Genomic DNA, 144,179 nt, shown 5'->3' with positions numbered 1-144,179 from the left:
AGAAATGATGAACGAGTGGACTTCAAAAAAAAACCTGGAAAGGCTTGTATGAACTGATGCTGAGTGAAGTGAGCAGAACCAGGACAACATTGTACACAGTAACATCCACATTGTGTGATGACTAATTTTGATAGACTTAGCTCTTCTCAGCAATGCAAGGATCTAAGACATCTCCAAAAGTCTCATGATGGAAAATAGCATCCACATCCAGAGAAAGAATTATGAAGTTGGAATGCAGATGGAAGCATACTTTTACACTTTTTTCTTCTGTTTCTTTTTTCTTGTGGTTCCTCCTATTGATTCTAATTCTTCTTTACAACATGACTAACATGAAAATATGTTTAATAGGAATGTATATGTAGAGCTGATATCAGATTGCATATTGTTTTAGAGAGGAAGGAGGGTAGGGATAGACAGGAAGGAAATTTAAAACTCAGAAACTTACAGAAGTGATTGTTGAAAACTAAAATAATTTTAATTATTTTTTTTTAAAAAAAGGTATTGCGTCCTTGGACTGCCCTATTTAAATTATGACTTCCAAAAATAAAAGGTGATAATCTCAAAATACATTTCAAAATAATTTAATTAAAAAAGTGATATAACTAGATGAAAATAAAGCAGCTGCAAGCTCAAAATAAAAGCAGAAATGGCAGCAATGGCATTTGATAATTCAAACTGAAGAAATACTGAACATAAAAGACAATGATGTCATTATGTTGTAGTAAGAAAATGAATAATGAGCATATTCTTTCTAACACTAATTCTATAATCTTCTACAATATTTATAATTTTAGTTAAAATAACGATATGAAAAAGAATTAGAAATATAGCAACAATAAGAGGGGATATCACCTGTCCATTATCAGAATATGATAAATAAAATAAGTAATAAACAATAACTGATCTATATTGCTTGTTTACTAAGTCAGAGATCTTTATGGAGTATACCAGGGATCTATGCTTTCCTCTGAAATATTTGACATTTTCATCAATGGCTATTATAAAGGCAGAGATTCTAAACTCATCAGATTTGTAGATGACCTTGAACTGTAACAATTGCTAGCTGAGTAGATGATAGTAAGGATACAAAAGCATTTTAATAAGCTAGAACATTGGGCTTCATGTAATGAGATGGAATTCAATAGAATTAAATGTAAAGTATTGCACTTGGATACAAAAATCAATTTCACAAGCATAAAATGGAGGAAATGGAGTTAGTATATTTCTTTTCTGAAAAAACTTCTTGGCATTTTAGGGAGTGTAACTTCAATATGAGTCAGTAATAAGATGTAGCAATTTTGGCTATATTAAGATGGGTGTGGCTTCTAGGATAGAAAGATAGTGCAGTGGATAGATTGCCAGGTTAGGAGTCAGGAAGATTCATTTTATTGAGCTGAAATCCAGCCTTAGACGCTTACTCACTATGTGACCTTGGGCAAGTCACTGAAACCTGTTCACCCCAGCTCCTCATCTATAAAATGAGCTGGAGAAGGACATGGTAAACTACTCCAGTGTGTTTGCCAATAAAACTCCAATTTGGGTCATCAAGAATCAGACATGAATGAAACAAATCAATGACAATAATGATACCTGAACAATGATGACAAAAATAACAAATCCCACTCTGTTCTGATCAGAAGTCATCTGGACTAAAAACAAAATAGCCTGCATACAACTGGATGGGCTACAGAACTATCTGATATCTAAGACCAATCAGTAGATCTAACAGGCTATGTGGACCAATTTGTATGCACTTATTTATCTATGCCTATGGGCTGTGGGACAAGAGGTTCAAAAACAAACAAACAAACAAAAGAAAGAAAATGCATTGATTATCTCAGGGATTAAGGGGGTGACTTCTGAAATTCCAATATATAGCAGTTCATGTCTGGAGGTCGAGAGTTCAGGTCTAGAGCTCCAATATAGACAGTGCTGATCCAGCTGGTTATCTTTTCCATGCTTCTCTTGAGTCTTGTATTTCAAAGTTATTTTTTTTTTATTCAGCTCTGGTTTTTTCACCAAGAATGCTTGAAAGTCCTCTATTTCATTGAATATCCATTTTTCCCCTAAAGGATTATACTCAGTTTTGCTGGGTAAGTGCTTCTTGGTTTTAACCCTAGCTCCCTTGACCTCCATATTCCAAGCCCACTGATCACTTAATGTAAAAGCTGCTAAATCTTGTGTTATCCTGATTGTGTTTGCACAATACTTGAATTGCTTCTTTCTGGATGCTTGCAATATTTTCTCCTTGACTTGGAAACTTTGGAATTTGGCTATAATATTCCAAGCAGTTTTCCTTTTGGGATCTCTTTCAGGAGGTGATTGGTGGATTCTTTCAACTTCCATTTTACCATCTGGTTTTAGAATACCTAGAGCAGTTTTCCTTGATAATTTCTTGAAAGATGATATCTAGGCTCTTTTTTTTTCTTTTTTATCATGGTTTTCAGGTAGTCCAATATTTTTAAATTATCTCTCCTGGATCTATGTTACAGGTCAGTTGTTTTTCCAATGAAATATTTCACATAGCCTTCTCTTTTTTCATTATTTTGTTTTTGGTTTATAATTTTTTTGATTTCTCAAAGAATCATTAACTTCCATTTTCTGCATTCTAGTTTTTAAGAAATTATTTTCTTCAGTGAGCTTTTGGACCTCCTTTTCCATTTGGCCAATTCTGCTTTTTAAGGCATTCTTCTTCTCATTGGCTTTTTGGACCTCTTTTGCCATATGGGTTAGTTTATTTATTAAGGTGTAATTTTCTTCAATATTTTTTTTAGGTCTCCTTTAGCAAGCTGATGACTTGTTTTTTCATGATTTTCTTGTATCACTCTCATTTCTCTTTCCAATTTTCCTCTACTTCTCTTACTTGATTTTCAAAATATTTTTTAAGCTCTTCATGGCCTGAGGCCAATTCACATTTTTCTTGGAGGCTTCAGATGTAGAAGCTTTGACTTTGTTATCTAATTCTGATTGTACATTTTGATCTTCTTTGACATCAAAGTAAGATTCTATAGTCTGAGGTTTTTTTTCTCTTTTATTTATGTTTCAAGCCAATTACTTGACTTATTAACTCTTTGTTAAGGTAGAGTTCTGCTTCCAGTGTGGAGGGTGTGCTGTCCTAAGCTTCAGGGCATTTGTGCAGCTTTTTTCAGAGATACTTCTAGGGATCTGCAAGTTTCCATTTCTTCCAAGGGGGTATGATTACAGACAAGGTGTTTACTCCTTTCCTGTCTGTGCTGTGGTCTATGAGTGACCAGAAGCACTCTTTTCTGCTTTGGAACTGTGGGGAAGATTCCCTCTCCATTGCACCACAAGCTCTGCCATTTCTCGTCCTTGACCCAGGACTGCCACCCAGGACTGCAATCCAAATCCAAGCACTGGCAAAGGAAAAGAATCCTGCCTTAGTGCCAGCAAATACATCCTGCATTCCTCCTCTGTTTGGCTGCTTGATCCCTCTCTGGGGCCTAGAGCTCCAGAAGCAGTCATTGCCACTGTGGCTGCTGCCCCAGGGTTGTGCTAGGGCCAGGACTGGACTGCTCTCTTACCCAGGTCCAATACACCTTTACTACTCACCTTCTAAGTTGTCTTTGGCATTTTGGGGTTGAGAAGTCTGGAATCTGCTGCAGTGGCCAGTGACTCAATCTCATTAAGCCTGCTTTGATTTTGTTCCTGTCTGATGTTTGCCTGATCAGCCCAAACTGACTTGCACTCCTCTAACAACCCTGCACAACAAATCTTTCCTATCAACCCTCCAGGTTGTCTTGGGCTGGAAATTTCTTTCACTCTGTCTTTTTTTGGTTCTATTACCCTAGAATTTGTTTAGAGTCATTTTTATAGGTATTTGGAGAGGTTTGGGGGAGAGCTCAAGCAAGTCACTGCTTTTACTCCGCCATCTTGGCTCCACCCAAAAATATTTTAAAAAGCACTCAGAGTATGCACCTCACACCCATTAAGTTGACAAAAATAATTAAAACCAATGAAACTGTGCTCATGGGATTGGATGAGGGAAAATAGATACATTTATTCATTGTTATTGAGATTGGAATTTATGATAATCATTTTTTGGAGAAAGACTGGGCAACATGTAAAAGTTTCAAAAATCATCATATCATTTGACCATGTAATTCCATTATTACAAATATATGAGTGTTATCAAAAAGAAAAAAAAAGGAGAGAAATGAAAGATTTTTATAACAGCATTGTTTATGATTGCATTAAAATACAGATGTATCTTAAATGCCCAATAATAGGGGAATGGTGAAATAAACTATATTACTCTAATGCAATGCAATGCCAAAGTGAAATTGACTAACAAATCTGCCGAATACAAAGAAATCTAGAAAGACTTTTATGAAATAATTCAAAGTAAAAAAGAGAACTAGAACAGATTATATATCAATCATGACTATATAAATAATAAAAAAATGGAAATGAAAAGATAGAAAAGCTTGATAGAGATTTAGAGATCATGAATAAAAATTTGTCAGGACATTTTATGAGTTGAAATTTATATGAGTGTAAATAGTCAAACAGTAATTTTAATTCATTGGATTGAAGAATCTAGCTGGATAAAGTGCTGGGCCTATAGTCAGGAAGACCTTAGTTCATTATATCCTCAGAAATTTACTAGCTATGTGATCTTGGTTACACAGAAAGTCATTTAACCCCTTTCTGCCTCAATTTTCTTAATTATAAATGGAGATAATAAAAACACCTACCCCCCAGCATCATTGTGAGGATCAAATGAAGCAATACTTGTACTTAGCACACTTTCTGGAGCATAGTAGGAATTTATTTGTAAAAAAAGTATTTAAAAAAAAACACACATACAACGGCATATAATTTAATCCTCCCTTATTTGCTTTGGGGAGACTTTTCTAGTCAACATTAAGTGGTATTCCTGCTATTAACAAATAAATAAGCAGTTATTTGAGTATGACTTGTATACAGGGCACAACACCCTTAACAAATCAAGAAACAAATGATTGAGTATCCTTGATACACTAGACACTGTAAATGTATAGGTGTTGTATTAAGGCACAGTCACTACCCTCAAAACATTATACTCTTCCATTTTTTTTCAGTTCTTTGTGATATAATTCACCTATACCTAAAAACATCATTTAAAGTAGTTTGGTGTTCCATTTACCTCTAATTACTTAAGTCATATTTTTTGGATGCTTGAGTGGCTGTGGGGAAGATAATACACATATATGTAGCACCTACTCTGTGCCAGGCCCTGTGTTAAAGGATTTCTACAAATACTATCTCATTTGATTTTCACAACTCTGGAAGGTAGGTGTTGTTATTATCCACATTTAATAGTGGAAAAAAATGAGGAAAACAAAGATGAAGTGATTTACCCAGAGTCACCCATGTAATAAAAATCTAATGCTGGATTTGAACTCAGGTGTTCCTGATTTCAAACTTAGTACTGTATCACTGTGCCAACTAGATGCTTTTCAAATTTGAAGATCACTGCCTATGATATCGAGAAGCATCTGGTTGCCTAATTACCCCTCAACAGGGAGTTAATAATGGCCAAGTATCAGTCTCATATAAGAAGTCATATGATCTTTTTTTTTTTTGTATTGCTAGGATCTGTGTATTTTCCTTGCTCTGTGGAACAGGTGATCTTCAGGGTTATTAGAGATGACCATTAGGTGTGGATTCTTTATAGAAGTAAACTTGAGCTAGAAATGTTTTTATCCTCTTAAAATAAATAAGCCATTTAAAAAGAAATAATTCTCAAATGCTTATCCTTAAGGGGGATGAGTTTCAAATGAGCAGTTTTCTTCCAGCAGGCAAGGAAATACAGCATAACCGTAAGGAACTGAAAGTCAATTTTATCAGTCTCTCTATTCCTTAACTCTCCAGGGGAAATACTTTCTGTCCTATGTATCTTCCCCCAGAAATGCCATCAGAAACTGTTAAAGAGTTTACACATGTTTGCTGCACTGCTGGGCCATGATTGGCTGTGGAATCTTGGGAAGAGTGCCTTCATTTAAGCCTACATGCCCTTCTCATTTCCTTCTCATTCATTTGCTTTTGCAAATAGATTATTGATTTTAGTAAAAAAAAGTACTAGTTTACTTAACTAGACAGAAAAACCAGAGAGGTTTAGTAATAATCTAGCTGCAGAGACTAGATATAATCAATGAAATTAATATTAAATGCCTGCCATGTATGAGTTGCTATTCTACTGTAAGTACTGGGAGATACTCCAACAACTAAACAGAATTTCCCCTGATGGCTCTTATAATCTACTGGATAATAAAACAGATCCACAGATAAATAGGAAGGACAGGAATAGGTACTGACCTGTTGAGGTATCTCCTTCTACCAATGCAAGTGACCAACTTCTCTGAAATTTATAGTCTTTTTAAATTGCATAAAACTCATAAAACATACATAAGAATCCCTGGGGCAGCATACTCACCTAGAAAACCACAAGTTAACATTATGCATGTTCTTTTCATTTATTTTGTGAAATGTTTCCCAATTACATTTTAATCTGGTTCAGGCTGCACTCACCAGTACTGTTGGTTGCAATCTACCTCACCCGCAGTTGGGCAGGGTGGCCTGTTTGATACCTCTAGTCTAGAACAATATGAAGGTTATTTACTTGCCCAGAGTAACACAACAAATATGCAGCACAGAAGGGACTTGAAATCAGGTCTTCCTGACCCTACCACTACCCCATGCTGCCAATCAGATATGTAAATATGGTGTAATTTCAGGATCAATATACTGAGATCTGGAAAGTGTAGTAAGTAGCTCCTGAGATGAACTTTGGAGGGAGCTGCTGATTTCAAGAAGTAAAAGTATGATAATGCATCAGTATGGCACAATGGAAAGAACATGTGACTTGGTGTTAGAATCCCTAGCTTACTGGTTCTGCTTTTTGCTACATATGTCATCTTGGGCTCACCCCTTAACTTATTTTCTCCTAGTCTCAGTGCCCTTTTCTGAAAAGCCAAGATCCTTCTAAGTTCTTTTTCAGATTGAGAGTCTCTGATCCTGTGGCTTATTTTTCCTTACTTAAAATCTTTCTTGCTGAAAAATATTTTTGTTTTCTAAAACTCATATTAAGGAAATAGATCTAACTTAAGAGAAAGAGGCTTGCATAGCAGATGAAGAGTTAGCCTCACAGACAGGGTTCTAGTCCTATTTTTGCTAAACACTAGCTATGTGACACTGGGCAGGTCACTCAAACTTTCAGGACCTCAAGCAAGTCTGACTATAATGTAAAAAATAGTCACCAGTTTGAAACCACAGAGTTTCCTTATTAGCTTTCTTACACAAATAATGAAACATACACAAATAGTGCTAACTTATCCTATTGAATGAATTAATGGATATTATTAATGAATATTAACTGAACATGTCAGTCATGTAATGGGCAATTACTGTCTACTCAACATTGTGTTGATTTGTATAGTAAACAAAGTCTAAGGCTAAACCAGGAAACACACACACACACACACACACACACACACACACACACACAATAATAAAAGAAAATTAAGACAGTATAAGTGAAAAATTGTGTGTATACATTGTTTTCCTGAATTACTTATAACCTGTGGCTCTTTAAGTTAGGATTCAGGGAGTGAACAATGAAGTATGCTAGGACATTCATAAGGAAAGGTTGTAGATGAGCCTACTGTGTGGCTTTACATTGAATCATCTGAACACTTATTTCTCTTTCCCATATTGAAATTGATTGGTTTTAACCATCATCTATTCATTTTCCTAGCTAGAATGGTCTATATGTCAAAACACTTTGAGAGATTCCCACCCTACTTTTTCAGTGTCCCTCCTTCTGCTTCTCCTGCTCCCTTGGCTCAGATCTCCATAGGTGCAGAGATGTTTTAGTCACATGTACCACTTATCAAGACTATTAGAGCTGCCCCCCCAATCTTTCATTTATCTGACATTGTTTCTGTCATAAGTTTACAGAATCTCAAAAAAAAAATTTACAGTTGCAAGAAACATCAGAGGTCAAAGGGTCTAACTTGGAGCTGAACCAGAATCACCTCTCCAATATCCCCAACCAGTTGTCATCCATCCTTGTTTGAAGACCTCTAGTCAAGAGGAGTTCAGTCTGTATTGAAACAGTCTTTTACTATTTCTGATACATTTAATTGATTAGGGTAGTTTTGTTTGTTTTTTGTTTTCTTGTTGCAGTAAGCCTAAATCTTCTACCCATTATTCCTGCTTTCCCCAACTAGGAAGAAACATAATAAGTACAATATTTATTCCACATAGCAGCCCTTCAAATATTTAAAGATATCCATCATTTCCTCGATAATTGTTGTTCATAAGCTACACATGTCCATTTCCTTCTCCTAATTCACCTAGGCTGTGAACTCCATAGCCCTAGCTACCCTAGTTGTACACTTTTGGATGTGCTTCAGTGTTTCAATATTATTCCTAAACTGTGGAAGCAGCTATGAGCATCCCACTGAAAGTATACTTTGCTCATGGCAGAGAAAAACAGAGCTATTGTTTCCATTGTATGAACAATTAGATATAACCTAGAAAATTCCCATAAAGGTTGTAGGCATGCAGATAAAGATAGATCACTGAGTTATTCAGTAAGATTTCAATGTAAAGAGAGGTCTTGAATTTCACCTTAAAGGATCAGATGTATTTGAATAGAAGTATTAAGAGGCAAAAAGTTATATGCTAAGACATAGAGTACTAAACAATTTCAAGATCAAAAAAAAAAGAGAGAGAGAAGAAAAAATCCTTAACCTAAAATATGAATGAGAACTTTTTTTGAAAAAGAAAATAAATATCACAGTTCCACATATACTTAAAGATAAATAATGCAAAAGAAAAAAAAGCAAGTTTTGTGAAAGACAATCCTTTCCTTTACTTGCCCTCAACCCATTAATAGGTGCATGTCAGACAGTGTCCCACCAACAAATGTCTCCCCAGGGCTCAGAGGAAGATTCCCATTTGTAGTATCTTAGCTTGTTCTAGGCCAAAACCAAGGATCATTTTATAACCAAGTTTAATGTAGTGGCAGGGCTAGAACAAACAGCCAGAAAATAAGTGTTTTCTGCAACATGCTGTAAAACTCAGATCTGACTGTCAAGGAGTTGAATTCACTTCACACTGCTAGGAAAATTGCATTAGTAACTGGAGCAACTTATATCAGTAGGTGAAGGAGGTAAGTAATGAGGCAGAAAAAGAACAAGAAGAAGACTTGCTGCACAAAACAATCCATGGTGAGGAAAGATATTGATTTGAAATTACAGTTGATTACACTGGTAGGGGGCAGAGAAGGCAGGCTTTTTTCAGATGTTGCAAACAAGTGACATTTCAAAGCAGTTTTAGTGTGTTTGAACTCAGACCTCTCATTGGGCTGGGTGCTGGCAGAGAGAGAGAGGCGAGTGAGATAATTGCATGAGGTCAGCTTTTTTTTGTCTGGAAGGAGGCACTTGCTGGTGAGAAACTCTATTTATGGGTTGGAATAGCTGTAGACACAAGCAAATTAACATACAGCCAAAGTATTTCTACTTAGAACCATCTTCAATTAGTGGTTAAATAACCTGATTTGTTTTCCTTCTTCATCAATCTTTCATCTGCAAATAGAATTTAGTGCGCTGTATGCACAGAGCACACCTTAAGGTATGAAGGTAAGGCAGCCTAGCATAGTGGATAGAGTCATGGGCCAAGATCATGAAAATCTGAGTTTCAGTCAGTACCATGGAATCTATTATCTGCGTAACCATAGGCAAGTCATTTGCCTTTTCTAAGCCTCAGTTTCCTTATCTGTAAAATTAAGATAAGAATGACTTTAGTGCTTACTTTACCATCTCATTGTAAAGTTCAAATAAAATAATAAAGATAGCACGCTTTGCAAAACTCAAAGTTATATGTGTGTGTATATGTATATGCATATATATATTTATACATATATGTATATATGCATACATATACATACATTGTTGTTTTTTGTCTTTCATTCTGGAAGAGGACCATGACTTCAGGGAGGTGATGCCATGACCTGCAAGTTAATTGGATTTAAGAGGGCTATGCAAAGCTACCAGCCTCACTTTCTCCTCTGGAGCCATTTGGGTCCAATGGTGAGTTATAGATCATGATAACTAGAGATACCCTGGATGCAATGGCAGACTTTGGCCTTTTTAAGCTAAGGTCTTTAATCACTGAATGGGCATATGTCTATATGTGTGTATGTCTAGATAGAGAAATAATTACACAGATAGTTTATACACATATATATGTGTGTATGTACATATACATCTGTGTATGCGTGTATGTATGTATATATATATATATGTATATGTGTGTATGTGTGTGTGTGTGTGTATTAGCTAGTGTTATTAGTAGAAGATGATGCCCCTTCTGAGAAATCTAGCTAAAGGGATAAGGCAAAACATATTGAAAAATAGTTAACAATATAAGACAGCATAAATTCCAGCAGGCAGCACCAAAAAATGGATCTTACCCAAGTAAGGATGCTACATTCCAAAAATGAGGGTAGGCATAGGGAATGCAGTGAATAAAATCATAGAAATTAGAATGTATATGACATAATTTGTTTAGACTAGAGGTTTAAACTAGATGGCTTGGTTGAAGACATATGATAATAGGATTATATGGATTGTTTTAAATGCTGGAATAAAGTCATCCAGTTTTGCTCTTTTGTTCATGCCCATGAAGTTACTTAAGTCCTTGGGATCACAAATTTGGATGTGGCTACCATTAGTTAGGCAGATTAAATGAGAGAGCATTGCTCCCATTAAAGATCCAAGATTCAAAGAGATGGTAAAATTTTTCCATACAAGAGAAACCAAATCCCAGAAGATCAGGATTTGAGGGCAAAATAAGCTCAAGATCAAGCTCAGATATTAGATCGATAACAAGTTCAATGGTTTATCATTTTGGAGTGTTATTCTTTTATATGTGTAATAGTTTTAGGGTCTTCTGGTTTTTAAAGGTGTAATCATATAAGATGGGAATTTGCAGGAGTACGAGAAGATTATTGAAAGGAACCCAAAGCCTGTCTTGTTCATCCTATACCCAAGCAGGTACTCCTGCTACAACACCCAGAAAAAAGGATTATCTAGCATCTGCTTTGAAAACCTCCTAGAAGCTTCTCACATATTTTGCAAGGAGGTCCATTCTAAAAACTATTGTTTTGTTAAACCCTTAAATCAACCAATTGTATAATCCTCTTGTCCATGTTTCTTTATCTCATTCAAAAAGAGAACCTGAGATTTATTGTCAAATACTTTACTGAAAATTGTGTATACAATATCCATGGCTTTCCTAACACTGGCAAGAAATAAAGTGAGGTTAGTTTGGAATTACCTGTTCTTTATGAATCCTTGATAGTTCTTGGTGATCCCTGCATCCCTCTGCAAATGCTCACAAATGACATGCTTAATAGTATGTTACAAACGTTGGCAGCAATCCAATTTATACCAACTTGTTTATAGGACAAGTAGGAAGGAAGGAATTAAGCATTTATGTAGCACCTACCACATGGCAAGCACATTCCTAAATGCTTTACACATATTATCTCATTTAATCCACAATACAACCCTTCAGGGTTGGTGTGGTTATTATCCCCATTTTATAATTGAACAAACTGAAGCAAACAGACATTAAGTGACTTGCCCATGATTAACACATGTAGTAAGTGTCTGAGGTCGGATATGAACTCAGGTCTTCTTGATTCTAGGCCCAGCACTCTAACCACTTGCCACCTAGCTAGAAGTTTGAAAGTTCTAAATTCTTTCTTTTTTCATAATTCTGAAAATTCTGATCTAGTCCTAAAGCACCTTTCTTATCATACATACAGATTGGAAGTTCAGTGGTCACTCACAGGCTCAGTCCCAGTACTGAATGGCGTGGAGACTTTGCCCTACTCTCTTTCTGACCTGAGTCAGTTCAGTCCTATTTAGGCAGCCTAGTAGAAATCCTTCAAAGCATATTTGTGCTGGATTGAGTTCAGAAACCCAATTATTTTTAGCCCTACTTCCATGCTCAAGCCCTGCACCAGCCTCAGCTTTCCCAGTAGCATGGATTACTGTTGCATGCCACTTCAGCCTACACACTCTTTTAAAGAGCAGAGTCAGTAGTTTAGAAACCTGACAGTTTGTTCATTGTCCTAGGACAGAGTTCATCTTTTCTTTGGTGACCTGATTTCATTGAGGACAACTAGGTTGTTTCTTACCATCTTCTCATTTATGTTAGAGTTTTAATACTTCCCTTCCCAGTCTACAGATGTGGCAGAGAAATAGAAACCAAGTAACAGTTGAATAGTTTTGCTCCATTGCCATTGTTCTATTCAAGTTCAATTTCAGCAGTAGTCATTTTATCTTTAATATTTCTCTTGACCTAAAAATATTTCTGTTTCAAAGCCTTTCTCAGTTTGGTATGAGCTTTGGCATACTTGACATGATTTCCCCAAGACTTTGCCATGCTTTTGTACTCAAATCACCTTTTCTTTGTGCCATATTATATATATTTCCTTAAAAAAAATCTGAGTTGTTATGAATTGACAGTGCAGCCATATTGTTCTCTTAAGGTAGCACCCCACACTTAATTGCTTCCTTCTCATTGGAATCATTTCTGTTTGTGACTGTACAATTTTATTCTCAAGCCATTACTGCACTTTCCTCTTGAACTAAATTCTATATAATTTCATACTTTGAAAATGTAACTATACTTTTATGAAACCTATGAAACTCATAATCCCATTATCAATCTATAAATAAACATTTATTAAGCACCTAATACTATGTTCCAAGCACGCTGGCAGATATTGGAGATAAAAATGCAAAGGTGAGACATTCCCTGTTTTTAAGATCTTACATTCAACAAAGGGGTGGAGCACTCATAGAAAAGTGACAATAATGATGATGATAAAGAGAAGAAAGAGGAGAAGAAGGAGGAGGAGGAGGAGAAGAACAAGAAGAAGAAGAAGGAGGAAGAGGGGAGGGAAGAAAGAGAGGGAGACAGAGAAGAAGGAGGAGGAGGAAAAAGAGGAGAGGGTGAAGGAGGAGGAGAAAGGAGAAGAAAGAGAAGGAGAAGAGGAGGAAAAAGAGCAAGAGAAAGAGGAGAAAAAGGAGTAGGAAAGGGAGGTGAAGGAGGAGGAGGAAGAGGTGTATTTATATAGTGATTTAAGGTTCACAAAAATGCCCCAAATGACTGATGACAAATAAAATGCAGATTAAAACCACTCCAAGGTTCTAACTCTCATCAGATTGGCAAATATCAAAAAAAAGATCACAAAAAAATCTGTAATAAATGACATTTTGGGGAGATGTGAGAGAACAGGCATTTTAATGGATTGCTGGTGGAAGTGCAAAATGATCCACCCATTCTGGAGAACAGTTCAGAACTATACCTCTAAAGTAACTAAGCTGTGGATACTCTCACCCAGTGATAGAAGGTTTGGTCATATATCCTCTAAATATTTGTTAGTATTTAAAGATTGAAAAGACCCTTTCAAATATGTGTGCAAGCACACATGCACACACACACACACACACACTCACACATCAAATAATCACTTTTTGCTATAGAAATTAACTAAAAACTTTAAGAGAGTGAGATTCTCACCAGTTAGGAAATAACTAAACACATTGTGGTATGTTATAGTCAAACTTATTATGGTCAATTTTCCCTGATTATGCTTACTAATTGTTAACACATTTAACAATCCACTCAATTCTTGCCTGGTTTCCAAGTCCTTTCCATCTTTATAAGGCTAAATGGTTTTAAGTCCTTTGTTGGACTATTATCAGGAAGAGCACTAAATTCAAAATTAGAGTTCATTGACATTAATTACAGTTCTGCTATTTATAAACCATATGACTTAGGGCAAACCATTGAACTTCTCTGTGTTTCACTTTCCTTGTCTATACAATGAGGGTATTTGGTTTATTAAGCTTATTAAGTACCAGGCACTTTACTAAGACAATAACATTATCTCTATGTTTGTTTCCAATGTTAGTTACTATACCCTTTTGTTTTCCTGGCATTATGTGTTGGTCCAGGTATGGGTCAAGACAAAATTAGACTTTCTTCTGGATGACTTGTTTCCTCAAGATAACATTAAAAAACTAAAAAAAAATTAAAAACAGAATGAGATATGGCGAAAGTGTTTTAGAATAGACAACAGTTATCCTGGATTCTATACCCAGGTCTGTCAATAACCTATTATTGCCCCCTTCACAAACTCTGAGCTTCACCTTTACCTCTGAAGTGACATGGTTGGGCCAGATGATTTCCAAGGTCCTTCTATTCTCGATGTCCTGTAATTTAAATTGTGCTTTACTTTTTTCCCCCTTACACTTTATTTGTCCTTACACTATGTCAAAATCCTATTTTACAATGTCAAGTAGTATACAGTTATTTCAATTCCTAAGATATCTTTATTTATCTCTTTTTAATCTAATAACCTTCTGGCCCATATATCACATTATTCCACAATGTTGGGGTGTGGATACTTTTAGGAGTGTTTCTATGGAGAGCACTTGTCTTGTGTCCCTAAAATGCCCTTCAAAATAGGGGAGAATTGAATCCTAACAAATTCATTCTCCCTACAGCATAATCCATCACCCTCGTTTTAAAGAAAAAAAGAAAAAAAAAGAAAAAAAAACCTCACACAGCATTTCATGGCCAACTTACCCAGGGGAGGAGAGCAGACTGGAAATGGAGCTGTGGGAGAGCAGTCAGTCTTGCTTGGTGGTTTGTCCTACTGCTAATGTAAGGGCAGCCCACCACACAGGTGGCAATATGAGTTTTGAGGGCCACTGAGCACTTGGAATTTACTCAATTTATCACAATTACAGAAACACCTGGGTACAGTAATGCTGTGCTCGTCCACTGAAAATTTGATGTCAAAAAACAGCTTGTATCAGGGCTGCTCAGTGATTGTGCATTAGCAACATAGAGTCTTAGGGCTGCAAGGCATCTTAGAGATCATCTAGTTCAGCCCCTTCATTTCACAGATGAAGAAACTGAGGCCTGTAGAGGTGATCTCAGTTACTCAGGGTTAGCTAGTGACAGAGGAAGAAGGAGAATGTGAATTTCCTGACTCTTATCCAGTGCTTTCTTGAAGACAATTTGTAGTCAGATTCAGAAAATGTATTTGTCATCTAGGGACAGTCATTTCTGGTCCATCGATCCCCAGCTGTGTACATCTCCAGAACAATTCTTGAGTAGGGAAGATATAGGATAACTGCCCATGACTCTTCTAGCCCAAGAAAAAGTTGTGAAGTGGACATGGGAAATTTCCATCCTCATTGTATCCTCTTTTTATCTGCTTCACTGGGAGCAATGATTTTAGATTATTTTCTCTCTACTTTGGACACCCTTATGGTACCCCATCTAGATTTAGGCAGTGCCCTCTGATCCCAAGCATACCACCACCAATAACATTTACCTGGTCTGTGTCCTATTCCTCAGGGTCCAGCCTAGGAATGCAATGTTATCTAAAGTATGTTGTTGTTGTTGTTGTTGTTGGTTGTTGGTTGTTGTTGTTCATGACTCTCCATGACCCCATTTAGGGTGTTTTTGGTGAAGATATTGGAGCAGTTTGCCATTCCTTCTCCAGTTTAGTTTACAGACGAGCAAACTAAGGCAAACAGGGTTAAGTGACTTGCTTAGGTTCACATAGCTAATCTGAGACTAGATTTCAGATCAGGTCTTTCTGACTCCAGGACTGGCACTCTATCCACTGCACCACTGATCTTCTAGGAAAGTATCATGTAGGAAAGTAGAAATCACTAGATGACTCAGATTCAGTCATGGAATCAGGAAACCTGTGTGTGTAGTCACTTATTAAGTAGTGAAACACTGCTTTATCTGTGAAATTTGGATAGTCATTCATGTACAATGTGCCAAACAGAGTTGTGAAGAAATTTGAATTTGATTAAAATGCTACATTGAGCCACTGTCATACGACATAGAAGTATAGCATAGTGGAAAGAAACTGGATTTGGGGTTAAAGCTTCTACCTACTAATTCTGTCTCTGCTATTTATAACCTTTGTTAACTTGTGTCTTTGATTTCCTTCTCTCTGATCCTCAGTTCCCTCATTGGAAAAATGAAAAAAGTTAAATTGGATAATTTATACAATCCTTTCCATTTCTTATGCTATGATCCTTATAGCACAGTAATAATAATTGCCAGAATTTAAATAGTACTTTAAGTTTTTGTAAAGCACTTTGCACATCTTAAGGTAGCTAGGTGGCACAGTGGATAGAGTGCCACACCTGAAATTAAAAAAAATGACTCTTCTTGAGTTCAAATCTAGCCTTAGAAACGTACTAGCTGTGTGACCCTGGGCAAGTTACTTAACCCTGTTTGCCTCATTTTTTTTTCTCATCTATAAAATGAACTGGAAAAGGATATGGCAAACCACTCTAGTGTCTCTGCCCAGAAAATCCCATATGTGTCACAAAGAATTGGATGCATATGAAAAATGACTGAATATCAACATATCATAACTTATTTCATTTGATCCTTACAACAACATGAGGAAGTACATGCCATTATGTTTTCCATTTTACAGATAATGAAATTGAAGTGCAGTCATGTGAGGTGACATGTCACATAGCTTGGGAGTATTTGAAGCAGGATGTAAACATATGTCTTCCTGAATCTTAGTACAGTGTAGTATCTGCTATGTCACATACCTACTTCTGATATTATTCCCTATTTATAATAGGAGGGAAATGGTTAGAGGACATGCATCTACCCAGCTAAACCTCGGTGTAAGTTTCTTTAGTCAATTTTTCATTGTGATATGACTGAGAACATGCCCCCAGCTTCCTTGGGTTATTTGCATGCTATATAATAACAATGGGAACTCTCCCCAGAAATTCCCAATGTCCCAATGAACCACAGACCAGATAAACCTTCTGAAACTTACTTTTTTGGAATAAACTTTAGAGAGTTCCCCAGAGATTAGTGAAAGATAAAAAAAGAAAAAAAAAAACCCTTATGGATGCAGAAACTACCTTGAGGCCTTGACCTTGTTCTTATCTGTTATCTGTGAATTGAAATTTGAAGATGTTATGTGCTCTTCTTAAAGGTAAACACTCACTGAGTTGATCTTCATAATGAGAGAAACCCTTCCTTCTTTTTTTATTAATTTTATTTTCAACACCTTCTTGTTTGCTATAATTGAATAATTATCTGCTTGGCTCAGGAGAGGTGAACTGCATTTTTCTTATGTTTAAACACTCTTATATTTTTAATAATATTTAATTTTCCCCAATTATATGGTAAAGTATATTTTTCAACATTTTTAAGCATTGAGTTATAAATTCTATCTTTCCCTCCCTCTCACCTTGAACCAAGATGGAAAGCATTCCAACATAAGTTATACATGTGCAGTCATGTGAAGCATTAGTCATTTTGTATAAGAAGACTCAAGGAAAGAAGAAAGAAAGAAGAGAAAGAAAGAAAGAAAGAAAGAAAGAAAGAAAGAAAGAAAGAAAGAAAGAAAGAAAGAAAGAAAGAAAGAAAGAAAGAAAATGACAATTAGCATGTTTCAGTTTGTATTCAGAGAGTATTAACTCTTTCTCTGGAGGTAGATAGCATGCTTCCTCATGAGTCCTTTGGGATTGTCTTGAATCATTGTCTTTGTGAGAATAGCCAAGTTATTCACAGTTCTTCATCCTATAATATTTCTGTTACTGTGTATAATGTTCACCTAGTTCTTTTTACTTCACTTTGCATCAGTTCATGTAAGTCCAAGTTTTTTTTTTCTGAAATTATCCTGCTTGTCATTTCTTATAGCACAATAATATTCCACCAGAATCATATATCACAGCTTGTTCAGTCATTCCCCAACTGAAGGACATCACTTGAATTTTCAGTTCTTAGCTACCACACACACACACACACACACAAAAACCTGCTATAAATATTTTTGTACAAATAGGTCCTCCTGCATGTCTTTTTATCTCTTGGAATATAGACCTACCAGTGGTATTGATGGATCATACTCTTACATTTTAAGTTGACAAATCTTTATAATGGTGAGTTGGGTGTGGCTTTATCTATCTTCTATATTACTTTACTGGGACTATTACTATGTACAGACTGTTTTTTGAGGGGAGGAGGAAGTTAAAAGACAGGGGGATGTGGACTTGGAAAAAGTTAACTTGGACTTCATTACCAAGATCAGAATGACTAGGGCAAAGACATGGTAGAAAACTTTAAAATCAGTGAGCAAATTTTCAGACAAATAAGAAGCTGTTCTTTACACAGGAAGCAACAAATTGAAAGAACTCCTCATCCTGAGAGTTTATGAAGGCAGGAAACAAGAATGGATTACAAAAGGGCTTGGAAAAACCTCTCAGTAACCAAGAAGCAAGTGTTGCTTAAAAGATACCTAGATACACTTAACCACTAAGTTTGATGTCAGGAAAAACAAAATCCTTCAATAGTACATTTCATTCACCTCTAAAAGGCAAAACAAAACAAAGGAAGTAATAAAAAAATAAAGGCAGGATGAATTGCCCATGGAAATCCCTACATTCCTATCCTTTATCTGTGTTATAGTAACCTAAAGTTCACTACCTTCAAAGTCAGCCAACTTTATTATGAATTTCTGCTATGGTGTATTTTACTCTATTAGATTAGCAAGTTAATATTTCTAGGTCTAAGTTTCCTTATCTATAAAGGGAAAGAATTAGATGGGATGGAAAGCCAACTAGAGTTGGTAGATTTGGATTTGAACCTGTCTCTGGAATGTACTACCTGTGTAACATTAATAAAAAGTTCTATACTTCTCTGGCCCTCAGTTTTCTCCTCTCTAAAATGCGGGAGTTGAGTTAGTGACCATTATGGTCCTTTCCAGCTCTAAACTTATGATTCTATAATCCTAAATCAACTCTATGTATCTATAAATACTATTTGTGAATTCAAGCCCCTCAATCCTGGTTCCAGATTACTTTCATTACATATTTATTATATATTATATTTGTAAAATATGTATTTATTTATATAGCAATTATTTATTTATTATATATTACTCAGGGTTTCATATGCAGTAATTTAGCCAAACTGGTCTTCTTGCTATTCTTTATATAGTACTTTACTTTCCATCCCCATTTTTTTTATTTGACTGGCTATTTCACCTGCCTCAAATATGCTCCCTCTTTGCCTTCACCTCGTAAAATAATTCATACTTCTTTAGTCCTTTTCAGTAGCATCTGTCTCTTGTGATCACATTTGGGGCTTTCTTGGCAAAAATACTGGAATGGCTTGTCATTTCCTTCTCTAACTCATTTTAAAGATGAGGAAATTGAGGAAAACAGGGTTAAATGACTTGCCCAGGGTCACACAGATAGTATCTCTGGGCAAATTTTATCTCTTGAAGATGAGTCTTCCTTACTCTAGTTAGACCAAGTGCTCTATTCAGTATAAGGCCTAATTAGCTAGCAACTAATATTCAGTTTCATTTAATTCAGTAAGCATTTATTAAGGTGCTTCTACTTCTCAAGTACTATCCTTGGCATAGGACATACAAAGATGAAAAATAAAAAAAAATTTCCCATCCCTTCAAATTACTTATATTCTCTCTACTTTTGTATATGTATGTATACATGCATGTATGCATGTATGTATTTATATATATGTGTATATATATGTATTTATACATATATGTGTATATATATATATTATATATATGTATATATATATATGTGAATATATATGTATGTGTGTGGAAGAGAGACAAAGAGAGAATACGTATGTATTAAATAAATATAGAGTATTTTCAGAGGAAGTGTACTAATGAAAACTAGATAAAGGATAAATCTTCCAGAAGCTAGCATTAAAACTGAACATGGAGGGGAAATAGAGAGATGCGGGGGTGAGGAAAGAGAGCATTTCACAAACCATCAAGATGGTGGGTGGAATGTTATTCATGGAGAATAAAAAATATGCCAGTTTTTCAGAATTTGAGTACATGAATGGCATAACAGGGAATGTTTCAAAAGGTATTATAGGGGACACAGTTAAAAGAGATAACAGTAGGCAAACAGGGCAGGAAAGGTTCTAGAAGCAGAAGAAGGATTGCTTACTGATAAGGGAGGTAGGCCAAGACTAGGATAAGAGTGCTATAGATTTGAAGCTAGAAGTCCTCAAAGGCTGTCTAGTTCAATATCATTATACATATGAAGAGCTGAAACCTAGAGAAGTTAAGTGACTTGCCCAATTTCACATGTCTAGTAAGTGTTGGAGGTGAGATTTGAACCCATGCCTTCCTTACTTATCATCTTTGTCTTGGATTGGCCATAGATACATGCACAGGAAATGCTATGGGAACCACACAGATCCGTAACAAAGTTTTCCTTTTATTTATTCATTTATTCTCATTTGTTTAGAATAATAGGCCTCCAGAAGACATTCAGATCCCTTTTTAACGGTATTGCGCCTGTACCCAAAAAAACCAGGATCTGTTCTTCTAAGACTGGTGTTTTATCATTTTGAACTCCAGCTCTAAATCTTATGAAAGGTTGCTTAAGTGCCCAGGGGCCAATTGTAAAGGTGCTGACCACAGGCCTTTTGATTTTCCATTGACATGGACCCTGAGCTGCTTGTCTGTAATGGCTTGAACAGAGGTAATAAGAAATGAGAATGCCAGTCAAGGCTTTGGAAATAGCCTCAGACTCTTGTTTCAGAGCGGGGGAAAATGATCAAATGAAAAGGAACCCAAAGAAAATGTTTCTATTGGTGGATTTTCTCCCATCTACCCCTTCCTACATGTTGTTGGTAATTGAAATATTGTTTCAAAATAAGAGATGTAGAGAGGGGTTTAGTGCTCCATAAAAAGAAGTGATCAACATGAGACCTGGAAGGCATTTGTCCAATCATAATACATAAATTATTCCAACTCTGGTCACCTGTTTGAAGTGCTGTAGTCTAGCCCTGAGGTACTACCAGCCTTGTGTCTGTAACACACACACACACACACACACACACACACACACACACAGAGTAATGCCACAGTTTGCTCTTCTGCTAAAATAGAGGCAGGCACAGACAAGAAGAAAGAATTGACAATAGACCGCCTATGGGATAAGAACAAACATTGGTCTCAGTGATTAAGATTGGTTTTTAAAACATTCAGTCCTTTAGAGAAAAAAATGGTGTTATTAGTGGTAGAAGCAGGTAGAGGAATAATAAACTACTTAATTTGGATTTGCTTTTACATCTAGAATCATGTACACTAACATTGCATGGGCTTACTGCTATTTTTTTTTGTTCAGGTTTTTACTCCTTTAGCTGTGTGACCTGCTATTCAGTCTGTTAAATCTCCTTCCTAAATCCCTAACCTCATTCGGTGCCTCTATCACTTCCCACCCTCCTTCCTCCTGCCTTCAAACCTACCTTTTTAAAGCTCTTTCTCTTCCATTTGTTCTTTAAACTAAACTCTGCAGCAGTTTACGTGCTTCCTTTCCAGATGCTGCTACCAGCAAATTATTCCCACCGGGTTTTAGCTAGGATTTCACCCCTGTTCCATTTGGCTCTCAGGACACATTTGTTGAACTCAGAAGCCTTTTAACTGCTTTTTTTTTTCCTCCTCAGAAAAACTCATAACAGTATACTGCTTATATCCCCAGAATAGCTGACAGGCCCCCAGAAATAATGAAACACAGCAAAAAATTTCTATCAAGCAAAGCTCTGATACTTGACCTGTTTGGTCACTGTCTTAAAACACTGTTCCATCCTCCTCCCTTTTTTGTGTATGCACACATACACACACATATGTATACATATATATCCATACATATATAATGCATACATATATTGTGCATATATATACATATATACATACATATTGTATATTATACATACATGTTTATTTATTTATTTATTTAAAATATTCCCTGGAAAGAGCCTCAATTCTAAAGTTCTCAATAAATATTAAACATGAGGTGGTTGATTTGGGTAGAATAAATAATGACCTTGAACAGAGTCTATACAGACAGAGAGAGACAGAGCATTTTGTTTAGGTTTTTTAAACGTCTGAATAACTTTCCTCCTTGGTGGTGCTTTGGTCCAGTGGTTTCATGGTGTCTGAGTGAGCAATTTTTTTAGCTTTGTTGGAAAACAAACAAGCTATAAATGTCTTTGCATTTCAGACACTGAGAAAAAGAACTTTGGAAAGGAGAGACAAAGCAGCAGAAAGGAGAGAAAACTCTCAGAATGGCAAGAGGGATGGAGGCAAGGCTGGATGTAGGGAAGGGACAAGATTAAGGGATGCTAATGTTCTTAACTCAATTTAGATGCCCACTTAGTTGCTATCTGGGTTGAAAGAATCATAACTAAATGAAGAGAAGAGAAGACTATTGATTATGAGCATGTAGTGTAGATAGTAGAGCCAGAAGGGACCTCCTTGGTAGTCTAAGAGTTCAAAACCTGACTAAAACCTTCCAAATACAAGGAATGAATATTCAGTAGTGAAAAACTCAGTATTCCTCCCTTGCTAACGTGTTGTAATATTTCACTATATGTATGCAGAGCTCATGAAAGGAACGGCAGGAAGAGAGAGAGACAGAGATAGAGAAACAAAATATATATATATACACACACATACAGATATGTATACGTGTATGTGTGTGCATATATATGCACATATATACTCATATATACATATATACACACATATATGTATATGTAAAGAGCATTCTGAGCATGTGATACTTTCTAAAGCATAATTTGCAGCATGCAGAATTATTTTCCATATTCCACAATAGCTCTTCCTTTGGTATTTGATTAAGATTCCTTACTCCTTCAATCCTTCTTTCTATGTTTGACCAACATATATACCATCTACTTCAATAAGATTGTTTTCTCTAATCTCTCCAGTGTATGTCATGATCAGGTCAGTCTTCAAACTATCCTTTTTTTTTTTTGATTCTTGTCCCACCTATCAAAAAGTTACCCACCTCATGAAAGATTCTTGCATATTTTATGGAATTGCCTCTTCCTATGATATGTAGGAAATGAAATACGAAATAAGGATTCTCTAACATTTGATTACCCATATCTCACAAACTATGAAACAGTTAGGCCCAAGGAGCTCTAAATGGCACAAAAGATGAAATCAGGGACTTCTCTCTTGGATGCATTATGGCACAATGTCGGCACTGCCTAACACCCTTTCCTGTTTCTAAGTACTCAGGCTGCTCGTAGCCCTGAGCTACAATCAAAAGTACTTTATCCTAGGGATACACAGACAGAGGATCACAGAAACATAAAGAAAGCCAGCTCAGAACACCAGACCCTACCTTGAACTTCATTACTCTATTATAGAAAAAGTCTCACCTGGCATTCTTTGCCAGTGGTTGACACGATTAGCTCTGTGATCTGGTTAAGAAGCAAAAAAGTGAGGGACACCAGCTCAGAGTTTATAGTCTCTTTGTTTTTATCTATCCCCTCAGGATGCCTCAGAGTCTGAGTGAGATTGAAGTCATAATTTGTACAATCTATAGCAGCTACTGCCTACCCGCCCACACAGCTCAACTGTTTTGCCTTTGCAGTTATGATAAAAATTCAATTTTTATTCAACACCTCAGAATTTGGCTGACCACCCCAGGGTCCTAATACAATTGTCTTCCATTTAGGTCATTTCTGAGGTAAGCAAAGGCCTCCCAAAGAAGCCATGCATTTGGGAAATGACAAGGGTAGGGCTGGCTCTGACTCAAAAAACAAATACTCACAACTGATTGAAACCAAACATACTGAGCTTTATGCACTGTCTACATTATTCCTTGAGTGTAAGGACTTGTTTTTACCTTTCTTTCTTCTATCTAGGCATCTAGGTATTGCAATAGTTAGAGGGCTTGATCTGGAGGCATGGAGGCCTATATTTAAATCTGGCCTTAGCCATTTACTAGCTGTGTAAGCCTGGATGAGTCATTTAACCTCTATCTTCCTCAATTATCTCATCTCATCTATAAAATGGGAATAACAGTAGCACCTTCATCAAAGGTTTGTTGTGAGATTAAAATAAGATATTATTTGTAAGGTGTTTTATAAATCTTTTAAGCTATCAAAATCTTAGTTATTATTATTATAGCTTTTATTTGTTTGTATACACAGTGCTTAGCACAATACACAGTAAACAGGAAGTGCTTAATTAGGGAAATAGCATGCAAAACAACTATGTACAATCAAGATATATAGGATAAATTAAAGATGATCATTGTGGTAAGGCATTAGCATTAAGGAGATCTGGGAAAGGCTTCTTGCAGAATGTGGGATTTTAGATGAAAAATTGAATGAAGCCAGGGAAGGCAGGAAGGTGAGGAGAAGACAGAGAGAAGTGCAGCCATAGGGAAATCTACTGAAAATGAATGGAGTTGGGAGATGAAATGCCTTGCACAAGGGACAGAAATGAGGTCAGTAATACTGGATCACAGAGTATGTAGAGAAAAGTAAGGTATAAAACTGAAAGGTAGGAATGGTCTTAGTTGTAAAAGTTTTAAGTGATAAACAGAGGATTTCATATTTGACCCTGGAGGCAATAGAGAAACACTAAAGTTTTTAAATAAGGGATAGGAGGAGGAATGGTAAGATCTGTGTTTCAGGAATATCACTTTGGTACTTATGCAGAGGATAGACTGGAGTGTGGAGAGATTAGAATCAGAAAAATCGACCAGCAGGCTAGTTAATTCAAGCATAAAATGACAAAGGTCTGCACCAGGGTGGTGGTAGTGTCAGAGGAGAGAAGGTAGATCATAACAGAGGCACTGTGATTGGGAGGACAGTGGTACACTCGACTGTAATGTGGAAGGTGGGAAGATGGAGAGTTTTGGGGGAAAGTTAATGAATTTAATTGTATAAATGTTTTTTTTTTCTGAAATGGGACCTAAAGGCTTTCTCCATTTCCATTTCAGATTTCCATGAGGTTCAGGACACATAAAATATTTTAGGCCCCCTGCATCAGTAGATGAGTTATCTGGCTTTAATGAACTTTTACATACCACCAGGTATTCTTTCTAAACATTGCTATTGTGGTACTTACATGACAGAAAGAAGTCTTCCATTTGACCTATATTGAACTCTTTTTTTCTATGCTGATAGGAATTTCCAGATATTATATTTCACTAACATAGCCTTGAAAAACCTAGGATTACTGGTATATCCCAATGGAGCATCACAATAGGACTTTGGAAGATTTCAGGAACACTAGTAATCCTCATTTGAAGATTAAGAGCATAGGCTTCATAAATGAAGATGCTGCTATTGCCACAGTTAACCTCTGCTTCCATGAATATGAATTTTCTATCAATAAATTACAATGTAATCTCAATTAGCTTTTTATAGGATTAAGTGGAAATAGATATCATGTGACCTGTTCTCAAGAAATTTGTAAAGGAATTGGATAGGAATTAGATGACTCAACTAACAACAGTCAATCAGTCAATACGTATTAATTAATACATCATTATCTGTCCAGCACTGTGTTAAGTGTCAGAGATACAAAGAAACAGTCCCCAGCCCTCAATGAGATTACATTCTAATGTAGGATGCCACATAGAAATGACTAGGTACGCACAAGATATATACAAAATAGATGAGTGATAATATTAAAGGTAAGGCAGCTATGTGGGGCAGTGAACAGAGTGCCTAGCCTGAAGTCTGGAAGACTTCTCTTCCTTGGTTCAAATCTGGCCTCAAACATGTGCTATCTGTATGAATCTGAGGAAATCACTTAACCCTGTTTTCCTTTTTCTACCTCTGTAAAATGAGCTGCAGAAGGAAATGGCAAACCACTCTAGTATCTCTGCCAGGATACCAAATGTGGTCTTGAAGGTTTGGGTGCACGTGAAAATGACCACATAGCCACAATAACAATATTAAAGGTGAATGCACTAGTGGTTTGGATAACCAGAAAGATTTCCTGAAGAAGGTAGGATTTTAGGTTGAACTTGAAGGAAACTAGGAGGTGGAAGTGATGAAGCAGAGCATAACAATCTTAGGAGACCACAAGTATTGAGGGAAAGAAATGATAGATAACACCATATTAACACTAACTTTTAAATTGCATGGTAGACAGCAAAAGCAAGTAGGTCTTAGATGACAGAAGGTGAGGGCAGAAATGATCTGGCAAATTTTTATGGAGAAAATAGGATTTAAAATATACCCTGAAAGATGCATAGAATTTTTTAAAACAATATTTTGGTTTTTTTCCAATTACATGTAAAGACATTTTTAACATTCATTTAAAAACTTGAGTTCCAAATTTTTCTCCCTCCCCACTTCTCTTCCTAAAATGGTAAGCAATATGATATAGATTAGATATGTGCAATCATGTAAAACATATTTCCATATTAGTCATGTTATGAAAGAGAAAAAAATAGACCAAAAAAGAAAAAATAAAAACATACACATCCACAAAAATAAAGAAAGTGAAAAGAGTATGCTTTGATCTGCATTCAGACTCCATCAATTCTTTCTCTGGATGTGGATAGCATTTTCCATCATGAGTCCCTTGTAATTATCTTGCATCATTGTATTGCTGAGAAGAGCTAAGTCATTCATAGTTGATCATTATGCAATGTTGTCTTTACTCTTTACAATATTCTCCTTGTTCTACTCATTTCACTTTGTATCAGTTCATGTAACTCTTCCCAGGTTTTCCTGAAATTAACCTTCTCATCATTTCTTACAGCACAATGTTATTCCATTATATTCATATACCATGACTTGTTCAGCCATTCCCCAGTTGATGGGCATCCCCTCAGTGTTTAATTCTTTGCCACCACAAAAAGAGCTGCTATAAATATGTTCATACATGTAAGTCCTTTCCCCTTTTATGATCTCTTTTGGATACAGACCTTGTAGTTCTATTGCTGAATCAAAGGGTATGTATAGTTGGATTGCCCTTTGAACATAATTCCAAATTGCTCTCCAGAATGGTTGGATCAGTTCACAACTCCATCAATAGCACATTAGTGTCTCAATTTTCCCACAGCTTCTCCAACATTTATCATTTTCCTATTCTTTTATATTAGTCAATCTGATAGGTGTAAGGGGGTACCTGAAAGTTGTTTTAATTTTCCTTTCTCTAATCCATAGTGATTTAGAGCAATTTTTTTCCCACATCATTATAGATATCTTTGATTTCTTCATCTGAAAACTGCCTGTTCATATCCTTTGACTATCTATCAATTTAGGAATGATTTGTGCTATTATAAATTATACTCAGTTCTTTACATATTAGAGAAATAAGCTTTATCAGAGACACTTGTTGTAATAATTGTTTCTCAACTTTCTGCTTTTCTTCCAATCTTGGTTGCATTATCTTTGTTTCTGCAAAAACTTTTTTTAAAAAATTTAATATATATTTAAAATTCCCTATTTCATATCTCATGAAGTTCTCTATCTCTTGTTTGGCCAAAAATTCTTCCATTCTCTATAGATCTGACAGATAAACTGTTACTTTCTCTTCTAATTTGCTTATGTTATCATTCTTTATGTCTAAGTCATATACATGTTTTGACTTTAACTTAGTATATGGTGTAAGATGCTGGTCTATACCTAGTTTCTGCCATACTGTTTTCCAGTTTTCCCAAAGATTTTTGTCACATAGTACATTTTTATCCCAGAAACAGGCTTCTTTTGGTTTATCAAACACTAGATTATGATGGTCATTTCCTACTGTATACTGTGTACCTAACCTGCTGATCTACTACTATTTCTTAGCCAGTAGTACCAAATAGTTTTGATGGTTATCATTTTGTATTTCAGTTCATTAAGCATAAATTCATATGCCTTTCCAGGTTTTTCTGAAATCTGCCTGTTTATCATTTCTTACTGCACAGTAATAATCTCCTGGTTCTGCTCATTTCACTTTGTATCAGTTCATGTAAATCTTTCCAGGTTTTTCTGAAATCCACCTACTCATTATTTCTTATAGCATGATGTTATTCCATTACATTAGTATACCACAACCTGTTCAGACATCCCCCAATTAGTAAGCATCCCATCTATTTCCAATTCTTTACCACCATAAAAAAAAGCTGCTATAAATATTTTTTGTACATGTAGGTATTTTTCCCTTTTTTAATGATATCTTTGAGAAGCAGACCTAAAGCGGTATTGGTGGGTCAAAGAGTATGTACAGCTCTGTGAGCTTAGTTACAACTTACTCTCCAGAATGGTTGGATCAGTTTACAATTTCATCAAAAGTACATTAGTGTCCAAATTTTCCCACATCTTCTCCAACATTTATTATTTTCCTTTTTTGACATATCAGCCTGTCTGATAGGTGTGAGGTGGTACCTCAGAACTGTTTAAATTTGCATTTACCTAATCAATTATGCTTTAAAGCATTTTTTCATTTGATTATAGACAGCTTTGAGTTCTTCATCTGAAAATTTCCTGTTCACATTCTTTGACCATTTATCTAGGAATAACTTGTATTTTTCTAAGTTTGACTCCGTTCTTTATATATTTGAGAAATGAGACATTTATAAGAGATACTTGCTGTAAAAATTATTTCCTTGCATTTTGTTTTCCTTTTAATCTTGATTGCATTGGTTTTTTTGTGCAAAAGTCTTTAATTTAATATACTCAAAAGTATCCCTTTGTGTCTCACAATGTTTTCTATCTCTTTCCTTCTCCATAGATGTGGCAGGTAAACTATTATTTGCTCTCCTAATTTGCTTATGGTATCAAACTTTATTTCTAAATCATGTATATAGCATCTCTTAAAGAAGAAAATGCTTAATATGTTTGTGAGTGTCTTTGTGTATCTGTCTTTCATGGACCCCTTTGTCAATTTGATGAAGCCTACAGACCTTTTACTGGAATAATGATTTGAAATGCATAAAAGGGGTTAAAAAGAAAATAAAAATAAGTAAAAATAAAGTTTTCCCCCTACACTTCAAATTCAAAGATGTTTTGAAGTTTATCCACAGACCTTCTTCTGGGCTTTTTCTAACCACCCTTCCCTCTTCAGGATTAGTCTGTAGGTCTTCTAAATTAGTTTGGGAAAGGAAAAGTAAGAGCCCAGAATTCTCTCTCAACCAAAATAGATCTACATAAAGTCAAATGCACTCAGGTTAAGGGGATGCTAGTGGAATTTAGATTTGATATGTCATAAAAGAGAAAGGCGCAAAAAAAGTTCCTTTATGATTTTTACAATACCAGAAAAGGGAAATTATTTTCCCCCTATTTTCTCTACAAATGTAAACTGCTCTCTGTTCTCCAACTTTTGTAGGGCTTGTTGTTGTTTGCTGCTGGACCCTTTACCTTCTGAATCTAAGCTTTTGCTCAACAATAAGGCTATAGTCTCTGATCACTGCCTGCCAGACAGGCTTACAGGCTGATATTTCTTCCTCTGTAGCAGTTTAAACCATAGGAGGGAAACCCAGAAGGGACCTTAGAGAAATTCTAATCCCAACCTCTCATTTTTTTTCTCAAATGAGGAAACTGAGGCCCAGAGATGTTAAGTGATTGGTTCAAGGTCACATGAGTAGCAAATGACAGGGTCCAGAACTGAAGGCAGGGTCCAGTTCTTAAGCATGGACTCCAATCGAGTGCTGATCTCACTGCACTACATTATACATGTGTAGCATTCTTTTCTTGGCAGATATTATATCTTAGTGAATTTGTCTATCTTAGCACTTAGCAAATTTTATGTAAACTTATGAGATATATTCCTGTCATCTATTTGGGATGTCTATAAATGGAATAGCTTGATGTTAATCAGCCAGGTACCAAAAGACCCTCCTTCCTCCCAATATTTGAATATCTGACATGTAGAAGAATAGATAAGTATTATATAGTACCAGAATACTGAATTAGGACCAGTGACTGTGTATTAATTATGAGAGGGAGCAGATTTCAGATTTTAGTTTAGCTTAGGAAGATTTTCTACTAATATCTAGCATTCTCTGTAGAAAATGTGTGCGTGCGTGTGTGTGTGTGTGTGTGTGTGTGTGTGTGTGTTGGGAAAGAGGGTCTTTGTCACTGAAAAGTTTGATGATACAAGAAGCTAGATGTTCAGCTATATACCAGGCTTTAGAATGAATAACTGAACTAGATAAGAAGTTGCACAGCTAAGGTCCCTTCAAACACTAAAATTTGATTAATCTTTAATCTCTTTCAGGAAGTTCTGATACTGTATGGAATTGCCAGCATTATTTCTGTCCTTTGAAACTCTCCATAAAGTGAAAATACACAATCAGGGAGGAGGTGGCATATTTAGCTTTTTTTTAATAATCTTTTCTTGAATAAGATAATTAGATTAGGTGCAGGTAAGACCCCAATAGCACAGGAAGGTTAGTTTTGAACAAGGCCGAAGAAGGAAAATTTGCTGAGTTTGGGGTATTAGATGGGGAGAAAAATTTAGTTTAGATCTGCCTATTTGCATCTCCAAACAACCAGAGACTAACTTCTCAGAAAAGAAGAGAGGGGAGGTCTATGAAAATAAAAGCAAGAGTTACAAAAAGGTAAGGAAATTCTAAGAGCCAACTTCATTTATTTTCTTTTTTCCATCTGCCACATAAAATGAGTTGCAAGGGGCCCAGATGTGGCAATTACAAAAATAACATTGTTGGATTGATCACTTTTGTACTTCCTCACCTATTCTTATGGAAGGTTAAATTACTTTCAAGCCAAGTCATCTACTGCCAGGGATGTAATGGTAAGTTTGTAACAACCAGATCTCTTTGGTGCAAAAAGAAAAATGTACACATGAAGTAATTCTAATTTTAAACTTCATTATTAACATCTTTGTTGCTTTTAAAAGTCTAGACAATCTACATAACAATAAACTAAGCCTGATTTGAAATGTTTGCTGATTTCCTAGTTATAAATGTTCATACTGCAAGTTTAACAATCAGCTCTTCAGAGGTGATTTCAAGGTACCACTGCACCAGCAGCCACACTAGCACCAGCACCACTACCAACATCATTCCTTACCTGCGTCAAATCTCTCACAAAATAATAATCAATAAATAAACAACCAAACTAGGACAATAAAAACTGAAAAGGTGTTGTTGCCCTATTTGGCACCGGCAATGATAGTGAGAAATAACTAAACATTAGTGGCTTGGTCTTCATTTCAAAGTTATTGTATTTATACCAACAGGCCTCCCATTGCCCTCCTTCATTTAGAAACATTCTAATTCAGTATCATGTGGTAAGAATTTATGGATTGTGTTTTCTTGGACAAAATTTGCAGTTTTATTACAATATGGAATTTTTCTTTATGAATCAGTTTCTTCATTTTAACAAAACAAAACAAAAACTAGTACATTGTTAGCTATGTAAAATCAATGAAATATTTAGAAATCATATTTGCCCATTTAGAGTAACCCAACATGAATCTACTCCAAACATGTGAAGACTTTCTCTGGCAGAATGGACTGATGAGAACAATTTGTTCCAATGGCCATGAAAGTGGCTGAAGCAGGTGCTGTGGAGTATTTAGAGCTTGGTCAGATATCTAGGATGTCAGGGTCATCCACTGCATCCTAGCCATGGCCAATTGTCTTGGTTTTTGTCACTCCATTGGATTTTGATGTCTCTAGAAGAGATAGTCAGATTTATGATTTTGTGCAATTCTGCTTCACTTAAATTCAATTTATCCACGAATCGAGACATCAACTTGTATTTTCATTGGTCCTCTTCAAAAATGAAGGATGAAAAACAAAAACAACAATGTTCACACCCCTTATTAAGTGAAGGCGACACTTGCCTGTATTAGATATTTGAAAATCCCCCAGAGATTTCCTAATCCCACCTGTACCTTTCCAAGAATTTTTTGTTTTACAAAATCAATTAATAATTAAGAAGCAACTCAAAACAAATGAAAATATAGCATTTCCATTCTTTCCTTATATGGATGAGGGAGAGATTAAATTCTATGTGGAGAATCCTAGTAACCAAGAATCAAAACATCAGTCATGAAATCAAGAAAAAAAGTAGTTTTTTTTTACTCTCCCTATTAATATTCAAGGACATTTTCACTTCTTTGAATGAGGAAGTTGCAAGGGAGCAAGAACCAATAAAAAGTTAACTGCAGACTGGGAGTTATAGACTTGAGATTGAATCTTAGCTCTGCCCCTTAATGGGTTCTTGAGTCACCTTGGGAAAATCACAGCATCATTATAGTTTGGTTTTTCTCTTTTATTTTAGGTCAGTTTGAGCTACAGCCTTCTCATTTCTATCTCTTATATTCTAAACTTATAATTTTAGAGTAACTTAACCTTTATAACTAAAATGCCTTTTTTTTCCTTCAATAGTTCTGGCAGGTACAAATGTGACAAAGGATAAGCTCTTGTTCTGAAGAAAATCACTTACCTGGAAAGTGAAGTGCTGAATAAAACAATACACATGATGAATACTTCCTAAATAGACTTGCTTATCAGCCATGCTATTGGACCAGAAAGTTCAGGGTTAACCTAGGTCTACTTGTATAACACAATTTCCTCACTAATGAACAAATGGTGTTTGTAGATGAATGTTACTTTAAGGTTTTTTTAAGCTCCCGAGGTGAAACTTACATTATAGGATTTGAATATCCCTTAAATATAAATTGGATATTTCCCAAACTCACATTTCTATACTGCTTCAATGTTTACAGAGCATTTTACCTTTTAGGTAAGTACTGTATGTAATATTATCTATATTATACAGATGAGAAAACTGAGGCAGATAGATTTAAAGATCTTCTACAAAGCCATAGACCTGTTTGAGCCAAGACTTGAAATTGGGTACAATGTTTTTTCTACAACATTATGCTGTCATCTTCTTAAACTACAAGATATAAGAAAGTTAGACATCTACTGGATTACATCTCTATTTTTAGAAGTCATCTGGTCTGACTTTTTTCTTGAATCATGAAGAGATGGAAATACAGCATTTCGATGCCTTCAATGAAGTTGAGTCACCAGGAAGAGGTAATTAAGGTATCAGGGTACCTAAAGACCTGGTAGGTTTGATTAATGAATCTTTGTTAGTGATCTTTGATAAAACCACGAAAAATGTTGGAAGTGGTAGAGACTAGACAGATGTCTTAATTTTTTAAACATAGTAGAAGTGATATATTGAAACTGAAACCTTGACTTTGGCTTTTGGGAAAAAAATCTGGCAAGTATTATTTAAGTATTAATATTTCATGAGAACTTTGACAAGGAAACACAGCCACAAAAAGTCATTTTGGTCCCATTAAAGATAGGTCATGCAAAAACAAATCTTAGTCTTGTTTTGGAAAAAGTTACCAGCCTGGTAAATTAGGGAAGCTACACATTTCATCATGGTATTTGACACATTCTCTCATTGTTAATTCTCTCTAGAAAAGACAGCAAGTTGTGAGCTACATTGCGGTAAATAAGTATATTTACATTTGGCTGAATGATTGGTTCCAAAGATTACAGGTTAAGAATTGATGTCAAAATACAATGAGAATCTATATTTGGGGCTGTTCTGTTCAACATTTTTTTTTCAGTGATATAGATATAGTCTACCCTAATATGGGGATGGTAGAAAACTGTAAAGGATAGCTAACATGCCAGAAGACACAAGAAATACCAAAAATACCCTGATAGTTCAGAATGATTGCCTAAATTTAGTTAGAAGGAATTTAATAAGAATTAATGTCTATTCCTTTATGGGTTTAAAAAAATCAACCACATATGTAAAGAACAGTTTAAATGTGACTAGAGAGAAAAAAAAAATCTTGTGAAAGACATGTTGCTCGGAACCCCAATACAAATTAATAATGTGACAGCCAAAAAAACAGTTAATGCCATTTTAGACTCCATTTATAGATGTACAGTGTCCCAAACAAGTACATTGTATTTTTTTTGGCTTAGGTCATACCATACCTGGGCTATTATATTTAGTTCTGGGCGTTACATTTCAGAAAGAACATTGATAAATTAAAGTATGCCTGTATAATGAACATGGCAAGAGATTAGGAAACTTATAGCTAATGATATTTTCAAAGATCTAGGGAGGTTTAGCCTATGAAAGAGTTGATTATGTATTTTATAAATTGTAATATGAAAGAGGAATATTATTATTATTATTGTCATTATTATTATTTTGCCTAGTCTAAAAGTGTACCATGCTCTGTGATACCAATATTGTACAATTATATTCAGTAATAGTTAATTAATCACCTTTGATTACAATGCACCATTGTAGGTGCTGGGGATACAAAGCAAAAAAACAAACTAGTGATTGCTTTAAAGTATTTTATATTTAAGTGAAGGTGAGGGTGCCGAGGGGTTAAAGTACATACAGTAATAAGCATAATGCAAAGAAGATTGAGGAGGAAAAGATCACTAAGCACTGGAGAAGGGATCAGAGAAGGCTTCTTCATATGGTATCTGTAAATTACAAGACTGATCTGTTTCTCTGTAAACTTGAAAATATTAGGAGAAAGATGGTCTTCAGTTTTTTTCAGCTTTGACTCTGTCAGTGATTTTCATCTTTGCCTGAAGTTATCTCTTGCTTTCATACTTAACAAAATCCCTCCTCTCTCTCTCAGCAGCTTTCAGTGAGCACTACTGTTGCCAAGGTTCTAATCGACTGATCCACACTCAGGAGAAAAATTCTCATGGCTTAACATATTTCCTTTTTGTGGATGTTGATAAGTGTCAATCTTTTAGCTTTAGGGAACAAGTTCTATTCATAGATTTTCAGATGTATTCAGATACAACTTGAAATTAGGGCTACCTCCCCAATGACATTAAGATCCCTAGGTAGGTAAATGTTCTGAGCCTCTAGTCCTGGTAAATAAGCAAATATAAAAACAGTCAAGCTCCCTCCTTTCTAAGAGTTTGCCTTATCATCTAAAAGGCATCAATATGAATATTGAAGTGTATTTATACCATGTTCCAATAATGAACCACTGGTGAGTTTCACACAAGCACAAATAAATGAAGACTCACCATGCCTCTATTCACAACTCTGATCGAGAGCAACGGTTGAAGCCATTTTATGGGCACAATCCTGCCTGCTGGGCAGACATCCAGAACTCCCTTGGTGCTACAGACCTTTTCTTTTGTAAAAAGAAAAAAAAATCTGGCTTGGTCTCCCTGATTAAATAGCAACTACTTCTCTGGCTCTGGAGGAGGTTACATCCAAAAGAAATAAAACTCAGGATTCATTCACTCAAAGAAATCTCCTTGTTATCTGTCTTTTAGGTCACATATCACAGTGGAGCCCCTTAGGGCTGAATTTTTTAAAAGGAGCCTGGGCTTTCTCATGGGAAGATGACAGGTGTGTTATGTATTACATTGGACAATGACATAAGAATTTCCAACATGAAAGGCTCCTCCTATACTGTCTTACTTTTTTGAAATGATCAAAGGCTTAAAGAATATTCATGTCCTAACCCTTAATGGTTCCAAGGCTGAAATATACGTGAAGATGCCCAGGAGATTTTTAACAAAGTGCTGCTATGTAAGGTATAACTGTCAAAAACTTGAGAAGGTATAAATCTCAGAGTTCTTCAGTCCAGAAAGAAAGTTTGAGATTGTTTAGCCCCTCCAATTCTAAGAAGTTGGAACTTTTCCCCAAACTAATTCACCAGTTGGTGCTTATGCCTTTGGGACGATACAGCTGAATTTGCCTGTAAGTGTGAGTACTTGTGAGAGCCCTGCTACAGGATGGAAAACACACTTTTCTAGTAAGGATGTTAACAGCCTGGGGTACCTTTGAATTGGTCCTGGAAACTTTGTTTTTCCACCTATAAAATAGGAGTGAATGTTATTATCATTTAATAATGATATTAAATTTAGAGATATGGTACAGCAAAAATTCTACAATACAATTTCATTGCAGTTAAAAATTTCAAATAAAACTATACTTTTTTCTCCATATTACAATTCTGTTTTTTATTTTAAGTCTCAAAAGCCTCTAACCCAGCAGGTATATGAGAAATAGATTCAACTTCAGAGAGTTCCAAATGGGAATTAAACTTAGATTGTCATTGATCAAAGCATAGCTCAGTCCCACATAGGTGAAGCCAAGGCTCTTAGGGCCAGCAGGTATTCATGTGGCACACACTTGGAATTTTCTATTAGGGAACTACTAAATTGCTTGATGGTTGACCCCTTCCTCCTCTTCTTTCTATGAAAAGCTTTAATAAAATGACTTTAAAAACATTTTATTATCTTTGAAAAACAAGTACTCCCAATTGGGAATTAACTCTCTTCATTTCCATGTTTTAAAATGAAAGGAAACTTGGGCTACTTTTGAGGGAAAAGCACCTTGTTTGAAACTATTGAGGCTTAGCAGGAGCCTCACCTAGGTAGAATATTTTATCTCTGTTTTACCAGGACAGCAGACAATGGTACTAGCTAATCTCAGAGATTTAATAAAACAGCCATAGAAATTCATATGGTGTGATCAGGATTCCACATACATTCAGTCCATTGCCTCACATCTTTTCATCTGTGTTCACTGACTTGGATAATCACAGAATTATAGAGATGGACAGAAATTTAGGCATCACCAGGTCCATCCCAAACAGCAGTGTGCTGGAGACAGCTTGTAACTAGCTTGTCGGAAAACATTATTTAAGCTTTCAACATCAACATTTACACACCTGAAATCTGCAAACAATACAAACCATGTCTTATTTTATTGTTTTGTTCATTGTGTATGCAAGTATGAAACTGATGGCAAAAATTTTAGTAATGCAGATTAAATTCTAAATGTATGTCATATTTCCAGAGGCCTGGTTGTTAAACATATTTCAGTACATATCTGATCCCAACTTGACTGTACAAATAAGGAAAATTAGTACCAGAGAGATTTAATCACTTAATCAGCATGATTACTTATTGTCAAATCTAGGATTAGAGGACTTATAATTTTTTTTTTCTGGAGTTCACAAAAGTTGATATAGAATCAAAACAATTAAGAGGTCTTCTCAACCAGTACCTGAAGTTCACTTCACAATAATAACCACACAATTGGTTATCAAGTCTTTCTTTGAAAACCTGCACTGGGAGTGTTGGGGAGCTCACTAAATCAGCAACCAGTCCATTTCACATTTTCAAAACTGTAATTATTAGCAAGTTTTTTTTTTCTTTTTATTTGCGTTGTCTAAATCTGCACTTTCACAGCTTCTACCCATTGATTCTCCTTGAGCCTTTTCGAATGAAACAAAACACATCTGAAGAAAGAGGAAGAAGAGCAAGAGGAGAAGCTATTCTCTATTTAATAAGCAGTGATTAATGTGAACAGTTCCTTATACAAAGAAGAGAAGAAGAAAAAATATCGAACTTTGAAACTACAAATCTCTATAGGACCTCTTGTTGTTATTCAGTCATTTCTTATTCTTCATGAACCAAATGGAGTGATTTGCCATTTCCTTCTCCAGCTCATTTTATAGATCAGGAAACCGGGGCAAATAGGGTTAAATGACGTGCAGGTTCATATACCTAGTAAGTATCTGAGGCCAGATTTGAACTCAGGTCTTCCTGACACCTGGCTGTCTACTCACTATACCACCTAGTCTCTTTTAAAAAAGAACATAATGAATTAAACATATTTGTTTTAATGCTGGCTTGCTTGTTGTGTTTAGTATGCTTCCATTTCTTTATTTTTAAGAGCTTTATCCCTTTCCTTGATCTCTTCTCCCCAAAAATGTATCTATCATTTTAAAGACAGAGAGGAATAAAATCTAAAAGAATAATCATTCTCATGACAAATAAGCTCTATCGCGCAAAAAATCTACATATCTGTGAAGTCTAATATGATGCTGATTCACCAAACTAAAGGTTATTCTTCATATTGCTGAGTTCTTTAGATTTTCAAAGGTGATTTTCTTTATGACTTGGTTGTTACTCTATTAGTTGTTCTGCCAATTTTGCTCATTTCACTCTGCGTGAGTTCACACCAATTTTCTTTGTTCCTCTTTCATCTTTTCTTGTGGAACAATAATATTCTTTTATATTCATATGCCATAATCAGTTCAGCCTGTTGATGGACATCTCTTTATTTTCCAGTATTTTGTTTTCATAAAAATGTCTGTGTGTATACACATAAACACACACTAATATATAAGTATATCTATAAATATATATGGATATATATGTGTCTGTGTGTGTACATCAACGTTCTTTCTCTTTTTCTTTGATCCTAGAGCATAGGCCTTATTGTGTTAATGCTGGATATTCACAGTTTAGTGACTTTTTGGGTATAGTTCCAAATTGCTTTCACAATAACTAGATCATTTCACAGCTTTACCAAGAGATCATTTACACTCTTTTCCTCCATCATGCCCTCTAAAAATCATTATTTTTTCATTCATTGGACACCTTTGCCAGTCTGTGAGTGTAAAGTGGAACCTAGAGCAATATTTTCATTTGAATCTATCTTATTATCAGTGAGTTGGAGCATTTTTTTTAATGTGGTTATTTAGAGTATAGATTTCCCTTCCTATGAATTATCTAATACAAATATCACAGATTAAATCTGTCTTCTAAATGATAATCCTTTAAATAACTTCAGACAACCATCATATGCCCTACACATGCCATTCTACTGCAAGTCTTGTCTTCTCCTGGTTAATAACCTTACTTCTTCTAATTAGCTTTAATATGGTCTTGTTAACTCATGGTCTTTTCCTATTGCAATTGACCTCTTTGGGACACTCTCTACCTTAACAATATCTTTCCTAAAATATGGCCACCCACTGCAACTACCTCATTTAACAGAAGAAAAAACTGAGGCCAAAAGAATATAAGTAACATATGCCCAATATCATAGGGCAGCAAGGCTAGCATTTGAGTGAAGGTCTTCTGACTGTGAATATAATATTTTTTTCTTGTTTTTAAATATTTCGGAATTGTTTAATTAAATACTTACTAGTGAAATATTTCTCAATTTAAAAATATTTTAACAATTATTCTTTAAAATTATGTGTTCCAAATTCTCTCTCCTGCTCCTCATCCCTCCTTAAGAAGGCAACCAGTTTGGTTTCAATTATACATGTGAAGTCATGCAAAAGATATTCATAGTAAAAATATTGCAAACACACAGACACACACAACACACAAGCAAACCATGAAAATTAAAGGAAGTAAAAAATCCAATCTGCATTCATAGTTCATCAGTTCTCTCTGGAAGTAGATAGCACTTTTCATCATGTGTCCTCTAGAATTATCTTGGATCATTGCCTTGATCAGAGTAGCTAAACTTTTCACAGTTCATCATCCTTACGATATTGCTGGTACTGTGTATAATGTTCTCCTGTTCATGCTCATTTCATTTTGCATCATTTCATATATGTCTTCCAAAGTTTTTCTGAAACTACTCTGCTAGTTATTTCTTATAGCAAAAAAGGTATTCCAGCACAAGCACATATGACAACTTGTTCAACCATTCCCCAGTTGATGGACATCTGATCAATTTCTAATTCTTTGCCACCACAAATATAGTTTATATATAAATATATAAATGTATATATATATGCATGCATGTATGTATGTATGTACACACATGTCATATGTATGTATGCACAAACACACTAGGTATATATGGCCAAAGAGATCAAAGAAAAGGAAAGAGACATATATGTGTGTGTATATGTATATGTATATGTATATGTATATGTATATGTATATGTATATGTATATGTATGTGTATGTGTATGTGTATGTGTATGTATATATGTATGTGTGTAGGAATGTATGTGCGTATGTATATGCACCCACAAACATATATGCATGTATATATATATATGTGCATGTACATATATATTTGAAAAGACATTTATGTGTATATGTATGTATATATGCATACGTATACATACATATATCTCAAATAGGTCTCTTTCTGTTTTCTTTGATCTCTTTGGGAAAACAGATCTAGTGGTAGTATTGCTGGGTCAAAGGATATGCACAGTTTTTTAGCTTTTTGGTTATAGTTCCAAATTGTTCTCCACAGTGGTTGGACCAGCTTACAACTTTACTAACACTGTATTAGCATCCCAGTTTTCCCACACTTCTGTCAATATTTGTCATATTATTTTCCTATACCATTAGCCAATCTGATAGATGTGAGTTATTACCTCAGAATTGCTTTAATTTGCATTTCTTTAAACAGTAGTGATTTAGAGTATTTTTTCATGTGACTATTGATCATTTTGATTTCTTCTTCTGAAAACTGCTTGTTCATATTCTTTGACCATTGATCAACTGGAGAACAGCTATTATTTTTGTAAATTTGTCTCAGTTCCCTATATATTTGAGAAATGAGCCCTTAATCAGAGAAACTTGCTGTATTTTTCCCCAGTTTCCTGTTTTCCCTCTAATTTTGGCTGCATTAGTTTTGCTTGTCCAAATTGTTTTTTTTTTACTTTCATGTAATCAAAATTATCTATTTTATTCCCTGTGATCCTTTTTAAACTCTTGTTTAGTCATAGACTCTTCTCTTATTTGTAGAACTGACAGGTATACTTTTCCATACTATCTAATTTACTTATGAAATTACCTTTTATGTCTAAACTATTTATCGGTTTCAGCTTTATGTTGGTACAAAATGTGAGAGGTTGATCTATACCTAGTTTCTGCCAATCGGCTTTTTATTTTTTCCATCAATTTTTGTCAAATGCTGAGTTCTTGTCTCAAAAGCTTGGATCTTTGGGTTTATTAAATATTACACTACTATGGTCATTTATTGCTATGTATCTATTCCACTGATATACCACTCTATCTCTTAGTCAATATTAGACTGTTTTGATGATTACCATTTGGAATATTGTTGGAAATCTGGAACTGCCTTCACATTTTCTTTTCATTGATCCCCTTGATTTTCTAGACTTTTGGTTCTTCCCAATTAATTTTATTATTTTTTCTACTTTTATAAAATAATCCCTTAGTAGTTTGATTGATATGGAGCAGACTAAGTAACTTAACTTAGGTAGAATTGTCATTTTTATTATTTTGGCTTGACCTTCCCATGAGCAATTAATATACCTCCAATTGTTTAGCTCCAACTTTATTTGCACGAAGAGCATTTTGTAACTATTTTTATGTAGTTGCTGCATTTTTCTCAGCACATATATGCCCAAGTATTTTATATTGTCTGCAGTTTTTTTAGATTTAATTTCTCTTTCTATCTCCACTGCTGGCTTGTGTTGGTAACACATACAAATGCTAATGTTTATGTGAGATTATTTTATATCCTCCAACTTTGCTGAAATTGTCAACTGTTTTTACAATTTTTAGGGTTCTCTAGTATATGTCTAGGGTTCACTAAGTATATCAACATGTCATCAGCACAGTGATAATTTTGTTTCCCTATTGCTATTTTTATTCTTTCAGTTTCATGTGTGTGTGTGTGTGTGCATGTGCCATTGCTATAGCTATAATTTCCAGTACAATATTTAGCAACAGTGAATTAAACCAGCTCTGCATTAATGGTATAAATCCTACCATGTTATTTTGTATGATCTTTGTGATATATTGTTGTAGGGGTATATAGAGTGTTCAGGGAGGAATAACATCTCTAGTGTGAGGGTTTGTTTGAGGACTTTTCAGGCCTGTTCATCCACCTTTGGTGTTGAACATTGGCTTCAAGAAAGTGGAGAATGTGCAGCAGCAATATACCAGTAAAATTTTAGGAGACAGGCTAAAACCAGGTTGAGAGTAATAAGAGGCTTTAAACCCATATATGATTTAGGGGGATTTCTTTCCCAAACATGTGAAGACTTCCCCTGGCAAAATGATCAGGTGAGAACAATTTATTCCAATGGCCATGAAGGTGGCTGAAACAGGCACTATAGAACACTTAGAGCTTGGTCAGACATTGAAGATGCCAAGGTCATCTACTGCACTTTGGTTCATCTCCAGTCATCATGACTTATGTCTTGCCACTGGACTGTGATGACTCTGGAAGAGAGAGTGAGACTGATGACTTTGAGCAACTCTGTCTCAGTTAAATCCCATTCATACTCAATCAAGACATAACTCCATGATGTTACTGTTCCTTTTGAAATAAAGAAGAAACAACATCATGTTATTATAAGCTCCTTGCTAACATTTTATGAAAAAAAAATGCATCAATATTAAGTATTCTATTTCCACTTCTGTTTCTTTAGTAGTTTATATTTTTGTAAATATTCATCCATTCCAATTAGATTGTCAGTTTTGCTGGCATGCAATTGGTCTAAATAACTCTTAATTATTCCTTTAATTTCATCTTCATTGGTGGTTCTTTCACACTTTTCATTTTTAATACTACTAATTTGATTGTATTTTTAAATAAAAATTAACCAATGGTTTATCAGTTTAGTTGTTTTTTTTTCATAAAAGCAGCTCCTAGTTTAATTTATTAGTAGTTTTTTTTTGTTTGTTTTCAATTTTATTAATTTCGATTTAGATTTTTCAGGAATTCCATTTTGGTGTTTAATTGGGGAGCGCTAATTTTTTTTAGTTTTTTAGTTATATACTCAATTTATTTATCTAAAATTTCCCTATTTTAATACTGTATGCAATTAGAGAAATACATTTTTCAAGTATTGTTTGGACTGCATCTAACAAATTTTGGAATACTGTTTCATTGTTGTCATTCTTTTAATGATATTATTAATTGTTTCTAAGATTTGCTTTTTGACCCCCTCATATTCTACAATTAGATTATTTAGTTTCCAATTAATTTTTCATCTATGCTTCCATAGCTATTTCTTAAATGCAATTTTATTGTATTATGGCCTGAAAATGGTGCATTTGATTTTTCTTCTTTTCTTTATTTGGTTGTGAATTTTATGCCCTAATACATGGTTAATTTTTGTAAAGGTGCCATGTACAGCTGAGATAAAGGTATAATTCTTTCTATTCTTGTTCAGTTTTCTCTAGATTTCAATACTCAATTCATGTCTTTGACTTCTGTCTTATTTATGTTACACTTAGATTTATCTGACCCTGAGAAGGGAAAATCAAGGTCCCCAACTAGTTTTGTTTTAATATTTCCTCCTCTAATTAATTTTTTTTTTCCTTTAACAATTTGGGTGCTATGAATGATTATTAAAAGTCCTCAAAATATTGACTTAAAATTGCAGATTCAATTTTGTTCATTGGAATATAATTGTGTAGCTAAAAAAGTGGATGTTAGCAGTACAAAAACATTTTCAAAAAGTTGTATATAAAAAGCATCCTTGTTTACAATTACAATTTTATTTGCCTTCTGCCACTCTGTTCCTGATTTATCTCATTCTGTCAGTATTTGGAATCAAAATTTTAGTTTTTGTTAAGTTCTTCCTCTTATCTTCCTCTATGAAATGTGTCTATCCATGGGCCAGTGCTATTCATGGAAACAACAACAACAAAATGTAAAACAGACAAAAACAAACAAACATACAAACAAAAATCCCCTAAATTTTGAGGCCAAAAATGTAGGACCTTGAAGCTCTCTTCTCTTTTATTCCATGATATATTTGCTGAGGTTAACATTTTTTTTCTTTGATGGCAGGTAGAAATGTGCTTTCTAAAATAAGTGTAAGAATATTGGCATTGCACTGTCACCTTACACAACTAATAGCAGCATATGTCTCTTCCTACTCTTAACTTTAGCTTACTGTGAGTGTCCCTACCAGGACTGATCCTTGAAAACATCATGACATAAGAAAATTTATTTTCCTTGAATCCTGAATTTTTATTTTGGCACTGTCTACACTACACTTCTGATATAACTCTCTTCCTCCCATCCAACTCCCCACCCCTAGGCCCGGCATCAAAGCCAAGAAAAGTATCAATTTATTTATACTTTTGACTTTTTTTTCTTATTTTGGTAATAATAAGAAAAGAAAACTTAATGTATGTGTAGATAGATAGACAGACAGATACAGAGAGAGAGAGAGAGAGAGAGAGAAGAGAGAGAGAGAGAGAGAGAGAGAGAGAGAGAACAGCCCGCCTTAAAGTCTGGGAGGAAGAGATTTAAGTCGTACCTCTGCCACATGCTTTTTATTTAACCTTCAGCAAATCACTTAACCTCTTACTGCTTTCCTGAGGTTTCTGTAAATCTATAAAAAGAGAAGCTTCTTTGGTAGAGAGAAGTTCCTCCCTTTTGTGTATTCAATCATGAACAGAGCATAGTTTAGGCCTTCCTCACCTGCTTGTACTTTTGTAACAACGTCCACATTGGTCTCCCTACCTCAGGTCTTTTCTCTCTGCAATCCATCCTCCACACAACTAGCAAAGTGACTTTCCTGAAGTACAGGTTTAACTATGCTAATTGATATCCTTATAGAATGAAAACCCTGCTTTTTCTATTAACCTTTTAAAGTCTTTCACAACTTGGCCCTCAAACTACTTTTCCAACATTACTTACTTTCTTGAAATCTATGGCCCAGTCAAATTGGACTTCTTGCTAATCCATGCCCATAACATCTAACATATCTCATCTCTGTACCTTTGCATGCAGTGTTCTCAATAATTACAAAGCACTTAATACCTCACCTTTATCTTTTAGAATGTTATGTTTTCTTCAAAACTATGATCAGGGTATGCCTTTTAAACAAAGCCTTTTCTAATCCCCATAAGCTGTATATTTTCTCCCCAGTTATCTCATATCCCTTTTATATGTCTTTCTATGTACAAATCCATTCACATATATATAAAATAATGTATATCATATTTTTCTTATTATTATAAATCATATAATATATGCTAGATGATATGTGATATATGATAATAATCTATGACTAGATATATTACATTAAATATATTAACCATTATATTGTATTGTATTATATAATTTACAAATTTATGATTATGTTGTCTTCCCTCAAACAATGCAAGGTCCTTGAGGGCAGGAACTGTTTCATTTGTGCCTTTGTGTCCCCAGAGCCTTTCATAGTGCCTAGCACACAATAGAGACCTAATAGATTTTGATTGGTTAGCAATCACAAACAAGCACAGGCATTTCACTACACAAGGAGCAACAAGAATACTATAGGTGATAATTTGTCCCCTGTTGATATACATTTATGTGATATGTACATATGTATAACACATATATACACAATATACATGATTTCATGTGTATGTGTGTATGTGTGTGTGTATACATACATACACATACACATGCATATACACATACACATACACACATATACTCTTTAAGTTTATACTATTTGACTCTGGGGCAAGATGAAGGAAATTCACTTTAAAATGTGGTAGGGGAGGAGAGAGTTGTATCTATTCATGTCACCTTTTCATTTTTCAATCAAGTCTAATCTAATCCTACCAGCACTTATCAAACTCTACCTGTGAGCAATGCACAATGCTAGTTGCTGGAGATACCAAAACAGAAAGAAAACCATTTTTGTCCTCAGACTTAAAATCTTATGGGGGATATAGCATGTAGATAGAGAAGAATATGCATAATAATTTGAAGAGTAAAAAAAAGAGAAACTAAAAGGTTCATGTAAAACCAAACTTTTCCACAGAAACATGAACTGAACCTTGACAGAAAATAAGGATTTTAAGTTGTAGTGGTGAAGAAGGGAGGTATTCAAGACAGAGGGAATAGCTGCCCCAGAATATGGAGGCAGAAGATAGAGTATATCATTTGGGGAGCAGCATATGGATCATGTTGACTAAACAGTATCTGAAGTTGAGTAATGTGTAATAAACCTGGAAACCATAGGCTGGATCTAAATAACGAAGAGTTTTAAATGACAAACTGAATAACTTGTATTTTATGATGAAGACAAGAAGACATTCTTGAACCTGAAAGTGATATGGAAAGATTTGTGCTTTTCGAAGATTATTTTGTCAGCATGTTGATTAGAGAAGGATAGAGGCCAAAAGTGAGGAGTCTTTTAGAAGCTTATTGCAGTAATCCATGTGAGAGTTGAAGAGGACCTGAACTAGACATAGACATAGACATAGACACAGCATATAATTAGACCTCAAGGATAAGAGAGGGAAAAGAGTTAAGAATGGCTCAAAAATTGTCAAACTGAGTGGCAAGAAGGATGGTAGCTCCTTCAACAGAACTGGGGAGGTATGGGGGAAGGACTGATTTAAGGTAGAAGACAATCAATCCCTTTTAGACATGTGAAGCTTGAGATGTCTGTGAAACATTCAGTTTGAAATATATAACAATTACTCAGTAATGTACAAATGTAATTCAGGAGCAAGGCTAGAACTGATTATATAAATCTGGATGTAATCTAAAAAGAGGCCTTAATGAATCCATGGGAGCTGATGATAACAAGAGTAGGGTTGTAGAAAGAGAACTAAAGAAGGGCCCTGCACAGAATCTTGTGGTACACTTAAAGATAAGGCATGGGTGAGGATCCAGTAAAGGAAACTGAGGAGTAGTCAAACAGGTACAAAAGAAATAGGGAGTAGTAACATCATAATAGAAGAAGGAAGAGATAGTGTCTTGGTAGGAGTGGCTAATGGTATTAAATTCTACAGAGAGATTAAGAATGATGAGAACTCAGAAAAAGATAAAATCTGTAAGAATTAAGATCATTATGTAACAGAAGAATAAATGTTTGACTAAATTAAATATGTGCCTAAAGCTTTATATTTTTGGCTGAAAATACCCATAAAACAGGTGAGCTAAAGAGACTGGAGGAAAATGGGATGTACTTCTGGGGAAGCAAAACTTCAAGTGAAGGTCAGAAATAAGAATTTTTAATGAATGTAGACCTTTCTTGACTTTGAGACAACTTCCCGTTTCATAAGGAATGAGAAGCCTAGAGAGAGAAACAGAAGTACCTGTCAAAACAAAACATTTCATCTAATTACTAGCCCTAACTTATGCCATGTGTGAAATATCAGTTAGGGACTATGTTAGGTTTCTTATATTATTTTGCTTGGTCAAAATAGAATGACCATGGTGAGGGTTATAAGAGCTGAGTGGTGTATTTCCTGTAGCATAACTATATGGTGGTTGATGATGTCTGAATCTAGGGTAAATTTTAGATACACAGCCACATGATTGATATTCTATTTGAATGGTTTAAAGGTTTTATTGCTTCTATGGGAGAAAAAAGAATAAAACACTACACATAATATCCAAGCATACATTCCAATGGGGGGGGGAAGGATAAAACTAAATTAAATCAAGGTCACATGACTAGGTCTGATGTAATATGGAGACAGGTTTTCTATTAGTTGGGAACTCAAGAATTGTTCTGGTTGGTCAAATCTGCACTAATCATACACATTTGGTTACCAGCATGATCACACAAAAAGAAATTATGGTGTATGATAGAAGGTCACACATTACTGAGAATCTTAAAAGACTTTAACACTTCTCCAGCCTTCTCTGTTAGTTGAGTAAACTGAACAATAACCCAGGTAGTGTAAGACTTGCTCAAATCCTGAATTTTTTGTTGAAATACGAGTAAGATAGTGCCTAACAAATGTATATGATGCTTTATATTGGTAACCTTGAAGATAATATATTCAGTTCATTTATGAGATAAGAAAATCAAATGATAAGGATTTGAAAGGTGAATGAGAGGATAGAAAGTGGTTGAAAAGTTCAAGTGGGTTTTTCTAGAAGTTTGGTTCTGAAAGGAATATGAGACTAAGTAACCTTCTTGTTTTAACTAATTATTCATTCCTATTGGGTGCTTGTTGGATCAACCTTGACCAGTCCGAGTGGTGAGCTTCAGAAGAGGAGAGAGGTCTAAAAACTTTCTAAACCTGCCTATATTTTCAACTTGTCACCATGACCCCTGGCCTCAGGGAAATTCAGCTTGGACATGTTTTTCTTGCTATTAACCTTGAAGATTTTTAAATAACTGACTACAAGGAAGTCATAGCAAAGACCTGGGCCATTTCAAAGACGTCTAAAAGCAATGAAATAAGGATCTTTACATGCTTACCCTATCTATGGAAAGAACTTGAAGATCTGAGCAATCTTGCTTCAATTTGTCTTTAGAGAAGGTAGCAGGAGAGATGCTATTTTTGCTTCCCCCCAGTGCCCTTTCTTTTCTTGAAACTTCTGTGCTTCTCTAATTCTTGGAGCAGCACAGCTCCAGAAGGAAAATGCCTATATTCTTATAAATCAGAGGGGGTGAGAGTTTATGGCTTGTATTCTGAATGTCATTGTTACCTGTCCCTGTAGCAGTCAGGTATGGGGTACTGCTACTGTTTGGGGAGTGGTCCTCTAGAACTGGCTGCCAACCCAGTCTCAAAAGAGGGGATTAACACAACCACTCCAAAGTTGCTCAACTCATTTACAACAAGGCATGAATTGCAATTAATATGTTGATACCTGGAGGGGTGGGTGCATTTTAAAACAAGTTATTAGTAGAAAGGACAGTGTCTACACCAAAGGAATGAAGCTATGATAGTAAAACTTCAGACCCAGTTGGCTGCACAGGTGGGGTCAATATCTTTGTTCAGGGGTCCTCTTTACTTTATTAAGAGAAAAAACTATGACTAACACTGTCCAGCTCTGCTCAAATCCCATGAAACTTTTGCATCTCATTGCTCAGCCTCAGCTCCTGGCTTAGCCCCAGTCAGTTTCTTTATTCCTTTCTTTTCATTTTGCTTTGTTTTCTGTCATGCTTTAAAATTCCTCTTCACACTTTAGTTAAATGCCTCTTGGATTCTGATTGTACAAAGAACCTTTTAGAAAATTATAACAGAAAGGAAGCAAGAAGGAAATCTCTTTCAGGGAAGGGCTATACTTTTTTTCTTCCTAAGCAAACCCAGCTACATACTCCAACTCTCAATATATGCAGAAGGAATGAAATAGGATGGGATGTTCAAGGGTCAGTTCTATATTGCTGAGATTTACTATTTAATTGGAAAACCAAAACAGAGGAGATAGAATAAAGGAAAGGAAAGACAGAGAAGGAAACATAGAAACCTAAGGGTAAAAATAGAAAGACAGAAGGAAAGAATAGAGAGAAGGAATATCAAGAGAAAGAAAGAGAAAGGCAGGGGAGGAAGGAAGAGAAACCAGGGTAGCTTAGAGGTAACTCACCTGGGATCATCAGCATGGTAAATTTATAATAAGGAAATGAAGCCACTGAGTGATTTACTGCTAATCCCATAGCAGGAGCTTGAGGAGGAGAGAACAAAGGTTTATGGTCCCTTTGGAGATTTGTTTCATCTGCACATCAGCCTACAATTAATGGCCATTTAGCTGTTGTTCTCCTGCTGGACACTGGTGGATTGATTCAGTAAATAAAAGTGACAGAGCGGTGTCCCATGGAGGCAGACAGCAGAGTTGCTGCACCTGTTATTTGTGAATCATGGCTTACCAGGTCGTTGACCTTTTGGAAGCTGGCAAAAAGTAATAAGAGAAAGCACAAAGCTGTTTGTTTAAAAATGCTGCAGCCAAAGGACCAAAATAACAGAGAGGCTGGTTTCTTTAAGAGTTGGCTAAGAGATGTGGCCTTATGAGTCATTCAGCATTCCAACTGTCCAGACAGCAAGATGCCCCCTGGAGGTGAGGTCTGCCAGCTAAGAATCTTGAAATCCAAGAGTTTGGGGGGAAAGGGAAAAACAATGATACAATTAAACTTGTCCTTGCCATGTTGGGGGTTCAGTCTTCCCCACTGGCACTTGCATGGGGGCGGAGAGAGGCACAAGCGAACTGGTATGGCAGCATTTCTGAGCAGCTGTGCTTGGCATGGCAATCTGGTTAGCAAACAGCTGCAGTGGGTAACTGATCATTTGCAAATACTTAATGACAGATTTGTCCTCCACTTTACAGCTATAGGAAAGGGGAAAAAAAGGGGGAGGGAAAAATCAGCCAGGAGATTTTACAACAGAGGCTGCTAAGGCTGTCCTTGTTTTTGTTCACTTTGAATGCCATAAGAAGGTTACTCCAAGTTAACAAGTTTTCCTTTTTTTCCAGTACCAACTGTTTCTGCGAAACACGCAGTGGACCATGTTTTGGTGGGCAAGGGCTTTCAATGATCTTTCAGGTTACATCACCTCCACAGAATCCTAGAATCCTAGATTTAGATTTGGTAGGGACTTTATATAATTGAGTTTCCTTACTTCTCAGATGAGGAAAATTTGGACCAGAGGAATAAAATCACTTGTCCCAGTTCTAATAGGGAGTCCTATTAGTGCCAGCACTTGCACCAGAACACAAATTTTATGACTTCAAAATGAACATTCTTGCCATTGCACCCCAAGACCTCCTTCCTGCCCTATGACATTCTTGGAACAAATGGAATAATTCATGTAGCATCACTTCCCAATTGTGACCTCCCCAACTTGCATTTTCAATGATGGGTTGGAACTATATATGTGGAAAGCAACTGCTACCCCATGTTTAAAGGTAATTTGTTAATCAAATTACTCCACTATTAAAATTATAGCTTATGAGTCCCAACCAGTACTGTTCTCTATAATTGTTCTTTAGTAGACATAGCATAAAGCAAGAGCAATTACCACAATGGAATTATAAGAAGCACTACAAAATACCCTTGCCCAACAGCCAGGGTTTAAATTCCTTATGAATACACATGGTACCTGTAGGAAGAATTGGCAAAAAGTTAAACTGCATTAGTAGCAAGTCAACTCATGCTTGCACTGCTAAAGGGCTGCCATATCCTTTCTCTTACAGTGGTGTCCTCATTCTGCTCCTTCTTGGGTACAGCATTTCTTCTAAGCAAGTTTCTCACTCTACCCTTTTTCACAGTTTGACTCTCAATTGCCATGGTTAGTTCTCTCTTGAATCTATAGGTGCTTCTCTTCTCTACAACCAGAGGTTAGGTTCCTTGAAGCTTCTTCCCTCACCTAATTCACTCTAGCAAAATGTGTCTCTGCCTGTTCCCTAAAGCCACTGCAAAATGTGTCTCTGCCTGTTCCCTAAAGCCACTGCTGGCTGGACCAAAGTCTTTATTGAAAGATACCATAACTGCCTTTGAGGATGGGCTTGGGAAAAATAGAAATGCCTTCCTCTTTTTACTGGTAGAGATGTATGTATGTGGAATGTGCTCACATTCCACAAAGATGCTTCCTACTTCTTTGGTATCTCAAATGTCTCCACAGATGACAAATTTTATTATTTAAAAGTTACTAGAATCATGGCCAATCTTTAAGCAGAGAGTTGCAAGCTACCTTTCTGATCCTATCATGGAAGTATCTTCTCACTTCATAAATGCACAACAGGATATAGACACTTTTTAACAACTTCATCTAAAATCTTAGCATATTAATACTTCTTCCATCTTCTTATGTTTTGAAGATGGTATCACTAGGACTTAGGGAAAGAGCCAATTCTTCCCAGCTACATATGTAAAGCACTTTACAAATATGGTTGTGATTCATAAGTGTGGAATATCACTATATAATTATTATAAGCCCATAATTATCATCCCATTATGGTATTTCTTTCACTGTCCTTTCAAATAACTATCCTGGTGATTGGTATGATTAAACTCTTTCAGAAGTGACCTAATGATGGTTGACGTTATCCACTAATGAGAATGGAGCATGGCTCTTGAGATCAGATGATTTGTTTGTTAACAAAAACATAGTTGCTCAAAGAATATTTCTCCTAATAAGCTACAGCACCTCTCATCTGCTGTTTAAAATTTATTATTTTAGTCCAAGATATTTTAATTGTCTGGAGTTTTGTTTTAAAATTTCAGCAGACATTGATTAAGCATTTAAATTCTAAGCAATCTGCTATACAAAGGGATTACAAGATGAGTGAGCCACAGTTTCTGTTTGCAAAGAGTTCACAATCTAGCATGAGAAAGAATTTTTATCACTTTTTCATTCCTTTCAGTTGTGTATGACTCTTTGTGAACCCATTTAGGGTTTTCTTGGCAAACATACTGGAGTTATTTGTGATTTCATTCTCCAGCTCATTTTACGGAGTAACTGAGGCAAACCTGGTTAAGTGACATGTCCAGTGTCACACAGCTAGTAAGTGTGTGAGATTGGATTTGAACTCAGGAAGATGTCTTCCTGACTACAAGACTGGCATTACTTTGCCACCTAACTGCCCATGAAAAAGAATACAAATCCAGAAATAAGTATGACATAAATTAGAAGCACCCCTGAGACTCTAAGTCTCTAATTTGCTGAAGCATCAGCAATTATAGAATCAGCATTTTTCACTGGTTGTGCCATATACCAATGACTTCATGGAGATTTCCAAAGAAGAAAGCACACCCCATATATACAAAACAAGAGTACACACTAATCAACAATCAACTGATCACCTAATATGGGTCAGGCTCTGTTAGTTATTGAAGATAAAAATACAAAGAATAAGAGTATCTCTGCTTGCAAAGAACTTACATTCTAATGGTGGAGACAGCAATGAGGTATGTGTGTGTTGTGTGTGTGTGTGAGTGTGTGTGTATGTATATACATACATATATATATACACGCACACACATACATATATACATATATATATACATTTATGCATGTATATATATGATTGTATGTATATATGCATATATAGTTGTATGTATTCTTTCTGTAAATATATAAATCACATATATCTATATGCATATTGTATGTTTAACGGTGTTTATCTGCAATTATATACAAAGTAGTTAAATGCAAGGTGATTTGAGAAGGAGGGCATTAGCAGTTGGGGAGATCAAGAGAGTTTTTGAGCATAATATTGTGCTTATGATGCTTATTTTATGAGAACTAAGTGAGGAAGACAGGATTCCAGCATTGTAGAAAGGCTAGTGGAAAGGTTTAGGATCAGGATTTAGAGTGTAGTGTGTGAAGAATGGAGAGAAGGCAATTTTGATTGTGTGAGGAAGAGTAATATGCAATGAGGCTGGAGAAATAGGGTGGGTCCATGATGTGTAAGGCTTTAAAAGCTAAGCAGAAATGTTCATATTTTATCATAGAAGTGATCAGGAACCACTAGAGCTAACTGAGTAGTAGAGTCACATGATCAGATCTGCTTAAGGAAAAATGCTTTTTTAGGCTGTGTAGAATGGACAGCAGAAAGAAGAGTCTTGAGGTGGGGAAAAACAAATTTGGAGGTTTTTACAATAAGAGAGGTGAGAGCTAATGAGGTCTGAAACTGAAGTGGTAGCTATGTAAGAAGAGAAAAGATGTCAGATGCAAGTGATATTGGGGAGATAGGAATGGCAAATTTTGGCAACAAATATAATACATGGGGAGAGAGAGACAAGAGTTTAGATAACACCAAAATTATGAAATCTGGAATACTAGAAGAAGAGGAAAATTTCAAAGAAAAATGGATTTCTGGAGAAAGATAATGAACTCTCTTTGTAATATTTTTAGTTTGAGATATCTCTAGGACCTCTAGTTTAAAATGTCCAATAGTCAATTGAAAATATGTGTCTCATACTCACGTAAGTGAGTGAGGTTAGACATATAAATGTGGGAGTCATCTGAATATAAATGGAAATTTGGTCCATTGAAGCTAATGAGCTTATTAAGAAATAAAGCAGGAAAGAAAGAAAGACAGGGAGAGAAAGAAAGAAAGAAAGAAAGAAAGAAAGAAAGAAAGAAAGAAAGAAAGAAAGAAAGAAAGAAAGAAAGAAAGAAAGAAAGAAAGAAGAAAGAAAGGAACAGAAAGAAAGGAAGGAAGAAGGGAAGGAAGGAAGGAAGGAAGGAAGGAAGGAAGGAAGGAAGGAAGGAAGGAAGGAAGGAAGGACTTCTAGGAGACAAGACTGTGGAGTAAGCAGTAATTACTATAACTATCCCATATTCATCTCCAAACATCCATAAAATAGTGCCCCAAACAAATCCTGGAACAGCAGAACCAGCAAAAAGATGGGGTGAAACAAGTTTTTATGTCAAGAAACCTGGCAAGAAAAGTCCATCTCACTTGGGGGAAAAAGGAGCATGTTCTAGGACACGCAGCATCCCAGGAAGTAAGCAGCAAGCCCCACCTCAGCAAACCAGTCGGAGATCTGGAGCCCCAGTGTGGTGGAACAGGCAAACATCAAGACCAGGACTGCACATTTGCCTTAGCATAGCCAGGGGAACTGGCAGACTCCAGCTCTGAGAACGGCCATGTGCTGAAATGCAGAAATACGCCACCAGCCCTCAGCATATGTCAGATCTCACCACTCGTACCCTAGTTCAGTACCAGTTAAGCTGGCAGACCCCACTGTCCCCTTATAGCACCAGCCTCCTCTCAGACCCACCTTGTCAGCACTGCACCAGACACAAGAGTGTCCCAGCGGCCTCAGGGTAACATCAATCCAAAACCAGGTAAATATTCAGGGCTTGCAGCCACTGGCAAAAGAAACCTGAGACAATGCCCTTTCCACTGAAGGTGAAGTGCTCAAATTTAAAAGAAAGGAAAAAGGCTGCCCCATCTCCCTACCCTGATTCCAAAAAGATGAGAAAATAATGACAACAACAAGAATCTAATGATAGAAAGTGATTATGGTGATAGTGAAGACCGAGACACAAACTCAAAAAAGGATAGCAATGTCAAAATACTTATGAGCAAAACCCCAAAGAAAAATTGGAAGTGGTCTCAAGTCCAGAAAAAAATCATGGAAGAGCTCAAAAAGTCTTTCTAAAAATAAGTAGCTTATTTTTAGTTTTCAATATTCACTTCCATAAGATTTTGTGTTTTAAATTTTCTCCTCTCTCTCCTAACCCCTCCCCAAGACAGTGTACAATCTGGTATAGGCTCTACTTATACATTCATATGAAACATATTTTCACATTAGTAATGATGTAAAGAAGAATTAGAACTAATGTGAGGAACTATGAAAAAGAAGAAACAAAACAAAACAACAAAAGAAAAGAAAAGCAAATAATGTGTTTCCATCTGCATTAAGACTCCAAACTTCTTTCTCTGGATGTGGATAGTATTTTCCATCATGAGTCTTTTGGAGTTAAGATCCTTGCATTGTTGAGAAAAGCTAAGTCTATCAAAGTCAGCCATTGTACAATGTGGCTATTACTGTATACAATATTCTCCTGGTTCTTCTCATTTCACTCAGCATCAGTTCATATAAGTCTTTCCAGGTTTTTAAACAGCATGTTGTAGGATTATGGCTGTTAATCACTCTGCTATTCACTTCTGTTTTATGGGAAAGTTCATACCATTCACATTCACAGTTACGATTACTGTCTGTGTCTTTCTCTCCATTCTAATTCACCACCCCCATTTACGCTTTTGTCTCTTTCTCCTTTTCCCTCCTCACTAGAGTGTTGCTTTCAACTACTACCTCCCTCAGTCTACCTTCCCTTCTATCAGCCCACTCCCTTTTCTTTCCCCTTTCCCCTTTTAATTCCTACTGGGTAAGCTAATTTTCTATACCTAACTAATTATGTTATTCCTTCTTTGAGCCAAATCTGAGAAGAGTAAGGTTCAAACAACGCTCATCTTTCTCTTTTCTATCTCTCTACTGTAGTAGGTTTTTGTGCCTTTTCATGTGATATAATTTGCTGTTGTCTGGCTCATTCTTTCCTCTTCTCCCAGAACAATCCTTTTTCACCACTTAATTAGATTTTTTTTATCATCACATCAAAGTTCAACTTATACCCATGCCCTCTACGTATACCCTTTTTAAATGTCATAATAATGATACAGTTCTCAAGAGTGACAAGTGCCATCTTTCCTTCAGGGATGTAAATAGTTTGCCCTTATTAATAACATGTTGTTGTTTTTATTTTCCTTTCCTGTTTATCTTTTTGTCCCTCTCTTGAGTCTTGTGTTTGAAAAACAAATTTTCTGTTGAGCTCTGGTCTTTTCATTAGGAAAGTTTGGAACTCCGCTATTTCATTGAATATCCATCTCACCCCCTGAAAGATTATTTTCAGTTTCATAGAGTAGTTGATACTTGGTTGTAATTCAAGTTCTTTTGCCTTATGGAATACATAATTTCATGTTCTCCAGTCTTTTAATTGAAGAAGCTACAAGGTCCTGCATAATCCTGACAGTGGGTCCATGATATTTAAATTGTTTCTTTCTGGCTGCTTACAGTATTTTCTCTTTGACCTGGTAATTTTGAAATCTGGCTACAGTATTCCTTGTTGTTTTCAATTTGGGATGGTTTTCAGAAGCTGATTGGTCGGTTCTTTAGATCACTATTTTATCTTCTGGCTCTAGGACCTCAGGGCAGTTTTCCTTGATGATTTCATGAAAGATGCTGTGCAGGCTCTTTTTTTTTTTTCCATCATGGTTTTTAGGTAGACCAGTAATTTTTTAAATTGTCTCTCCTGGGTCTATTTTCCAGGTCAGGTGTTTTACCAATGATGTATTTCATGTTTTCTTCTATTTTTTTTTCATTCTTTTGTTTCTGTTTGACTGATTCTTGAATTGTTTCCTTCTGTTACATTTTGTACTTCCTTTTCCATTTGGCCCATTTTACTTCTTTTTTTTTTTTTTGGCAAGGCAATTGGGGTTAAGTGACTTGCCCAGGGTCACACAGCAAGTAAGTGTCAAGTCTCTGGTTTGAGACCGGATTTGAACTCAAGTGCACCTGTCTCCAAGGCCAGTGCTCTATCTACTGCGCCACTTAGCTGCTCCCCCCATTTTACTTTTTCAGGAATTCTTTTCAGTGAGTTTTTGTTCCTCCTTTTCTATTTAGTCAATTTTACTTTTTAAGTAATTGATTCCTTCATTTTTTTCACCCATTTAGCCAATTCTATTTTAAGGACTTGTTTTCTTCAATGTACCTTTTTTTTCCCATTTGGCCATTTGTATTCTTTATTTGTTTGTTTGTTTTGGCTAGGCAATGGGGTTAAGTGACTTGCCCAGGGTCAAGCAGTTAGTGTCAAGTGTCTAGGGCCAGATTTGAACTTGCGTCCTCCTGAATCCAGGGCCTGTGCTCTATCCACTGCACCACCTAGCTGCCCCAAAGCCAATTGTATTTTTTAAGGACTTGTGTTTTACATTTAATTTTTGTCTTTCCTATTCCAATCTGTTGACTCTCTCTTGCATACCTCTCATTTCCTTTCCCAATTTTCTTCTACCTCTCTTATTTGATTTTTAAAATCCTTCTTTAGCTCTTCTAAGAAGGCTTTTTGGGCTTGAGACCAATTCATATTCCTGTTTGAGGTTTAAAATGTGGATATATTGACATTGTTGTCCTCTTCTGAATTTGTTCCTTGATCATCCCTATTCCCATAAAAAAGATTCTATGGTCATTACCCATTTCTCCTTTCTGTTCATGGCATTTGCCTATTTCCTGGCTTTTAAAGTTGAGCTCTCCTGTTTGAGCACAGGGGCCACTGACCCAAACTTCTTGTGCTTGAAACCCAGGAGCTTTATGTGTTGAGGCCTTAAGTGCTGCAGTTTGGGACTGTAAGAGTGTGGCAGCTTATCTGGTGCTAAAATGGGGTTAGCAGCATCGGAGCTCTCCAGGAGGGATGAAGTGTCTGGCCCCTGGAGGATGCCTACTCACCTAGGCTTCTTTAAAACACTCAAGTGTTTGGCTGCTGGAGGACATCTGCCAGCCTGGAGTTGTGCGGAAGCACCAGGAGATTTGCTGCTGGAGAATGCCAGAACATGTGGTGGTTTTCCAAGCTGGTGTTTACTGGTTCCTCTGCCTGTGCTGAGGCACCAGGGGGGACCTGGGGTTGGCACTTGCCAGCTCCACCACCCTGGCCCTCAGAATCTTCCCCTGGCTTGCTGAGGTGGGGCCTGCTATGGGCTTGCTGGGATGCTTCCTGTCCTGTGCTGTTCCCACTCCCTCCAGAGAAAGAGGTGCCTTTCCTGTTAATCCCTCAAGCTTCCTGGGCTACAAGAGTGCTGGGCCCCATCTTTCTGCTGGCTCAGGTGTTCCAGAATTTTTCCCTGGGTGATATTTTCTTGATGTTCAGAGGTCAATATGGGAGGGTGGGAGTGAATTACTTCTTACTCTGCCATCCTGGCTCGCCCTTAAGCTTAAAAATCTTAAGCAAAAAAAATTAAGTTTAAAAACCATATAAGAGAGGTAGAGAAAGAAACGGGAAAATAAGTGAGACTACTGCAAGAGAATTGTGAAAAGAAAATGGTCAACAGCTTGGCAAACTGCTTAAAAAAAGTAGAAGTGGCTAAATGGAAAAGTAGATCCAAAAATCCCATAAAGAAAACAGCACCTTAAAGAGTACAACTGGCCAAATGGAAAAGAAAGTATAAAATCTAATTGAGGAAAACAATTAAGGAAAACCTTAAAAGTTAGAATTGGGCAAGTAGAAGCTCATGTCTCCATGAGAAATCAAGAATCAATCAAACAAATTCAAAAGAATGAAAAAAATGGAAGAAAATGTAAAATAACTCATAGGAAAAACAACTGACCTGGAAAATAGATCCAGAAGAGACAATATCTGAATCACTGGACTACCTGAAAGCCACAATCAAAGAGACAACCTGGACAGTATCTTTCAAGAAATTATCAAAGAACATTGTCCTGATGTCCTGGAACCAGAGGGCAAAATAAGCATTAAACTTTAGGAAAGAGATCCCAAAATAAAAACTCCAAGGAATATCATAGTGAAATTTCATAACTATCAGGTCAAAGAATAATATTAAAAGCAGCCAGAAACAAACAATTCAAATTTCAGGGAGTCACAGTCAGGATTTCACAAGACTTCAGAATTGCAACATGAAAGCATCAAAGATCATGTAAAGTGATATTCCAGAAAGCAAAAGGAGATAGGATTACAACCAAGAATCACTTACTGGGCAAAATTAAGCATAATATGTGAAGGGAAAAATAGTCATTTAATGAAATAGAAGGATTTCAAGCTTTCATGAAGAGCAGACCAGAAATAAGCCAAAAAATTCTGCCTCCAATATCAAGACCCAAGAGAAGCATCAACAGGTAAAAAGGGAGAAGAAAATATAAGGGATTCAATGGAGCTAAACTATTAATATCCCTATGTGGGATGATGATACTTATAATTTTTAAAAATTGTATTTCTAATAGTATAGATCGAAGGAATATATGTAGACAGAGGGTATGGGTATAAGATAAATTTGAGGTAATGATAAAAAATTAAGGGATGAGAAAGAGGAGTACAAAGGGTGCAGAAGGAAAGGAGAGGTAGAATCAGGTACATTAATTCACATGAAAAGGCACAAAAGAACTGTTAGAGTAGAAGGGAAGATAGGAGGGTGGGCATCAAACATCCCTTGAACATTATTCTCAGCAGTATTGGCTCTAAGAGGGAATAATATACACAATCGGTTGAATATAGAAATCTCTCTTGCCTGACAGAGAAGCAGGAGGGGAGGAGATCAAGTAAAGGGGTCTATGGATGGACAAAAGGGAGGGCAGTTCAGGGGAGGTGGTAGACAGAATCAAAACACTGGTGAGGAGGGAAAAGGTGAAAGGAGAGAGAAAATGAACAGGAGCAAGAATAGGATGGAGGCAAATACACAATAGTAATTACAACTGTGAATGAGAATGACATGAACTCTCCTATAAAACAGAAGTGTATAGCAGAGTGGATCAAAAATCAAAATCCTGCAATATGTTGTTTACAAGAAACACATGTGAAGCAGAGAAACACACACAGAGCAAAGGGAAGGTGCTGGAGCAGAATCTATTATGCTTCAGCTGAAGAAAAAAAAAAGCAGAGGTAGAAATCCCAATCTCAGATAAAGTAAAAGCAAAAATAGATCTAATTAAAAGAGGTAACAAAAGAAAGTACATCTTGCCAGAAGGTATCACAATGGACCAATATCAATACTAAACATACACATAAAAAGTGACATATCATCCAAATTCTTAAAGGAGAAGTTAAGTGAATTACAGGAAGAAATAGAAAGCAAAACCATATTAGCAGGTGACTTCAACTGTCACCTATCAGAGCTTATAAATACAACCAAAAAATAAACAAGAAAGAAACAAAGGAGGTAAATAGAATATTAGAAAAATTAGATATGACAGACCTTTGGCATGACACCACAAGTAAATTAGAAGAGCAAGAAACAGTATACCTGTCAGATCTACTAGAACGGGAAGAATTTATGATGAAACAAGAGACAGAGAACATTACAAAATATAAAATAGATAATTTTGATCATATTAAATTAAAAAACATTTGTACAAACCAAACCAATGAAACCACGATCAGAATGAAAGTAGGAATCTGGGAAACATTTTTTTTTTTCAGCAAATGTCTTTGATAAAGGTCTCATTTCTCAAATATATAGAGAACTGAGCCAAATCTAAAAGAATTCAAGCCATTCCCCAGTTGATGGGCATCCTCTCAATTTCCAAATCTTTGCCACCACAAAAAGAGCTGCTATGAATATTTTTGTATATGTGGGTCCTTTTCCCATTTTTTTGAACTCTTTGGGATATAGCCCTAGAAGTGCTATTGCTGGATCACAGGGTATGAACATTTTTGTAGCCCTTTGGGCATAGCTCCAAATTGTTCTCCACAATGGTTGGATCATTTCACAACTCCACCAACAATGTATTAGTGTTCCAGTTTTCCCACATCTTCTCCAACATTTATCATTTTCTTGTTTTGTCATGTTGGCCAATCTGATAGGTGTGATGTGGTACCTCAAAGTTGTTTGGATTTGCATTTCTCTAATCAATAACGATTTAGAGCATTTTTTCATATGACTATAGATGGCTTTAATTTCTTCATCTGAGAAGTGTCTGTTCATATCCTTTGACCATTTGTCAATTGGGGAATGGCTTGTGTTCTTATAAATTTGTCTTAATTCTCTATGTATTTTAGAAATGAGACCTTTATCAGAGAGACTGGTTGTAAAAATTCTTTCCCAATTTTCTACCTTCCTTCTAATCTTAGTTGCATTGGCTTTGTTTGTGCAAAAACGTTTCAATTTAATGTAATCAAAATTATCCATTTTGCTTGTCATAATGTTCTCTATCTCCTGTTTGGTCATGAATTCTTGAATGAAATTATTGATTGTTTTCTATGATTTGTTGTTTGACCCAATCATTTTTAGGATTAGATTATTTAGTTTCCAATTATTTTTTAGTCTATCTTTCCATGGCCCTTTATTACACATAATTTTTATTGCATCATGATCTGAAAAGGATGCATTTAATATTTCTGCCTTTCTGCATTGGATTGTGAGGTTTTTATGCCCTAGTACATGCTCAATTTTTGTGTATGTGCCACGTACTGAAGAGAAAAAAGTATATTCCTTTCTATCCCCATTCAGTTTTCTCCAGAGGTCTATCACACCTAACTTTTCTAATGTTATATTCACCTCCTTAACTTCTTTCTTGTTTATTTTGTGGTTAGACTTTTATCTCATTTTTTAAAATAAGGAAAGTGAGATAGATAGAGGTTCAGTAACTTGCCCAGTTTTAGGGGACAGAGCCAAGATGTCAGAGTAAAATCTGTGACTTGCTTGAGCTTTCCATGAAACTGCTCCAAATACCTATAAAAAAACTGGCTCTAAAGAAATCCTAGAGCAGCAGAACTCACAAAAAGACAGAGTGAAACAAAGTTCCAGCCTGACAACCTGAAATGTCGGCAGGAAAGGTCTCTTGGGTTGGACTGGGAGAGGAGTACAGTTCAGCACAGCCCATGCCAGAAAATACCAAGCCTCAGCAATCCTGGAGCAGGCCTCAGGGGACTGAATCATGGGTACTTGTGGTGGTATTCAGACTTCTCAACCCACAAATACCGGAGAAAACATGGACAATCAGTAGGAAAGGTCTATTGACCATGGTGAGAGAGGAGTTTGGTCCAGTCCCAGTCCCAGCACAGCCTTAGGGTGGCAGCTGCTTCCAGAGCACTCAGCCAACAGATTGAGGGGGGGGATCAAACAGCTGATCAGAAAGGAATTGCAGGGATCTCTTTGCTGGTGCTGAGACAGGATTCTCTTGCTTTGCCCTTGCTTGGATCTGGGTTACATTTCTGAGTGGTGATACTGGGGTGAGGAGGAGTGTTGGCATGGTGGAGCTTGTAGTGGAAGTGAAGAGGGAATCCCTCTCACAGTTACAAGGCAGAAAAGAATGCTTGTGGTCACTCATAGACCAGAGCAAAGGGCAGGAAAGGAGTAAATACCTTTCCTTTTATCACACCACCTTGAAAGAACTGAAAATTTACAGGTCCCAAGAAGTATCTCTGAAAACAGCTACTCAAAACCCCCAAAGCTTAAGACAGTACTTTCTCCACACTGGAAACAGACTCCTACCTTAACAAAGAGTTTAAAATTCAAGTAGTTGGCTGGAAACATGAGAAAGCAGTGCAAAAAAAAAAAAAGTCAGACCACAAAATCCTACTTTGATGGCAAAAAAGATGAAAACATACAACCAGAAGGAGAAAACAAAGTCAAAATTCATACATCCAAAGCCTCCAAGAAAAATATGAATCAGTCCCAGGCCATGGGAGAGCTCAAAAAGGATTTTTTGTAGCAAGTAGGAGAAGTACAGGAAAAACTTATAAGAGAAATGAGAGTGATGCAAGAAAATCATGAAAAACTAGTCAACAGCTTTCTAAAGGAGACCCCAAAAATAATGAAGAAAATAACACCTCAAAACATAGAATAACTCAAATGGCAAAAGAGGCTAGAAAAGCCAAAGAGGAGAAGAATGCCTTCAAAAGCAGAATTGGCCAAATGGAAAAGGAAGTGCAAAAGCTCACTAAAGAAATATTTCCTTAAAAATTAGAATGGAGTAAATGGAAGCTAGTGTCTTCATGAAAAATCAGTACATTGTAAATCAAAATAAAAAGGATGAGAAAAAAAAGAAGACAATGTGAAATATCTTGCTGGAAAAACAACTGACTGGGGAAAATAGATGCAGGAGAGATCATTTAAAAATTATTGGACTATCTGAAAACCATGATCAAACAAAGATTCTAGACATCATCTTTCAAGAAGTTATCAAGAAAAACTGCCCTGATATTCTAGAACCAGAGGGTAAAATAGAAATGGAAAGAATCCACTGATCACCTTCTGAAAGAGATCCCCAAAGGAAACCTCCTAGGAATATTATAGCCAGATTCCAGAGTTCCCAGGTCAATGAGAAAATATTGCAATCAGCCAGAAAGAAATAATTCTAGTGTTGTGGAAACACAATCAGACTAACACAAAATTTAGCAGCTTCTACATTAAGGGATCAGAGGGCTTGCAATATGATATTCTGGATGTCAAGGGAGATAGGACTGCAACCAAGAACCACCTACCCAGTAAAACTGAGTATAATCCTTCAGGGATAAAAAAATGGATATTCAGTGAAATAAAGGACTTCCAATTATTCATGATGAAAAGACCAGAACTGAATAGAAAATTTGACTTTTAAATACAAGATTCAAGAGAAGCATGAAAACATAAACAGGAAAGAAAAATCGTAAGGGACTTATCATAGTTGAGCTGTTTACATTCCAACATGGAAAGATGATATTTGTAACTCATGGGACCTTTGTCAGTATTAGGGTAGTTGGAGGGAAAAATATGTGTAGATAGATAGATAGATAGATAGATAGATAGATAGATAGATAGATAGATAGATGCCATATGGTGAGTTGAAGATGATTGGGTGATACCTAAAAAATAAAATTAAGGGGTGAGAGAGGATTATACTGGGAGAAGGAGAAAGAGAGAGGTAGAATGGGGTAAATTATCTCACATAAAATGAACAAGAAAAAACTTTTACAGCAGAGAGGAAGTGGGTGAATCCTATTCTCATCAGATTTGGCTTAAGGAGGGAATAACAAACATGCTTAATTGGGTATGGAAAACTATCTTACCCTACAGGAAAATAGGGAAGAATTGCATAAGAGGGAGATGATAGAAGGGAGGGCAGATTGGGCGAGGGGATAATCAGAGGCAAACACTTCTGAGTAGGGACAGGGTCAAAAGAGAAAATCGAATAAACAAGGGGTGGGATAGGATGAATGGAAATATAGTGAATTTTCACATGACTACTATGGAAGTGTTTTGCATGGCTACATATGTATAACCTGTATTGAGTTGCTTGTCTTTTCAGTGAGGATTGGTGGGGAGGGAGGGAGGGAGAGAATTTGGAATTCAAAGTTTTAAAAACAGATGTTAAAAAATTGTTTTCACGTGCAACTGGGAAATAAGATGTACAAGCAATGGTGTATAGAAATCTATCATTCCCTATAGGAAAATAGAAGGGGAAGGGGATATGAGAAGGGGGTTGATAGAAGGGAGGGCTGATTAGGGGAAGTGGTATGCAGAATGTATGAAGTCTTGGGGTGGTGGGAGGAGTGAGGTGGGGAGAAAATTTGAAACTCAAAATCTTGTGGAACTGAATGTTGAAAACTAAGAACACATATTTAAATAAATATTTAGTAAGAACAAACTTGCCCATTTTCACAGTGTTATTTTATGTCAGCAGCAGGATTTGAGTTCAGGTCTTCCTGATCTTGAGTTTAAGACTCTATCCACTTTGCTTTCTACCTAGCTGTAACTTGTGTAGAAAATGTTGATATAGATGACTTTGGAGTCAGAGGACCCAGCTTTGAATTCTGCTTTATTGTTCCTTGTATGACCTTGAGAAAATGATATAAACCTACAGGATATTATTGTCTACATCTTGGGGCTTGATTAACTAGCCCTCTCAAACTATGATCCTCCAATTCTGTGATTCCTTCATCCTAATTTTTTGCAATTTATTTTAATGTGATTCTACCTTCCTTTTTATAACAATAATAATCTAAAGTTAATATAAATATACCTCTGTATGATTAATTTCCTTGGAGCAACTTTGAGATGGAAGTAATATAAATATTATTATTCTATTTCACAGATAAAAAAGTGAAGAAACAAAGAGGTTAAATTATTTGCCCAGAATCACAAGTGAGGACTCTAACTCAAATCTTCCATACATTGCTCATTTCCACCTGTTTAATATGAAGCAATAAGATGGCTTTTTCTCATAAGCATACTAAAATATGTGTAGTCAAATATTGAGAATAATAAAAATTCCTTTTTAGAGTTCTATAATTCTTAGAACTCCTTCATTTACTTTATTTCACTAAATCTGCACAACAACCCTGCAAAATAGGTATGGAGATTATTTTATCCTCATTTCAAAGATGAAGAAATTAAAACTCTAGGAGATTCAGAGACATATCCAAAGTCAAATATCTAAGAAGGGAAGGCACTATACTTAGAACCCAAGAATCAATTTGTAAACTGCATAGAAATTCTGACTCATATTTTTAGGCTTCAGTTACACATTACCTTTAATGCTTTGATCAGAATTGGTTTGACATTACTACTGATTGTTTCCAAAATTCAAATTCCATCTGAAATGATTTGTAATTCTTCCTTCCTTGCTTCCTTCCTTTCTCTTTCTTTCTTTCTTTCTTTCTTTCTTTCTTTCTTTCTTTCTTTCTTTCTTTCTTTCTTTCCTTCTTTCTTTCCTCCTTCCTTCCTTCCCTCCTTCCTTTCTCTCTCTCTTCTTTCTCTCTCTCTCTTTCTTTCTTTCTTTCTTTCTTTCTTTCGTTCTTTCTTTCTTTCTTTCTTTCTTTCTTTCTTTCTTTCTCTCTCTTTCTCTCTCTCTCTTTTCTTTCTTTCTTTCTTTCTTTCATCTTTCTTCATTCCTTCCTTGTTTCCTTCCTTCCTTCCTTTCTATCTTTCTTTGTCTTTTTTCTAAATATCGTCATTGTGATTATTATCATTTTTGTTGTTATTATCAATGATGATAAACACCCAGTTGCTAAAGCAAAAGACGAGTTTAAGCAACATTTTGATAAATTATAGCACTACTATTTTGAGAAATTAACCTTCATTTTGATTGGTAAATTATGCAGCAGTCCAAGTAGTAGTGGTAATAATAGTAGCTGTAATGGTGACAGTGTGGTGTGGTGGTTGTAGTGGTAGCAATAGCAGTAATAGTAGCATTAGTAGTAGTACTGGTATTAGTAGTTATCACTGTAGTGATGGTAATAATAGATATCACTTTGGTAGTGGTGATGATAGTGGTCACTTATGTTTATGTAGCACTTTAAGATCTTGACAAACATTTTTACTGGCAAACTTCTTTGAAAAAAGCTGTCTCACCTTGATCATTCCTTTGTACTATGTTTTGCAAATAGAGTTTCCCTAAACTATAAGCACATGAAAGCTGCAAGGGGGGCTTTTTCTATTTCAGGTTCAATGATGTAGGGCTCTTCAGGTATTTTAGTCACTGATCAATCACTCATACTACCATCCAGAAGCATAGCTGTGCTGGCCTTCAGACAGTTTGAAGAAAGACACAGTTAGCTCAAGAGTCTTCCCTCAGAGAACAGACTCACCTACACAGACACTGAGTTCTTCCCTCTGCCTGACAACATGATAATGATGTTGCAAAGGTCATGGGGTCAGTTCTTAACTGAAAATGCCTGTAGTACTTAGAACCCAGATCAACCTATCCTAGTATATAAATACCATTATGCATCAGAAGGATTTCTAGCCCCTTCTTCAATATAGTTCTGCAGTACTGAACTCTATGACCTGTTCTCATTGTGAATAATAGGAGCTAAGTACACACTAAGTGAAGAAATGACTTCCTTTTATTTGTTCTGAATTATGCAAACATTAACCTCTTGTAGCAACCCCTTGTCTCTCATGAATGGGAATATCATCAAAGCAGAATCATACATCAGTCATCACTGCATCCTTTCCAGTGGTAAGAAAGGCCCTGAGAGGGGAAACATTTCTCTGGAGACACTGCCTGAAAGAAGTTTCAGGGTGAAATGCCAAAACCAGGAACTTTATCATATCTTTCTGAATTGGATTCTACACTTAGCAGCTAAAACCTTCCATATTGTCCAGCCAGAGAATCATGGACAGATTCTGGGAGTTTCTGGAAAGCACAGACCATATAACTACATTAGGGACTCCAGGTAGCATTATCTTCTGTTGACTCAATTTTCCATAGTAAAGTAGGAGGGCAGTATTTGAAACAAAATCAGTTATAATGAGTAATGGGAAATGCTAGCTGCCTTCTCAAATGCAGCTCAGTCAAGTTTTCAGGCAGAAGTAATTGTTCAGTTGTTTTTTTAGTCGTGTCAAACTCTTTATGACACCATTTGAGGTTCTCTTAGAAGAGATACTAGAATGGTTTACCATTTCCTTCTCTAATTCATTTTATAGATGAGGAAACTGAGGCAAACATACTTAAGTGACTTGCTCAAGATTACACAGCTAGTAATTGTCTGAGGTCAGATATGAATGTAGGTCTTACTGACACCAAGCAATGCACTCTATCCATTGTGCCACCTAGATAGCTCATGCTGGATAGTAGACGGGAAATAGGATCTTTTTCCATAGTACACTACAACACAATTTAGACATTGTCCATCATACCAAAAAGGCCAATTTCTTAGACAGAAGAAAAGTCAGTCAGTGCTGCAGGCTTAGTAAGTCATCCTTGGAACCAAGAAAAAATGCAAAAACAAACAAACAAACTATATATATATATATATATATATATATATATATATATATATATATATATGCATGTATATATATATATATATATGTGTATGTATATATATATATATGTGTATGTATATATATACATATGTGTATATATGTATATATATATATGTATGTGTATATATATGTATATATATATGTATGTGTGTGTGTATATATATATATATATTCAACTTATCCAATACTATGCTGTCCAGACTTCTGCTTTCCTTTTGAGCTATCTTTGGAGTTTTACTACATTCTATTATTACTGTCCTTATAATGGAAAGAACTCCAGTCTGTGCTGAAGTTTAATATCTTCCTCAAACTAGCCATGTGCCCTTGGATAAGATTTCAGTTCTGGGCCTCAGTTTTCTCATTTACATAATGAAGATCTTGGCTAGATAATATGTAAGATACTTTCCAGACCTGGTATTATACTCTTTTCTATAAATATTCTTTTATAATCCAGTAAGATAGATTCTTCTAAATAATGAAGTATCAATGTTCACTTAAAGAGGTTTTCTATCTTTTTTTTTTTTGTTAGGGTCCATGACTTTCCCCTAGAATCCATAATTTCTTTTATTCCTAGTACCATATCCCAACTATCTTTCCAGTGTTAAACTGATAGTGAAACTTATTAACCTCTACAAAATTTTTCATTTTGACTAGTAAATCTGAAAGCCCATAGCACTTTCAAGATAGCAATGAATATCTATGCTGAGATTTTAGATTCCAAGGAAACTCAATGGAAGAGATTGAGAAGGTGATTGGAATCTTCATAGTGCCCCTTAAATCACACCAGATAGTTGGCTACCTACTTTTCTTGCTTGCAAAGTCAGATTTCATTCTATTTAATTTTTTTCAAACTACTGCTATACACACACATCTTCCTGAAGTTCACCTGGGTAATTACAGGTATTAGGCCCTGGGGTCTAACAAACATTCTTTATATTTTGTCTGTGCCTCTAGAAATCATCTGGCCATGTTGAACTAAGAGGCCACATTCTCAGGGCTTAAAGACTTTTTAGGATAGAAAGCTGAAGCTGAGCTTTCCATATCCGAAGAAGTTAGGTTTCTCTTTCTTGGTTCGGGACAGCTAAAATTAATCCCTCTCCCTTTGCCTTGATCCTTAGGGCATAATGTCTTTTTAAACAATCTTATCATTTGGAGATTTCTGCTTCTGGGAGCCAAGATGGAAGAGTGAAAAAGTAGTCACTCTTACTCTCCCCTATCAACCTCTGAAAACCCAGAAAATATTACCCCAGAAAAAAGTTCTGGAACAGCGGAACTAGAAGAATGATGGGGAGCAGCAGTGCAGCAGCCCAGCAAATGGCTCTCCCAGTGCCGCAGCAACAATAAGGGAGGCAGAACTACAAGGGGCCCCAGGCAGATTAGTACCCTGCTGCATTCATCTGAAAGGAGGTGAAGAAAACAACCTGAAGGCTTCCTAAAGTCCCAACTTTGCCGGTTCCAGCCCAACAGCAGGTGAGCTGTCAGAGCCCTGCAGCCCCAATTGTGAAGAAATCCTGAAGTCCAGGTGGTAGAACAGGCAAACACCAACTCCTGGACCTCTGAGTACCTCAGTGAGGGCAGGGGGAACTGGTGTCACTCTACCTCAAAGGAATCTCCCAGTGCATTAGCAGAAATGAGGGAGACAACACTGCAGGGGGCCCCAGGCAAATAAACACCCTGCAGTACCCCTCTAAAAGAAGCTGAAGAAAGCTAAAGGAAAGGAAAAGCAGGCAACCTAGAATTGCCTGAAAGTTCCAGCCTTGCTCATTCCAGCCCAACATGAGTTAAGCTGCCAGAACCCTACAGCCTTCCAATTGCCAACATAAGAGGCCCCAGCACACAAAGCCAGTGACCAAGACCTAGGCTCCCAACACAAGAAGCTTGGGGCAGAGTGCCTGCTGTTCCCCAGCAGGAGAGTTCAATCTCTTTAAAGGCCAGGGAATAAAGAAACACCATGAGTAAAAAGAAACATACCATAGATTCATGAGAAGAGTGAAGATCAAGACAGAAATTCTGAAGAGGACAACATTGTCAACAAACCCATCTGCAACAAAAAAGGGAATATGAACTGGTCTGAAGCCCAAAAAGCCTTCTTAGAAGAGCTCAAGAAGGATTTTAATAGTCAAATGAGAGAGGTAGAAGAGTCCTTCAAAAATACAATTGGCCAATTGGAAAAAAAATACACTGAAGAAATCAAGTCCCTAAAAAACACAATTGGCCAATTGAAGAAGGAAGTACAAAAACTAACAGAAGAAAACAATCTGTTAAAAACTAGAATTGGACAAATGGAAACTAATGTCTCTATGAGAGAGCAAGAATCAGTCAAACAGAAACAAAAAATGAAAAAATAGATGAAAATGTAAAATACCTCATGTAAAACAACCGACCTGGAAAATCGACTCAGGAGAGACAATTTAAAAATTATTGGACTACCTGAAAATCATGATGAAAAAAAGAGCCTGGACAGTATCTTTCAGGAAATCATAAAGGAAAACTGCCAGATCCTAGAACCAGAAGGGAAAATAACCATAGAAAGAATCCACCTCTCACCACCTGAAAGAGATCCCAAATTGACAAACCAAGGAATATAATAGCAAAATTCCAAAATTACCAGATGAAAGAGAAGGTGCAAGCAGCCAGAAAGAACAATTTAAATATCATGGAACCACAGTCAGGATTACACAGGACCTTGCAGCTTCTACATTAAAAGACCAGGGCATGGAACATGATATTCCATAAGGCAAAGGAGCTTGGAATGCAGCCAAGGATCAATTACCCAGCAAAAATGAGCATCATTTTTCAAGGGAGGAGATGGATATTCAATGAAATAGGAGACTTCTAAACTTTCCTGATAAAAACCAGAGCTCAACAAAAAATTTGATCTTCAAGTACAGGACTCAAGAAGGACTAAAAAGGTAAATGGGACAGAAAGATACAATATGTTGTTAACGGGGGGGGGGGGCTGTTTAAACCCCTACAAGGGAATATGACACTTGCAACCCTTGAGAACTGTATTGTTATTACACCATGTTAAAGGAGTATACATAAAGAGGGTGGATATTAGTTGACTTTGATGTAATGAAAAAAAAAATCTAATCAAGTGGGTTAAATGGATCCAAATAAGTGGAACAATCTGATCTTAGAAAATGTACTGAGAAAGGAGGAGGCAGACAAGGGTAAATTACATTACAGGAAAAGACACAAAATCCTATTACAGCAGAGGGAAAGGGGGGAGCATTGTTTGAACCTTACTCTCATCAGATTTGGCTCAAGAAGGGCATAACATAATCAGTTAGGTATAGAAATCTAATTTGCCCTATAGGCAGTAGGAGGGAAAAGGGGAAAGAAAAGTGAAGGGGGAAAGAAAAGGGAGGGGGGGGGAAGAAGGGAGGGAAGAAGCAGTAAGAGTAAAGGGGAAGAAAAGGGAAAGGGATAATAAAAGGGGGAAGGGACTGAAGGAGGTGGTGGTCAAAAGCAAAACACTAGTGAAGAGGGGAAAGGAAAAAGGAGAAAGAAAAGGATGGAGGAAAAAACAAGACAGTAATCATAACTATGAATGTGAATGGGATGAACTCTCCCATAAAATGGAAATGGATTGCAGAATGGATTAAAAACCATAATCCTACATATGTTGTTTACAGGAAACACATTTGAAAAAGAGTGACACATACAGGGTAAAGGTAAAAGGCTGGAGCAGAATATATTATGCTCAGCTGAAGTAAAAAAGCAGGGTAGCAATCCTGATCTCAGACAAAGCAAAAGCAAAAATAGATCTAATCAAAAGAGATAAGGAAGGAAACTACATCCTGCTAAAAGGCACCATAGACAATGAAGTAATATCATTACTAAACATATATGCACCAAATGGTATAGCATCCAAATTCTTACAGGAGAAGTTCAGGGAGTTAGAGGAAGAAATAGACAGCAAAACTATACTAGTGGGGGACCTGAACCTCCCCTCTCTGCACTAGATAAATCTAACCACAAAACAAGAAAGAAGTTAAGGAGGTGAATAGAACATTAGAAAAGTTAGGTATGATAGACCTCTGGAGAAAACTGAATGGGGATAGAAAGGAATATACTTTTTCTCTCAGTACATGGCACATACACAAAAATTGACCATGTACTAGGGCATAAAAACCTCACAATCCAATGCAGAAAGGCAGAAATATTAAATGCATCCTTTTCAGATCATGATGCAATAAATTATATGTAATAAAGGGCCATGGAAAGATAGACTAAAAAATAATTGGAAACTAAATAATCTAATCCTAAAAAATGATTGGGTCAAACAACAAATCATAGAAACAATCAATAATTTCATTCAAGAGAATGACAATAATGAGACAACATACCAAAACTATGGGATGCAGAAAGCAGTTCTTAGGGGAAGTTTTTATCTCTAAATGCTTACATAAATAAAATAGAAAAAGAGAAGATAAATGAATTGGGCATACAACTAAAAAAACTAGAAAAAGAACAACTTAAAAATCCTCAACTAAATTAGAAATATTGAAAACCAAAGGAAAAATTAATAAAATTGAAATTAAGAAAACTATTGAACTAATAAATAAAACTAAGAGCTGGTTTTATGAAAAAAAAAAAGATAAACCTTTGGTTAATTTAATTTAAAAAAAAGAAAGAAAACCAAATTACTAGTATCAAGAATGAAAAGGGTGAAGCTACCACCAAGGAAGAGGAAATTAAAACAATAATTAGGAATTATTTTGCCCAACTATATGCCAACAAATTTGACAATCTTAGTGAAATGGATACATATTTACAAAAATATAATTGCCCAGATTAACGAAAGAGGAAGTAAAATACTTAAATAACCCCATCTCAGAAAAAGAAATTGAACAAGCCATTGATGAACTCCCTAGGAAAAAATCTCCAGGGCCAGATGGATTTACATGCAATTCTATCAAACATTTAAAGAACAATTAATTCCAATGCTATATAGACTATTTGGGAAAATAGGTGAAGAAGGAGTCTTACCAAATTCTTTTTATGATACAAATATGGTGTTGATACCTAAACCAGGAAGAGTCAAAATAGAGAAAGAAAATTATAGACCAATTTCTCTAATGAATATAGATGCAAAAATTTTAAACAAAATACTAGCAAAGATTGCAGCAACTTATCACAAGAATAATACACTATGACCAGGTAGGATTTATACCAGGAATGCAGGGTTGGTTCAATATTAGGAAAACTATCAGCATCATTGAGCATATCAACAACAAAACCAACAGAAACCACATGATCATCTCAATAGATGCAGAAAAAGCTTTTGATAAAATACAACACCCATTCCTATTAAAAACACTAGAAAGCATAGGTATAAATGGAGTCTTCCTTAAAATAATAAATAGCATTATCTAAAACCTTCAGCAAGCATTATATGTAATGGGGACAGGCTAGAAGCATTTCCAATAAGATCGGGGGTGAAACAAGGATGTCCATTATCACCACTGTTATTCAATATTGTACTGGAAACCTTAGCTTTAGCAATAAGAGAAGAAAAAGAAATTGAAGGCATTAGAATAGGCAAAGAAGAAACAAAGCTATCACTCTTGCAGATGACATGATGATATACTTAGAGAATCCTAGAGAATCAAGTAAAAAACTACTTGAAATAATAAACAACTTTAGCAAAGTTGCAGGCTATAAAATAAACCCACATAAATCATCAGCATTTCTATATATTACCAACAAAGCCCAACAGCAAGAGATAGAAAGAGAAATCCCATTTAAACTTACTGTAGACATTATAAAATATTTAGGAGTCTACCTCCAAACAAACCCAGGAACTCTATGAACACAATTACAAAACACTTTTCACACAAATAAAATCAGATCTAAATAATTGGAAAAACATCAGTTGCTCATGGGTAGGCCGAGCTAATATAATAAAAATGACAATCCTACCTAAGCTAATTTACTTATTCAGTGCCATACCAATCAAACTACCAAAAAATTATTTTATAGAGTTAGAAAAAATAATAACAAGATTCATTTGGAAAAACAAAAGGTCCAGAATATCAAAGGAACTAATGAAAAGAAATGCAGGGGAAGGTGGCCTAGCAATTCCAGATCTTAAATTGTATTATAAAGCAGCAATCATCAAAACTGCTTGGTACTGGCTAAGAAATAGGGAGGTGGATCAGTGGAATAGGTTAAATATGCAAGACACAGTAGTCAATGACTATAGTAATCTATTATTTGATAAACCCAAAGACCCCAGCTTCTGGGATAAGAACCCACTCTTTGAAAAAAACTGCTGGGAAAACTGGAAAAGAGTATGGCAGAAACTAGGCATAGACCCAAATCTCACACCATATACCAAAATAAAGTCAAAATGGGTTCATGACTTAGATATAAAGGCTGATACCATAAGTAAACTGGGAGAACAAGGAATAGTTTACCTATCAGATCTATGGAGAACAGAAGAATTCATGACCAAACAGGAGATAGAGAACATTATGAAAAGCAAAATGGATAATTTTGATTACATTAAATTGAAAAGTTTTTGCACAAACAAAGCCAATGCAACTAAGATTAGAAGGAAGGTAGAAAATTGGGAAAGAATTTTTACAACCAGTCTCTCTGATAAAGGCCTCATTTCTAAAATATATAGAGAATTAAGACAAATTTATAAGAACACAAGCCATTCCCCAATTGATAAATGGTCAAAGGATATGAACAGACAGTTCTCAGATGAAGAAATTAAAGCCATCTATAGTCATATGAAAAAATGCTCTAAATCGTTATTGATTAGAGAAATGCAAATCAAAACAACTCTGAGGTACCACATCACACCTATCAGATTGGCCAACATGACAAAACAGGAAAATGATAAATGTTGGAGAAGATGTGGGAAAATTGGAACACTAATACATTGTTGGTGGAGTTGTGAAATGATCCAACCATTTTGGAGAACAATTTGGAACTATGCCCAAAGGGCTACAAAAATGTGCATACCCTTTGATCCAGCAATAGCACTTCTAGGGCTATATCCCAAAGAGATCAAACAAATGGGAAAAGGACCCACATGTACAAAAATATTCATAGCAGCTCTTTTTGTGGTGGCAAAGAATTGGAAATTGAGAGGATGCCCATCAATGGGGAATGGCTTGAATTCTTTTAGATTTGGCTCAGTTCTCTATATATTTGAGAAATGAGACCTTTATCAAAGACATTTGCTGAAAAAAAAAATGTTTCCAGATTCCTACTTTCATTCTGATCGTGGTTTCATTGGTTTGGTTTGTACAAATGTTTTTTAATTTAATATGATCAAAATTATCTATTTTATATTTTGTAATGTTCTCTGTCTCTTGTTTCATCATAAATTCTTCCCGTTCTAGTAGATCTGACAGTATACTGTTTCTTGCTCTTCTAATTTACTTGTGGTGTCATGCCAAAGGTCTGTCATATCTAATTTTTCTAATATTCTATTTACCTCCTTTGTTTCTTCCTTGTTTATTTTTTGGTTGTATTTATAAGCTCTGATAGGTGACAGTTGAAGTCACCTGCTAATATGGTTTTGCTTTCTATTTCTTCCTGTAATTCACTTAACTTCTCCTTAAGAATTTGGATGATATGTCACTTTTTATGTGTATGTTTAGTATTGATATTGGTCCATTGTGATACTTCTGGCAAGATGTACTTTCTTTTGTTACCTCTTTTAATTAGATCTATTTTTGCTTTTACTTTATCTGAGATTGGGATTTCTACTCTGCTTTTTTTTTTTTCAGCTGAAGCATAATAGATTCTGCTCCAGCACCTCCCTTTGCTCTGTGTGTGTTTCTCTGCTTCACATGTGTTTCTTGTAAACAACATATTGCAGGATTTTGATTTTTGATCCACTCTGCTATACACTTCTGTTTTATAGGAGAGTTCATGTCATTCTCATTCACAGTTGTAATTACTATTGTGTATTTGCCTCCATCCTATTCTTGCTCCTGTTCATTTTCTCTTCCTTTCACCTTTCCCTCCTCACCAGTGTTTTGATTCTGTCTACCACCTCCCCTGAACTGCCCTCCCTTTTGTCCATCCATAGACCCCCTTTACTTGATCTCCTCCCCTCCTGCTTCTCTGTCAGGCAAGAGAGATTTCTATATTCAACCGATTGTGTATATTATTCCCTCTTAGAGCCAATACTGCTGAGAATAATGTTCAAGGGATGTTTGATGCCACCCTCCTATCTTCCCTTCTACTCTAACAGTTCTTTTGTGCCTTTTCATGTGAATTAATGGTACCTGATTCTACCTTCTCCTTTCCTTCTGCACCCTTTGTACTCCTCTTTCTCATCCCTTAATTTTTTATCATTACCTCAAATTTATCTTATACCCATACCCTCTGTCTACATATATTCCTTCGATCTATACTATTAGAAATACAATTTTTAAAAATTATAAGTATCATCATCCCACATAGGGATATTAATAGTTTAGCTCCATTGAATCCCTTATATTTTCTTCTCCCTTTTTACCTGTTGATGCTTCTCTTGGTCTTGATATTGGAGGCAGAATTTTTTGGCTTATTTCTGGTCTGCTCTTCATGAAAGCTTGAAATCCTTCTATTTCATTAAATGACTATTTTTCCCTTCACATATTATGGCTTAATTTTGCCCAGTAAGTGATTCTTGGTTGTAATCCTATCTCCTTTTGCTTTCTGGAATATCACTTTACATGATCTTTGATGCTTTCATTTTGCAATTCTGAAGTCTTGTGAAATCCTGACTGTGACTCCCTGAAAATTTGAATTGTTTGTTTTCTGGCTGCTTTTAATATTATTCTTTGACCTGATAGTTATGAAAATTTCACACTATGATATTCCTTGGAGTTTTTATTTTGGATCTCTTTCCTAAAGTTTAATGCTTATTTTGCCCTCTGGTTCCAGGACATCAGGACAATGTTCTTTGATAATTTTTCTAAGAAAAGATACTGTCCAGGTTGTCTCTTTGATTGTGGCTTTCAGGTAGTCCAGTGATTCAGATATTGTCTCTTCTGGATCTATTTTCCAGGTCAGTTGTTTTTCCTATGAGTTATTTTACATTTTCTTCCATTTTTTTCATTCTTTTGAATTTGTTTGATTGATTCTTGATTTCTCATGGAGACATGAGCTTCTACTTGCCCAATTCTAACTTTTAAGGTTTTCCTTAATTGTTTTCCTCAATTAGATTTTTATACTTTCTTTTCCATTTGGCCAGTTGTACTCTTTAAGGTGCTGTTTTCTTTATGGGATTTTTGGATCTACTTTTCCATTTAGCCACTTCTACTTTTTTTAAGCAGTTTGCCAAGCTGTTGACCATTTTCTTTTCACAATTCTCTTGCAGTAGTCTCACTTATTTTCCCGTTTCTTTCTCTACCTCTCTTATATGGTTTTAAACTTAATTTTTTTTGCTTAAGATTTTTAATTAAGGGCGAGCCAGGATGGCAGAGTAAGAAGTAATTCAACTCCCACCCTCCCATATTGACCTCTGAACATCAAGAAAATATCACCCAGGGAAAAATTCTGGAACACCTGAGCCAGCAGAAAGATGGGGCCAGCACTCTTGTAGCCCAGGAAGCTTGAGGGATTAACAGGAAAGGCACCTCTTTCTCTGGAGGGAGTGGGAACAGCACAGGACAGGAAGCATCCCAGCAAGCCCATAGCAGGCCCCACCTCAGCAAGCCAGGGGAAGATTCTGAGGGCCAGGGTGGTGGAGCTGGCAAGTGCCAACCCCAGGTCCCCCTGGTGCCTCAGCACAGGCAGAGGAACCAGTACACCAGCTTGGAAAACCACCACATGTTCTGGCATTCTCCAGCAGCAAATCTCCTGGTGCTTCCGCACAACTCCAGGCTGGCAGATGTCCTCACAGCAGCCAAACACTTGAGTGTTTTAAAGAAGCCTAGGTGAGTAGGCATCCTCCAGGGGCCAGACACTTCATCCCTCCTGGAGAGCTCCGATGCTGCTAACCCCATTTTAGCACCAGATAAGCTGCCACACTCTTACAGTCCCAAACTGCAGCACTTAAGGCCTCAACACATAAAGCTCCTGGGTTTCAAGCACAAGAAGTTTGGGTCAGTGGCCCCTGTGCTCAAACAGGAGAGCTCAACTTTAAAAGCCAGGAAAATAGGCAAATGCCATGAACAGAAAGGAGAAATGGGTAATGACCATAGAATCTTTTTTATGGGAATAGGGATGATCAAGGAACAAATTCAGAAGAGGACAACAATGTCAATATATCCACATTTTAAACCTCAAACAGGAATATGAATTGGTCTCAAGCCCAAAAGCCTTCTTAGAAGAGCTAAAGAAGGATTTTAAAAAATCAAATAAGAGAGGTAGAAGAAAAATTGGGAAAGGAAATGAGAGGTATGCAAGAGAGAGTCAACAGATTGGAATAGGAAGACAAAAATTAAATGTAAAACACAAGTCCTTAAAAAATACAATTGGCTTTGGGGCAGCTAGGTGGTGCAGTGGATAGAGCACAGGCCCTGGATTCAGGAGGACGCAAGTTCAATCTGGCCCTAGACACTTGACACTAACTGCTTGACCCTGGGCAAGTCACTTAACCCATTGCCTAGCCAAAACAAACAAACAAATAAAGAATACAAATGGCCAAATGGGAAAAAAAAGGTACATTGAAGAAAACAAGTCCTTAAATAGAATTGGGCTAAATGGGTGAAAAAAATGAAGGAATCAATTACTTAAAAAGTAAAATTGAACTAAATAGAAAAGGAGGAACAAAAACTCACTGAAAAGAATTCCTGAAAAAGTAAAATGGGGGGAGCAGCTAAGTGGCGCAGTAGATAGAGCACTGGCCTTGGAGACAGGTGCACTTGAGTTCAAATCCGGTCTCAAACCAGAGACTTGACACTTACTTGCTGTGTGACCCTGGGCAAGTCACTTAACCCCAATTGCCTTGCCAAAAAAAAAAAAAAGAAGTAAAATGGGCCAAATGGAAAAGGAAGTACAAAATGTAACAGAAGGAAACAATTCAAGAATCAGTCAAACAGAAACAAAAGAATGAAAAAAAATAGAAGAAAACATGAAATACATCATTGGTAAAACACCTGACCTGGAAAATAGACCCAGGAGAGACAATTTAAAAAATTACTGGTCTACCTAAAAACCATGATGGAAAAAAAAAAAAGAGCCTGCACAGCATCTTTCATGAAATCATCAAGGAAAACTGCCCTGAGGTCCTAGAGCCAGAAAGATAAAATAGTGATCTAAAGAACCGACCAATCAGCTTCTGAAACCATCCCAAATTGAAAACAACAAGGAATACTGTAGCCAGATTTCAAAATTACCAGGTCAAAGAGAAAATACTGTAAGCAGCCAGAAAGAAACAATTTAAATATCATGGACCCACTGTCAGGATTATGCAGGACCTTGTAGCTTCTTCAATTAAAAGACTGGAGAACATGAAATTATGTATTCCATAAGGCAAAAGAACTTGAATTACAACCAAGTATCAACTACTCTATGAAACTGAAATAATCTTTCAGGGGGTGAGATGGATATTCAATGAAATAGCGGAGTTCCAAACTTTCCTAATGAAAGACCAGAGCTCAACAGAAAATTTGTTTTTCAAACACAAAACTCAAGAGAGGGACAAAAAGATAAACAGGAAAGGAAAATAAAAACAACAACATGTTATTAATAAGGCAAACTATTTACATCCCTGAAGGAAAGATGGCACTTGTCACTCTTGAGAACTGTATCATTATTATGACATTTAAAAAGGGTATACGTAGAGGCATGGGTATAAGTTGAACTTTGATGTGATGATAAAAAAAATCTAATTAAGTGGTGAAAAAGGATTGTTCTGGGAGAAGAGGAAAGAATGAGCCAGACAACAGCAAATTATATCACATGAAAAGGCACAAAAACCTACTACAGTAGAGAGATAGAAAGAGAAAGATGAGCGTTGGTTTGAACCTTACTCTTCTCAGATTTGGCTCAAAGAAGGAATAACATAATTAGTTAGGTATAGAAAATTAGCTTACCCAGTAGGAATTAAAAGGGGAAGGGGAAAGAAAAGGAGTGGGCTGATAGAAGGAAGGTAGACTGAGAGGAGTAGTTGAAAGCAACACTCTAGTGAGGAGGGAAAAGGAGAAAGAGACAAAAGCGTAAATGGGGGTGGTGAATTAGAATGGAGAGAAAGACACAGACAGTAATCGTAACTGTGAATGTGAATGGTATGAACTTTCCCATAAAACAGAAGTGAATAGCAGAGTGATTAACAGCCATAATCCTACAACATGCTGTTTAAAAACCTGGAAAGACTTATATGAACTGATGCTGAGTGAAATGAGAAGAACCAGGAGAATATTGTATACAGTAATAGCCACATTGTACAATGGCTGACTTTGATAGACTTAGCTTTTCTCAACAATGCAAGGATCTTAACTCCAAAAGACTCATGATGGAAAATACTATCCACATCCAGAGATGTGGATGTTGGAGAAGATGTGGGAAAACTGGAACACTAATACATTGTTGGTGGAGTTGTGAAATGATCCAACCATTGTGGAGAACAATTTGGAGCTATGCCCAAAGGGCTACAAAAATGTTCATACCCTGTGATCCAGCAATAGCACTTCTAGGGCTATATCCCAAAGAGTTCAAAAAAATGGGAAAAGGACCCACATATACAAAAATATTCATAGCAGCTCTTTTTGTGGTGGCAAAGATTTGGAAATTGAGAGGATGCCCATCAACTGGGGAATGGCTGAGCAAATTGTGATATATGAATGTAATGGAATACTATTGTGCTAGAAGAAATGATGAACAGGCTGACTTCAGAAAAACCTGGAAAGATTTATACGGTCTGATGCTGAGTGAAGTGAGCAGAACCAAGAGGAATTTGTACACAATAACAGCCACGTTATGTGATGACTAATATTGTTAAACTGAACCCTTCTCAGCACTTAAAGGATCTAAGTCATCTCCAGAGGCCTTGGGATGGAAAATGCTGTCCACATCCAAAGAAAGAGCTATGGAAGTTGAATTGCTATCACTTATTTTTACCTTCTGTTGAGTTTTGTTTCATCTTTCTGATGGTTCCTCCCATTGGTTTTAATTTTTACTTACAACTTCACTAGTGTGAAAATATGTTTAATAGGAATGCAAATGTAAAGCCTATGTCAGATTGTGCGTCATCTTGGGGAAGGTGGGGGGTAGAAAAAGGCAGAAAAATTTTCGACTCAAAAGCATATGGAAAAAAATCAAAAAAATAAAAATTAAAAAATTTAAAATTTAAAAAAATAAAAATGAGATAAAAATAGCACATACCACGTAGGGTTGTTGTAAGGATCAAATGGGATAACACATAAAGTACTTTGAAAATCTTAAACTGTCATTGGAATGTTACCTATTATTATGAAAATGACCTGAATATTATAATGGACTATAATCTCTATATCAACAGTGTGACATGGCAGGAAGAGAAGCTAATGAGATCATGATTAGTAAAAACTGAGTCCCCTAAATGATGGAGGTGAAAATCCCACTGTACTTTACCTTGGTAGGGCCATTTTTAGAATAATACATTCAGTTCAGAGTTACTAAAAACACGATACACAAAAAAAATGGAGTTCCACCTCTTTAGCAAAAACTGACACTCTCTGACCAGTGTTGCATTTAGTGATGTCTGCCATAATAATATTATTGACAAATTGTGGCATGGTGAAAGGAGAGAGTCCTAATAGTAAGGGGGTTTGAAACCTTGACTTGCAAGGATTAATTAAAGGAATTTAAATGGGAAGACTTCAGTTAACATAATAATTGTCATCAAGTAAATGTGTGACTATTGACTGAAAGAGAAATTGAAAGCATTTACTTGGGATCCAAGTACAAAGTTAGGATGATTTGTTAAAAAGCATTAGAATTTGATGTAAAGAACAACTTCCTAGTAATTAGAATCACCTCCAAAGAGAACAGATTTCATTCTTTTAAGATCAGGCTGGAGGACTATTTTTTAGGGATATTTAATTTCCTAGTCACATGGGTATCAGAAGAGAAAGTCCGTTTCCTTATGAAATTTTGTGATTCCACTGGATTAGTTAAAGTAGAGGGTCCACAGTGGAAAGAGGTAGAAAGATAAGGTTAAGTGAAAGAACTGGAAAGGGTAAGTAGAGAGGAAGAGAATTAGCTTTTCAGGGATTAATGTTCTAACCCTTAAAAGTATCCTCGAAATTAGCTACTTTTTTCTTTCCAAAATAGTAACCCAATTCCATAGTAAATGTTTCATAAATGAAAAAGTGAGTGAATACAGTAAGATGAATTAGTTTGTTAAGTGAGAAAACAGAGGCAAATACTGATTTTTTGAGTATTGTTCAGTGCTCATATCCTAATAAGAGCAAGGGAAAAAATAATTTAAAAAAAGAGCAACATCAATAAAATGGTAGTGGGCCCCTCCCCACTTTTTCCCAATTCTCTTCTCTGTATTAGACTTATGCTACAACTAAGAGGAGAATGATACCCCTTCCCTCATGGGGGGAAACAGGAAAGGAAGGAAGAAAATCCAACATTCCTTTACTAAGTCTCAAAACTTGCTTTAGGCAGAAACATTCCCCACAGGTGCCCATTATTAATATTATTCAGAACTTTTCCCCCATTTCTTTTTATAGATATGATGGTAGTCCAAAAATATAACAAACAAAAAAATGGCATAAGTTTCCTCTAAAACTTAATGCTGTTTAGCTTTCCAATTTTTTAAACAACAAAATTATTTAGTGTATAAGAAAAAGATAAATTTTCAACTACTACTATAGGTAGAAGAATAAAAAGAAATGTTCTCTAGCTTCAAAATATTACAAGAAAAAAGTGCCAAAGTAAATCATGAAAATATTGGCATCTAATATTAAAAAAAAAAACCATTAGTAAACAAGGTTAATTTTCAACCACATTAACACATACACAAAGATACAAATATGTATGTGTATGTGATTGGGTGTTTATGTTTATATACAAATGCATGTGTATATATGTGTGTATGAGTTTACATATACATATGTATATCTATCTATAGATGTAGATATAGATGTGTATGTGTATGTTTGTGTGTGTCTGCCTATTGACTGAATATATTCTATTGCCTCCTGCCTTATCTTAACCAGGGTAAACAGCCAACATCCCTTCAAGTAATTTTTGGACTGCATATGTAGATAGGTGAGAATAAAAAAGTAGATAACATTTGTCAATTTTGTGATATAAACTTCATCTAAAGCTCATTCAGTAACGATTACAGAAAACAAACTAATAAAATAGCATGTGTAATGACATTTTACATCAATTAACTCACCATCTACCTAAGTAGGCATAAATCTGTATAAAATATTCCCTGCCAACTATTTGCTCTTTTTCCCATTATTTGTGTCTGGGTTTATTTGTTATAGTCTTTGTATGAGTGTGTACATATATCTTGGGGACCTGTAGCAGGCAGCATGATATAACAGGAAGCACAGTGCCCCAAGGAGCAGAAAAATCTGTTTGGAGTCCTGGGTCTAATACTAGACTCCTTAAGCTCTTTGAAGGCATGGACTTAGGACACAAATTTGTCATGTGGTCTTCACAAATATTCTGGGAGGTAGGTACTATTATTATCTCCTCTTCGGGAGGAAACAAAAACAGAAAGGAGTTGACTTGCCTAGTGTCAAATAGTTAATCAGTGTCTCAGGTTGGATTTGAACTCAGGGCTTTACGTCTCAGGTTCAGTGCTCTATTCAATTAGTCTCTTCATTGCCTGTTGTATTCCACTATACAGCTGTCTTTTACAAGCTCAATTCACTTCTGTGAGCCTCTGTTTTCTCAGTTGTCAAGGAGAAATAACATTGTAAATACTATGTACCTCATGGAGAGTGTTGGGAGAAAAGTGCTTTGTAAATTGTAAAGTATGACATAAATATGAATTATTGACATTAAGAGTGGCTTTTTTTGAGAGATAAAGGGGGAAAATTGAAAATTTAGAAAAAAAAAGTTAGTCTAAATCTTCCTGAGTTTTAAGTTTGCAACCTGTGAGTATCCTCTCTGTACAAAATTCCCATTGATGTCTACAGAGGTTGATTTATATTTTGTTTTGTTTTGTTTTGTTTTGTTTTTTCCTCATTTTCTCCTCATCCCTTTTTAAATATCATTTGCTTGGCATGGAGGTTTTAAAAATGGATGGTCCATAGAATGGAACAAAAAAGATTTTGAAAAGCGTAATTTGAAAAATGTGAGATCCATTTCCCTGATTATCTTCAATCTATCCTGTTTATATTTTATGCATGCACTATTGCCTACATGTTATCTCTTCTACAAGCTCGTTGAGATCTCTCTTTTGTCTTTCTTTGCATTCTCAACACTTAACACAATATCTGGAACAGTAGGGTTTTTTTTTTTGACTTGACAACTTCTTCTGTCTCTTTAAATGCCAATAATAATAGATGCTTAAAGTGAATTGTCAGTTTTGTAAATTGATGATAAAAGTAAATTATTGGCTAAATATAACCAGTAATGTAGAGATGGTTCCACAAACCCCAGACTTAGGCAATGAAACTGACTTCAAATGAACATGGGAACTGGTCTTCCTAATGATGTTTTCTTTTGCCTGACATGGAGAAATATCAACAAAAATAAACTTGTAAAAGGAGTATAGCCATTATAAATTATAATTAACAACCAACCTGGGTATTTAACTTTCTATCAAAACATGATTTTAGTATTTTGACATATGTTTAACATTTAATTTAATGAATTATCCTTCTTCTAATATGTCATTTTTATTTCAAAGCAGTAAATATGCAAATTAAGCTACTCATTACTTGTTTGGTTAGGGAAACCGATCATATATATTCTCAAAGAATTATTGAATCTCAAATTTGGATTTTAGCTTGAAAGTCACCTTATGTGACCTTTACCACAACTATAACCCCCTCTAACACCAGACAGGTTGCCTAGCTTTTCCTGGATGATTCCTAGTAGACAAGAATTCATCATTTCCAGCCTCAGATACTTGACATTTATTAGCTGTGTGACTCTGGGCAAGTCACCTAACCCCAACTGCCCCACCAAAAAGAAAAAAAAAATGAAGAATTCATCATTTCCTGAGGCAACCTATTCCTCTTTTCAGTAATTCCAACTTTTAGCAATTTTTCTTTTATTCAGTGGACTCTTGCCTCTAGGAGACTCCTACCCAATATTTCTAGTTCAGGAGTTCAAGTTCTCTTGCACATGGCAGCCCTTCAAATACTTGAAGGCAGCTATAGTATTACAAATATTTGTTTAGTTTTATATGTTATAGAATTACATAGTAATAGATGTGAAGATATATACACCATATATATCATCTATAGTATAAGACATCTACCTTCCAATAGTCAAAAACTTAGCTTAGGAAATTTCCAAGTACCTGACAAAAGTCATTAGGATTACACCTATGTGTGTGTAGCTAAGTGTTTCCTTAGTATGGTTAAAATTTGATACACCTTATTGAATATGAGCCATTGAAATATTCTCTAAGTAGTGACCTGACTGAATGTGGAAGGCATCCCACCAATCACCTAGAAGGCCATAGGCCAACCTCAGAGCCATTAATTCAGCAAAGAATATTTGCAGCGTACTATTATGATCCTTGAAAAACAGCTTGGAATTGTTGCCATATCTTGTATGTGTGTATATATACAGACATACATATGTATGCATGTATATGTATAAATGCATATGTATATGTATGTGTGTATACATATGTACATATATATATATACATATGCACACACACATTTTGTGTATGTACATGCTAATTTCTGTTACAAATATATGTCAAGAGGTAGGAGAAAGCAGCAGAGTCCAGCTTTCCCCCAAAACTCTTCTAACAGTCCCAGTGGTAGCTGCTTCCTGAGCTTCTGGCCCACAAACTGAAGGAGAATCCAGTGGTTGATCAGACGGGGATGCAGAGATCTTTTGCTCATGCTGAGGCAGCATTCTCTTGCTTTGCCAGTGCTTGTATGTGGGTCACAGTTCTGGGTAGTGATCCTGGGGCGAGAAGGATGCTGGCATGGTTGAGCTTGTAGTGGCAGTAGAGAGGGAATCCTCCTCACAGTTCCAAGGAAGAAAAGAATACTTGTGGTCACTCATTGACCACAGCAAATGCGAGGAAAGGAGTAAACACCTTACGCTTGATCATGCCACTTTGGGAGAACTGAAAATTTACAGGTCCCTAGAAGTATCTCTTAAAACAGCTACACAAAATCCCTGAAGCTTGGGGCAGTGCATTCTCCACATTTGAAGCAGACCCCTACCTAAACAAAGAGTTTAAAACTCAAGTAATTGGCTGGGAACATGAGCAAACAAAGGTGCAAAAAAATCAGACCATAGAATCTTTCTTTGGTATCAAAGAACATCAAAATATACAACCAGAAGAGAACAAAGTCAAAACTCCTACATACAAAGCCTCCAAGAAAAATATGAATTTGTCCCATGCCATGGAAGAGTTCAAAATGATTTTTGGAAGCAAGTAAAAGAAGTAGAGGAAACACTGGGAAGAGAAATGAGAGTGATTCAAGAAAATCATGAAAAACAAATCAACAGATTGCTAAAGGAGACCAAAAAAAAAAACTACTGAAGAAAATGACACCGTAAGGTGTTATAGCCTAACCCGAATGGCAAAAGAGGTCCAAAAAGCCAATGAAGAGAAGAATGCCTTCAAAAGCAGAATTGGCCAAATGGAAAAGGAAGTCCAAAAGCTCACTAAAGAAATATTTCCTTAAAAATTAGAATGGAGTAAATTGAAGCTAGTGTCTTCATGAAAAATCAGGATGTTGTGAAACAAAATGAAAAGTATGGGAAAAAAAAGAAGACAATGTGAAATATCTTGCTGGAAAAACAACTGACCTGGAAAATAGATCCAGGAGAGATAACTTAAAAATTATTGGACTATCTGAAAGCCATGATCAAAAAAAGAGCCTAGACATCATCTTTCAAGAAATTTTCAAGGAAAACTGCACTGATATTCTAGAACCAGAGGGTAATGAATGGAATGAATCCACCTATTACCTCCTGAAAGAGTTCCCCAAAGGAAAACTCCTACAAATATTATAGCCAAATTCCAGAGTTCCCAGGTCAAAGAGAAAATATTGCAATTAGCCAGAAAGAAACAATTCAATTATTGTGGAAACACAATCAGGATAACATAAGATTTAGCAGCTTCTACATTAAAGGACTGCAGGGCTTGGAATACTGTATTCTGGAGGACAAAGGAGATAGGACTACAACCAAGAATCACCTACCCAGAAAAACTGAAAATACGAGAACTGAATAGAAAATATGACCTTCAAATTCAAGACTCAAGAGAAACATGAAGAGGTAAACAGGAAAGAGAAATTATAAAGGACTTATTAATGTTGAGCTGTTTACATTCCTGTATGGAAAGATGATATTTGTAACTTGTGGGACCTTTGTCAGCATTAGGGTAGTTGGACAGAATAGATAGATAGATAGATAGATAGATAGATAGATAGATAGATAGATAGGTAGATAGATAGATAGATAGATAGATAGCACGGGGTGAGTTGAAGATGAATGGGTGATATCTTGGGAATAAAATTAAGGGGTGAGAGAGGATTATACTGGGGGAAGGAGAAAGAGAGAGGTAGAATGGGGTAAATTATCTCACATAAAACGAACAAGAAAAAACTTCTACAGTAGAGAGGGAGTGGGGGAAGGTGAGAGGGAATGACTGAATCTCATAGATATGGCTTAAGGAGTGAATAACATACACGTTCAATTGGGTATGGAAATCTATGTTACCCTACAGGAAAATAGACGGGAAGGGGGCAAGAGAGCAGGGAAACTATAGAGGGGAGAGCAGATTCAGGGAGGTGGTAATCAGAAGCAAAGACTTCTAAGGAGGGACAGCATCAAAAGAAAGAAGAGAATAAATAGGGGGCAGAACAGGATGAAGGGAAATACAGTTACTATGAAAGTATTTTCCATGATTACACATGTATAACCTGTATCGAATTACTTGCCTTCTCAATGAGGGTAGGTGGGGAGGGAAAAAGGGAGAAAATTTGGAACCCAAGGTTTTAAAAACAAATATTAAAATTAAAATAAAAAAAATGTTTTCACATGCAACTGGGAAATCAGATATACAGGCAATGGAGTATAGAAATCTATCCTGCCCCACAGGAAAATTGAAGGGGAAGGGGATAAGGAAAGGGGGGCAGATATAGAAATAAGGCAGGGCAGATTAGGGGAAGGGGTATTCAGAATGCATGCCATTTTGGGGTGGGAGCGAGAGATGAGATGGGGAGAAAATTTGGAACTCAAAATATTGTGGAAGTAAATGCTGAAAACTAAAAATAAATAAATAAAATTAGAAAAGAATATACCAACAAATTGTCAGGAAAGCAGAATCAAGATACCAGAAATTGCAAATTGGGATCTAATAGAGCCCAGATATTTCTTCCAAATGTCTGCAGAGTCTAGAACTAATACAAAAATCAGTTTTGGAAAGTAACATGTAAGTAAGAATGTATAAAATATTCTCATGTATAAAGAACTATTACAATGAAAATGTCATCCAACATACAAACCTAGAAATTGAAAATTTTAAAAAAATATTTACAATAAAAACCTCAAACAAAAATATAGCTGAGACATAGATTGGAAGAAATAAGTAAAGAAAAAGGATTTTAAAGATGATTTTATAAATGAAGTAAGAGCACTAGAGGGCAGAACGAGAAAATAAGTCAGTGTTTTGGAGTGAAGACTTCAAAAGAAAATCAGAAGTTTAACTTAAGATGTTATCCAAGCTAGAGGATCCTTGAAAGCTACCATTGACCAAACGGAAGATAGTGCCTTTATGAGGCAAAAAGAAATGTTAAAAAAAAAAACAGAAAAGACTGAAAAAGAGAAGAACTCTTCGAGAAGAAAAGTAATATAATACATACACACACACACATACACACAGAAACACACACACACACACATGAAAAATAAAGCATAAAAAGCATGCTTCAGTCTGCACTCTGTGAGTTTTCTCTCTGGAGGTGGATAGCAATTTTTATCATGAGTCCTTTGGAACTGTCTTAGATCATTTGCTAATGAGAGCAGCTAATGCTTTCACAGTTGATCATTCTTACTATATTGCTATTACTAAGCACAGAGTTCTCTTGGTTCTGCTCACTTCACCCTGCATGAGTTCATTAAAGTCGTTCCAGATTTTTCTGAAGCCATGTTGCTTATCTTTTCTTATAGCACAATAGTTTTCCATCATAATCATATGGCACAACTTTTTCAATCCCATCGATTTCCAGTTCTTTGCCACCATAAAAATAGGTGCTATAAATATTTTTATACAAATATGTCCTTTTCCTTGTCTAATCTCTTTGGGATAAAGACCTAGTAGTTCTATTGTTGGGTCAAAGAATATGCACAATTTATAGCTCTTTGATCATAGTTCCAAATTGTCTTCAGAATGTTTGGACCAATTCACCACTCCACCAGTAGTGCATTAGTGTCCCAATTTTTTCACATCTTCTACAGCATTTCTCATTTTCCTTTTCTGTCATGTTAGCCAATCTGATAAATGTAAGGTGTTATCATAGAGGTATTCATTTTCCTAATCAATACTAATTTAAAGCATTTTAGATGACTATTAATAGCTTTGATTTCTTCTTTTGAAAACTGCCTGTATATATCCTTTGATCATTTATCAATTTAGGAAAGATTTTTTATTTTTTTTAATAAATTTGACTCAGTTTTCCTGTATGTTTGAGAAATGAGGCCTTTATCAGAGAAAAATTATAATTTTTTTCCCAGTTTCCTTTTTTCTTTTAACTTTGGGTATATTGGTTTTGTCTGTGAAAAAAATTTTAATTTCACATAATCAAGATTATTTATTTTACTTCCCCTGGTCCCTTCCATATCTTGTTTGGTCATAGACCCTTATCTATAGATCTAGCTATGTAAAGTGTATAAGGAAGCTCTCATTCAATATGAATGTTCCTTAGCACCTTATACACTTTATATAGCTAGAGGCTGAAGCAGGCAGTCAAGTGGGTTAGCTAATATAGCACTTGGAATGTAGTCATGAAAACCTGAGTTCAAAGCTGTCCTCAGGCACTTACAAGCTGTTTGACCCTGAGCAAATAACTTACCTCTGTTTGACTCAGTTTTCTCACTTGTAAAAACATGGAATAAAAATAATAGCACCTACTGTGATGATTAAATTAGATAATAAATTTAAATCAGCTGGTAAAAAATGAGCAGTATATAGACATCTTTGTATACTTTCTCTGATTTCTCTGTTGTTATTTACTTTGATAAATAGGTTTATTGACTATTTGCTTATTTGCTATGTGTGCTTTTTGAAGAATTGTAATCTGGTGGGAAGGAAGTAAAGCTGTGGACATATATAACTTCGGACACTCCTTCTCCATAAAAGGATATTGATCAGTAGTACAACTTGAAATGAAAAATTATGTCCCCTATATTAATGATATTTAATAGAACAGATAGTTTCTAGAATAAAGATAATGCAATAAATAACTCATCAAATGAGATAATAATTATAAAGCATTTAGCATAGTGAATGACCTGTAATAATAGTTACCTATTGTGTTGTTGGGGGCAGAGCAAGATGGCAGGGTAAAAGCAGTGACTTGCTTGAGCTGTCCCCCAAACCCCATCAAATACCTGTAAAAAATTACTCTAAACAAATTCTAGAGCAGCAGAACATACAAAAGACAGAGTGAAACAAATTTCCAGTCCAAGACAACATGGGTGGTTGATGGGAAAGGTTTGGTTCCCCTGGGCTGGGAGAGGACAGCAGTTCAGCCTGGGCTGCATAGGCAAAAATGGGGCCCTGGTGAAGCTGGAGCAGGCCTCAGGTAACTGAATCATGGGCAATCCAAATTTCTCTACCCACAAATGCCAAAGACTACTTAGAAGGTCAGTAGGAAAGGTCTGTCAGACCTGGATGAGAGAAGAACATGGTCAGACCCGGCCCATGCACAGACCTAGGGCAGCAGCTACTTCTGGAACTCTCAGCCCACAGGCAGTGGTGTGATCCAGTGGCTGATCACAGAGGAATTCTAGGGATGTCTTTGCTGGCGCTGAGGAAGTATTCTCTTGCTTTGTCCTTGCTAGGATCTGGGTTGCAGTCCTGGGTGGCAGTCCTGTGTTGAGAAGGAGCTCCAACATGATGGAGCTTGTGGTGGAAGTAGAGAAGGAGTTCTCTTCACAGTTCCATGGCAGAAAGGAGTGCTTGTGGTCACTCACCGACCAGAGCACAGGACAGGAAAGGAGTAAACACCTCTCCTTTGATCACATCACCTTGGAAAAACTGAAAATTTACAGGTCCCTAAAAGTATCTCTGAAAGCAGCTGCACAAAACCCCTGAAGCTTGGGATAATTCTTCAGGGGAAAAAATAGGCATTCAATGAAATAGAGAACATTTAAACATTATTGGTGAAAAGACCAGAAGTGAAAAGAAAATTTGACTTTTAAATACAAGATTCAAGAGAAGCATGAAAAGGTACACAGGAAAGAGAAATCATAATGGACTTATTAAATTTGAACTGTTTACATTCCTATATGGAAAAATGATATTTGTAACTCTTGAGACCTTTCTCAGTATTACAGTAGTTGGAAGGAACATATAATTAGAGAGAGGGCACGGAGTGAGTTGAATATGAAGGGACTATATCTAAAAATTAAAATTAAAGGATGAGAGAGGATTGTACTGGGAGATGGAGAAAGGGAAAAGTAGAATGGGGTAAATTATTTCACATAAAAGAGGCAAAAAAAAGTCTTTTACAATGGAGGGGAAGGGGGGAAGGTGAGAGGGAATGAATGAATCTTATTCTCATCAGATTTGGCTTAAGGAGGGAATAACATACACACTCAATTGGGTATGGAAATCTATTTTATCCTAAAGAAAAACAGCGGGGAAAGGGGATAAGAGAGCAGGGTGATGATAGAAGAGAGGGCAGATTGGAGGAGGGAGTAACCAAAAGCAAACACTTCTGAGGAAGCACAGAGTCAAAGGAGATAATAGAATAAACAGAGGGTGGGATAGGACGAAGGGAAATATAGTTAGTTTTTCACAACATGACTGCTATGGAAGTGTTTTGCATGATTACACATGCATAGGCTATATCTAATAGCTTGCCTTCTCAGTGGATAAAGGGTGGGTAGGGAGGGAGGAAGGGAACTCAAAGTTTTAAAAATGAATTTTAAAAATTGTTTTTACATGCAACTAGGAAATAAGATATACAGGTAATAGGCTATAGAAATATATCCTGCCTACAAGAAAATAGAAGGGGATGAAAATAAGAGAAGGGTGAGGGGGTGATAGAAGGGAGGGTAGGTTGGGGGGGAAGAAGTATTCAGAATACACGCTATCTTGAGGTGGGGGTCGGGAGAGATGGGGAGAAAAATTGGAACTCAAAAGCTTATGGGAGTGAATGCTGAAAACTAAGAATAAATTAATAAAAAAGGGGGGGGAAGAAGCAAAAAAGCATCTTATTATATTGTTGTTATTGTTATTGTTTAGCACTTCCTCTCTCTAACCACCTGGATTCTGGTTCGAAACCCATTCGTCCTTAAGTCTCCCTTGGAAAAGGTTGGGGGAAAAGACCAGAGATATGTATTCTTGCCTCCCTCCGAGCCACATTTAGATCATGCCCCGTGAAAACATATAACTTACATGAGCAACACGTAGCAATGCACCACATATCACCATATAGTTTAAATTAGCAGAGAAACCATTAACTAGGAAAAAGCCTTTTGCAGTATTTTTCCCTGACAAAATGTTGCCTAAGATATATAGGATTAGCTTTGAAAGCAATATGCTAAATTAATTTTATACTTGAGCACAAACCAATACTCCTTAGAGAGTAATCATTTCATATGCCATCTTCTTTTTCTTTTATTTGTATATGGAGAGATAATTATTATTTATAGTTATATTAATATAACCACATACAATACAGAAATATATAATTACTATATATGTATGTATGCTAATATACATGCATTTTATGAATAGATACACATCTGATCATATGTAATATGTATGCACATGCATGAACATACTTATGTGCATGTGTGTTTGCATAAAAATACACATATGTCAGAGGAGCACAGAAAGGAAGGGAGATGGAAGAGTCACAAAGACAAGTTTTCCAGCCCTGTTGGTAAGCTTCTAATCATCAATAATTGTATATTATTCTAAAGACTGTATCAAAGAGAGGTAAGACCCTAGGTCAGAGTATTTGTATTTCCTGGAGATACTATTAGTCAATTGATGAACAGAGATTAACATACACAATACACTGTATGGGCTCTAGACATACATTATCATAAAACATATTCTCTACTTTCAGGGAGTTTACTATCTAGTTGGGCCACAAGTTATATATGCATAAGAAATTAAATAGCAATACTAGAATCAGGTAACAAGATAAAATATTACTCCTTCTGGGGTTCGGTTTACTCATCTGTACAAATGAGGGATTGTACCTGTTGGCTTCTAAGATCCCTTACAGAATTAAATCAATGATCCTAAAATTCTGCAGTCATCACTGTGCCTTTCCCTGCTCCTTACATGTTGCATTGCACATAGTAAAAATATAGACACTTTCTAAATTTCTTATGAAGTTCTGGAATGCCAAGCTAAAAGATCCCAAATTACTGTAATATTCTTCCTGTCAAAGAAAACAGCCCAAAGCTTACGAATGAGGTGCTGAGGGAGTGATAAATTAACAAGCTATTCCTACCCCCTGGGCTGAGCAGTGGCTAAGGTGTGTGAATTCCTTCTTTTTCTTCTCTGTGCTCTGTCCTCAAAGCCTCGATGCTGTTTTGTTCAGATAGGAGCCCATCCCTTGCGGTCTCCATGTAGTCTAGATGCGAGGAAAGGTAAATGATGTTTACACCAACCACTGTTGGAACTGACATAAACAGAGAGTCGGCCACCTTCTTGTTGACATGTAGGGGCAACAAGAAAGACTAAAACCTCTTTGCCTACAATTCTGGCATCTTGGAACTTAGTAACATCTTCACAAATTGAAACATGTTCTGTGACCCAATTGCTGCCAGACTGTGGGTAAATTCTTTGTTTGCCAAAGCAAAGAGAAAACTCAGGTAAAGGTAATCTGCTATTCAGGCCCAGAAGGAAGAAAGATAGTTGGGCAGGAGGTGAAGGAGCTCAGCAGGAGGTCTTTACTCTGATGATCCTCCATACAGTAACTGTAGATGAGTTGAATGGCAGTGTCCCTGCAGCTCGCTTGCAAGATATCCCAGCTTATGGCTGAAGCTGCATCCCTGACAACCTCAGATACAATTCAAAATTATTGCATTCAGTGTTCAAATGGACTTTGAACATTATTTTTATTGTGTTCATTTTTTTTTAATTTCAGGGGATTTTATTTTAATGGATAAAAAGAGAGGACAAAATACAACAAATGTTGCAGATTCAAGGGCTTCTGCCTCCTCCCTCCCCATATAAGAAGAAAGATACCTATGTCAAGTCCCTTCCCATAGGTTTCATGAACCTACTTGGCCATGTCTGTATAGTTTAGTCCTAGTATAAAGTGACTTTTTCCCCAGTCCTAAAGGAGCATTCAAGCCTAAGAAATATCTTCTTTTAAAGAATGTGGTGAGGCTCCTGGTACTAGTAGTTCCCTAACAACACATAATTGCTGGCTGTTGGGAGACAGAATGACAAATCAAGAATGATCATTTAAAAATGCCTTATCTTGGTGTGGTATAGTATCTGTCACTGGCTCTAGACTTGGGATAACATAAGTTCAATTCCTGGCTCTGATATTTTACTAAATGTAGTCCCGGGGATAGGTCACTTAAGACCTCAGATTCTCAATTTTCATATCACTGCTTACCCATGGACAGGACAGGGACTTGAAGAAATAATAGCTAATAATAATAGCTAGCAATTATAAAGCATATTAAGATTTTCCAGGTGCTCAGATACTTACTAGCTATGGGACACTGCAAGTCACTTAACCCCTGTTTGTCTCGGTTTACTCAGCTCTAAAATGAGGATAATAATAGCATTGACCTCCTTTGGTTGCTGTGAGATTCAAATGAAATAATATTGGTAAAGTTCTTATCACAATGTCTGATACAGAGAAGGTGTTAAATAAATGTTTTTATTTTCTTCCTTCCTCTCTCCCTCCCAGCCTCCCTCCTTTCTTTCTTCCTTCCTTCCATGTTCACAAATGTCTAGGAAATAGGTGCTATTGTTATCTCCATTTTACCCAAGAGGAAACAGGCATACAGAGGTTAAATTAATTGCCCAGGGTCACACACAAAGTAAGTATCTGAGGTTTCATTTGAACTCAGATTATCCTGACTCCAGAAACAGTACTCTAACTACCTAGCTCCTTATATATGTATTTATCTATACCCATAGTTAGTGGGTGTAACATGAATGAGCTATGGAGACTGAAGCCTGGGCCAAAAACCAGAAAGAGAGATGAGAGAGCAGCAGAGAGAAAAGCCAGAGAAAAAATAATATACAGAAAGAGATAGTAGTGAAAATGCTATAGAGAAGTCAAGAAGGATGTTAATTGAGAAATAAATACATACATATATACGTATACGAATGTATATGTGTGTATACATATATATGCAGAGACACACATATATGTGCATGTGGATATATACATATATATGTGTATATATACATATATATGTATGTATGTATGTATGTATGTATATATATATATATATATATATATATATAATTTGACAAATAAGAAATCATTGTGGATATTATAAAAAGCAGCTGAAGTTGATTAATAAAGTCAGAAGCCAGATCTCAGAGCCTTAAGAAGAGACTAAGAGGGAAAATGTTTGTAGGTAACTTTCTTGACGATTTTTGCTAAGAAAAGGAAGACTGCTATAAAATGGAAGCTATAGGGGATATTGGAATTTACTGAGTTCATTATTTTTTTCTTATAAGGATAAGGAAGCGTATGTGTATGTGTTTGTTGGCAGCAAGGAAGGAATTGGTATATAAAGGGAGGCTGCATATTAGAGAGAGTATGGAGATGTTAGTAGAACTAATCTGCTGAAGAACATAGAGGATTAAATTAAGGATATACTTCTTAGAAGGAATGGCTTTTACAAAGGTCACTTTTATCAGAGAACAAAGTAAAGTAAGAAGTTGTAGATGATGCCAAAAACTTATGAGAGGAGAAGGGGAAAAGAGGCAATTCATGGCTAGTAGCTTCAATTTTCTCCGTAAAGTATGAGAGTATGTTCTCAGCTGGGAGAGAGGAGAGAGTTTGTGGAAGGCTTGGGTAGAGAATAGAAGGCACAATATTATAGCCACCACAGTGAGTGAGAAGGAGTCATATCAAGTAAGGTGCATCATTAGTTAAATTGATGCTCCTTAAGAATAATTCTTTTGTAATTTTAGGTGATGATCACCTGATTCTGAATTGCCTTCAATTAACTCTCAATTTAAATAAAGAAATTTGTATGACTGTCAATTGTTCTTTACTTTTTTTGTCAGCACATGGCTGAGTCCATGCTAATATTTCCATTGGAGGCCTTTTTGATTCCACTCATCAATCTTAGGCATTCAGTAAGTTCCATCTGAATGTAATAATCTTTAATTTTTCTTTGATAAATCCAAAGGCATATAAATATAAGCAACATTTCTATTACTCAGTAAAGTCTCCTTTTTTTCCAAAAGTATTTCTATAGGATTCTAATGTGTTTATCATGTTCTCTGATAATGTATTGCAAGATTCTTTCTACTTTTTGACAATGCATTTTCCTGTAGCTCCTTAGAATGATAGTTATTAGATTTCACTCATATTGTAGTAATTTCTTTTAAGGCCTTTTCAAAATTTGTTCTAATTCATTTTGTAGTTGGGAAAATGTCCATCAAGATTGATATTTCATTGGTTTCAATTGCTTTAAATGTATAATTGCCATTAAGCTTTGGGTTCTAGATGCCAATAAGTCACTTAACATATTCAAGTTGAGCTTTCCTCTTAGTAGCTTTATGTGTAATGAATTTTGATGGTGAAGACGAACTATAAATATCTCCTTGATCCATATTTTAAATCTTCCTTCTAGAAAAAAAGCTTAAACTTTTCAGTCTTTATTATGCCTTGGCCATGTTAAGAATTTGACACTTATCAGGACCTCAGAGTATGTTTTATCATTGAAAAAGATTCTATGAGATAAAGGTGCTGTTTCATGTGTTTTTATGTTATTGAATGGCTTAATATCATTCATGTACATGAAGTGATTAATATAATGTTTGTTTCACTCTATAATTGGAAAGCCATATGGAGTCATATTTAAAATAAATAATATTGGATTAAAAGCTAGACAGAACCATGTATGACATTAGTGGAATATTTTAAAAAGAAGATAGTTTCATGTGAACATCAAATACTCTAGTGTTCTCATTAAACTTAGGTCTATTTTATATATTTGAGGTAAATAAATAACCCTTCAATGTAGAATTGAGAAAAAAGCTTCATAGTGATTAGGAAAGACAACATGAATGTTACAATGTTGGAGGTGGGCTTCTTTGGTAATTACTGAATTGATGATAGGTTGTTCTTTATACCCCTGTGGTACATTGGCCTATGTATTCTATTCCTCCATCAGAATATTTTCTTATAAGTATTTATAGATTTTTCAAGTGATTTATCAAAATGATTAATATTATCTCACAATTATATATCACATACAAAGGTATACTGATCATTTTCCTCATAACCCTGAATTGTAAATGATATGCATATTATTTCCCATATTTTACAAATGAGAAAACTGAGACCCATAGGGATTAAGAAATGTGTCCATTTCCATGTGGCTATTAAGGAAGAGAGGAATCAATCAAAAAATACTTATTAATAACCTAAAATATATCAAGCACAAATAATTAAATAATTCTCCTTCACAAAGAAATTTATTCTGTCAAAAACATAAATGACATTTTCTCTTCTTTCTTACACACACACACACACACACACACACACACACACACACACTTAGGGGAGTGCTGGAAACTGCTTAAAACTAGCTCTCCAAAAATACAGGTCATGCCTTTAAGTTCAATAGATATTATTAAGTCTAGACAATCACAAAAAATAGGAAATCAAATCCTAATATGTCACATTTATCAATTTCCTAGGTGTAAATGCTTACCTTGAAAATTTAAAAATCAGCTTTCGAGAGCCAATTCAATCTCGCTCCAACGTGTGTACACACACAAACACACACACACTGTGTGTATGTATATATGTATATGTTTATAGGAAGAAATAAAAAGTAACTTGATTAGGAGGCCCTAGAAATTGAGTGGGCCAGGAAAGTCTTCATGTACGAAGTGATATTTCTATGAGGTAGGGGTGAGGAAGGAGTTTATTTCATTTGTGAGACTAACTATGAAATAGACAACACAAAGACACAGAGAGAGTAAATGGAGTGACTTGTGTGAAAAAGAAAACATTCACCAGTCTGGTTAGATCACAGAGTATAGTAGTTAGAGAAATGTCCACTGAAGTTAGAAAGATAGGTTAGGAAAAGGTTGCATGTGGCATTAAATGCTAAACAAAAGAATTTATACTTGATTACAGAGGAAATAGGAAGTTACTAGAGTTGGTTGGATAGGGGAGTCACATGGTTAGATGTGGGCTTAAAGAAAATCATTTTGGCCAAATTGTGGAAGAGTGACGAAAGTGAAGAAAGATTTGATGCCGGAAGCCTAATTTGACGGCTGTGACAATGATCTAGATGAGACACTTGGAAATCCAGTAGGAACAACAAAGTCCTACTTTTTCCCCCACAGCAGTGAGGCCCCATCCTTTCCCTATACCCTGATTAGGCAACCCTTTCCCTTATATTCTTAGGCCTAAATGCTGAGCAGACAACTACTTCCCCCATATGCTGAATAGGCAATCTCACCACTCTGCAGCCTACCCTATCAACAGTGACCTTGTGGTGAAGGGACTTTCCCAAGCTGGAGCAAGTGCAATGAGACTCTTCAATGCCCTATAGTAACTTATGTGATGTCAAAGTCTCCATTTACATCTTATGAATATGGTAATGAAGGAACTCTCAAAAGTGAAAGTATGGATATTTCAAGACAGCCTCCCCGAAGACCCAGTACAGCCCAGGCACAAGTCTATTTTTGCTTGCATAGCACAAAGATTATGCCATAACATATTTCCATAAGTCACTCTGCCTTCAGCTCTGATATAAGCAAGTCCCCATTTCCCTTCCACACAGCTAACCAGTATCCTGAGCTGGTTAGCTCCATTTACTTTTATGACAATAAAGCCCTGCTTGGAAGGATTCTGGCCTTGGTATTCTTACTGACTCCAAACCAGCTCTCCCCCTGCAATAAGAATTGTTAAACTAAGGTGGTAACTATGTGAATAAAGAGAAAGATTCAGATGTGGACAATTTGTGGTGGTAGAAACCTTAAGTACTGGTTGGCACATGCAGGGTGAAGAAGAATCAGCATCAAGAATAACACTGAGATTATAAATTTAAGAGATTAGAAGAATGATTTTATCTTCAATAGTCATAAGGAGAGGTGATGTTATACACACATGCACACACATATACACATACATATATACATATGTTATGTCAATATGCATATATACACATACATGTATATATACATATAATGTGTTTGCACACATATATACATACATACATACACATCTGTGTATATCATAACTATTATTTTCATTATTGTTATATATAAAAACTCCAAACAATAGAGTCTGTCTCAGTAATTGAATTTTCCAGGTCCATAGATTATCTGCTGGATGCTTAATTAGAATAATTATTTGTTTTAGTATTTCATTTTCACTGCAGAATTGTAGTTTGTTTTGTTCTTCCTACCTTGGAACTTATTATATTATGTTACAATACTTTCACGTATAAAAAAAATCTCCAAAGCAAGTGTATAAGTTAATGGTTTAATAATCTAATATAGATATCTTGGTTTAATAGAAAGAGTACTAGTTTTGGATTCAAGACATGGTAGTTTGAGTTCTACCACTAGCTATATGAGTTTGTGAAGATTGCTTCCTATATTCTCTTTGTTTATCTGTAAAATGAAGAAGTTAAACTCTATGTAGTCTAAGTGGTATTAAAAGAAAATTGAGGTGTTTTTGGTAAACATGAGTCCCTCCTTTATAGGTCCCTAGGAAAGAATGTGGGACTCATCAAAACGGGGAGGAAAATTGTATTAACTGTTTATGAGATACTAAGTTTATAGGATACAAGTTCTTTATGTTTACAATTCAGTTGAAGTAAATAAGATTACCTTGTTCCTGTTATGCATTTTTACCTTGGTTGTAAGGATGAAAACTGATTCCTTTGCCCCACATTTATTACGAGCTTAATATGAGCTATATAATCAGAAGTTTTTAAAAAGAAACTCTATGTAAGGAGACAAAAATAGTTAAGGAGAGTCATTTTTGCCTAATTACCCCAATATTGAAACCAGGTTAGGTAAATTCCAGAGTCCAAGGTTACTAAATATAAATGACATATATCTTCTAGTCGCTCTGCTACTTATAATCACCAACAACTTTGCCAAAATTAAACAAAAACTGTCTCAAACTGCAAAAAGGTAAAATGTATCCATATTGACTCCATGCTGACCCTTATTTCCAAGATGAGTTTGAAAAAAAGAATGATTCCTGATCACCACCAGCATTGGAAGGAAAGAAACAAATGACAAATACATATTAAGTTAATAATGCCTGACCACTTTAAATAAATAAAGACATGAAAATCTGAAAACCCACCAAGGAATAGTCTCTCGCAGGACATTAGAATCTGACTGACAGGGCATGCCCAGCACATACCCTGAAGTGGGGCTAAGGCAGGCACTCTCAGAGAATGAGCAGGATCCAGGAAGAAAGGAGGTGAGAAGAGAACACAAATGTGACTCTTGGCTCTGGCCTGGCTGATTAATCATTTGAAAACTGGCACAGGAGGATGGTAATGAGGGGACTGATTGCAGCACAAATTGGCCTATCTCAATGCAGAGCATCCAAAACAGCTAAGAGGCTGATTTCTTTGAAACCAGTGGGCAGTGACAATAAAGGGTCCCTTTGCCATGCTGAGAGGCAAATAATTGGCTTCTTTGCTCCCCCACCACTCTTTCAAAATGTGTTTAGGTCACTAATGAAAATGAGTCTGGAGACACCCTATGGGTCAACATTTTGCACATCAGAAAAGCACTGTACAATTCTACCCAAGCGACAAGTCTGCTAAGACACCATGCAGGGCTGCTGGAATAGGACTGGAAACTTGTGGGTCAAGAACAACATGAATTCTTAATGTAGCAAAAGTCTTAAGGACAGAATAGCAGGGGGAGTTTCATATTTAATTATTTATCTTGTTCATTTATAAAAATAAACCTAATACCTAGGCTGGTTGGTGCATATAGAAGCATTTATATTAATAAATAATGTGGATAGACTGGCTGTCTGTAAAACCCGGCTTCTTGAATATTATGAAGATTGAACCTGACTGTCCTGGAAGTGGACCACAGTAAAAACTGATTCTTTATCTTCATACATAATGTCCAAAATTTCAGAAAAGTAGGGAATATAAATTTGATACCTGGAGATCTTGCTAGTAGGCATGGAAAAAGTACAGATGTTGTCCATTCTTTAGGATTGACATTATTCTCAAATTGGGTATTGGATGTAGAGCCACCTAATAGTTCCAGATTAAAGGTCAAAAGGGGGTCTTAAGTATCTTTAAAACCTTAAAAGATGATTCCAATAAAGCAGTTGTAGATAGCAGTTATTGCTTCTCCCTGTAAATTTCTTTATAACTAAGAATACAACAATATTGACAAAGTATGTATGTACCTTTGTTAAATCAGCATGTATTGACATGTTGACATAAACTAATTGTTTAAAGTATGTGACACTGAGCCCCAGACTCAAAGTTCTTTCTGGATACTATGTTAAATTTTGATACTTTCTAGGAAGAGAGGTACAAGTTTCATTTTACTATCTTCTCATCAGCTCTATTCTAAAGTATTGTGTTCACTTCGGGGCACCACAATTTAAGAAAGATTTGGATAAACTGGAGAATATCCAGAGGAGGGAATTCAGGATAGCCAAGAGACTTGAGTCCATGACATAAAGTTAAGGAAATGAGCTGATTTAGACTGAAGAAAGAATTCAGCTGTCTTCACATATTTGAAGGACTGTTGTATAGAGAAGGAATTATATTTGTTATGTTTGGTCCTCAAGGGCACAATCAATGGGTGGAAGTTGTGAAGAGATAAATTGGGTTTGATATTAGAAAAATGTCCAAAAAATCAGTTGTTAAAAAAAAAATGTAATGAACTGTTTAAAAGGTAATGGGTTTCCCCTTCTTGGATGTCTTTAAACAGAAGCTTTATGAACACTGACTGGGTATATTATAGTCTGATTAATTTTGTGAGTTCCCTTCTAATTCTTTTTTTTTTTATTTTGTGAAATTTTGCTAGAAATAAATGGCAAGTAATAGAGCATTAAAATTGACCTAGCACTGACAGAAATAAACATTTATTTTTCTCGGACATACACCAGACAAGTGACAGAAGAATAGCGTATAATCTTGTTGCCCACCCGGAGTAATTCTTTCATATATAAAGGGAACATTCTGAATTATGTAAATTGTAGATTTGAAGAAGGGAGGACCTTAAATATCATATGGTCCTTCAATGAAAAGACTGACATCTAGAAGAGGGACTTGGCTTGTTCTATGTCATGCAATGGTTAGTGGAAGAACACATATTTTTGCCCAAATTGTTTGATCTCTTTACTGGTAAAGTTGTTTCCAATGCATTTCAAATTATATTTAATAATTAATTAAATTAATATATTTAGGAACTAATTTCTAAAAATAAAGGTCTTTCAAAGAAAGAGATGATTTTCAAGATGATTATTTTATCTGACCTGAGCAAAGGAGTCCATGTTACCGTATTTTAAAATATTCATCTTGTCTGAAACTAATTTAGTAAAGGGGAAAGTTATAACCTAAGTATAGAAATGGAGATCAGATCCTAGAAAATAAAAGGGTATGAGATAGAATTGAATTAACATTTTTCAAAAGATGAGGGATGATAGGATGATGAAGATGGAGGGTACTCTGTATCATAATTTTTATTTAGAATTAGCAAAAAAGAGACAGAGACAAGAAACAGGTACAAAAAAATAGATTACTAAATATTAAAAGAGACAGACTTATGCTACATAGTTGTTCTCAAAAGAGAGAAGGAAAGTAGATTGTAAAGCTCTTTTTATGACCCAAACCAGTAGGAGATAAATTAGAGAAAGACAAATAAAGTATGCAAATACCCCCAATACATGCTGATGAAAAATGTGTCTATTAGCTTCTAGCAAAGATGATAAAATGTATATCCTATTTTATATTACAACAAAGTTGTATTATATTCATCATCATGATGCATTTATTAAGCAGTTGCTGGGCACTGTGTTAAATTCTAGCGACACAAATAAATTTTAAAACATAGCCCATGCACTCAAGGAACTCACAGTCTAATTAATATGAAGGATACAAGGACTATGCCCCACATTCAAAGAGATAGTGTCATATACTTGAGAGAGCACTGGACTTAATAGAAAGAATGGCCTAAATTCATATCCTACTTCTGACAACAACTAGCTGTATGATGCTAGATAAATCTTTGAATGTTGCTGAGACTAAATTTCTTCATCTTTTATATGAAAAGTTTTGACTAGATGGAAAGACTTTTAAGATTACTTTTAGTGCTAAAGCTATGAATGAACCTAATATTAGTGAAACTAATCCTATTTGTTCTATACCTATGATATCGTTGGTTTATGGAATTCCTAATAAGAAATTAAATTTAATCATGCAGATTAGCAACTCATAGGTAACATTGCTTTGCTAGGGCACAGGGTTATATGAATTGCCCATACTCACATAGTTAGTATGTGTCAGGGACAGAACTAGAACATAGTCTTTCTAGAATCCCTGGACAGTCCCCTATACAATACCAGTCTTCTTCAAATATGGTATTATAAATCATCCATAGTGAGATTACTTTATAAAAATATATTTCAATAATAAAAAATCTTTTGTAATGATAAAAATATCCTGAAAACATCATAATTTCAATAGCTGAAGAAAAATCCCTCAATAAAATATAAATATTACTCATGTTGAAAGTGCTAAAAATAAAAATAAATACATTTAAATGAGAGGGACCTACTGAAACTAAAGGCCTCATATTTATAAAACTTCTATAAATACCAAAAATTTTCCAAAAATATTGAGGCTTAAGCAATAAACTCACTGGCTTCCCTATAAAGTGACATAATATTTGAAAGCTATGTATAGAAATTAGATGAGAAACAAAATAAATAAATGAATATTGGCAAAGAGTAGCAACTTTATCCCTATTTATATATGATAATGTGGTTTACTTAAGAAACTCTAGAGAACCAACCAAAAACTTAATTGAGAAAATTAATAGCTTCCACAATGTAGTAGGATGTGTGTGTGTGTGTGTATAAAATCAGCAGCATTTCTATATATTACTAACAAAATACAAGAGGAAAAGATAGAGATTTCATTTTTAAGACTACAGAAAACCTAAAATAAATAGAAATTCACTTACTAAGATATACACAGGACTTATATAAATATGCATACCAAATCATAAGTAAAGATGTAAAGAGAAATCAAATTAATAGAAGAGATAAATAATTTTCCTGGCTCGGCCACACAGATATAATAAAAATGATATTATGTAAATTAATCTAAAGAGTCTGCACAGAGTTGAAATTGGGAAAAGTACCCATCCTTTAGTATTCATACTGATCTAGCTTGGCTGGAATTATTTTTTTCTTGGCCACATATGAAAGAACAAAAAGGAATAGAACAGGTAGAAAGTCAGTAATAGAATAAAACAGGGCAGGGGGAGGAGAGAGAATTAGAATTTCTATTTTTTAAAATAAATTTATGTATTTTCAGTTTTCAATATTTACTTCCACAAGATTTGGAGTTCCAAATTTTCACCCCATCTCACCCCTCCCCCCACCCCAAGATGGCATACATTCTGAATTTCCCTTCCCCTAGTCTGCCCTCTCTTCTATCCCTTCCCCTCTTCTCTTATCCCCTTCCCCTTCTGACTTCTGTACCCCATTTCCTGTATTTCTTATTTCCCAGTAGCATGTGAAAACATGTTTTTTAAGCATACATTTTTAAAACTTTAGGTTTCAAGTGTTCTCCCTTCCTCCCTCCCCACCCATCCTCATTGAAAAGGCAAGCAACTCAATATAAGTTATACATGTGCAGTTATGCAAAACACTTCCATAGTAGACATGTTGTGAAAAACTAACTCTATTTCCCTTAATCCTATCCTGCCCTCCCATTTATTCTATTCTTTCTTTTGACCCTGTCCCTCTTCAGAAGTATTTGCTTCTGATTACCCCCTTTCCCAATCTGCCCTCCTCTCTATTTCTCTTGTCCCCTTCTCCCCCTATTTTCCCATAGGGTAAGATAGATTTCCTTACCCAATTGAATGTGTATGTTATTACCTCCAAATCCTAAGACAATAAGATTCACTCATTCCTTCTCACCTTCCCCCATTTCCCCTCCACTGTAAGAGCACTTTTCTTTGTTTTTTTTTTGTGTGAGATAATTTACCCCATTCTACCTCTCCCTTTCTTCTTCTCCAAATATAATCCTCTTCATCCCTTAATTTTATTCTCAGATATGACCCCTTAATCTTCAACTCACCCTGTGCCCTCTATCTATCTATCTATCTATCTATCTATCTATCTATCTATCTATCTATCTATCTATCTATACATACATATATTTTTTTCCTCCAACTACCCTAATACTGACAAACGTCTCATGAGTTATAAATATCATCTTTCCATGTAGGAATGTAAACAGTTCAACCTCAATAAGTCTCTTATGATTTCTCTTTCCTGTTTACCTCTTCATGTTCCACTTGAGTCTTGTATTTGAAAGTCAAATTTTCTATTCAGCTCTGGTCTTTTCATCAAGAATGCTTGAAAGTCCTCTATTTCACTGAATGACCATTTATTCCCCTGAAGGATTAAGCTCAGTTTTGCTGGGTAGGAGATTCTTGGTTGTAATCCTATCTCCTTTGCCCTGGAATATTATATTCCATGCCCTGGTCCTTTAATGTAGAAGCTGCTAAATCTTGTGTTATCCTGATTGTGTTTCCACAGTACTTGAATTGTTTCTTTCTGGCAGCTTGTAATATTTTCTCCTTGACCTGGGAACTCTGGAATTTGGCTACAATATTCCTAGTTTTCCCTTTGGGGATCTCTTTCATTTCTATTTTGCCCTCTGGTTCTACTATATCAGGGCAGTTTTCCTTGGTAATTTCTTGAAAGATGATGTATAGGCTCTTTTCCTTTTTTGATCATGGCTTTCAGATAGTCCAATAATTTTTAAATTCTCTCTCCTGGATCTATTTTCCAGGTCAGTTGTTTTTCCAATGAGATATTTCACATTGTCTTCTATTTTTTCATTCTTTTGGATTTTTTTACAGTGTCTTGACTTCTCATAAAGTCACTAGCTTCCAATTGCTCCATTCTAATTTTTAAGGAAGTATTTTCTTCAGTAAGCTTTTGGATTTCCTTTTCCATTTGGCCAATTTTTCCTTTTAGGGCATTCTTCTCCTCTTTGGCTTTTTGGACCTCTTTTGCCATTTGGGTTAGGCTATTTTTTAAGGTGTTATTTTCTTCAGTATTTTTTTGGGTCTCCTTTAGCAAGCTGTTGACTTGTTTTTCATGATTTTCTTGCATCACTCTCATTTCTCTTCCCAGTTTTTCCTCTACTTCCCTTACTTGCTTCTCAAAATCCCTTTTGAGCTCTTCCAAGGCCTGGGACTGATTCATATTTTTCTTGGAGGCTTTGTTTGTAGGAGCCCTGTCTTTGTTTTCTTCTGGTTGAAAAATATGATGTTCATTGTCACGAAAGTAAGATAATATAGTCTGACTCTTTTTGCGCTGCTTGCTCATGATCCTGGCCAATTACTTGAGGCTTAAACTCTTTGTTAAGGTAAGAATCTGTTTCCAATGTGGAGAATGTGCTGTCCCAAGCTTTGGGGGTTTATATAGCTGTTTTCAGAGATACTTGTAGGGACCCATAAATTTTCAGTTCTTTCAAGGTGCTATGATAAGGGCCGAGGTGTTTACACCTTTCCTGGCCTGTGCTGTGGTGTATTAATGACCACAAGCACTCCTTTCTGCCATGGAACTGTGAGGAAGGTTTCCTGTCCACAACCACTACAAGCTCCACTGTGGCAGCACTCTTCCTCACCCCAAGAACCCCATCCAGAACTGTGACCCAGATCCAATCATGGGCAAAACAAGAGACTCCTGCCTCAGCACCAGCAGAGATATCCCAGCAATCCCCCTCTGCTCAGCAGCTTGATTTTCTCTCAGTCTGTGGGCCAGAAGCTCGGGAAGCAGCTGCCCACCCTAGGGCCATGCTCTTGGGGAATGGAGCTGAGACCCCACCTTCTTCTCTCAGCACCCCAGAAACAGACTTTTCCCACTGACCTTCTAAGTTGTCTTTGGCATTCGTGGATTGAGGAGTCTGGAAACCACCACAGCTGTTGGCGATTCAGTCTTCTGAGGCCTGCTCCAGGCTTGCTGCGGCATGCTCACCCATACCACACTCTGCTCTGCTCCCAGCCCAGCAAGATATACCTTTCTGATCAGTCATCCAGGTTGTCTTGGGCTGGAAATTTGTTTCACTGAGTCTTTTTGGGGGTTAAGCTGCCTTAGAATTTGTTTAGAGCATTTTTATAGGTATTTGGAGGAGTTTGGGGGAGAGCTCAAGCAAGTTGCTGCTTTCACTCCACCATCTTGGCTCGCAGGAGAATTAGAATTTCTTAAACATTTAATACGTTCCAGACAATGTACCCAAAACTAGGGATATAAATATACAAATACAAACAAAAAGATAACCCCTACCCTCATGGAATTTATTTTTAATGGGGGAAAATAAACCATAAAAGAGATCTGGATGGGTCAAAAGGAAGAAGAGGAAACAGTGGAAAAATTCAGAGTTGGGACTCTGGAGAGAAGTAAATATGAATGACCTGAGCACTTTGTGAAATGATGTTCCCAGGCGAACAAAATCTGCCAATTAAAGAAGGCTGGAGGGATGGCAGCATTAATAGAATGAGGACACTTGCTAGGAGGGTGAAGTATCTACAGAAATGACTATTTAGATTCAATGTAAGAGGGAAAAAGAACAAAACCGTCTAATAATTAGACCTGGCCAAATTACAATGTGTTACCTTGATAGATGGTGAGTTCCTCATCAATGAAGGTCTCTTAGTAGAGGCTGGTAGATGACTTCTTAAGGTTCATATTGGAAATAGACTAGATAAATTATAAAATATATCTAGTTTAACTCACATTCTGTGATTCTATGTTTCTATCATTCTGTGAGATATCAATAAATCTTTTCTTATACTATAGAATTTAAAGTTTTTTTTCATGACCTCTCATGAATTTTCCACTGTGGTGGAGAATGGAAGGAATTCATGTACACTGTTGTGGAACTTCATTTTGTTCTGTTTATATTTCATGGTTACCAGGACCATACAGGCTGCCATTCAATTTTCTAGATTTCACTACATGGTTGGCCCACATCATATTCTGACCCAATCTTTCTGCTGATATACTTTACATAGTGATTCTTATGCAGTTTTTCATTTGTAATATTGCATATAATGCTTGTGATGTTGAGATCTAACTCTACCAACCATGAATCTTTCTGTTTTTCTTTGAACATTTCAAGATTGAGACTTATAGCCATGATAGATTGCTGGAAGAATTTTCATGCTAAAAATACAAAATTATGCCATTAAAATATATGTATTAAATAACATGAAAAATAAATATTAAAAGGAAAGTGAGGTAAATTAAAAAAGACACCAGTTGTAACTCAATATATCAGTTTTAACCTAATATTATCAGGAGACTTTAAAATTCATTTTTTCAGACCTCTATAAATCCAAGAGAAATAGAAAAATAGGGAAAAAATGATAAAATAATTATTAGAAAAACTGGATTTGATTGACCCGTTATCACTCCTAAAGAGAAATATTTTAAAAGTACCCACTTTCTCAGCATTCTGTAGTAAATTAAAATTATCACATGCCAGGTCATTAAGGAATCATAACTTTAAAAAAATATGAAAGATATTCTTTATATAAAATAATGTAATAAAAATTAAAATGAATAAAATAAATATAAATAAAAGACAGACCCAAATGGATACTATTAATGACATCTTGATGATTAAGTTGGCCAAAGAAAATATCAGAACAATAATAAATATTTTTGTATAAAATAGTGATGCCAATGAAATGAAATACCAAAACATGAGATGCAAAAAAATAATTCCCAAAGGGAAAAATAAATAAATAAATGAATATGTGTGTGTGTGTATATGTTATATATATGTTATATACACACACACACACACACACATATATATGCATATCTGAAAACTTATAAACATATATAAACAAAATGGGGGGCAATCTGTAACTGAACATATAATTAAGATGGCTAGAAAAATGAATGACTCTGGAACAAGTGCAAAAGAAAAAACCTTGAATATAAGAGTAGATGTAGAAAAATACCTTGTATATTAAAAAGGTTTTTAATGATAAAACTAAAAACTTTTTTGAGACTAACAAATTTGCTAAACTATTAGTTGATTAAGAAAAAGAGTAAAGAAAATAAAATTGTTTCCAAAATGTTCTAAAAAATGGAAAGATAATTTCTAACTGTTGAAATTTATACCATTTTAATGAAAAATCTAAAATACAATGTTAAATAATTGATTTTGAGTGGTTTAACAAAAATGATGATCTCTAGGATATAAAATGAGTTTACCAAAAATAAAATTATTCCAAAATTCATCACTAGTAAGGTAAGCAAACAAAATATAATGTTGTGACCCCAGCAGTTAATAATATATTTTTTTGACCCATTTTATTTTCCCTGTGAAGTAAATAAATCAGTAAGCGGAATGAATGCACTTTTTGACTGAAAGTATTGGGTCAAAATTACTTGAGCTCTATGTTGATTTTAAAATGTGATCAAAACATTTCTAATGATAAATGATGAATATAAGACCACAGCCCTATCAAATCTTGTATGAAATTATTGTAATATGGTCAATAGATAGCTATTGAGTAATTTTTATCTACATTTTTTTCTTTACATATAGAAGACAACTATCTCATGATGATGTGAAGATTTGATTACATGACTTTTAGAAATCATTTCAGGCCATTTGATTTTTTGGTGGGGGGGGTGCTAGGCGATGGGGTTAAGTGACTTGCCCAGGGTCACACAGCTAGTAAGTGTCATGCGTCTGAGGCGGGATTTTAACTCAGATCCTCCCTAATCCAGGGCCAGTTCTGTATCCACTGTGCCACCTAGCTGCCCCCCATTTGATTTTTGATTCCCGCTACTACCACCAACCTAGCTTTTACAAAGGAATCACTTTACATTATTTCTATTTTTGAAATGTTTACACATGGTTTTGATTTCAGGAGATTTTAAACTTGGTACAAAGAAAAGAGAGCTTGGCCTTGAAATCAAAGAAAATTGTATTGAATTTTTGTGCTGAATAACTTTACATAATGTATAAACAATACTTGTACTGAATTCAGAAAAGTTCTGCTATCTTTTTTTTCTTTTTTTATCTTTGTGACCTAGGAAAAGTGATTTAACTTCTCTGGGTCTCAGTTCTTCATTTGTAAAATACAGAGTTGGATTTACTGTTCTCTGAAGTGACTTTCAACTCTAAATCTATGATCATGTGAATCCTGTGAATAATATGAGTAATATATTGAGGTAAAAATTTTTACCATCCAAAGCAGTTGTGTCTTTTCTTCTCCAGGATAGAAACACTGACACAGTTTGGAATACTGAAACTTTGAAAGGATTAAGTAAATAGTGATGAGATTTCCAGAAGGAAAATTGCTTTTATTTTCCAAAGTGGATTCCTAAACTTTTACTCAACTAACTTCAACTAACAAGAAAGTGATCAATCCAACTGGCTCCAGTGACTTGGCCAGGGCCAAAAGCCCATGTGTATGCAGCTTATCCTTGAAATCCTATAATATTGTGTTCTAACACAAAGGCTCCCTATTGAAGAATGTTTCTTCATTTGTCTCATGCCAATGACAACAAAACACAACATTAAAGTTCAGGGCAAGGCAAAAAGCTCAATGCAAATCTCATGGCCTTTTGGGGATAATGTTGTTAGGTTAATGCCATAAGCTCATCAGAAACTAGGTTCATATGTTTCTTTCTGTGTCTCCCCTTTCTATCTTTCTTCGCCCATTCTTTTATTTCTTTGATTCTGGACTAGATAGAGACAAAATACTCAGAAAAATATCTTCTGCAGATTAGGCCCCTAGAAAGCTGGTGCATTTTCAGTAGCATTGCATTTAACCACCTCTCAACACTTGGGTTCTGCAGCTGATGACAACACAGAAGTCAATTGCTATGCATTCTTAGTAATCCTTGAAACCAGTTTCTATGTCAGTGGGATAGAAACATAACTCCTAACGATTCAGCTCTAGACCACAGAAATACAAACATATTTTGACAATCCAACACAAATTATTCTGATGACAAAGAAAATGGGAAACAGTCTATTGATTAAGAAGAATATAGAACTCATCAATCTTACAATTTGGATTTTTTTAAATGGAAACAAGTACTGATAAATGCAATAATTTTTAAAATAATTATGGTCCAGTCTTATAAAAAATAATATCATGAACAGTAAAATTCATAACAAATTGAGGCACATGATTATTTTGAGAGTAAAGGGATTGTCAAAGAAGAGATCAAAAGCCCTAGTCTCTTCTTTGGGTAGATGAGATAAAAATATATGATGAAGACAAATTGTTAACTGCTGAACCCTTGTTTTCCTTTTTTCTTCATCAAGAACAATTTTCAAAATAGTAAACATAGAATAAAATTGTGTTATTAGAAATGGAAAGTCAGATAATTAAAGAGATGATAAGGGAACAACTAGCAGTCCTTAATAACTTTGTGACCTGGCTTGAAAGAAATATATCCTAGAAAAAATGCATAGATATGATTGTTGAGCCTGCTCAGCTGAGCTGAGGCTTGTGAAAAATCATAGAAGATGGTATTGAATGTACAATATAAGATATGAAAAGAACTTGCTTTAGTTTTTGAAGAAGACAGTGGATTCTTCAAACTACAGGCTTCTGAGCTTGACTGTTCAATGAGCAATAATGTGTTCTAGAGTTCTTCTGGCAATCAGTGAGAATGTTGTAAAGTTTTAGAAAATGAAGTAGTCATCACTACCCTAATTTTATTTCCTTTCATGATAAGGTTGAGAGTCTGATTTATTACAAGAACAATTTAAACACATTACTAGTATTCTTTTTTTTAACAATAAAATATTGGACAGAGTTAGGTTAATGTGCTGCTGAATGGTCCTCAGGTCAATGGGGGACTGATATCCAGAACATTTATCCCTCATTCATATTTTAAAACAAACAGTCTCTCTAAGAATGACTAATGGTTCTGAGGAGGCTAGATAGATTGGGTTTGAATGAACCACAGAAAGTTTGGTACCCAGTCCAGAGGTTTTTCAAACTTACTTCTGTGTCTTGCCTCTCATGACTTGATTGACAGTCTCCTGAAATCAAGGCCTCTCAAGAGAATCCCATTTTTACAGGCATGATGGGAAACAGTTTCGCCTTCTTTGTGGAGTGTGAATCAAGTGGATAGGGAACTAATCTGCAGTTAAATGGGATTTTTCATCTGTCCCTTGGTTCTTAGAGAGGGTTGTTTGTTTCTCTAGAAAGCTCTGCACCCCTTTATAGAAACACTTACCTTTCCGGCAGAACTTTAAGTACAATTCTACAAAAAGGCAGAAAAGTCACTTAGGTGGCTTCTAAAAGTTTCTCCTAGGTCTGTAACTTTGTGGTTCATATTAAGGGAACTGGTTTTTAGGCATCTGAATTCTTGGGCTGCTTCTACATCAGTGTACAGTTTACTTTGTGAGTAGGGCTTGATACATAAAAACAAATATCTGGTTTAATGCTTTCGTGTAAACTTGACCTTGCTATTTCCAGGTCTGTCACCTATTCATTCAACATATCACAGTATGTTGCTAGACTTTATATAAAAGTTCAAATGGAGCTGATTTAGCACTAGTCCCATTAGAAATACATGCAGTACAAGGTATATTTTGTGATCCAATGATGTGAAGTACATCAGATGTAAACACATTATAGTCATCATCATTATTAATATCATTAAAAATATTATTTGACTTACTTTGCATGCTCATTTTTCTCTATTTTCAACAAATACAACTTTAAAAAAAATGTTATCTGATTTCTCAGGCACTGTTCTATCATACAGATACATTATTATGCAAGGTTGATGAAAAGCCACAGTTCCAAAATGTAAGTATGGAAAAGACCGACAAATGGGAATGGACAATCTGGTTTGGGCCAAAATAAGAATTGTCCCAATCTCATTTTTATCCTTGTGAATCTCAATTAGACTCATGGTGAGTCACATTAGTATTAATAAGGATTAATGTCATTGATTGTGATAAGCAGAGCATACAAATCAATATATGCTGCCATATCAATATGTGAACAGAGACAAGAATAACCATTTCATTTCCTAATAGCAAACTGTGCACAGAGTTCAATATTTGCTGTGTGGATTTGAAACAACTCAAGGAGCTGGGATCACAAGCTTTGTACACAAAAGGAAAGTCTAATTGTGATGGATAAGTGTTAGAACTAGTAAAAAAAAATGGTTTGATAGACACAAAACTGCCACTGAGGACTCTGAGATTTACCTGTGGAGTGTATTCCCTACCAAAGTCTCAGCCTGGCCTCTCAGTCCCAACTCATGAGAAGGTAGAAGGGGGATCAACTACTTCCTCAACTAGCCTCTGCTTAGTGCTTCTCATGACAAAAGGCCCTCAATTAGACACTGTGGGAGATGCAAGGAAAGTTAGAAAATGAACTTCAGTCTTTGCTCTCAAGAAGCTTATAATAATGTGAGGAAGAGAAGACTAACATAAATAAAACAAAGAGAATAGTACAAGACCTAGAACATCAAGCATGTACAAAAAGATTCTTAAGATTCCTTCTAGCATCAATACTAGAATCCAATGATTCTAGAGTGTGGCACAACCCTGTCATTGGAGGTTTAAAAGGGAATATATTTAATGATCTGGGGAAAATAGGATAGGTTTCATGGATGTTGTAGAATTTGTGAACCCTCAAGGAAGAGTAGTACTGGTAGAGCTGAAGAAGACCAGGGAGAGCAAGAAAGAGGACTAGCATGAGAAAAAGTGTTGAGGTGGGATTGGGAATGGGGTGCAGAATGGACTTTGAGAAGGCTGGCCTGGGTGAAGCAAAATACTTGAGGCATAGTGGGCAAACTACTAATTGGTAGCACCTTTCTATCTGTTAAAAACATGGATCTGGGGTATATTGTGATGGTGATACCAGGTCCAAGATTTAGTCCTTAGTTTTAGGTTTAGGGACTCAAATTTGTCAGTTCAGTTATGGATAATTAAGTTCTTGGGAACTGATTCAAATAAAAAAAAATTAACTGATTCATACGTGTAAATTATTTTATTCACAATGAGGATGTATAGTGCCTTTATCTCATCATAATCTTTAATTTTCCCATTGTGCTCTATGCCTCAGTGCTTCTAAACTTATTTTTCATTCTCAGTGTTATCTCTAATCCTTCTATCTTTCATTACATTCCTAAATCATCATCCTTGTCCCACCCAGCTACATTGCTCTCCCTTCCTATAAATGACCCTTAGGTAATCAATTTAACACTGTGCTTTGGCCCCTATCACTAATTAGATCCCAATCTTTGATTAGTCCCACTTTTATCTGCCTCCTTTGTTCTTACTTAAGTACTGATGAATAGAGGTGAAGGAAATTATTTGTCTTATTTCCTCAAATCTCTCCCTACTTCAGTCTCTCACCAAGTACATGTTAGTGATTATTTGTATAAGGAAGATCCCCATGTATAAGGAGGAGCCCACCAGTGGCAAGAGCTGTTCTCCCATGTCTCAAAGGGAACCAGGATAGACATCTCAAGTATCTTTTTTCCTGTACCCTTCCCCAAGGGACATTTTCATTCCTGATAGGAGAGGAAATAGGAAGTTGGGTCCTGTAGGCCACTCTACTCTCCTCATAGATGGGGGTACTGGGCTAGAAATATATCCATTCAGTCAGTTTTCAGTCTTGTCTGACTCTCTGTGACTCTATTTCTTTGTCTAGCTCATTTTGTAGATGAGGAAACTGAGGCAAACAGGGTTAAGTGACTTGCCCAATGTCACACAGCTAGTAAGTGTCTGGGGCTGGATTTGAACTCAAGAAGATCTGTCTTCCTGACTGCAGATCTGGCATTCTGTTACTATTCCCCCAGCTGTCCCCATTGTGTTAGGTGTTCCCTGCATATATGATCAGAATCATAGAGTGTAAATGAATTCTTGGAGGTCATTTAGTCCACCTTACCTCATTTTACAAATATATGACTGTGTGTGTGTGTGTGTGTGTGTGTGTGTGTGTGTGTGTGTGTGAGAGAGAGAGAGAGAGAGAGAGAGAGAGAGAGAGAGAGAGACAGACAGACAGAGACAGAGAGAGAGAGACAGAGAGAGAGAGAAGTGACCTACTGATGGTCACAGAGGTAATGAATAGAAAATGGAAAGTGAACTTAGTCTATCCAATGTGTCACACTCTCTCTACACATGGAGAAACAGGTCAATAAACTCTGTGGTTAAATTTCCACAAATATCCTAGTCAAATTCCTTGGCAAGTCCATCACTAGTATGGACTGATTGGGGCTTTTTCTAGGACACTTTTATCTGGGGAGAGGAAGGTTCTTTCTGTGAGAAATTCTCTGACCAGAGAGATCTGCTCCTCCTCCTGGCACTAGGCTACAGCCCACGTTGCCATTACTATGGGCCTCCTGTCCTGGGGTCTGTTTTATTATACTATCACCTGGTCTGCCACCTACCAAGTCCCATGTTACAGGATCAATCTTTCCACAGAACTGTTGTGACTCCTGGGTTCTTGACTCTAAGAAATAGGCTACCCTACCTTCTAGTATAAATATACTTGAGATGAATAATCCTTATTATGGGGAAAGGGAACTATGATAAACTAAACTAAGCATCCTTAGTTACACTTCTGCTCCTTGGGGTGTGGAGGTGTGGGGGAGAGTGGGTGACTATATCTTCACTGTGGCAATGTTCTCACTCCATCTCTCTATCTTTCAGTGTGCTTCCTTAATGTTCTATTTTATCAAATCTGCATCCATTTTAGCTAAATTATTAGTCTAGGAGACATTTTTGGCTCCATCTAACTTCTGATCACTTTGTCATTTTTGAGGGAAAAAGGGGCCCTAACCTTTATATACAATGCTTGATTTCTTTGCCACCAAATACCAGTTCCACAATAAGCACACATAAGAAGTAAGAAAGAAACCCATTTATCCAGATCATAACAAAACAGTGATCAAAGAACTTTTACATAGAATGATATACACCAGAGAAGACCAAATGAAGAAGCTATCTGGGGCCAGATAACTCAGTGCAATCAAAAGAGAGTGTCCTGATCTTATGCAAAGGGGAACTCCCTGAAGTCTCTAATGTAGCAAGCTGGGAATATGGATGTGTGGGACCTGTCAGTTCCTCCTGTGTTTTCCCCGAGTCTTTTCCTTTATCGACTAGAAGTGGGGTTGTTCCCTCCCATTTTCTCTCTTAAAGCTGGAAGCCAAAACTTTCCAGAGACTTGATACTTGATAAATTATGAAGACAAAAGAAGCTTAAAGAGTCCTGAAGGGACTGGCCTTGAAGAGTCCCAAAGGGAACTAAAGAAGAACTAAAGAAGGCCAGAGTCTACCCACAACTTTGCCTTGCCCATCTCTCAAAGTGCATTCTTCTACACCTATAAGAAGATAGTCCCATACCAATGGGCTTTAGGACAGGGGTTACACTCGTATAGTATTTATTATCTATAAACCTTTTTTGGCAATCATTCTTAAACTGTATTTTGCTTTCTGGTATTGCGTTATTACTTTCTATTCCTCAAAGCCTTATTTCCTTTAGGAGACTGTTAGCTCCTTGAGGGCAAGGACTGTATTGCCCTTGCAGTGCCTGTCAGTGTGAGTTGACATAGTAGGCATCACCAATTAATTGACATTTTTGTGCCCTTCTCTAGCTTCTCAAAATATTTCATCCAGTTGTCTCTTGGAATAGCAAGACAGTATCTAACAGTATCAGTATGATTTCTACCTCTCGATTTCTCAGGGCTCTATGTATGTAGAGATACCCAATAAAAACCTGTTGATTAATTGCAATAGCTTGACCTCAGGGTTTCCAGAAGGATGGGATTAGCAGTTTTAGTGACCTTGGGCCCCACTGCTTCCTGTGTCTAAAGTTTTGCTTGCCATCCCAAATTCACAACCTGTGACTCCCAGTCTGTTGTGCTGTAGTCTTAACACCAAACCTAAGAACTTATGTTCTTGTCAAATTGATGTACAATTAGCAGCCTTAGAAAACTCCTGCTTTTCTGTTCCTCAAAGCAAATGGCGGTTGTCATAATTTTCACACCTATCCAGAGTGTGGGTGTACCGATATCCATCTGTATTTGCTTTTTAAAATAACAACAGACATTGGGCGGGCAATAGGAATTTTTTTTCCCCTTGACTTAGTAAGATTCACTATCTATATTATTTCCAGCTCACCAGCAGATAGTGTCCTCTTCTCCTTGGCTTTGATAGATATTTTAAGAGTCATTGGGGAAAACAACAATAACAACAACAAGAAGTTATTGTTTGCAGGGTTGGAATGCTTCATTTTCTCAGGTCTCAACCACAGATCTAAAAACCATTGTTCTAGGGAAGACAGTAGGTAAGGGACTTAATAAAAAATAGGCTATACTATTTTTCCTGCAGTATTTGCATTCCTGTTTGGAGGCCACAGAGAAAATGATGGAGAAATTATAGATCTTACAACAGGTTCTAAGTTGTTATGTAAATAAACTCCCCACTAAATTGGGGAATCTGCTGGATATCCTCAGAATGCATACTTCATGCCCACCAATCTGGTAAGCCAGTTCCATTGTTCCATATCTCTAATTACCCTTCAACAAACAAACATATATATATATATATATATATATATATATATTAATAATATTATATATAATATATATATATATGTATATATATATATATATATATGTGTGTGTGTGTGTGTGTGTGGTGTGTGTGTGTGTATGTATGTATACACACACATATACACATATATATACATATATACGTATATATAATATATGTATATATATTATATATACATATATATGTATATAGAGGCTCACATACTAAGTTTAGTTGGTTAAATCATCTTGCTAAGTCAAATAAAATCATAGATTCTATAAGGATATGAAATGTAAAATAAATAAATAAAATAAATGAGTAATAAAATGAGAAAGAGGCAGAGACAGAGAGAGAGTTAACAAATTCATTTTTTATTCCATATGACATGGATTAATCCAGTACATTAATGTATAGGAACCTCTTCCACACAAAGGGATGCATGCATGCAGGACAAGGTCATTGACCTTAGGAAGTTCAAAATGCATCTCTTGGTTGCCTACCATTCTATCAGAAAAGTGTTAATTTCAAAATATCTGCACTAGGAACCCTGGACTTGGAGTCAATAAAATTGGATTTTAATTCTATGTTCAACACCTCCAGCTTTGTGAAGGAGGACAGTAATACCTGTACAGCCACCTACCAAGAGTTGCTGAGAAGATCAAATAAGACAAACAGTAAATAAACCACTCTGTCAAACTTACATTACTATATAAATGTCAGCTATCATTATTTTTTCCTCCAGTTGACAAATGTTGTCTCCCCTCTGATCTCATGGCACTTTGTATTCCTTTTATGCATATATAAAAACTGGCATTATATTTATCTGTCTACACTTTCTATTGCCTTGCTAAAATATAAGAATGTGTGTGTGTGTGTGTGTGTGTGTGTGTGTGTGTGTGTGTGTGTGTGTAATTTGAAAACCTCAAATTACCATCAAGACTTAACTAAGATAGTGGTGACTATAGACAAGAATTGCATCTTATTTATAATTTAGCTATTTATGCATTTGCTACACTTAGAAGGTGCCTTACAAATTGTTACTGTTGAATGGGTGGGTCCATTCCTTTTCCAGGACATGATGATTCAGTTGTCTTCTTCTGAGAACTTTGAAGATAGAAAAACAAAACATATATATACACCATGTATACAGAGCAACAAAGGAGAAACTCATAAAATTTTGTAGCAAACTATAACTATTCAGAGTTTAACAGGAAGATTATTAAATAATAGTAATAGTAATAATAATAATAATAATAATAATAATAATAATAATAATAGCTAGCACTTGTTTAATACTTACTATGTGCCAGGCACTGGGCTTAGTGCTTTAAAATTATTATCTATTTGATTTTCACAATAAGTCTAAGAGGTGGGTGCTGTTATTATTCCCATTATACAAGTTGAGAAAATGAGGCAAATAGAGGTTAAGTGACTTGTCCAAGGTCACATAGCTAGCAAATATCTGCAGTCCAAATTTGAACTCAAGCTTCCCTGATGCCAGGCCCACTGCCATATCCAGTGCACTCCCCAGTTGCTCTAGGTAGAAGTTAGGTAGGGGGGTGGGGGTAAGGACTAAAACAGGTATGGAAGGTCTCATGGATTAACTTTCATGCACCAACAAAAGCTTTCAGTGGTATCACACTGCTTTCATGTTAAAGTCCAGTCTTGTTCTGACAATCAAGATCCTATGCAATATGGTCCTACCTACCTTTGAAAACTAATCTCCTAACACTACCAAGCATGGACATTCCATTCTGTCACTCTAACATGTACAATAATTTTTTTTTCAGAGGCTGTGCTATTATTACTATAACAAATCGATTACAAAACCATAAAGTTCTATGTTTTGCAGGAGTTGTTTTATTTGGAACCTTAGTGCTGAAGGGAAATTCAGAGACCATCTAGTATAAAGTCTTTTTTTTTTAACATAAACAGGTCCAGAAATTATAAATTATGTGAAAAAGGTTACTAGACTACAAAACTGATGTTTGTGGTTTGCTATAGTATAAAAGAGAATTTTATTGTATAATCCTTGGTGATTCAGTTCTCAGTGTCTAAGCTCCAGGAATAACTTCTGCTTACTTTCATCTAATAAATGAGGAGGGGTGCCTAGTCTGGTCAGAGCTTAGGTATTGGTGTTCAGAATCTAGGTCATTTTACCAGGTTGTTTTTTTTTAAATGTACAGAAAATCCTTTCAGCAAAGACCTTGAGCAGAAGGCCTGTGCCACCCACTTCTCTAACAGTATTTGCACATAATCTATGAAACAAAGAACTCTAAATCCAATTTATGAAAACTGATTTACTGAAAAAATTCCCCATGTTTTGGTTCTCCTCTCCTTCCATCTCCTCTCCTCTCTCTCCTTCCCCCCTTTCTCTTTTCCTCTTTCTGTCTCTATGTCTCTGTCTCTGTTTCTATCTCCCTCTCCCTCTTTCTCTCCTTTTCTCTCATCCTCCTCCCCCATGAAAATAAGAGAAAAAAGAAAACAGTGACAAGTACTTTTAATACATATTTTCCCCAACACTGCATAAATCCAAGAACATTTATATGCTAATCAAATCAAAATAGAAATTATTAGTGACTGGATAGCCCCAACATGGCTGTTATTTTCCCATCAACATATGATAACAGCCCTGATGCTGAATTGAAAAGCTGAATATTATATAAGCCCACAAAGGTTATAGTACATGACAGGCTTAAGCATTATTAAAATCTTAAAAACCCTGCCCCACCTACTACATATTTATTCATCATTTACAAACTGTAAATATTAGCAAAAATTCACAAAGATACAATGTGGGTAAATTCTTAATGTGTAATGAAATTATTCATGACTCCAAATAACTCCACAAATAAGATGAAGGTTAATGCATGCGGAGGAATATGAAGAAGAGTCCGGTGCCAAAACCTAACACAGTGTGTCCTTCCCCTAGTTGATCTTGGAATAAAATTAATACAATCTTATTTTTGTGGGTTGAGGGAGATCCCTAGGGAAGAGTATCAATAGCTTTCGCTGAGACAAGATGGGAGGCAGACCAGATCCAATGCCTGGCCTCCGTGGAGTGGTCTGGAACACATCATTACTATGGGCCTTTCACAGCTGACTGCTTTTTAGAGATAAAATTCTTTCTATGTTAAAAAAAAATCTACATATTTAGTTTGTCTTTTGGCAGTTTACCTTATCTACTCTCAAACTGGAGAGGTCAGCTACAGGTTGGGAAGAGCTATGATATACAATCGCAGGTGAGTGAATGATGGGGAATTGGAGAAGAGGCAAACAAAAGGAGCAGGGATAATGGGCCCAGTGGGGACTTTTTATTCTGATTTCCAGGGTTTCTGGTGTTCTTATTTATAATGATCACAGACAACAGTACAGCAGGTCTAAATTTACACTTCCCATTTTTAGCGCTGCAATGCACGCTCAAGAGAAATCCTGTCTACAGTGAATGGGTAAGCAGAAGAATTTCAGTGGCAGACTCAATTTGCATCTACATTCAATATGCTACTTTAGAGTTTCCAACCACAGCAGAAATTACAGCATGGCTCTGATTTTCATAGAGTCCTGAGAAATGGAGTGAGAATAAGTTGGGCAGGAATTCGATCTCATGCAAATGTCCTGGGCAAAGCCCAGGGCATTATTTCAACTGAGGCTGCTGATGAATTCTTGATATTAATGTTGCTAATAATACCTCAAAACCTCATTATAGTAATAAAGATATTGTTTTAGCATTATTCTATTGTCAACACATATTCATTAAACTCCTATGGGACACCAAATGTTTGAGTGGAAAACATACTTAAATGAAAGTGGGTTATCACTGTAACGATTAGAAATTTGTATAAATTATGAGCATAATCCTTGTCATTTCCTTCCTTCAATATATTCTGACATCATTAGGAATGATACTTCAGAGAAACTTTTTGGGAATAATAGCACTAATTTACAAAATTGTAACCGGCAATTTGGTTCCCAGGGCAAGTAGTAAAAAATGTGCCCAGGCAAGCATCATGAAATTTCCCCTAAATTCGACTTTACAGTTTATTATAACAAAATAGTATGGATTCAGGCAGGATAAATGGGTGCATGATAGAAGATGTGAGAGGTCCTGTAATACTAACTTTGGCACTAGGGAGATCCTAACATTTCTGGTGGGTGGAGACAGAGACCTTGGAACAAGAACCCCAGTGAGGGTGGAGGGACACAAGCACACACAGCATTATCATTGAGGGTAGTGATGCTAGGAAGAATATAACCTGGGGAAGTTGAATTGAGGTGAGGAGCTTGCTTGAAATGTGACTGCAAGGAGGTGAAAAAGAGGAGATCATATGGGAGCTTACATGTTAACTAATTATTTTAGAGAATTAATTATTAACCTCATTTTTCTTTACATTTTATTATTGAAATGTATTATTAAATTGGAAACACACAAAATTTTAAAATTATACCATCTTTATTTTAAATTTATGTGCCCTTTAAATTGGTGTGCTTGACCAAGGTGCAGTTGCCCTCCACTAGTTATTATTTTATGACTATATGACTCATCTGTCAATTTATTTTTAACAGTTTTGTCAGCCTTGTTTCCCAAAATAGCCCTCCTCCTTCCTCTACCAATTGAAGCAACTTTAAAATTAATAATAACAAAACAAAGATGTAAAAAAAAAAAAGCTCAGCTAAACAAACCTAAAATTAAACTGATTCTGGCAGTATATACATTTTCCCCATCTCTGCAGAGAAGGAATAGGGTGGATTTTTTTCACCTCTTCTTTGGTCATCATAATTATATTGTGACTTAGTTTTTTTTTTTCTATTTGTATTGTTATATTCATTACGCTTACTGTTTTCTTGTTTCTGTTGGCCTTCACACTGCATGAAGTGGTTCATGAAAATGGTTCTATGATTTCTGAATTGACTTGCACAGATTGCAGTAATGCTCAATTATTTTCATGTAACTCATTTTGTTTAGATATTTTCCAGTTAACGGTCACATACTTTATTTCTCTTCTTTGCTCTCACAAAAAATAAAAAAGGCGTACCAGGAATATCTTTCTGTATCTAAAAGTTTTCTTTTTGCCTTTGACATTTTTAGAGTATTTTCCTAACAATGGGGTGTCTGGGTCTAGTAGTATGGATCTTTTAGTCACTTACTTTGAATATTTGCAAATTATTTTCTCATTGAATGTATTAATTCTTAGTACCGACAGTGATACAAAAGAGTGCCTTTCCCCAACCCCTCCTATGCTGATTACAGTACTGAAATCTTTGTCATTTTTTGTGTGTGAAGTAAAACATCTGAAATATTTTGGTTTACATTTCTCTTCCAGATTTAAATAATTTTTCACTATAGTTATTAAATTCTTATAATTTTTTTGGGGGGAGCTAGGCAATGGGGTTAAGTGACTTGCCCGGGGTCACACAGCTAGTAAGGGTTATGTATCTGAGGCTGGATTTGAACTCAGGTCCTCCTGACTCCAAGACTGGATCTCTTTCCACTGCACCACCTAGCTGCCCTTATCTTTATAATTTTTAAAAGATACATTTGTTACTATCCTTTGCCATTTATCCAAAAAGTATAATTTATATCTGTCAACTAATTTTTAGCCTTCCTTCCCTCTTATCATTTACTTCATAACATCAATAAATCTATGATGTGTCTTTGTGTGTCTATGTAGGCACCAACCCATACTATCACAGATGACAACTTACAATCCATATATTTTAGTGAACAGGTTTCTTGAGTTGCTTTATCCAAAAACAATTGTCACCTAGTGAACAACTCTTCCAGTGATAAGCTTCTCAGTACATGGCCAGGTTAGTCCTTGGATCAGACACACAGCTTGGTGAGAACTTACAGAACCTGGCCTCCACTGGCAGATCCTTTGAAAACATAGGATTACCTATTTTCCATAATGACAACAAGATAGATCTTTAAGAGATATTGCTAAAATCAAAAACAAAAACAAAAAAATTTCATATTGTACAATCATTTTACTTTTTTTTTGGTGACTTATGTCTCTTCTTCATAACTATTTTGTATGTTCCTTGAGAAAGGATAAAAATATTTGACCTTTATATTCCCATACAGTACCTCGTGAACATGATATTAATAATGGCTCACAATTATTTATTGTTTTAAGGTACAAATAAACAACAAATAAAAGTAATTTCCCTAACAGCAACCATCTGAGGCCTAGCAGGAGGAAACATTGGATCTTGTTTTGGAATCCCCGTTATCTGACTGACTATGTTTTTGTTGGTATTCCACACTGCCACACTGGTAGGGCTTCCATAAATAGTTGCTGAGTAATTGATTTGTTTATTGTCTTACATGTTATTGACTCTTGACTCAGGTTCTGTTGTTCAACATCCAGTTACAGAAGCAAACTGATAATAAAGTAATTCAAATAAATTGGGGAAAAATGCCATAGCACTTTATTTTGGAGGTACTCAGACAAAAATTCATTATATCCATGAAAGCATTCAGCTTCTAGATTTCATGATATTTGCTCCTCTTGAAGTTGCTAAATGCCTAGTCGAATGAATCCATATTCAGAAATTCTAGGACATGGAGAAAAATTAAGTCAACTGGATTAAAATGAAAAATCTAAATATTATGAAATTCCAGTGGCCAAAGGGGGTGAATCTGATGAACAACTTGCTTCTCTTCTCTTTGTTTCATCAATCATGTTCTGTTTGCAAAAGAAAGACATGACTTGAGCTGTTGATATCGAGTTAGGTAGACTTAGCTTGAAATATCTTTTTAATATTTTTCAAAATATCAGAAGGTTTTCTACATAATTTTCTTGGTTTTTCTGTAAATATTCTACTTATCTTTATCCATAAATGTCCACTTTTGGTTTTGAGTTGAGTTTTAATTTAATTTTATTTTGATTAGAATGTTCTCTGATACACAATAGCTTCTTATTTAAAATTTTTGCCCATACATGTGAATGACTAGGATTTCACAAGAGATGGATTGGAGTAGATAGAAAATTTATATGGTACACTTGTAGATTAGTAGGAGTAGATGACACATAGATAATGATAATGTAATATATCAATAAGTGAATCAAAAGAGTAGGTAATTACATGCATGTACATGGAAGTAGAGATACGGGAGGAGATAAGTTATTCATTTTTTTCTGTGATGTAGACCACATGATAAGGAGTTGTATGACATCAACCAAGAAAAGTAGTGTGGTGAGAAATTGTGGAGATTCTTGAATGTTGAGCAAAGGAGTAACAAACAGATCTATGCATAAAGAATATACATCTTGTAATAACTTTTTGAATAGAAGTGAATTGGATGTAGGCAGGAAGACTTGTTAAAGGACTCTTTTGCAGGTGGCTTTAATTGGGTTTCTCAAGAGAGTAATGACAGTAGGAAGCAAAAAAAGGGAGACACAGAAATAGTTTACATTTATATTGCACTGGTTGAAACATGCTTTTCTCAGAGCAACCTTGTGAAGCAGGTATTGGGAGTCGAATTATCCTAATTTTATAGATGAAGTAAATGAGTCCCCAAGGGGTTAAATAAACTGCCCGAAGTCATAATCAGCTAGTGCCAGAGCTCCAGCTCTGATTCAGGTTCCATTACTCCATGTCCTCTGCAATATCTATAATAGTAGTTTGCTTCTCAAAGTTAGAAATGACACAACTTGGTAATCATTTTACACTTTTTAGTCACTTCATTATTCCATGTGTCACAACAGCTATTCCATATCTTTTCTTCTGTCCTCAAGTGTCCTATAATGCCTGCTCTTCCTACCTTCTCAAATAAGGATTTGGCCTCATATTTTACCAAAAATGCTGAATAATGGATAGAAAGCCAGCCTCTGAGCCAAAAGACCTCAATTCCAACCATGCCTCTGATGTATGCTTTCTAGGACTTTGGAATCATCATCTAACTTCTCAACCAGGACACTGGGCAAAACTAAGAATATAAATTATAAAAACCATCATGACTTGCAATATTAGAGGGAGTTTCCCAAATCATGAAATTGCCTATTGTGGTAACTCAGAAGCCTAATCAAATAGATAGACAGACTAAGAGATAAGAATGATTTGGAAAAATTATGCCATGTGTGCACACATATACATACATGTAAACATATACACACATATATACACTATACATATATTCATATATGTACATGCATCTACATATATAGATATAGATATAGATATAGATATAGATATAGAGAGATGTATGTGTGTATATATATAGATGTATTTGTAAGTATGTGTGTGTATGTGTATATCTATATCTATATCTATATCTATATCTATATCTATATCTATATCTATATCTATATCTATATCTATATCTATATCTATATCTATATCTATATCTATATAACTATATCTATATCTATATCTATAGCTATAGCTATATCTATAGCTATAACTATAGCTGTAGCTGTAGCTATAGCTATAGCTATAGCTGTAGCTATAGCTATATCTATAAGTATACACACACATTTGTCTGTTTTATTTGTTGTTTCTCTTTCACTAATCTTTTTCTAAGGAAATTTCCTCAAGATCTCATTCTACTTTCCACCTTCACTATCAAATTTAGAGGATGGTTTTTCAAACCTTTCATATGTATATGAAGCTAGCAGCATTATGGTAATGATCCAGTTAAAGTGTAACCCTTCTAACTTTCCTCCCTCATGAAACAGAATTGTAGATTATAAGATAATTCAATAAATGATCCCATTTCATCCCTGAAGGAGTATAAGAAGGACAAAGTGAGGAAGGAGACAAAGAAGAATTATAGAACTTTAGAGTTGAATATGTTTTTGTTTGTTTGTTTGTTTTGGCTTTTTGGTGAGATGATTGTGGTTAAGTGACTTGCCCAGGGTCACACAGCTAGTAAGTGTTAAGTGAGTGGGGCTAGATTTGAACTCAGATCTTCCTGACTCAAAAGCTAGAGCTCTATTCACTGTGCCACCTAGCTGCCCCCTGAGTTTAATATGTTTTGAAGAAACATGTTGTGGGGATATTAATTACCAGCCTAGTAACTTATTTGACTGTACATTCCACTTATGTGTCCTCAAGTCCAATCTCCTTACTTGACAGATAAAATCCAGAGAATTTAACTGACTATAAGTGCCTTAAAATTATTGTCTCATTTGATCCTCCAAATAACTTTGGGAGGTAGGTGCTATTATTATCCTCATATCTTATAGATGAAGAAACTGAGAAAGACAGAGGTTAAGTGATTTGACAGGGCCACATATCTAATAAGTGTTTAAGGCTGGGTTAGAACTCAAATCTTCCTGACTCTAGGCTGATGCTCTATCCACTGTGCTTTACTGTCACATTGTTTCTGAATGATCAACAGTTTCCATTTTATTCCACTAACTTTTGAAGTGTGTTTGTGTGTGTGTGTGTGTATGCATGTGTGTGTAGGGATAAATAATCACTCTATCATAATTTTCAGAAATAGTCTGGTGGGAAAAATGTAAATCAGGACATTTATTATAAATCATGCTGTTGGTGTTTTCATATCCTGCACCTCTTCTTCTCTTGAAGTAATGGATGGGTCTTTGTTGTCTTTCCTTGCACTGGGGCAAGTAGTGTCTTTGCCACCAAAGAATACTCTCAGCAGTTAAATGTCATTAAAATTAAAAATACTGATGGAAGAAATGAGCAGAAATAAACAATGAGCAATTTACACACTAAAAACAGTGACATAAGGTGCAGAATAATGGAAAATAGAAAAAAAGGCAATGGTGACTGGCTGACAGATTGCTGTCATTTTACTCTCTGGGGTTTTGTCACAACCTTCAGTAGGGATAGAATATTGAACATCTGGTGGACAACTAGTGCGGAACCTCAGTGACGCTGAGAGCACACAGTAGAAGAGGAATGAGACTAAAGCTCATGGTAGCTTGCTTCTCTATCAAGCTACATTCCACGCCTGAAGAAAATAAAGTGATAACGTCAAGTAATAATGTCTTCCTTTTAGGGAGAGATGAGGCTCTCATTCAGATTTCCCTGAGAATTTTATCCTGAAATTACTTTACTTCTCACGTGTTCCTGGATCCACCCCTTCCCCAACCCAGCCCTCCTTGTGCCTATGGCATTGTGATCAATTTTAACCTCTCAGTTGCATCCCCAACCCAATTAAAATGAAACAGAACTTTTGGACAGTTTAGATAAAGTGTTTGTTGGGTGGCTGATGGCTTAGATGTCTAGTAGTCTTATTGAAATGATTGGAATGGGGTGTGCTTCCCATTGACTTATCTCCCTAATGACTCAGAGTAGGAATTCATTAGGTGATTCATTTAATGGCCTCAGTTCATCCAAGAATGTGACATGCAGCATTTTCTCCTCTGATGCAGTATTGGAAGAATGTTAAAAGAAACCAATATTTAAATCTAATGTCATTTTAAAAAATCACACTTCCAATAGAACTTATCCAAATCCCCATTGGGGAAAAAAATGAGATAAGGTGGAGTATTTTAAAAGAACATAGAATGTCATGGTACATCTGTAATTTGTCCTTATTTCTTCATTGGTTACTTGGGCTAAAATGAATAGTTAAAGCTCAGTTTTAATATTTTTTCACATCTTGTATTACTATTCAGTTTTTGAAGTTTTCAAACATTTTAAAATTGAATCATCCTCATTCTTATCTTAATCTTCATAATCAAAAATGCATCTTTGTCTTGTTTTCACTGTTTGCTTCTCTTTCCAAAAGCATTTTTCTTTTTCTATTGTCATGCCATATTTCTTAGCTGCCTAATACCATGCCATCTTTAGTTTCTATAAGTAATACTGCAGATGTTCTTGGCTTTAACTGTGAGGCAATCCTATTTTTCCAGAGCTGGTAAAAAACACAACACAATATACACGTCAGCTGAACAGGGCCCAGGAGACAATGAAAGTCGATGAGCTTTTAGAGCCATGTGGGAAACTTGCAACCATGGGTGTTGTGAGCCTTATGGGAGCAATTTTCCCCTATGAAATAAAGTGAAAACCTTGCTTGGGGGGAGAATTGGGAAGGGGTGGGAGAACGAAATGTCACTCTTTCTATGTACCAGAAGGATGTGATGCCATTCAAGTGTCTTTCTTGTGGTAGGGGGATGATGGAGGAGGAAGGACTCCCAGCAGGTTTGCAACACCTAAACACAAGTAAAAAGGAAGAAAGACAGAAAGAAAGAAAGAAAGAAAGACAGACAGACAGACAGAAAGAGAAAGAAAGAAAGAAAGAAAGAAAGAAAGAAAGAAAGAAAGAAAGAAAGAAAGAAAGAAAGAAAGAAAGAAAGAAAGAAAGAAAGAAAGAAAGAAAGAAAGGAAGGAAGGAAGGAAGGAAGGAAGGAAGGAAGGAAGGAAGGAAGGAAGGAAGGAAGGAAGAAAGGAAGGAAGGAAGGAAGGAAGGAAGGAAGGAAGGAAGGAAGGAAGGAAGGAAGGAAGGAAGGAAGGAAGAAGGAAAGAAGGAAGGAAAAAAAAAGAAATAAAAAGGTTGACTATTACATCAGTCTAGTTCCCCTGGAGTCATGAGGAAAAAGGTCCCAATGAAAAGAAAAGTATTTCTAATTCCCTTTCACATGGCAAACTTACCAGACACACTACAGGAAAAGAAATCATCATCAACAGCAACAGTAACAACAAAAGCTGATGGTATATTTTCCACTGTAATACTTTAGCTCTGCTACTGTAGAACAAATTATTGATTCCAAGAAAAGAAAAATTACAAACCAGCACATGAACTATAGTGAAGCTTATTTTGCACCAACTTGCCTGATCTCTTCCTCCCTCCCACCCTCACTAAATCACCCTAGTTGTTAGTGTTCCTTCTTTCTTTAAACTCTTTTTAATTTACATCTATACATGTAGTACTCTTTCAACTGTTTAGTAGAATACAATCTCCTTGAGGGAAGAGGCTATTTTTGTTTTGGGGGGCTTTTTTTGTATCTCTAATAGCTAACGTAGTGCCTTGCATATGGTAGTAACTTAATGAGTATAGGTTCAATAGAATGGAACCAAATGAATATTTTGGAAAGTGGTCTAGTATGGCAGGAGTTCAGAAGTGGAAACAGATCATATATAAGAGGCTCTTAATCTTTTTGGCATCATGCCTCTCTTTAGTAGTCTAGTGAAGCCTATGGATTACTCAGGAAAAAAGAAAAGATTTTTCAATGTCTGTAATAAAATGCATTATTATTAAAAGAAAACCAATTATATTCAAATACAGTTATCAAAATATTAGAAGCAAAGCAAATTCGTGGACCCAACATTAACCATCTTTGTTATAGAGCAAGAACATTTTACATGGGCTTCAAAGCATGGTTCATATTTCAATAAGGTCATGAAGAAAATGGAAAAGAAGATATAAATAAAAGGCTTAGAAACAGCAAATCCAACAGAAAACTCAAAAGCCATGATAGTAGGCAAGTTTGGCTGGAATAGAACATTTGGTGATTAACATTTATTGGTTAAAGTCCAAAAAAGAGTAGGTTTGGGCTCTTTGTAAAGAAGCAGTCTAAGGAACTTGGACAAATCAAAATAGTCAAGAATTAATGGGGAAAAAAACATTCATTCAGTTCATGGAAATCAAATCAGTCAATAGATCCCATCTTTCCCATAGTAACTTAGCAAAGCTGTATTTTCTTTACTTCCCCATGTCAACTATACTTCAGGTTAAAATATTGATTGAAAAGGTTTTTGATTGTCCTGGAACTACAAGGGAATGTGTTATCCAGGAGACTATAATCCTAGCCAGTCCAAACCAATATTACTACTGAATTCTATTTGGGTTCATGACAACCATTACTTAAGTACCTCCACTTGATGTAGCTTTATTTGAATACATTTTCTCTCACATTTGAACTCTTCACCTCTCCATTTAAACATCCTCTTTAGGTTGGACATATGTAGTAAGATAGAGCTCCCCAAGTGAATGTGATATGAATTGAGTAGTGATGAGTCAAACATATTCCAAAACAAGAGCAGCGCTGGGGTTTCCATACCATTCTGCCTTCATTGAACTCCTATCATTTGCCCCCTCCATATTACACATTCAACATTTTTAATGAATCATGTTATATATTCCACATTGTTTGGTTTCCTCTGCATGTTCTGAGCCCCCTTTCCCAAATGTATGGCAAAGTTAAAGATGGGAAATACTCTGAACATAAAAGTAATTTCAACTCTTAAATTTGCTTCCAAGTAAATTTTAAATTATTCACACAGTATCACTTTTTGTGATTTAAAAAAAAACCCTGTAGCTTAAAAATATTTATCTACATTGACTCTACCTGCATTATCTCTACCTTTTGATCATTTCTTATCACCCATTCCAAGAAATCATCATCTAATAATTAATGATGATCTCCATGATTCACGAACAAATGTTCTTCTGACACCAGGACTGTTTATAATTTCTCTTTCATTAATAATTCTTATGCCCCCCCTTTTTGTGGGTACAGGGTTAAAAAAGGAGAAGAACATTGCTTTCAATTACAAGTTTTCTCTACCTCTATAATATAGTAATAGGACATCTATCATTCATGAAACCCTGGCATGAGACAGATATCCTTTCAATCACCTAGGAAAGATAATAAACGTCTCTTGCAATATCATCTGCTTTGTGCTAGTGATGACTCTGATTCATAATTACCATGATGAAACTTATGAATCATTTCTATAACAGCTGTATCTGTTGTGTCTTGGGTAATTGTCACTTGTACCTCACTCCCTGGTCAATGCCCCAGCCCTCATACAAATCTCTTTAATCTAGTTGTGGATTTGTGGCTATGTGAGTTTACTGATTCTTCTCCTTCACTCCTAGATTGACTTAGGAAAATATGCTACCTCTCACCTATCTCAGAAAAAGAAGCACAAATGTGTATAAACATACATTATTTTTGACCCCAATTCTGTATACTCCTTGAAGGCAGGGTCTGACCTTTTTTTTGTGTTTATATCCCAAGTACTTTGTGAAGTTCTTGGCATGTAATACATACTTAATAAATATTTTTCGTTCATTGATTTAACTAAAGTGACTACTAGTTTGTCAATTCCTAATCAAACTTGTTGTAAGTATAAAGATTTCTTATAGACCTCTGTTTAGGAAGCATAAGGGTGAATAATTAAGAAAGTAAGACAGTAAGACGGCTTTCAGTAAGACAGCATGGTGAAATTTAAATTTCGACTCTTCCATTTACTATCTATGCTTATAGGCAAATCCTTTAATCTCTCTGGTTCTCAGTTTCCTCATCTATAAAATAAAGGAATTACCAGACAACATCTAGATGTTCTCAACAGTGATTCACAATGGAAGGACAAATGGCATCTTAGAACAATGAAAGACCTGTTAGCTGTGCTTGCTGAACCATTGTCCATTTGCCTAAAATCCAAATTCAGTGACCTTTTCTCAGTCCTCATTCTCCTCAAACTCTCAGCATCCTTTGACACTTTCAATCACCTTCTCCTTAATACTCTCTTCTCTCTAGGTATGGAGGACACAACTTTTTCCTACTACTTATCTGGTCATTCCTCCTGAGTCTTTTGCTAGATTCACAGCTACTGACCATAAGTGTCCCCTAGGTCTAGCCTTCTTCTCTTTTCCTTCTATGACAGCCATCACGGATTCATTTATGGTTTCTGTGCTGATGATTTTCAGACCTACTTAACCATCCTTAACCTCTCTATTGACCTCCAATCTCACATCTCCAATTGTTAATCATATACCACAAATTTGATTTCCAAAAAATATCTTAAACTCAACATTTTAAAAACTGAACTCATTACCTTTCCCCCAATGCCCTCTCCCTTTCCCAATTCCCAATTACTGTCAAGGGTACTGCCATTTCCTCCAGTCCCCAAGGCCTTACCACTAACTATTTCTCACTCCCCATAGCCAATTTGTTGTGAATGTCTGATGATTTCATATTTGCAATATCACTTGAATATATCCTCTCCTCTCTTCTGATTCTTCTACCACACTGGTGAAGGCCCTTATTGCCTCATGTGTGGGTTATTGCAATAGTTTACTGTTGAGTCTACCTGCTATAAGTCTCTCTCCACTTTAGTCCATTCTCCTTTCAGCCACAAAAGTGGTGTTCCTAAGTGACCTGTGCAACTATGACATTCCAATAATTGAACAAACTCCATTGTTTAACTGTCTATCACGTTCAGAATCAATTATGAAATTCTGTTCAGCATTCAAAGCCTTTTCCTATACCATATACTCTTCCATTCAATGACACTTGCCTTTTTTTTTGTTGTTGTTCTTCAATAGTTTTAGTCATGTCTGTCTCTGTGACTTCAATTATTTTCTTGTAAAAATATTAGAGTAGTTTGTCATTTCCTTCTCCACCTCATTTTACGGATGAACAACTGAGGCAAACAGGGTTAAGTGACATGCCCATTGTCACACATCTAGAAAGTATCAGAGACCAGATGTTAACTCAGGAAGATGAGTCCTCCTGATTCCAAACCCAGTGCTCTATCCACTGTTCCACCTAGCTGTCTTTACTCGCCTCTTTACTGCCTCAGAAATAAGACAATTCATCTCTCTTCTGCAGACATTTTTTCTGGCTGCTTTCCATGTCTGGAATGCTCTTGCATCTTGTCTCTGTCTCCTGGATTTTCTGCATTCCTTCAAGTCCCAGCAAAAACTGTAGAAGGCCTTTCCCATTTCCTCTTAACTTTAGTGATTTCCCTCTGTTGATCATTTTTTATTTATTCGGTATATAGCTTGTTTATACATGTTTGTTTCTTTTTTTGTTGCCCCCCTGATTAAATTATGATCTCCCTGAGAGCAGAAAATTTCTTATGCCTTTCTTTGTATTTTAAACCTTATTGCAGAGCCTGACATATAATAGCCACTTAGTAAAGCCTTATTAACTAACTGAAACTGTAGTATCGAGAGAAGTGCTGGTCATAGAGAAGGCAAGTGTCATTCAATTCTGCAAATATGGAAAGTGGATAGAATCTGCAAACTGTAGATAGATGAGCTTGAATTGTATTGCTGGCAAAATTCTACAATATATCACCATTTTCATCATCATCAGATTCATGACCGTTAACATGACTAGCATTTGTATATGAATTTTAAGTTTTTCAAAGCACTTTTGAAAGCACAAAGGATCTCATTTGATCCTCATAACAACCTTGAGAATTTGGTGCTATTATTATCCCCATTTTATAGATGAAGAGAGTGAAGCTGAAAAAATGTTAAGTGAGTTACCCAGCTTGTAAGTGTCTGGGGCATGATTTGAATTTAGGTCTTTCTAGAAAGGGAAGTAATGAGCACTAAAATCTAGCAGGACTGCATCAAGAATAACTTCCAAGAGGGGATAAGGAAGATATGGGTGGAAGATAGTTCCTATAAGAAGGATCTGGAGGTTTTAGTGGCTTGCAAGCTCAATTTAATCAACAGTATGATAGGAAAGGCAAAAATGGAACCAAAGCAAACAAAACGAAACAAAATGAGAGAAAAAAAAGCAAACAAGAAAAAAAAAGATAACCTAATATTATTCTAGATTGTATTAAAGAGAGATGTAGTATCCGAAATGCAGGAAGTAATAGCTCTGGTATTATCTGTCTTGACCACATCTGGGATGTTGGTTTTAGATCTCAGCACCACTACCTTTTAGGAAGGACAGAAAAGTTAGTTTGTCAAAAAAGAGGCCACAGGACTTGAAAAGATATTACATGAGTCATTTGGACAAAGTATGAATGCTTATAAGAAAACACACATATTTTCCTTTCTTTAAATATTTGAAGGGTTATCATTTCAAATAATAATGAGTGTACATTTATGTAACATTTTAGAATTTGTTAAGTGCTTTACAGATATTATCTCATTTTATATTCACAAAACCCCTGAAAAGCAAGTGCTATCATTATCCGCATTTCACAGATAAGGAAACTGAGGATGAGAGATGTTAAGTAATTTGCCCAAGTCACAGAGTTAGTAATTGTCTGGGGCAGGATTTTAATTTCGATCTTCTTAATTCCAGGTCCAGCACTCTGTCTACTTAGTCTTCTCCCCTCAAGGAGAAAATGAACAAAATTTTAAATAGAAGATTCTTATTCAATAATAAAATTATGAATTTTCTATAACATTCAGACAATTAATTATTCAAAGATCTCCTTACATCCTTACTTCCTATGGTTCTCTCTCTCTCTCTCTCTCTCTCTCTCTCTCTCTCTCTCTCTCTCTCTCTCTCTCTCTCTGTCTTCCCCCACCCTATCATGTTTCCCAGCTCTTATATTCCCTTGTTACATTTCCTTTATTTCTCCCATCTGTATCTTTCCCTCTGTCTCCATTATGCTAACTTTTAATTCTTATCAGTTTCTTCTGTGTTTGACAAACTACACACTATTCATTTCTTGCCTTCCTGCAACTTTTGACCTGTTATCTTTTCTTTTTAAACCATCAAGTCTGATTTGTGTATGTGTGTTTTAATATTTTAATTTGTTTTCTTAATTTATCTATATTTTTCCAACTATACTATAGCGGCTATTTTTTTAAATGTACTTCTTATTCTATACATTTCACAACACTGGCATTTGCACTAATCTGAAGAGAGCATATTTCTTTTCCTCCCCAGAATCTATTTTTATTAAAGCATCATTATTTTTTTTCATCTTTTTCTCTCCCATAACTTAACCAGTATAACTACTCAGGCTTATGTAAAGAATAGTCAGTGAGAAAAAATGTTGTTTTATTGCCTATTTGGCAAAAAAAGTGCCTGCCAGTATCTTCATTTTCAGATTTTATTGTTTTTCTTGTTGTCCTGAGTCTCTTGTTTATCAAATATATGGTATCGCTAATCAAGAAATTGTGTGGGATGTTTGACCATAACAACCCAGGATAAGAAATATATTTAGAATGGACCAAATTCTTTTGGAGAAAATAAGACCCTGACCTCCTCTGAACCCTGTCCTATTTGTAGAATAAAAGCAAAGAGCAGAAACAGAGATTCCACAACACTGACAGAAAGTATCTGAAATAAACTCCAACTCAAAAAAAAAAACTTTCTCCGGAGATGTGGAAAGTGAGTGTCTATAACATCATTATTTTATCTGAAGTATGTGGTCACTACTTTGTATATCCAGTTTAAAGCTGCATGGGAATAAAATGGACCTTTTTATGATTATTTCATCCAGTCTGGGAGATTGGGGCTCAGGAGGAAGTAAAGATAGGCTTGGCCTTAGATAGTCAGAGGTATGCTCCTCTTTAAGGAAGGCTTTCAGTGAAGAGTAAAAAAAAATGGAAAGGAAAAGTCACAGGTGCACTGCGTTATTTTTTAAAATTATCTTCTCTGAGAGGCTAGATTGGAAGAGTAGGGTTGTTTGAGCTGGAAAAAAGCAGGCTAACAGGTGACTTCATATTCAAATATTTTTTGGTTTTTAAAACGTATAAAACACTACTAAATTTTCTTCTATAAGAAGTAGAAGACAATAGTTAGCCTCAAGAGGCTTACAGTCTAGTTGTGGAATAGTGTATATTGAAAAAAGATAGTTGTATATTGCAGCAAATTCTGAGTCAAATTAATGGTTGAGATAAATGCCCCCAAAGATCAGAGGAAGCATAGCTAGCTCATTAGTTTTGACTAATGGTGATTTTAAAAAATGAGTGATTCTAAGTAGTTATGCTGGTTTTCTGCAAACTATATATATATATATATATATATATGTATATATTTGAGTGACAGATAGGAAGAAAGTCAAAGGAAAAAGAAAGAGTAGTATAGTGATATTCTGAAAAGCAAACCAACCTAAGAGTTAGGATGCCTTTGTTTGAGGCTGTCGTCTGATATAATCTGCCTGTTTAACCTAAAGAACTCACTTAACAGTAGAGGGAGTTTTCTTTACCAGGGATATTCCTATTCTGATAAACTCATAAGTACACACATACAAATAATATACTGAGTTAAATAAGAAGAGATTTTTATTGAATTTAAAATTGGAAAAGATCTTAGAAGTCATACAGTTCACTAACCTGGTTTTGTTTTTGAAAAAACTGAGGCCCAGATAGATTTGTCCAAAGACACAAATTGTTAGTAACTGTGATAAACAACGACAAAGCTAAAACCAAGAACCTGGTCTCTTTGTTTCTTTAATTCCTAGCCCAATTTTCATTCTACTACATTATGCTACCTCCCCTTTTATTTTGACATAGGTAAAAACTCCTAAGAGTTCAGTTCAATTTAATTCATCCAATGTTTATTAAATGCCATGTTGTGAACTTTGTGAGGCACTGAGAATCAGACAAAAATATGTTTCAGGGACATCCTTTCCCTGGAATTCAGGAATTGCCTAAACCTGAAGTGAGGTATGGAAAGAGTCTAAAAAGCCATCATCTCATTAGATCTTTAACAGGAAAATATGGATCCATGAGTCATAGCTTGAAAGGAAGTAAGCTAGTCAAGATAACCTATTAAGGTTCTTGCTAGTTCCAGTGTTCTATACTTTTGGATTTTCTATATGCCTGAAAGAATTTCTGCAATGCTGGAATAGTAAGGCAATAGCCATTGATTATCTTGCTTTATCTCCAGATCTCCTTTACTCATATAGGCTCCGATTATGACAAAAACCAGGATAGACCTAGAAAGGAAAATGTGAAAAATCAGCCAAGCACATACGGGTTTGCATGGTTGCTGTTTTTGTTTGTTTTTAAAGAAGAAACATGTTCGGTTAGCTCAAGCTGCACAGCAAGACATTGATACATGGAGCCTTAGCCAAAATGTCTATTATGTTTCCATAAAAAGGACACATGCACACAGGTTTAGGGCTGGCCCTGACTTTTCTGCCAGGGACTAGCACATTTCTTTATTTGGTTACAAGATGGGAAATATTAAAAGGTGATACCTGCAGTATTTTGGATTGTAGAACAGAGACTTTTCTTGCAAAAGGTCCCCCTTCATCCTGTTTTCTCTGCCCAAGAGGCCAACATGCTTCAGAGGAAGTTTATAAACTCTGGGACAAGAGACAGTGACAATTTTTACCCAATGAATTTTCCAGAAACATTGACATTGGTGGGGAACAAAAGAATATTTACTCCTTAAAAAAATCATCATCCTTTTATCCTAGGATTTCAAGGTAGTGCTCCCAGGGAGCATAACTCCTCTCCTTGTAACAGCATGCTCATTGCCAGTGCCATAAACAGAAGGATGGCTTTCCCTTAGTAGTTAAAGAGGTAATTCTCATTCCACCTGGATCAAAAGTGCCTGCTTGCCCAATTTTGTTGTCTCCCCACTTCCACAGGCTGCTCTCCTCATTGCCACTATTTGTGATTCATCACATCTTGGGTCTTCAGATGCCCATCAGTTATCTTGGCTGGAAATGAGAGCTGAAGTCTGGCTCCTGGAGAGAGTGTCCTCATCAGCAGAGGTGACAATGGGGCCGGCTAGGATAGGAGACTGCCACCAAAGTCACTTTCAGACTTGCAAATGACATCATTTAGAACCATAATGAAGAGAAATGCTGCCAACATTTCTCCTTGGAAGTAACCAGGCTGTAGACCCAGTGAATCCCCGAGACAGATATCAGTTTGTAAACTCTGGAAGAGTAGCAGTAAATCTAAAAGTCCAAATAGTTTGGGATATTAACCATACATGATAGAGGAAATCTTTTACCTTGGTGCAGTCAGGAATGATGGCTTAAAGGATCTCTCTGAAACAAAGCATAGAAATGCAGGGACTGATGAGCTGTGCTGTATAATAAAAATGCATTGCTAAAATTTAGGTTTGGAGGCCAATACAATTCTTGTCATTCAGGTTACATAACTGATGTTTTGCATATTGTTTCTCCCTCCCAGAAAGTTCCCTCCTTAATTCCCTCAGCTCTACAATTCTGATGCAGGTCCCACTCAAAAAATGGAGATAATTCACTTAACTGAGATTAGGAAAATAGGAAGATAAGGGAAAACTTACAGCTTAATATGGTACATAGCAGTAGCTAGATCACTAGGAGGGAGGAAAGAGCTGAGTGTTTTGATACAACAATCAGTCAGTGAACATTGCTTATGCTTATGTATCAGTCACTGAGCAGGGGACAGGACATTAATGAAACAATCCTTGCCTTAAAGAGGCTTCTATTCTCTCATGGGAAACAATATGTATGTGCATAGTTTGCTAAAGTCTTTATTTTCTCTACCTAGCCTGCAGGGGAAAGTCCAGACTCCAAGGCCATCTGCTTCCCTTTAGGCTCCTGATGAGTTCAATTCAACAAATCCATGAATTCAATTTCCACTATGTATCCAGTACTCTACTGGGCATGATGCTCTGTATTGGGATCATGTTTTCCCCTCAGTGCTGATGAAAAACTTGGATACATATCATTGCCCCCCTCCAAACCCCTGTGATACTTTCAAGATGCTTTGTACACTCCCAAGTGTATTTATGTATGGGTACAAGTTTGTCTGTGTCTGTTTGTATAGTTTAATCTGCTTGACAATAGAACTGTTCTCTGTGTTGAGGTTGCTGAATTAAAGTTGGGATTGAACTTGTGACTCTGGTCTCTTTATCACGGTGCTTTAGTCAACCGAGCCTCACTCTCTCAGACTTAGACAATTCCCTTTCACTTGCAGGAGCTAAAAACATGTAAACCGTTCCTTGTAATCACTTTGGACATCAATACTTTCTGGTTGGTGAACACCCATGAGGTATTTCAAATGTTTCAACAGACCAAAAGCATACTCCAGTGAGAAGTTCTTGTGGTACTCATTCTTCTGAGGGGATCAGTTGTAACTGAAATGGTAGGGGAGTTCTGGCTCAAGATAATGGGTAAGAATTTAACAGATCATACTCAAACTTCTATTGAACTGTTTAGGACTGAACCTTAACAGATAGTGCAATCACAGAAATGGACCTTTGATTAGTGTGTCCATCCAAAGTACTTTTTGTTTATGGAATGATATTTTGGGTAGTTAGAGTACATTCACTCCTTTATTCTTTTTCTCCTCACAGTCTATCCTGAGCACCACCACCAAATTATTCTTCTTAAAGTAATATGTAGCACAGGGATGGGGAACCTGCAAGTTCAAGGTCACATGGGGCCTTCTAGGTCCTTGGGTGCAGCCTTTATACTGAGTCTAAGTTTTACAGAACAAGTCTTTTATTAAGGGGATTTATTCTGTGAAATTTGGATTCACTCTAAGGGCTGCATCTGAGGACCTAGAGGGCCATATGTGGTCTCGGGGCCACAGGTTTCCCCCTGGATTGTAACCCCTGCCCAAAGCCCGTTGGTGTGGAACTCTCCTTTTTGACAGAGATAAATTCCTTGCCCTGTATAAGGGGTTTGAATGAGATGAAAGAGGTCAACTTCACTTCAGGTTGCTGAAGAAAAAGGCTCTAGGAGGACAGGAGATGAGTAGGTAGTCTCCATGTCTCCATCCCCAGTTTTCTACTCTAGAGCATTCGGGGAGATTCCTTTTTGGGTGAGATCGAGGACACTCTCTTGGTCAGCAGTACTATACACACACACAGACACACACACACAGAGGTGTATATGTGTATACACATGTGTGTGTGTGTGTGTGTGTGTATATATATCCTTCTACCATCTCTGATTTCTGTTTTGCTATGATTTGACATAATATTTCTGTAAATCAACAGAACAGATATTATAACCTTATTTTGAAGATGAAGAAAATTAGAAAGATTCAATGATTTCCTAACAATAAATAACAATAAAGTGACAAGATTATTGCCCAGGTCCCCTGAGTCTTGTTCTTATTCTCTAGTTATCTGAATCTAGTTGTTGGTAGTGGAAAGGGTTAGTGTTAAATAATTCCTTTAGGTTAGGTCAGGATTCCTATAAAAGTAAGTATCATTTGACACACCCTTAATAATACACAAAATGGTTACCTACTCCATTTATATACTACTGATATCCTTGGTATATATGTACTTAATTTGCAGTAAAAAAGATAAGAATTTGAATCCCTCTTTTGACACTAACTTGCCATGTGATTTTGAATCAGTTTGTTTACCTCTCTAAGCCTCAATTTCCTCATCTGCGAAATGATAATAGAGATTGATGATATAGATATAGATGATATAGATGATATATATCTGAACTCACAGAATTGCAGTGAAGATCAAATGACATGATGTTTGCCAAGTGCTTTGTAATACTTAAAGGATTATATAAATGTGGATCTTCACCATCATTATCAATCATCACTATCATTATCTTAATCTTCTTATCTTTTTATGGGATTCAGACAAAAATTATCCTGTGACAAATCACTATGCTACTTTAATTCTTTTATAGTTAGTGTTCAACAGGTATTTTGGGCAGGAAGATGGAAATGACTCTACTGTGTTGTTGAATAAAGGCATTAAGAGGTGAGTTCATACATTGTCGGCTCATTTCAAGCATCCTCTTTGCAGGAATAAGAGACAGGATATTGAGTACATATAGACCTCATCTTGTTATTACATTATTTTGATCTCCTTTCTGTCTTTATGTTTGAAAGCTTTTTATTCCACTTAGTTTGTAGATTATGATTAATTGATAAGATAACTTCTAGCAAGGACAATGTTCTTAAGATTTCTGCATCAGAGTTATACATGATTATAAGCAACAATTCACTCTGTGAAATACTCCAGTTCAAATACAGTTTATTACTTTAAATCCTTATGATAATTTAAAACCTCTCTTTATAGTATGGGGATTTTTGTTTGCCCATCCAGGAAAATTGTGCATTTTTGATATACAATTCTTCTCACTCAGTCATGTTTTACTGGATATTGTTAGGTGCTAAATGTTTATAGGATAAAGTGATGTTTTGTATAATATCTACCATTCCCTTGCATGATATACATTGCCCACTCAGTCTGGGTTCCTTTCACTTTTTATGGCAATAACTTTGTCCTAAAATGCCAACATAAACCACACTTTTCCACAAACAAATTCAGTTTACTTACTCATTTATGTTTTGTTTTTGTTTGTTTGTTTGTTTGTTTGTATTTTTTGGTGATACAATATTGGCTGAGTTCATGTAGATATTGTCCATGGCGCTGAGATTCATTTTTTGAGTTTTAGCCATTTCGTAGGGTCAATCCAAAGATAGACCACTTTCAGTAAAAATGTAATATCATGTACCTGTTTTTCACTCCATATTACCTTTTCAGTAAATGATGCCTTTTGGTTCCAAAAGTATTTATATAGGACTGCCAACACACTCTCTCTTTTTTGTTGAATAAGTATAAATCTTTCTATAGCCACCTTAGGATGATGGACTCTGAGTTTTGTTGATATTGAATAGTTTCTGGTGAGGATATTTTACAAATTTGTTATGGTCCCTTTAACAAATATGAAACTATACATTTAGATGCATATTGCTCAACCACTTTAAATATGTTCTTCCCATTCAGCTTTGATTTCAAAATGCCAGTAATTCTCTTTTTATATACAGGCACAGCTATTTTCTTTGATAGCTTTATTAATATTGTATGTTGCCTGGGGATGACCAGGGTCCTTAAAAGTAACACCTTCATCCATTTGTTGTAATTTGACCTCTGAATTTTTTTTTTGTATACGCTGAAATGTTTATAGTTGTTGATTCCGAAGGATATATTGATATATTTGCAGAAAGATTCCAAGAAATAAAGTACCTGTTTAATGTACTTTTGGTAGCTTCTTTTACTTTGTTGTCATCCATGTACACCAAATGATTAAAAAAGTGTTTCAGTTTTATTCCCTTTTTGACTTGGAAATAATACCTAGTTCTATTCAGGAGTAATGGTAATGAAGAAGTGTAGCAGGCTTTAACTATATCCCCAAAAGATGATATTTTTCATGTCAATTTCTTTTGGCATTATCATGTTAGTGGTATTTTCCATGTATACACCAGTAAATCAAGATGTCAACATCAATTTAACACCTACTATATGACAGGTCCTAGGGTGTAGAGTAGGATAAAAAATAAGCAATGAAACCATCCGTGTTCTTAAGGAGATTGTATTTCAATATGGTAGAAAACATAAATTCATGTAAGTTATGTAATGCTTATGAAATTAATTCGGAATGGTTAAGAAAATGAAACACTGTTAGTCAGAGGATCGAGAAAGGATTCAGGTTGAAGATGGCATGGGATCTCAGTCTGTAAAGAGCTAAGGTTTTCCAGTAGGCAGAGGTGATGATGGTGAGCATCCCAGGCCTAGGGGGATGGACAATTAAAAAAGCATAGAGATAGGAGATGGAGATGTGAGGAATGGGAAGTGTACCAGTATGGTTGGATTGCAGAATGTATGTGAAAGAGTAATTTGTGAGAAAAATGAAGAAGTGGGAAGAGGACAGTTTTGAAAAGATAAATAACAAACAAGAGATTATGTTTGATCTGCATGGCAATAGAGAGATGCTGGGTTTGGCTGAGCAGAAATGATGATACAGTCACTGTAGTGCTTTTAGAATATTAATTTGGTGACTATGTATGAAGAACAGTTTGAAGTGGAGTGAATTTTGAGAGATGGAAACCATATAGGAAACTCTGGTAATCATATAAGTGAGAGATAGTAAGCAACAGCACTGGTTCCTTGAACATAACCAAATGGGTGTGCATGAGAGATCTTATAGAGATAGGAGCAAAACAACAAAAAAATTAGGCATTCAATTGAATATGCGTGTGAATGAGAATGGAATGGTGTTGAAGTTGAGAACCTGGATACTTGGCGGATAGTGGTTGCCTCAATTTTTTGGTCACTATTCTTGAATCTCTTTCATATATTCATACTACATGAATAAGCCATGAGTACAGAACTGAGTAAAAGGCTTCATGATAATCAATACGGATAGTACAAATGTGGCATTTTTAGTTAGTTTATTTAATACTCACCAAATTGGTAAAGAGTTGGTCTTTATGCCCTTGGAAATTCAAAGAATATATTTTATCCTTAATATATTTTTTTGAAGTGTTTATATAGTTTTTGAAGGATACAAAAGGCAAATCATCTATATGTAGTATATATTTGATCCAACTTGTATTTTCATTGTTTTCGGATTTCTTTCAAGCATATAGACAAACAAAAATATCTCAAATCAATCTGATCACTGGGTTCTCTCTTCTAATTTCTTTGCTTTTCAATCTATACAATTATTTTCAATTGATATTTAATGGTTTCTTTTGCTCTTTGTACTACCTTGACTCTTTTCATTGCCTTGATCTTTTGGCTTTTCCTTTCATATATTTATTAAGGTTATCAACAATTCGTATATAATTTTACTTTTCAGATTCCATTTTGTAGTTATATTTTTTCATCACTTTTAAATGGGCAACTGTATGTTCAGGTTTCTGTTTCCTCTGTAGGCTAAATGTTGATATAATGTTTCAATGTCTTTCTGCAGTTCATTAATAGTATTTATAAAACACTTTTGACATGGTGATATAGTATTTAGTAACTGTTCTTGGGTACCTTTTCTTTATCATCATAATTGCCACAGCACATATTGCTATGTGTAGGTAATAAAATGCTTTTATGTTCTCTGTTAAATATTCTTGGATAATATTTTAGCTCAGATGATTATAGCAAAGTCCAGCTATTTTGAATTACTTAAGTACCAATAAATATTAATAATGAATCCCATGAAGTAGTCACATGTATTTGCATTTATCGCAACAATATAAAATATGGTCATTTGATCCAGCCCAAT

Source organism: Phascolarctos cinereus, unplaced genomic scaffold (genome assembly GCF_003287225.1).
Source record: "Phascolarctos cinereus isolate Bilbo 61053 unplaced genomic scaffold, phaCin_HiC Scaffold_4;HRSCAF=312, whole genome shotgun sequence".
NCBI lineage: Eukaryota > Metazoa > Chordata > Mammalia > Diprotodontia > Phascolarctidae > Phascolarctos > Phascolarctos cinereus.
The sequence above is the reverse complement of the archived record's forward strand: the minus strand, read 5'-3'. Positions refer to the sequence as shown.